This window comes from Misgurnus anguillicaudatus, chromosome 2 (assembly GCF_027580225.2).
Source record: "Misgurnus anguillicaudatus chromosome 2, ASM2758022v2, whole genome shotgun sequence".
In the NCBI taxonomy this organism is placed as follows: domain Eukaryota; kingdom Metazoa; phylum Chordata; class Actinopteri; order Cypriniformes; family Cobitidae; genus Misgurnus; species Misgurnus anguillicaudatus.
The window spans coordinates 51,079,725-51,201,620 of NC_073338.2; the positions used below are offsets into that span (position 1 = coordinate 51,079,725).

Below are 121,896 nucleotides of genomic sequence, written 5' to 3' on the forward strand. Positions count from 1 at the left end.
TAGCCCTGCCAACAATTATCTTGTTTGGTTTGCGGTGACACCTGAATATGACGTCGCGTGTTCAATTAGTCACAGAAGAGCGTGTCACGGCATGTTTTGTGTCATATAAAGCAGCCGTGACGCTTTTATGTCAGCACAGTATGAGATGTGGAGATCGTCGTGTCTGATTCTTCAGCCATCTCCAGACTTTCTGATGTGCCGGATTCATTTATACCTGAGAGGTAATGCATAACAACTGAATGGACGGCGATCATTGCTCCTTCATGTTTTGTTTCAAAACTGATTACAAAATCAAGATTTGGGTTTGGACGGATTTGATGTTTGAGTTCATATTAAAATCTCTGACTTTTGTTTGCAGTCTTGGCAAATCTTAGCACTGTTTGAGATCTCTTCTGAAACTCTAGAGGAGACCTTACATTACTGAAGTCTTTGAAGAAGATCACCTGGAAATGAGAAACAATTGAAAAATGAAATATTAGTGACTTCTTTCGTATGGGATCCTCTTACGTTCAGTGTTTCATTTTGGAGCCGAGAAGATGAGTGAAAGATCTCTGGTGGAGTACGAGCTGCAGTCGACTGTTTCGGAGCCCGGGGCCACAGCGGGGCTCCTGCCGGCCCCTGACACAGAGCAGAACACAGCGTTGTGTTTCGTTGGGCTCCTGCTGGTGTTTTTAGTCTTTCTGATGGTCCGCTGTTTCCGGATTCTTCTGGATCCCTACAGCAGCATGCCGTCCTCATCCTGGTCTGACCACAAAGATGGATTTGAGAAGGGACAGTTTGATCACGCGCTGGTGTAACTGTATATTGATTTTAAAAGCTACACAGCACTGTAATGTTGCCTTCTCAAATAACAAACATTAACACAGCAATCAGATGCTGTCCTGGAACATTGCTGCCTACATAAACATGAAGACGACATGTGATCAGATTCTGGCAACGTCTGTGTTTTCTGTGTGATCTGTTGCACTGTGCACATACTGAAAGCAAATTCAAAGGGATGTATAACATACCAAACACAACATTTAAAATTTTGTTGAAATTCACTTCTTGTTCTAACAGCCTTTCTGCTCTCAATCTTTATATTTTGTTTATTGTTGCATGGATTTATTCTGTGCTTTTGGCATTGTTATCATGTGTTTACTGCAAAACTGACTTTCTTACTTAGTATTTTTGTCTTGTTTTGAGCTAAATTTTTTAAAGAATTTTAAATCAAGATGTATTTTCTTGATGAGCAAAATGACCTAAGAAAAAAGTCTAGTTTTTAGACAAAAAACATCAAATTTAAGAGAATCTGTGCTTAAAACAAGCAAAAAAAATCTGCCATTGGTGTAAGAAAAGTCTTGAACTTTTTTCTTAAACACTTCATTCAAGAAAAAAGTGCTTATCCCATTTACAGATTTTTTATTTTATTTTATTTGCTTGTTTTAAACACAAATTTACAGAGCCCCGAAGGTGACATTGGAGTAAAAAATAATTTTAAGTTTAGTTGCATGTGCTCACGTGAAACCTTCGTGTGCAGAATTTTTTTTTTAAAAGTTTAGTTTCGCATGCTATCGCCAGCGCACGTGAAACTATCGCATGCGCACGTGATAGCGAAAGTTTTACGTGCGCACGCGAAAGTTTCACATGAGCATGCGACATGTTAATGTGACCATGCGTTAGTTTCACGTGCGCACGCGAAACTAAACTTTATTTAATTTTTGCTCCATGTCCCCTTAGGAGCTCCCTACAAATTTACAGAGCCCCTAAGGTGACATTGGAGTAAAAAAAATGTAAAGTTTAGTTTCACACGCTCACGTGAAAGTTTCACGCGCTCACGTGGAAGTTTCGCGCGCTCACGTGGAAGTTTCACGCGCGCACGCGAAAGTTTTACGTGCGCATGCAAAAGTTTCACGCGCTCAAGTGAAAGTTTCGCGCGCTCAAGTGAAGGTTTCACATGCTCAAGTGAAAGTTTCACGCGCTCAAGTGAAAGTTTCACATGAGCATGCGACAGTTTCACATGAGCATGCGACAGTTTCACATGAGCATGCGACAGTTTAATGTGACCATGCGTTAGTTTCACGTGCGCACGCGAAACTAAACTTTATTTAATTTTTGCTCCATGTCCCCTTAATAGCTCCGTACAAATTCACTTAAATTTGATATTTTTGTGTAAAATCTAGACTTATTAAATCTATCTTGATTTAAAATAATTTAGATATTGGTACTGAAAACAAGACAAAAATACAAAATAATATTTTCGCAGTGTTTGTTTGCAGGTTTAATCTGTGATATTTGGAGCTCATGTGCCTTTATTGCAGTCAGAATTATTTGTAAATCAGAAATTCGATTGCATTTCTGTTCATTTTCATATTTGATTTCAATAACAGGTTAGGTTGATAATTTAAAAGGTTAATGCAATGTCCAAACATATGGAAACTTTCCTGGAGTTGTATGTATTGTTTAAGAATGATGCAGTTTGCTTAATAAATGATTTTTTTGCTCTTGCAGTGAACTGTATTTTGTGTCGTCTGACTCGAGTTTCTCCGGATTAATCAGGCGCATCTGTGGACGCCTCTCATGAGGGTACAAATCTCATATTATTTTGACGAAGAACAAAAACAGTCAGCAAGATATCAGCTGTAAACATGTTTAGATCAATACTTCAGAATCAATTTTATTTACATGATAGGAAATAACATTATTCCCTTGGCATTAATTAATTCACCTGTTTTATTAACGTGTGACAAGAAAGATCCTGGTGAGATTTATGAGCTTTTACGAGCCGTCACAAATGACATTTTGGACATCACCTGATGGGTGAAAGGTCATTTTCTGCGTGCTTTCTCTTTGTGGTCTATTCAGTACATGAAGGCAATAAATAATGTGTATGTGAAGATGCTCAGTAAATGAGCATACAGCAGATCTGATTAGAAGACACATGCATTGACCGAATAATTGATTATAGTATGCTGTAAATCTCACAGGTATTGACTCTCGCTCTCTGTTGGAGGATATGAGTTAACCAGCTCACTTCTAAACATCTTCACAAGCTTTAGCTTACTGTATGTTAAACACAAAACATATTCAACAGATAGAAAATGGAAATTATTTATTATGTCTTTATAAATATGTTATGTAGTAAGAGATTGTCTGACTGCTTCTGCTAGTCGTCCGTTTCTGTGGGCAATATATGAGATGATTTGTGACCAGTTCATGGATGGGTGAAAATGACTTAATGATGTTTAAAATAGCTTCATCACACTGCATATATCTGCTATGCAATAAACTTCACTGCTGGTGTATTTTCAACACCAGTGTAGTATTGGGATGCATCTAAATATACAAAAAATGTGTGCCTTATCTAATACTGGTCATCATAGCATTAGCATATAGCTACAAATATATGTTATACATAATCAGCATTAAGTTTTTTCATTATTTTGTTTTACAAAAATGTGTTTTATACACAAAGTTAATGCAACCAGGGAAAAACAAAACGTCAAGAGTACAACTAAAACAAACACTGATCACCACAATGATAACTTTAAATGAAACAAAACATCAACATCTAAGCCTAAATCAATTGTGCTTTCTACAGCAATATTTTTACTGAACATTCAGAAATAATGTTTTATAACAGATTTAAATAAAATACAATGTTTCTCTATTATTTAAATAACAAACAAAAAAGTAAATATAGAAAACAGTTGTTTTAAATATTGGGTGAACATTAAAACCTGACATTGTCATAACAATTAAAAATAATAGAATGTTTAAAGAAACTTTTATCATTCATCCTGGATCTGGGCCGGGTTATTGTTGAGTGGGCCAAACTGTTTTGCTACCTGATTGTAACCTATATTAAATACATTGCCATACATTTGGTAATAGTAATTTAGTCCCAAAACATGCATTTTGCTTATTTGTACTACTATTAATAATAATATTACACACCATTATATGAGTGATATGGGAATTAGGATGCACAATCTTTGAAATGACAGCTAAACAAAGCATATCAGTAGTTTTCTCTCATTCAGAGGAAAGTTGTGATAAATGTCTTACCTGCAAGCGCCATCTAGCGGTATAAATAAATATCACAAATTACAAAATAATGTTGTGTGAAATAAGTACAGGAAAATGAGACTGCTTGAATTATTACTAGAGGTCCACTAATTTTTAATTTTCCACCCACACCGTTATCCTATTCAGAGTGATATCTGCTGATACCGATAATTAGGTGGTTAATTTGCTTTAAGTATTTCTGAAGATTAAATATCCTAAATGTTATTCTTTTAAAGAATGACCATTAATATTAAACATTAAACAAGTGATGGTTCTTTACATTTTCTATACACAGACCTTGCATTTTCCTGTTCTCCTTTGATTGAAAGGATAAATCGGCCATGATCGAATGTTTTTAAACTATTGGCCAATAGCCAAAAGTAAGAAAATAGCTTTTATTGACCGATTGGACGATCTATATTGGTGCATTTCTAATTATTATGGCCTACAATAAATATAATATTGTCATACCAAATATTAAAAAATGTAATTCTTAAATTCAAGTGAGAAAATAACTGTTAATTCTGTAATACTTTTCAGTGATACTTAACAACATTAAGTCCTAGGTGTATGTTTCTAATTATGCTAATTAATTATGGGAGAATAAAATTTTTCTTATTTCTGACAAGGTCCCATTAAATTAAATTTTCCTAGAAATGTAATTTAATTAACTTAATTTAAAAGAGAATTCAATATTTTCATATTCTGACAGCTGAAGTGATAAAAATGTTGTATTTAAAATGGACTCAGTAGTAAACATTATGTGTCAGTCTGACTTTAACCTCATTAGCAAAACATCAGACATACAAAAGAGTTCAGCTCCAATTCACCAGAACAAAAAACAGAAACTTGATAACAAGTTCATCCGAGTTCAATGAACTTGAGCTAATGTACAGGTACAGACTTTACAACCTATGTATCATATACAGGTGGCACACAATATTATATTAATATTATATTTGTCTGCACTAAAAAGTGATTTTATTGCTTAACTATTTAATATTCAAGATGATCTTGGAAGATGAGTGAAAGTAACTAAACAGTAATATCTGGTTTGTACAGTGACAGAGACATTTGGTGACACTCAGCACCTGCACTGTGTCAAATCTGTGTAATATAACATCAGAAATGTAGGGAAGAATGCAGCGTAAGGGGGAAAATATGATTACATCAGTGGGTAGCAGTGTTGCCTCACAGCTAGAAGGTCTCCGGTTCAAGCCCAGGTGGTCAGGTGGCCTTTCTGTGTGGAGTTTGCATGTTCTGCCTGTGTCCACGTGGTTTCCTCCCACAGCCCAAAACATGCAAATTAGGTGAATTGGGAATACCAAATTGCCCCCTCCCGATGTGTGTGATTAATTTGTGTATGGATTAATACGCCATTAATATTCATAGATGCTGGAATGGTGTTAAAGGCCCACTGAAGTGCCTTGCAATCTGCAGCATTATTTGATAAGGTGACGTCAGTTTAACTGAAGACCCTCCCCCTTTTTTTAAATAACCAATAGTGTTTCATTCATGGCACAGTGCAGGAAAGACGTAAGCTGGGTCCAAATTCGAAGGCTGCGACCTTCTAAGGATGTATTCTAAGACTGATTGCATCACAGCAGGCTAGTAAGGTCCTAAGCCGAAGGACGCGTAAAATGAAGACTCAAAATGCGTCCTTAAATCTCCACACTGCTAAGGATAGAACAAATGCACCCTTCACAGCCTACGTTATCCCGAGATTCATTGCGAGCCTGTAACGGCTGAACATAACGGCTGGATATTTTAAAATAAACATTTCAACTTTTTTTTATTAAATAAAAGTGTGTGATTAGCAGAAAAAAGTTTCTTGTTCACTGTTCTTGTTATTTTTATTAAAATATTTAAAATATGCAAGTAATAAACACCACAGACACTAATAAAGTGCGACACATGAAATTGTCAGAAGTTTAGCTAAATTTAAGAAAATGAATCAGCAATGCACTCACCAAGCACCCCTCAGATCAACCAGCACCTATAATGATCTTTACACACAGGAAGAAGTCCAAATAGATTTCCCCCTTTTCTTAAATTGGCGACATCCATTGTTGTAACACCACAGACATGAATTTTGAGGACACTACTTTTGGCTGAATATTTATATATATATATATATATATATATATATATATATATATATATATATATATATATATATATATATATATATATATATATATATATATATATATATATATATATATATATATATATATATATATATTAGTGCTGGGCAAAGATTAATTGCGATTAATCGCATACAAAATAAAAGTGATTTTTTTAAGAGTTTTTTTATGAGTATGTGCTGTGTGTAATTATTATGTTTAAATAAATACACACACATTAGATTTGTTGAAATTAGATGAAATAATACATACCTATCTTTTTTCAATGTATGCACTTAATCTTTGCCTAGCCCCATTCATTCCTATGGCTCCAAACAAAAGTTTTATTTTGTGTCTTTATAGGGAAAACACGGAAGTGTTTGGTGGCTTCTAAATTTATCCCTGTTTGGAGCCATGAATGAATGGGGCTAGGCTAAATGCTAACACATTCATGACGGGCTGTACAAAGATTAAGTGCATTTATTAAAATAAAGATAGGGATGTATTAATTCATCTAATTTGAGGTAAGAACATAGTAAAATTTTTAAAAACTGTGGTGTTTTCCTTTAAAATGTTATACCATGACACCTCTCTGAGGTATGGCAGGAACATGAATATTTTGTTACAAATGCAATCTCTCTCAAACATTTATTGGTATTTAAAGTTTATTTCAACTTTATTTCATGTTGTAAAGTAGAGGGACACCACCACAGACAACTGAATCGTTTTGGATGATTCATTGAAATGAACCGTTCGTTCGAATGGTCGTTAATGATTCGGACACCTAAGCTGTCTGACGTTCCGAGTCGACACACCCACTGACACGAGGCCATACTCTCTGAACGCACAGACGACCTCACATTAGAGAGAGAGAGAGATAGAGAGAGAGAGAGAGAGAGAGAGAGAGAGAGAGAGAGAGAGAGAGAGAGAGAGAGAGAGAGAGAGAGATCGCGAGCGTTTATTCTGCGCATTTATCGGATCATATGCACAGCGAGGCTAAAGGATTCGGATACAGCAGTTCGGTTCTGTATACAGCATCCTTTTAGGGGTTAGGAATTGAACGCAACCAATGGAAGATCAAATGCGTTTATGAGATAATTTTGAGACTTTCCACTGCCGCATTTTGGACACATCGGTGGTTTTATGAAAAAAGGAATCTGGATGCAAATCTTTATGAAAATCATTTGCGTAAAAACCGTTTATTAGAACTGCGCATCATCAACACAACATCAATAAAACATCTTAGGCTACACCACAATTATCAACACAACATCAGACAGTTTCACACATCATAAATCATCAGGAGGAATCAGATCATCAGAGAATATCAGGTATTTAAACTGTTTGTTTTACTGTCTAAAATTATTTCCTGTTTATTGTCTAACACAGTAAATGTGTATGATGGTGTGACTTTAAACTGTATGGGATTTATAAAACAAGAATGTTTAATTTTTTAAACAAAGATCTTACAGCCGGCAGGTGTAGCTACATGAAAAATATTTACTACAGTCAAAACTTTATTTCATTTCACTTTCATGATTTCGGACGTGTATTGTGTTTGACATACAAAAACAATGTTAACGATCTTTTATACCACGGGTCTGTTGAATGCTGCATTCTGATTGGCTGAGAAATGTTCTATGGGCGTTTTTATTTTTCTGTAAACCGCACACCTTACTTTTCAAACGTCTTAAAAATAGGCACCTGAGCAATGTTTGTCTAACCGTGGTATAAGCGGAATAATTGACGACGGGCCATTGAATTATAAGAAAATAATGCACACCAAGGTGGTAATGCGGCACGACGCGAAGCACGACGCGAAGCAGGTGTGCATTATTTTCAAATAATTCAAAGGACCGGAGTCAATTATTCCGTTATACCACGGTTAGACAAACATTGCTCAGGTGCCTATTTTTAAGACATTTGAAAAGTTAGGTGTGCGGTTTACAGAAAAATAATTGTTGGATTGGAAATTAAAACTGACTTAAGGACTGTTGGATAGGTACACTTTATCCTGGTGAACCGATTAGAGTCCAAGAATTGAGTCAAGCACCATTCAGATACTGATTAAACTTTACTGAAGAAAGGAGGGTTTGTATATGTGTGGTCTGTACAAATAAAACACAAAACAGATATACATAAGATATGATCAATTATACAAAACACAATAATACAGAATAATACAGCCCAGTACTTATAAATGTAGTTAGGAATAAATTATATTATCCACACAGAAGCATTAACAATATGGGCGTGAAGTAATAACTGTAAAATATATCAAATCTTATCTAAATGCTCAACTTAAACCTTCATATTACAATATATGCAATACAAATACACATACTAATATAAACAGCAACTAACAATGTGTTAAAACTTAGCAAAATAGCAATATAAATCAAACAATAAACTCGATATGGCGGGAAATGCACGGAGGATTGCGCATACATTAACACTCGATAAACGAGCTCAATAACTGCAAGTTTAATTCACCTAACGGTGATATCCCGCATAACTGCAACATAAACATGCTCTGAATAATATTTTAATTATGAATAACTCACTTTCTTTGATGTACGCACACACTTGAACTTGAAATGGCTCGTAGCGCTTCCTCACAGCTCCCTTCACATTCACCTGAGTCTCTTCATGACGCGCACGGGCTTAAAGGGGACGCGCACGGTCTTAAAGGGGCCGCGCACGCAAACCGTTTATACAGCCGCCCCCAAATTGCATGCTCAATTTGAATTATGAGAGGGCTGCGTGTGCATTAATCAGGCTACAGTGGGTGGTTGAAGCTCCTCCTTGTCCTCTTCTGGAATTGGAGGTAGAACCACTAGTCGAGCAACAGGTCTTGTATAAATTTTACCTTCGACCTGGACGTCCACTGATCTCACCTTTGAATCTTGACTAGGGTGCACTCGGACTACCATTCCAACCTGCCAGTGTGCCCTTGGCTGCTGGGGATCCATTATCATGACTACAGTGCCTTGGGTTATATCAGGGCCAGTGTGATGCCATTTATGTCTGACCTGGAGATTTGGAAGGTAATGGCGGATAAAGGAGGACCAGAAATGATCGGCAAGCACCTGGGAGTGCTTCCATCGTCGATGACTCAAGCCTTCCTCCTTAGGGTAGATGACTGCAGGCAAGGAGCTATCCAGCCGCCCCGTGAGAAGAAGGTTGGGCGTTACTGGGTCAAGATCGGCCACATTGGAAGACACATACCCAAGAGGTTTTGAATTAAGGATGTTCTCCACCTCAATTAACACAGTCCTGAGTACTTCCTCTGATACCGATTGGGCCCCAATAGTTGCAGATAATGCCATCTTTATGGATCTTATCTCCCTCTCCCACACTCCCCAAAAGTGTGGTGATGCAGGAGGATTGAAATGAAACGCTATCTTCTGTGGAGCGAGTCTTTGCTGAAGATCATGTGACATGGACTGGAAAGCCTCCCGGAGCTCCCGTTCTCCTCCTCGGAAATTCGTCCCTTGGTCAGACAGTAATTCCACAGGTGAGCCTCTGCGTGCAATAAACCTCCGAAGTGACATCAGAAATGAATCCGTGTCCAAACTGTGCAGAAGATCGATGTGTACGGCTCGTGTGGTAAGACACTTATAAAGGATTCCCCACCTCTTCTCCACTCGTCTGCCAATCTTTATAAGGAAGGGACCAAAGCAATCAACTCCGGTGGAATAGAACGCAGGTTTGTAGAGACGCAGCCGTGCTAAGGGAAGGTCTGCCATTTTAGGAACAGATGGTTTGGCTCTCAAACGCTGGCATTCCGTACAAGCATGCTGCAGGCTACGAATTGCCTCTCTTCCTCTTAGAACCCAGTATTGCCGTCTTACTTCTGCAAACACCCTATCAGGGCCTGGGTGGCAGAGATTTTTATCATAGTCCTGGAGAAGTAGCTTTACAGCGGGATGTTTGGCATCCAGCACTACAGGATGTTTCACAGCAGGATCTAACGTTTCAGCACGCCTCAACCTACCACCAACTCTGAGTAGATTTGAAGCCTCATCATATTCGGGAGCTAAGGTGAGTAAGCGACTGCTACGTTGGAGATCCTTGCCAGTCTTCAGTCGTTGTAATTCCTCTTGGAAACTCTCATCCTGTATCTTCTGGAGGATGTAAGTCTCCGCTGCTTGGTAAGTACCTGCTGTAGGTTCCCCTGGTTCTCCAGCCGCCCCATGTAGTTCCCGTGCAGTGGTTTCCATGAGTTCTGTCCATGTTCTGTGCTCGCTGCCAATTAGTTCCTTTGTAGTTGTTACTCCACAGAATGCAGATTTCTTCAGCTCAGACCTGTCAATCGTAGTGCGCTCTGTCGGGTTTGATGGCCAGTTTTCTGGTGGATTAAACAGAAACGGGGGTCCTTGACACCACCTGTTGGGCTTCGAGAGATCATTCAGAGTCTTTCCACGTGTTAGATCGTCGGCTGGATTTTGAACTGAATCCACATATCGCCAGGCAGTGAGGTTAGTTAGCTCGTGGATTTCAGCCACCCTGGTCCCAACAAAAACTTTGAAATGGCAAGACTCTGAGTGTATCCATGACAGCACAGTAGTAGAGTCTGTCCAAAGGATTGTGTGGCGAATGGGCAACGTTAACTCCTTTCTTAAGAGGTTTGCCAACTGTGCACCAGTTACAGCAGCACAGAGCTCTAGACGTGGCACTGACAGGACTCTTCTTGGTGCTACTCTAGAACGCGCCAGGACGAACGAGATGTGGATCTTACCAAGCTGATCTTCAGTACGCAGGTAAGCGACTGCTCCATATGCGTTTTCTGACGCATCACTGAATATGTGAAGATCTGTAGCAGCTCTGACTTGGTCTACTGATGCTGGTAAGTATGCTCTTGAGAAACTGATCTTGGGAAGAAACGGCAGCTCACTTTCCCATTCGTTCCAACTTTGGACTAAGGCTTGTGGAAGTTGAGTATCATCCCAGCCATGCTGTTTACTCCAAAGCTTTTGCACCAACACCTTTCCCCGGGTGGTGTATGGAAGGATATACCCCAGGGGGTCGTACTGACTGGCTAAAACTCTGTAAATAATCCGCATGGTAGGAGCACCATGAACTATGGGCCGGTGGCGGTATGTCAGTACATCTGAAGGGCAGTTCCAGCTAAGTCCCAAAGTAGACTCCTGGACCTCTTTCTTTTCATGAGCCAACCAAAGTTCAAGACCATCTGACTTGGCTTCACATGGAAGATGTTGCACGACAGCAGGTACGTTGCTGGCCCACTGTCTCAATTCAAAGCCCCCTTCAGCTAACAGCCCCCTCAACTTGTCCACCAATTGCTTAGCATCCTCTTTTGATGGCAGGCTCTGTAAGCAGTTGTCAACGTAGAAACATTGTTCTACAGGTCTATCTTCTGGAAGAAGGCGGACCTGATGAAACATGCCCTTGATGTCTGCGCTTATGGCCACTGCATGCTCGCGGAACCTGAGTAAGACCCCAAGGAGTGATGAACCCAAGGTGGGACCAGCAAGGAGTGATTCATTTAGACTGAGTCCATTGAACTTAAAGGAGCAGTCAAACACCACACGGTTCTTCCCATTATGACTTACCATGTGGTGGGGGATAAACCAAGTTTCACCATCTTTGTCCCTCTCTTCTGGACTGAGCCTTTTGATAGCTCCAGACTGTACCAGTTTCTGAATCTCTGCAGAATAAGCTTCAGCCTGTTGAGAGTCTCTTGCCAATTTCCTTTCAGTACTTCGTAAACGTGGCATGACGGCTTCCATCGTGGCGTGGAGATAGGGCATGTCACCCTTACGCAGCAAAGGTGTTGCATACCGTCTTGTTCCCTCCACCTCTACGCGAACAGTCTTAGACTCCAGAAGCTGGATGGCCTCTCTGTCCTGCTTAGATCTTGTGCACTCTTTTACATTCTGAAATGGCAGAACATCCACTTGCCACAGCCTTTCAACATGCTTGAGTACCTCAGCAGTACAGGGTGAAGTGCAAATGTGTAGACATTGGTTTGGCTTGAGTCTGTGTTCCAGTAAGCTGGTAGGTCCCTGAAGTGTCCATCCCAGTTTGGTTCTTATAGCAGCTGGACCTCCAGCAGGACCAAGTCTCACCGGTTCGATTGGTGAGATAATGTGGGTTTGATCTGCACCAACTAGGATGAGAGGCTTCACTCTTTCAAAGCACGGCAGTGGTAATCCAGCCAGGTGATTGTATTGCTTCTGCAGCTTAGGAATTGGGTAAGAGTGATCTATTAGATCAAGCTGAGGGGCAGTGAAAGCTCCAGATATAAAATAACGTTTACTTGGCTTGGTGTATGGAGAAATGTGAAATGAAACTGCAGCGCCATTGATAGTCTGCACATCATGTCTGATAGTTCTCAGAGCTAAATTTTCTGGAGTCCCTTGTAGACCAAGCTTCTGTGCGGCCTCTGTTAGGAGCATCGTACGCTCAGAGCCATCATCGAGGATAGCGAACGTGTCCAGTGTGTTATCTCCATGATGCAGCAGCACTCTGACAACTTTGAGTAAGACTTTCTTACTGCTGGTTGGTTTGTTCAGGTACAATGTCTGCGTTGCTGAACTAACTAGACATGCCTCTGTTTTGGATGCTTCAATGGCCGGCCTCTCATTGACCTCATGAAGAATTCGTAGATGCTTTCTCTGACAAAGCGGACATGGTTTCTTCAAACCGCATTGGGCAGCCTGATGAGCACGGCCGCACCGCCAACATCTTCGACTGGTGCGTATCCACTCCGAGAGTTGGTCTTTGGTAAGGGTCGGGATTTTGGGGCATTGACTGAATGCATGCTCTGAGGTTTGACAGTAGAAGCAATATACTGCGAGCTTACTCTTAGCCCTTTCCTCATCCTTGGCCGCAGGATATGTAACTATTGCCTCCGAACTATTTCCAGACCCAGTCAGTAAAGTGGCAGTGGTTCGGCGTGACCGCTGAGCTACCCGGGACTCAGTTTTGGGTCGGCTCTCCTTTCTGATGGTTTGATCATCGTAACTTTGGCACCAAGATTCATATTTGAGCCAGTCTGCCAGATCCATCAGTGAATATGTCACTCCCGGCAGGTGTAACATGTGGCGGCGGAAATCGGCCCGTCTTTCAGGTGGCAGTTTACTGAGAAGACGTGCAACATGCGAACCACACTGCAACTCGATGCTACCTTCCTGGCCTAATGTCTTAAGCAGACCAACTAAAGACTGCACTTGAAGGGAGAACTTCTCAAAGGCTGATGGATCATTGCGGCTGATATCAGGGGAATCGAGAATAGTGGCAATCCTCTTCAATGCTACCTGGTGAGGCTGACCAAATCGCTCGTTGAGGGCCATCATGGTGTCCCGGTACGGTGTTGGAGAATGCAGGTAGGAGTCAGCTATTAGACAAGCATCCTCTAGCTTTAGATGGTCAACTAGGATCTGATATTTGAACATTTCTGTACTGTCAGGTGGTAAGAGGTTATCCAAGGCCATCTTCAGACGTGCAAACTCACTCGGATCTTTGTTTCGGAAGTAAGGAATAGTGGGGCTTGGTCCTTTGTAATACTTCTCTGTAGTATCCACAGACGCCATGGTAGGTGATATGTTATGGGATGCCATTCGGGGATGCCCAGGATAAGGATGTTTCGGTGTATCCCATGTTTGATCATGAACATACTGGGAACTCATCTGCGGGGCAGGAAACTGACCATACCTCAGCCACTCCTCACGCGGACTTGAATGCTTGAAGTCCATAGACCTATCTGCAGAGGTGAGTTTAGAGTTAAGTGTAGGTGCGACTCTGGTGTCACTGATACTCTTGTGCTTGTCATTATACTGATCTGTGATTTCTCGCATTTTCACGAATCTCGGCTCCTCACAGGAAACAGGCGGAGGAGGCTCTGGCCAGTCGTCATCATCCGCCTGTACCCCATGGTGAAATGTAACAGATGGATGAATAGACTGGGTGTTGGGAGTAGCTGAAGGCCTTTGGAGATTACATGCTCTCTCTAAGAGCTGAACCAATTCGTCTTTAGCTGTCTCGATCTGTTTCAGATAACCTTGAATGGCCTGCTGTGTTTCACGGAGATTAGAATTTTCCTCTAAGATCCTCTGCAGCGTTACAGTGCCAGCATCTGATCGGTCGCTCTGGTAACCACCACTCTCACCACAGGTAAGGAACTCTGCATGAACCTGAGATTGTGGTTGACGATTTTGACTTAGCGATGATGCATGACAGGAAAGACTGGGGGTGCGTCGTTGAGAAGTACGTTGCTGAGGGTTGTGTGGGGTGTCGAAACTCTCATCTCTGGCAGTCAGGCTTAGAGGAGGAAAAGGAACAGGAGAACTATGTGCTCTTTTAGGTTTTCTGACTGATGCTGTGATATGTGAGGAAGAGTTATCATCATCAGATGACTCCACTGCTTGCTCTCTCTGACTACTTGATGGCATTGATTTACATGAACTCAGAAAATCTACCTCATAATCTTGTAAGTAGGCAGGACGACGCTTAGGACGAACCGCAGGATTTCCTGGTTTAGAATGGGCTGACATCTTTATCCAGGGAAGTGCCCATCCGGCTCGAAGGACCAGTTGTTGGATTGGAAATTAAACTGACTTAAGGACTGTTGGATAGGTACACTTTATCCTGGTGAACCGATTAGAGTCCAAGAATTGAGTCAAGCACCATTCAGATACTGATTAAACTTTACTGAAGAAAGGAGGGTTTGTATATGTGTGGTCTGTACAAATAAAACACAAAACAGATATACATAAGATATGATCAATTATACAAAATACAATAATACAAAAAAGCCCATTACTTTTAAATGAAGTTAGGCATGAATTATATTATCCACAGAGTAGCATTAACAATATGGGAGTGAAGTAATAACTGTAAAATATATCAAATCTTATCTAAATGCTCAACTTAAACCTTTCTATTACAATATATGCAATACAAATACACATACTAATATAAACAGCAACTAACAATGTGTTAAAACTTAGCAAAATAGCAATATAAATCAAACAATAAACTCGATATGGCGGGAAATGCACGGAGGATCGCGCATACATTAACACTCGATAAACAAGCTCAATAACTCAAGTTTAATTCACCTAACGGTGATATTCCGCAGAACTGCAACATAAACATGCTCTGAATAATATTTTAATTATGAATAACTCACTTTCTTTGATGTACGCACACACTTGAACTTGAAACGGCTCGTAGCGCTTCCTCACAGCTCCCTTCACATTCACCTGAGTCTCTTCATGACGCGCACGGGCTTAAAGGGGACGCGCACGGTCTTAAAGGGGCCGCCCACGCAAACCGTTTATACAATAATCAACACCCATAGAACATTTCTCAGCCAATCAGAATGCAGCATTCAACAGACCCGTGGTATAATTGAAAATAATGCACACCTGCGGTGTAACGGCACTCCGCTTTGCGTCGTGCCGCAATACCACCTTGGTGTGCATTATTTTCTTATTATTCAATGGCCCATCGTCAATTATTCCTTACGTAAATCATTCCAACAATTACATGGCTTCTATAAGTTTTTTGATAAAATACTACATTAATATTGTTTTTCTTGCACGTGTAACATGGTATTAAAATAACTTATTCTTTGAAGTATACTGTATTTTAATCATTTAGTAATATGGTAACGTCATCTAACACCATGTGACTATAGTACGGACAGAGTACTTTCATTTGCTACAGCTTTAGAGAAAAAATACTTTCTTTAATATATGTTTTCTTTTTCTTTTTAAATAAAAGTTATATTTATGTTGATGATTGTGCAACCATAATATTATTTTCTTCATATTTTATTGTTTATTTTGTTCCATTTGTTTAACTCAAGTGTTCCTCTTCTATGTGTTAATGTAATGTGATATCAGTCTTTATTCCAGATGGATCAGATCAGTCAGTGGCTCTGGAAGCAGGAATACTGGCTTCCTCCAGGTGTTAGTTGGAAAGATATGGAAAAGATGGAGAATTCTGTACGTCCCCTCCCGAGAGATCTGCTCTTCTCTCTGCCTCTCGCTGTGGGATTTATCACGCTTCGTTATGCTTTTGAAAGGTGACTGATGACTTTATCGTTCTCCTCAGAGCTTTCAAAGTAATTTACTGCTGATGATCAAAGTCTGCTCTCAATTAATATCACTAGATGAATATCTGGAGGCTTTCTTTTAACAAAACTGACCATGTTAAGTTTCTAAAATAGCATACATTACTACTGCAATGAAAATTGCATAGTTACCAACTATTGACTGGGGCGTACACACCAAACGCGAATTCAACATTTGTCACGAATAGATCAAATTCAATGCAAAGACGCAAATAGATGCGAACTTGCGCAGGGCAATGTGAATGACGCAAATTGGCCGTCGCTGAAATAGACTATTCGTGCTTGCCGAAATTTGGAAAATCTGGGCATGAATTAAAAAAGGATCATGACAAGACCTAGATGTGCTGTCACCTATTGTTACAGGAGTGGAAGCGCTGACAGTAATACTCTATTCCTGATTTTACTGTTGTTTGCACTATTGCATGGCTACCGAGCCCCTAAGGTGACATTGGAGTAAAAAAATGTAAAGTTTAGTTTCATGTGCTCACGCAAAACCTTCATGTGCAGAATTTTGCTCCTTAGGGGCTCCGTACATGGCAGTGTTTTTACTTATAATAAATTATCTTTATTTTAGGCTGTTTGATGACCATTAATTATGGGGGAGATACATTTTGTCCCCATCAGGGATAAAAATAATTAATAAGAGGCAAGGATATAAAGACCAGAGGGGGGCAATCCCCCATCACCTCAAATCGCACCCAGGTATTTGCTGTAAAACAATTATTATAATATTACACGCATAATAAAACTATAAAACATCATGATATGCATAGAAATAGAAATATTGGGTGGTGATTTCCAGGCCCAAAAATGTCACATTTAGCGTAATAATGCATTTGTATGCTTGTCTAGAATCAGCTAATAGTTGCTGTTGTTGAGTGCAATCTCTACAAATCTATTTACAAAGTCTTATCCAGGAATCACAAACAACTAGTAAAGTTATAAGTTGTGGTTTGTGTGATCTCACATATGAAATGTGTGTTTGCTTGAGTTTATCCACGCATGCATTAATATTCATTAGCTGCTTTGCCTTCATATGAAATGGTCTCTTTGTTTAGTTTTGTGTTTGCTGCTACGTAACTTTAAACACCATCGTTATTGATGACCTGTGGCCTGTAATCAGTCTGGAGCAGGTGTGTGTTTGTGTTGTGTTGTGTGTTTGTGTTGTGTGCCTGAGGGAGCAGAGATACAGGTGAGAAGGAGGGAAGCTGTATTAACAGACAGCAGCACACTGACAATGTATGTATGCATTTTTGTATGTGTGTGTGTGTGTGTGTGTGTGTGTGTGTGTGTGTGTGTGTTTGTGTGTGTGTGTGTGTGTGTGTGTGTGTGTGTGTGTGTGTGTGTGTGTGTGTGTGTGTGTGTGTGTGTGTGTGTTGGTGTGTGTTTGTGTGTGTGTTGTTGCAACGGCAGCTGGTTGCTATAGTAACCCATTGAGGCTGATGCTGTGACCCCTCTCACCTTTGTTTGATCTCAGATCATCTTTCCACCGGCTCATTCAACTAAAGCAAACATATTCATATGCACAAAGATTGTTTGCACACGGAGTAGAAGAAAGATATCAGATTGTAGAAATTACAAATGAGATCTCAATAATTTGTCAACTGTTTATTCTGGACATCAATGAGAAAAAAATGGTTTTGCTCACTGAGTAAATCAATCAAAATATATTTTCAATATTGTGCTTTTTTACAGTGTTTTACGCAGAAATAGCAAAATCGTAAAAAATGAATTGTTAAATTATATACTAAGGGGTTATATTCAAAACAAAGATGGTGGTTTTGCTCAGTCAACATGCAGTGTAGGGATCGACCGATATGGATTTTTCAGTGCCGATGCCGATACCAATTTTTGTTTCATCAGCCTTAGCCGATGACGGATACAGGCTGCCGATTTTCTTGAGCCGATATTTGGAGCTGATACTGCTTTTGCTCACTCAATTTACATCATAAAAATTATGTAAAAAAGCCAAAAGAGATGTTATTAGTTTGGACAGTTCTTACTTTTTTTTTAGTCTAGGATTAGTCTAATCTCTGTCCTGGAAACCGCCCCATAGAGATAAGAAATAAAAACCTGTTAGGCTAAGCTTTCGATGTTGTCATAGAAAGGTTGGTTGTTTTTAGTCACATGACCTGCAATCGCTTGCGGCTTCCAGCACTCTGTCTGTAAATCATTTGGGAAAAAAATGGCGAACACGGCAGCCACGTATCGGCCGATGACGATACACATAAAACGCACAAATATCGGTCTATCACTAATGCAGTGAAATGTACAACCTGTTTAACTTACAATACAAAAAAACCAGAAATAAGTAGTATAATAAATAAAGTGATTGAAGTTTAGTGAAAAAAATGTCAGGTGGGATTTTAACTATTAGGAATTGATTTGTTTATGACACAAGGCTCTGTATGGTTAGGGTCGATAAATAAGAGAAATTGGTAAGAAAAATAACATTGTCTGTTTGATTAAAGATATAAAGCTGTTTGTTATTCACAATAAGACCAAGAACTAATAATGAGAATATAAACATGATCAGTTTTTATTTTATGCTGTTTTATTTATTTATTTTTATTACGCTCGGGTATATTTGTAGCAGTAGCCAACAATGCATTGTATGAGCCAAAATTATTGATTTTTTTTGCCAAAAATTAGATATTTAGCAAATTTCCTACAGTAAAAATATCAAAAATGTATTTATAATTAGTTATACATAGTGCTAAAAACTTCATTTGGACAACTTTAAAAGATGATTTTCTCAATATTTAGATTTTTTTGCACCCTCAGATTCCAGATTTTCAAATAATTTTATCTCGGCCAAATATTGTCCTATCCTAACAAACCATACATCAATGGAAAGCTTATTATTGTATAAAACTTATTTTTAAAAATTGACTGGTTTTGTGGTCCAGGATCATGAGATCTGAGATCTTGATGATGTCTCAGACTGTGCTCATATTGTCAAGATACAAAAGTCTGAAAGCAAAAGTCAAAGATCTCAAAATTAAAGTTGCAAAAATGTCAAAGTGCTTTCCATCTGAACAATGATAACCACAATAATATTTATAGCTTATACTTTTATGGGGCGTACACACAACACGCAAATTCAACAGTGTTTTACGCAGCATTACTGTAACTGTCTCAATTTTATTTGTCTCATGTCTGGTAATTTGATCAAAAGTTGACATATAATTGAGTACTCGAGTAAGTCTCATGTTGTGAACGATGAACCTGTAGGTGATACAGTAGATCTGTCTGTACACTACACATACCTTGGTGTTTATTTGTGATCTGTGTTGTGATTTCAGTGGAGTTTTTTGTTTGTTTGTCTTCACACAGAGTTGTAGCTCTTCCTCTGAGTCGAGTTTTAGGAGTGAAAGATCAGATTCGTTTTAAAGTCACTGCTGCCCCCAACTTAGAGACTTTTTATATGAAACACAGCAGACAGCCAACACAAGTGAGTACACACAGACACATATACTGCTAAGATCCTTATACACATTTTTTTGTGTAATAAACATAACTATGAATCTGTGTAGAGAGATGCAAAGAAACGTGGCTGCATTTAAGAGATTATCTTTAACGCTTGTTTTGCATCTTACCTTCCTGGAAAATATCCACAATCATTTGCAAATGAGGATGTTGGTGTCTGTCTAACCTCATGGGGTGAGAGGAGGAGGTCTCTCAATAACAGACACTCACACATTCAAGTCTTTAGATCATTCGTGTGTTGTTTTCTAATATATAAATATGATCCAAATAAATGTGTGTTTTACAGCTGTTAATATACAGTACTGTAATACATTTTTTACACTGCAAGAGTATGAACTCTACTCAAGCATTGTATGACAGCATGAGGAACCTGATATTGTTGACATTTATTTTGTCTAGAGATGCATTGTTGTTCTTGGAAAGTGGCCATTGAAGACTTGTGTTACTGTATAGTGTTGTAAGATTGTGTCCTTTGGGTGTAGAGTCTCTTTATTGAGTTCAGACCTAGTGTTGTATTTGAGTCAGAGTCAAGACCAGAGGACTCAAGGCTTGATCTCCTGACTCGATCTCGACTCGGACTCAACACTTGATATCTGGACTCGGTCTCGACTCGGACTCGATACTCGCTCTCTGGACTCGGTCTTGACTCTGACTCGACACTCGCTCTCCTGACTTGATCTCGACTTGGACTCAATACTTGATCTCTGGATTCGGCTTTGACTCGGATTCAACGCTCGATCTCTGGACTCGGCCTTGACTCGTACTCGACCACTGAACTTGGTCTTGACTCGGACTTGACCCTGGATCTCTGGACTCTGCCTTGACTCGGACTCATCACTTGATCTCTGGACTCGGTCTCAACTCGGACTCGATACTCGCTCTCTGGATTCGGTCTTGACTCGGACTCAACACTCGCTCCCCTGACTCGATCTCGACTCGGACTCAATACTTGATCTCTGGATTCGGCTTTGACTCGGATTCAACGCTCGATCTCTGGACTCCGCCTTGACTCGTACTCGACCTCTGAACTTGGTCTTGACTCTGACTTGACCCTGGATCTCTGGACTCTGCCTTGACTCGGACTCATCACTTGATCTCTGGACTCGGTCTCGACTCGGACTCGATACTCTCTCTCTGGACTCGGTCTTGACTCAGACTCGACACTCGCTCTCCTGACTCGATCTCGACTCGGCTCAATACTTGATCTCTGGATTCGGCTTTGACTCGGATTCAATGCTCGATCTCTGGACTCGGCCTTGACTCGTACTCGACCTCTGAACTTGGTCTTGACTCAGACTTGACCCTGGATCTCTGGACTCTGCCTTGACTCGGACTCATCACTTGATCTCTGGACTCGGTCTCGACTCAGACTCGATACTCGCTCTCTGGACTCGGTCTTTACTCGGACTCGACACTCGCTCTCCTGACTCGATCTCGACTCGGACTCAATACTTGATCTCTGGATTCGGCTTTGACTCGGATTCAACGCTCGATCTCTGGACTTGGTCTTGGTCGGACTCGACACTCACTCTCCTGACTCGATTTCAACTTGGACTTAATACTTGATCTCTGGATTCGGCTTCGACTCGGATTCAACGCTCGATCTCTGGACTCGGCCTTGACTCGTACTCGACCTCTGAACTTGGTCGTGACTCGGACTTGACCCTGGATCTCTGGACTCTGTCTTGACTTGGACTCAATGCTCGATCTCTGGACTTGGCTTTCACTCGGATTCGACACTCGATCTCTGGAATTGGTCTTGACCCGGACTCGACACTCAATTTCTGGACTCGGCCTTGACTCGGACTCAACGCTCGATCTCTGGACTCTGTCTTGACTCGGACTCGAACTCTGGACTCGGTCTTGACTCAGACTCGACTAGGGGTGCACTGATATATCGGCCGATGATGCTTGCTATGCTTCTCAATGAATTACGGTGAAATGCTGCTACATCCAAAAGCCAGAGAGCGCTCTCGTGCAGAAACTCAGTATTTGCTGCAGACGAAGAACCATACACACACAGCTATGACACACACCTCCAGAAAATGGCTTAAGGATATATTTATATTGCTGTTCTTTAAACCTTTTCAGGTATTTTCATGATAATAAAGAATATTTATAATGATTATGTTTGACGAGTGTTGCTTTTTCAAACTAACAGCGATTTCAGATCGATAAGGACCTACTGATCAAAAGCCGTAGTACATGAAATATCTGTGAATATATCGGCGGGGCTATTCAGAATAGTTATAGGCCATGTATTATTAGTGTATATCAGCATTTATTGGCGCACCCCTAGACTCCACCTCCTGACTCTGTCTTGACTCTGACTCAAGACTTGATCTCCTGACTGCAATGGGTGTCATTTCACTATCTAGGTTAACTATAGACCCTATATAGTCTGGTTATGAGTAACCCACTTCTTGCGTTTTGGATAGCTATTAGACGTCTTTTAAATGCAAAATTGCTTGCTGGGATTTATCCAAAATATCTGACGGAAGTTTTTAGAGGATAAAAAAAAGATTTCTTATATTGTGCCTCAAAGCACTTAACATACTTACAGTTTGTTCTTTAGACAGTGATGAAATAATAATGTGTGGTTTAGTATTATTCATCTTGTGTTCTTGTTTTGTTTTATCTAGAATGATATTGCCAGTCTTGTGAAGAAGAGCGGCTGGACTCATAGAGAGGTGGAGGTTTGGTTTCGTAACCGCAGGAATCTGGACCGGCCGAGCAGCAGTAAGAAGTTCTGTGAGGCTTGGTAAGTTTTTTTATTCAGATGTTTTCATGATGTTATAATTATACCTGTTTGTACCCGTCTACATTCACTCTTCACTGAGCTGCCTGTAAAAAAAACTTAAAAATATATGTAAATATATAGTTATGAACTGCGAACACTACGTACAAATTCACCATGTTAATGGCGTCACAATTAGTGGTTGACTCTGATGCTGATATATCGGCCGATATTTGGACATTTTTTATTACTTCAAGAGTCATCAAACAAGAACTCATTAAATAATCTTTATGTTTGATTTTTAGTATTTAATTTTTGTGCTTTAATGTAACACCAAATCTTTTGTTTCCCAAGTTGGAGATTTGCATTTTATCTGGTTGCTTTCATGGCTGGACTTGCATCTTTAATAAACGTGAGTTGACCTTTAAAGCTCTTTTTTATCTAAACTCAAGTGTGTCTTGTCAGAATTTAATCTGTCTGATTATCAGCTGTTAGTGGTGAAAATTTGCTTTTATCTGCCGATAGCGTTTATAGGCCGATATCGGAGCATCTCCAGTTTAATCACAGATGATATGTGTGAAACTTAACACTGGCTGTCTGTGTTTGTTGACAGACTGTTACAGGAAGATTTCTGTTATTGTTGTTTTTGTTAATGTGATATGTTTGTTTTATTGTGATTAACATCACTGCGCGTGTGTTCCTCTTTCTCATAGACGTCCTGGTTAAGGGATCAGAGGGAATGTTGGAGAGGATATCCTCAACAGGTGTGCAAACCTGTCTGAACAACATCTAACAAGAAACACGTCTCTGAAAATTCATCACGTACTCACCCTCATATAAAAACATTAAATGGCTGAATATAAAATTTGGGCTAAAGAGTCCCAGTCGCTCTTTATCTCTTTCAGTATCGTTTTTCTAATTATGTGTTTTATGTTAAATCCACAAAGGCTGTTGTGTTTTATCAGAACTGATGTGATGTTCTTGATGACGTATGACTGTATAAGCGCTGTTTTCCTTAAGGTCCTGTGTTTGTGTTGTCTCTAGCCCGTGCAGGATGTTCATTACTGGTATTACATGCTTGAACTGGGCTTCTACTGGTCACTGCTGCTCTGTGTGTCTATAGATGTGAAAAGAAAAGTAAGATCTCACACAATAGATTTAAAAGGCACATACATTATGCCAATTCTTACAAAATGTAAAATAAGTATCATGTGCTCCTAGGATTGTCTGTGAAGTTTCAGTTTAAAATACCCCACAGATCATTTAATATGTCCAAAATGTATCTGTTGCATTAGCGCTACAATGTGCTAAACGACACATTTAGAAAAGCTTTTGGGTAAAATAAAGTCAGTCATCAGTGCTGTGGGTGGAGCTTTGTTTTTGTGACGTCACATTAACAAGATCATCAAAATGGTATTGATTAATGAGACTGCTTTGACTGGATTTTTTTTCCATCATAGAGATTTAAAGAGATTCATTACAGGTGTGGTGGCAGTTACTATAGGCATTAAAATCAAGTTTGTCAACAGGCCGTCTGTTATGTATAAGTTTTGTCCTGTTGCCTGTTTCAGATTACATTTCCTGACAGTAAAGCTCATGACGTTTTTCCTGTATGTTGTTAAAGGAAGTATATTCTTTTGTTCTGTTTTAGGATTTTAAAGAACAGATTGTCCATCACTTTGCCACAATTTTCTTGCTTGGTTTCTCTTACTGCTCAAACTACATCCGTATTGGGACCCTGGTGATGCTCGTGCACGACTCTTCAGATTTTCTGCTTGAGGTGAGAGATTCACTCGGGGGACTTTAGTTTGGAAGGAGATGGGTCATTTTAAATGTCTTGTTAAGGGCTCATTATAGTTTTGCATAGGTCCTACAGCATACGCTCCATGCAGTGGGCTACGCATTCTTTTTATTTATATACTTCTGCGTCATGGTCCGCGCCAAAGTGCAATTACAAATGGAGGGGTGTGTTTCCCAAAAGCATTGTTAGTTAACTATGGTCGTTGTTACCATTGAACTCTGTTGGTAACGACAGAACTTACGTGTAATACACAGTAGCACTGAAACATCCAAAGAAGAAGCAGCTTGGCCAGTAAACACACAAATGAAAAAGCAGTAGCTTGTTGTGTATGATTTGAGAAGACCAGCAGTGATGGAGGTAAATAGACAGCGACTTTTGTAAGAGTTTAATTACTCCTTAACTTGGCCCATCTTTGTTCTCACCATCGCAAACGAAAATGCCTATGAAGAATTTTTTTACCTCACAGGAAGGGGTTCTTACGGAAGCGCAACTTAATAAAAATGAAAGAGAAAAAAATTGAAACAGAAAAAAATAAAAGATAAAAAAATTGGAAGAGAAAAAAGTTTTTAAGTTTAGTTTCGTGAGCACGTGATAGTTTCATGTGCGCACACGAAACTAAACTTTATTTAATTTTTGCTTTTTTGGAAAAAAATTGAAAGAGAAAAAAATTTTGAAAGAGAAAAAATGTTGAAAGAAAAAAAATTGAAAGAGAAAAAAAAATTTAAACAGAAAAAAATAAAAGAGAAAAAAATTGAAAGAGAAAAAAAATTGGGAGAGAAAAAAAGCTATAGGGGAAAAATTTGAAAGAGAAAAAAAATTAAAGAGAAAACAATTTGAAAGAGATTTTTTTTTTGAAAGACAAAAATGTTGAAAATACAGAGCCCCTAAGGTGACATTGGAGTAAAAAAAATCTTAAGTTTAATTTCATGTGCAGAATAATTTTTAAGTTTAGTTTCGTGTGCACACGATAGTTTCACATGAGCACGTGATAGTTTCACGTGTGCACGCAATAGTTTCTCGTGCGCACACGAAACTAAACTTTATTTAATTTTTGCTTTTTTGGAAAAAAATTTGAAAGAGAAAAAATGTTGAAAGAAAAAAAATTAGAAAGAGACAAAAATTTTGAAAGAGAAAAAATTTGAAATAGAAAAAAAATTGAAAGAGAAAAAAAAATTGAAAGAGAAAAAAATAAAAATAAAAAAATAAATGTGGTAAATAATGTGTTTTTTAACCATAAACTACGCGAACACATTGTATTATATATATAATAACTTGTAGCTGTGAAAACATGCGTGTAAAATGTTTGTTGTATGTTTTAACAGTTTTCACGGTGCTAAGTTAACAATGGATTAAAACGATGAACGTCATTCTGGTTTGGCGAACTAAATAAAGGACAACTTGTGCATCAGTCGAGACTCTCTCTTCTCGAAACCAAGGGCTGCTACAATACCAAATACACAAAATAACATTGTTTTGTATATGAAATATATGCTCTTAAAGGCACAAGATTTCGTTCTTGTGGTGACACCTAGGGGCCAAAGTATTTTTAAGAAAAAAAATTTGAAGGAAAAAATATTTTAAAAGAGAAAAAAATATTTTTGAGAGAGAAAATCTCATCACTGTCTCAGGAAGAAAGAAGACAATTTTTTTCTTCCTCACAGTGCTTGCGGTCTGCGTAGAACGGATGCTTTGTTAAAATTTTGGCACGGCCCATGTCAGACTATGCCAGCATCTGTAAGCCCATCCTGAACAACATTTTAGTAGATGATAAACATGGTGAAACTATTCTGATAATAGCAATGAAGAAGAGACCTGAGCCACATGATAAGAACAGAATAATATACGTTTCTGCTTGGTCAGTGCAAAATCACACAGTTAAGACACCTATATCATACACCTACAACCAAGCAACATTCTGGAAATAAACCCTTAGCAACTTAAAATTTGAAAATGAAGTTAATATTTTTGTGGTGCATACATCAGCTTTGAGTTGATACAAGATCTTTGTTGATTATTTCCAAGTTTCTTTCTCTGAGATACACTATATGTATAATCCATCAGCTGAATGTTGTTTATGGATGACCTCATCTGATGTAAATCTGCTCTTTCTACAGTCTGCCAAGATGTTCAACTACGCTGGGTGGAAAAAAGCTTGTGATTCATTGTTTGTGATTTTTGCTGCTGTATTTCTGGTCTCACGTCTGGTTGTGTTTCCAAGCAAGTAAGAAGTTCACATAAGTGCTCATTGCAAACATGAAGTATCAGATAATAACCATCATTAAACACATATTCATATCATCTGTCTGTTCACTATGTAGTTTATTTTCAGGTGTTTCAGCATATGCTCTTCTGTTTTTTTCTCTCATAGGATCATCTACACGACTCTTGTTCTGTCTATGGAAGTATTCAAGCCGTTTGTGGGATATTATTTCTTTAATGCTCTGCTGTTAGTCCTTCAGGCGCTGCACATTTACTGGGCTTATCTCATCCTGAGAATGATCTACAAGTTTCTCTTCTTAGGAAAGGTCAGTTAAGCTTAAAGAGAAATAATGTTATGCAAAATCCACTTTTACAAAGTGTTTGGACATAAATGTGTGTTGGCAGTGTATGAACACAACAACCCTACAATGAAAAAAAATCCATCCACTCCTTTTTTAATTCCCATTATAAGTCTCATTCTCTCGTTAATGTGATGTCACACTAACAAAGCCCTGCCCACAGCCACTGACTGACTGGTTAATTTTACCCAAAGCTTTTTTTAATGTGTTTGTTTGCATTGCCATATACAGTAAAAGTATATAAAGTATAATATTTATTTCTCACGATCCTCTCCCTGACAGCTGGACAAAGATGAGCGAAGTGATGTTGAAAGTGAACTAGAAGATGAAGAAGAGGAAGAAGAGAAGGAGGAACATCGGTCTTCATGGAGGAAGAGGAAGGTTGTGATGGATTCAAGACTGGCAATGCTCAACTCGAGCTGTGTTTTAAATAACTTGACCAATCAGAAGGCTGATGTGAACAGAGGATTGCCTAAAGCTAGATAGCAACATACTGTATTAGTATGAACAAACTACTATCTGAAAAGTGCTGATATGTTGTATTTATTATATTGTTGCTTTCAAATACCCTGCTTGTCAAAAACACATAGGAACACAAATGACGGTATTACTTCTGTAATATCATATAGTTTGATAGATTACTGTATTTCATCATGTGTCATTGTTGTCTTAATGCACACGTCATATGCTTTTTTAAGGAGCAGAATTGAATGAGAACAAAAACGGACAACTGATGTAAATTTAACTTGTATATTATAACAGAACTCATATAATTATCTGTGATAATAGGTTACAAAAGGTGTCTTTTTATAACTTAAAATATATTGTTTACATTATGCACAAATATGAATGTAATAATGGCATATGCAACACGAGAGCCATAAAAAATTCAAATGAATAAATTGTTTTTGTAAATTGAGCAACTGTGTGTTTTATAGGGATCTGTTTTGTGGTGATCATATAAAATATATACTTTCTTTTATTCATAAATGCTTTAAACAGATAAATTATTAACAATATCTATTTCTAGTACAATCAATTTCTAGACACACACATACACACTCATATATAAATCTTTATATTTTTAAATACAACATTTAACATATTGTTCATTACTTTTCAAATTATCTCTCAAAATAAAAAAAACATCACATACACCCATTTCTACCCAATTTTCTACTTATATAATTTTCCACTTCTTTCCAAAAAGTCTTAAGTAGATACAATGATAAAACATCCACAAAATTCACAAGTATGAAAAATATTAATCTTTCCAAAATATGTTTTATTCAATTCGATTTTATTTATATAGGTCTTTTTACAGCTGTTTAATTTTTTCAAAGCAGCTTTACGTTAATAAAAACAAGAAAAATAGGAAAAGCATAGGACAACAAAGTAGCAAAGCATTAATAATGTATATGTAACATAACGTAAAAGTTAAGCTAATATCAGCTGGCTGTTTAATTGGATAAATTTCTATGTAGAACTTAGTAAGATTCATCCTAATTTTGTTACTGACACAAACTTTCAGTATTCTCCGTGTTTTATTATTATTAATAATAATTCTGTTGAATAATGTGCTTTTTGAAGTGCTGCTGTTCTCCGCCAGGCCTTCAGGCGGCGCTAAAGTCACGCTGATGCTCTAATACACGCGGCATCTAAACGCACGAAGCACGCGTCGCTCTCTTTCCGCCCGGACTGGCAGAGACTGCGAGGGTGAGAATCACTGTCCCTAAAACTCTCGAATTTTCTCACAATTTCATACTTTATTCACCCATACACTGATATTAACGCGTGCGTTAGATGTTTATGCCCATCACTGGTGTGATTAAAGACGGTTATGTGTTAAGTTTACGTGTTTTTATTTCATTTGAAGTTTAATGTGTGGAGACGAAGTGTCATGGCCGCGGATGCCATGTGTGCGCGAGACTCTTGACATTAAATATATGTAAATAAAATGGCTTTCATTTTAACAAGTACTCCGGTTGTTAATTTTAAGTGGTTTTAAAACGATTCGATTAACATTTAAGCTAACATTAACTTGAGAGAAGTGTTGTAGCAGTACAGGTATATATCAGATGAGATGGTAATGCTATGCTACTTAGTTTCAGCGCTATTTTATGATTGCCATATTGATTCACTATGGTATTATTGTACATGTCCAAAAACCAGTAAATGTTCATAATATTTATTTAGTAAACGATATTTTTGGTAGTGACTTGCATTAGAGAACATTTAAAACAAACCGAACGTGTTTCTCAAATAAAAGTCCCCCTTCGCTTCTGACGTCATTGATGAATGTGAGTTTTTAAAGTTAAAATGTTCGTCTCAGATCTACATGACTGTAAATGAGATCAATCTTGTTTTTATTTCACGTGACAGTGGCAAAATGCAGATCTTTGTGAAGACTTTGACTGGCAAGACCATCACCCTCGAGGTCGAGCCCAGCGACACCATCGAGAATGTCAAGGCTAAAATTCAGGATAAAGAGGGTGAGTATTAACTAGTATTTATTATATACATTAATATAAGCATGGGGGTTTGTAATGTATTACCGTAATATATAAGCATGTTAATAGCATGTTGTACACTATCAAATAATTCAATGTGAAATCTGATTGGACCTGGCTGTTAAGATATGTTGCTGGGTTTATTGTAAAAGATTTAGTTCTGTATATTACACACAAGAGAAGATATTTCTTTGACTTTGTCAGCAGTCAAATGTTCCTGTCATACAGTGATCACTTCATCCAGTCAATGGATAAAATCTTCCAAGTCCTGTCAATCTGAGTCATGGTGTTATCCCATTGCGGCTACTAATGTCTGTATTTTTCCTCAGGCATTCCTCCTGACCAGCAGCGTCTGATTTTTGCTGGTAAACAGTTGGAAGATGGTCGCACGCTCTCAGACTACAACATTCAGAAAGGTAAGTTTGTTAAATGCTTTAAGATTAGTTAAGTTTGGCTGTTTCTCAAAAACTGCTGATCTGACCATTATAGATGTGATCCTGATAGTTTTAAAGAGATTTTTTTAAGTCTGTGTTCTTAACATAAGAGAGTATTAACAGTGTATTAATCATTGGGTTGCAAAGTTCCAGGAATTTTTAAGGATGGAAACCTTGACCTTCATGTGAATTAGCGGGAATTAATGGGACTAAACTGGGAATTTGAAAGAAATTGCAGAGTTGCCTATAACAGAGAATGTAATGTACTTAAAAAAAATCTTGCAGCATAAATTTGTTTAAAACTCAGTCACATGCATTCACCCATAACATGAACACACAATTTTTTGAATCCTGTACACAAAATAATGTCAAAATGTCAATCTTTGCATGTTTTCTTGTTTAAAACTTGTGCTGTGTGTAAGCTAGTGTGCAACAACATTATACCATTATACACTGACGGAGAAAACATTGAGGTGAAATAATTTTAAAAAGTACCCAAAAAACACCCAAAAGTTTGGACACATTACATAGTCTGTTTTTAAAAGAAGTCTCTTATGCTTATTAAGCCTGTATCTATCTGATAAAAAATCCTTAATGTTCATTAATATTAGAATGATTTATGAAGGTTTTGATCAAATAAATCCACCGCTTGATGAGCACAAGTATCAGGATTCATTAAAACTTGTATTCCCTTGCATGCATGTCTGCTCATGACCAAACAAAATGTGTATTTGTTTGTATAGTTTATTTACATTTCCCTAAAGTTCCTGATAATTCCCGTAAATTCCTGTTAAGTTTCCAAATTGGAATATTTCCATGAAAAGTTTCCAGAAATTTATCGTAAACTTTCTGCCCCTTTGCACTCCTAATTATTCAGTTTCTGCGTGTTTTATTGGGATGTTGCTCTGCCTGCATTGGTGTCTTTGTCTCTTTTGTTTAAATGTTTGACTCTGATTGTGTTTAATGTTTCTTTCAGAGTCTACTCTTCATCTGGTGCTGCGTCTCAGAGGAGGAATCATCGAGCCTTCACTCAGACAACTGGCTCAGAAGTACAACTGCGAGAAGATGATCTGTCGCAAGTAAGGAGCTGCTGGTATTTTCTCATTTAATTTGAAATTGAATTGATTTTGCTGTTTGCTCAACTCGTTGTTGTTGTGTGTCAGGTGTTACGCCCGTCTGCACCCGCGTGCTGTTAACTGCCGCAAGAAGAAGTGTGGCCACACCAACAACCTGCGTCCTAAGAAGAAGCTGAAGTAGATTAAAGATCTGATGCGTTTCAGGAGCTTCATTGTTCAAATAAAACATTGTTAAAACCAGTTGAGTTGAATGTGTGTTCACTGTGGGGGTATATTCACATTTAGGCTTTCAGCAAATGCTTTTATCCAAATCACTCTGTTTTTTTGTTTATAATGAAAATTTTGCCCCATGATTTTACACAAGTAGGGTTATAGGGCTTCTTTATTACTTTTCTTCAGCCCCATACATATCATCTTCAGATTGATAAACAATATATCCACTGGTAAGGTCATTTCAGACATGCACAAACAAAATAGGTTTTGATATTCATTTATTCTGAGATTGTCTTTTATGTTAACCGAGACAATGTTTGTTGTTGAATACTTGGACTTGTTGCTTTAGTTGTTCAGTATAAATGATTTAATTCTAGTTTCATCGACATGCCTGTCAAAGCTTATATCTGGACCATTTGGGTTTGTGAAAAAAATTCAAGACTTGCATTATTCTTTGAAATTCAAGCAGATATGATGGCATCTCATGATGTGCTTTAGCTTTTCTCTGAATCATAACACGTGCTCACTGTTAAGACTATAAAGCAGTACACATACTGAAAGAACGCCATTGTCAAAATAAATATAAAAGTGTGGTTATTACCTGATTTTATCTTACATCAACTGCGTAAAAAAGCACACAAATACAAATGTCTTTCTTGTTTGTGCCTAACTGTGATGGATTATAACTGTTAGCACTTTTAATACTGCAGTTAAAGGGGCCATGGCGTGAAAATGTTAGCATTGCCACTCTGCAGGCGTGAGCAAAAATAGGTCATTGAAATGTGGCTTTCCTTATGATGTCTTATTAGAATAATACCGCCCCCTTAATGTACACTATCCAACCACAGCACTGCATTTAGTGCAGAGACAAAGAAGAGAGAAAAAATATTTCACAGCACAATTGAGTTTGAATTGCATCAAACCACCATCGTGATCAGTGTTTGCACTTCATCAGCTCATTTGCATTTTAAAAGACACACCAAAAACGACACATTTGTGCTCAAACCCACAAAGTGGCAATGCTAACATCCTCACGCCATGACCCCCTCAAAGTCACAGATGAGTATAACCATCATGTCTTTAGCTGAGCTGTAATTTATAATGACAACTACAGTTTAAATGCAATTCCAATGGAGACCTATAAGCTATTCCCCATGAGCGTGAGGGATTTCTTTACATACTAGAGTTTTTCCCTATCTAATTGGTTATTTCTGATAAAGTCAAAGCTGTTCTCGATATTGCACAAAGGTGTTTGACAGTCACATTCAAGCTGGTCTTTGGTTTACAAGCACCCAGCTGTGATGCAGATCACATCCACTCCAATAGAAAACACACAGAGAAAATACTGACGCTAAAGAACAAAAACTGGCAATAAATTAAACAAACACTTTTTCCTAAGCAGTAAACAGTATCTGTAGCTGAAACAGGCAAAACCTAACATGTTTCAAAATGAAAAATTAAGCAAAAAATTACTAAAATGTTAGTAGCTGAAAAATAATACTGATCAATAATTTTTACTATATTGTTAGTATCAAGTTAATATTGTTCACTGCCTGCTGAAATCTGATACAAAACATCAAGTGTGACACAAAAGAGTTTTTAACTAACAGTGTAGTGTATATCAAGAATAAACTCGTCTACGCTCATACACCACTGTGTAAAAATATACCATCAGTATTTGTTTTCACAGATGTATCATCCTCCCCCTACTGATGTTTATTGCTGTACTTAAATAAAAAAAACTTTAATTCAGTGCAAATCAAATGAAAAAAAAAAGAAAGCGATATAGGTATATAAAGCATTGTGCAGAAATGTTCATATAGACTGTAGTAGATGATGTGCTTTCTGTAGCGGTTAGGTCTCAGATCAGATGATTTATTTACTGATCAGCTTAACCAGACTCTGTCGAAGGTCATTCAGATCAAATATCTTGACATCGAGGATCTGAACGACTCTCTGCACTTCACTCTCGGCGCGGTCACGATCTTCCAGTGCGGAGGCGAGACTCTGTTCTGTGTTCTGTACCCGACGTTCCAGCTCAACGTTACGCATCTCTAACTCCTGAAACCAAAAGACAATAAACAGAGACTTCATATTCATTCATAGAGGATTCACCATCACTTCGATGGGCCACATATGAACACAATATGCTGCATTATAAAAACAGATTAAATCCAGATTAAATACAATTTAATGATTCCTGACAGCATATCTGTGTGAACAGCTGTCAATTACCACAAAATCAACATCGATGCATGTACAGTAATTGGATTTTTTTGTCAAAAAGGGCCTTAAAGGGGACATAAACATAGAAGTCGTCCGATTTTCATGATAAGTGCTATAATTGGGTCCCCGGTGCTTCTATCAACCTAGAAAATGTGGAAAATATCAACCCAGTAACTAAACCATTCTCTACAAGCATGTGAAAAAATAGGTCAGTGAAATTTGACTCCCCTTGTGATGTCAGAAGGGGATCTTATTATAATAATACTGCCCCTTAATCTGCACTATGCAACCATGGCACAGCCATTTAGTGCAGAGAGAGAGAAAATAATTAACAGCACAATTAAGTTTCAATTTTAACAAACCACCATTATGGTGATCAGTGTTTGCATTTCATCAGCTCATTTGCATTTTAAAGGACACACCCAAAAACGGCACATTTTTGTTCGTACCTACAAAGTGGCAATTTTAACATCTGATAATAAATTGTCTGTGGGGTATTTTGAGCTAAAACTACTTCACATACGTACATACTCCGAGGACACCCAAGACTTATTTTACATCTTTAAAAAGTTTTGTCACATGTCCACTCTAACACTTACCGAAGGTTGAAATTTATGCTTTTAAATCATTGTGCACTGTAAAAAATATGTTTGTTTGAGCGCTGTGATCACAAAAAAATACAGGAAACACATAAACAACTCTCTCTTTTAACTCTAAAGTTTAAAACTGAAAAATAGGTATACCAAATAATTGGTATACATTAGTTTTGAATATTTTTTGACTGTACATTTTACAGGAAAGTTTTGTATGTTTTAATTTTTAACCACATATTTCATTAGCTAAAATATATGACTGTTAATATTCCTCTGCTTTGTGTCTTATAAAATACAGTTAACCACCATAATACAGGCGGTAAAATGGCCTTTCGATTGATTGTTGCTAATACTTGAATTTGTGTCCATGACACTGTGCATCATCTCTATACAAAACAGAATGAGGATAACACACGTGACATATAAATGATATAAACATTAATTAAACAACATAAATGAAGATTAAACACTCTAAATGTAACTGGTAACAAATATAAAACAAACTTAAAAAACGAAATATTAAATGTCACATGGGGAATTATGGGATCGTTCATTTACTGTTTTTCAAGCAAGATTTTATGGTGATTTTTTTTAAATTACAAAACATAATTTTAACAATATTTTACTGTAAAAGTATAGATGGATTCAGCAGTAACAACATAAACAAGCGGCTTTCGTGGAACACACTCAACTTCCGGCAAACTCCACTAAGAATCAATAACAACAAAGTCTTTTAAAAGTAGTTTTTAGAAAAGTAGATAACCTTAGTTCATATTTCATAGCTTAAGCGTATAAAAACGACACTGAGCTAACGTTGCTGTGTAACATTTGTACTATACTGTATACGCTGTTAACTACAAACCGGCTGCCAAACCTCCCTTCACATAGTAGTGATTCATGATCACAGTCTCCCCTCGTCCTTAGGAAGGAAACCAAAACATTTGTTATTGTTGACTAGTTATTTGTTCCAAAGTTTATTTTAGCCACTAGTCAAACAGAAAACAGAAACGGGAAGTAAAGTTCCCACCAGACGCGTAACAGTGTGAACGCACATGCATCCGATGAAACGTCTCTAAATATTCTCTTGTTAAACATATTTTTTTTCTGTAAAATACATATTAATTTACCTTTTACCTTCAAAAACCGTTACATTTTACATTATTTTACAATAAAAATTCACATTCAAATGATTTTTTAAACAAGATTTTACATTTATTTTTAACAGTTAATCAATTAACAGGTTTTTTACTGTAGAATTTTCACATTATATTTTATGTTTTTAGAGTTTAGGTCACAGATGCTGTTGATGATGTTTTATTTTATTGAAACTTTAAAAAAAATGTAGTAAACAAATTAAGTTTTTTTCTCTCAACAGGTATTGTTTAGAAATAGTGAAAACTTGTATCTTGGTATGAGTACCTTTTGTATTATTGCCTCCCTGACAAATGACTTTATTGTTTCCTAATCTATAGATGAATGAAACTTTATAATGTGATGTGCTGATGTTTATTTTAAAGTGTATGACCTGTAGTCTGTGAATGGCCTCTTCTCTCTCCTGCTCCAGCTCACGGTAGTCAGATTTTTTACTCTGAAGAATACGGATTTCCTGAAACAGAATGATCATCATCATCATCATCATCAGTATTTATTTGAGTCGTATTAAAACTGTGTGTGCCGTCAGCTCTTAGTGTGATTATGGTAACATGACTTTCTGAAAGCACATTTGTAGGTTGCAGTACACAGCTCCTTTATCATATAGACACAGGTTTGTTCTCACCTCATCTTTTGCCTTTAATAAGTTCTCCAGTTCCTCCAGGGATTGAGTCAGTTCATCTTTCAGCAGGTCGCTGGGTCCGTGAACTCCATGAGCCTCCAGTTCTGCTACCTGCACACCGACAGACAGATCGACAGACATCAATCAAATGATTTTTACATGTCATATATTTCAATAAATCATCTTGAAAAAAAATACACCGATTATAAGGTTTTAACTGTGCCACACAACAAAAGTTTGTATAAATTTAAGACAAAATTTTATTCATGCATATTTTTTAATGCACTGTCTGTAATTATTACACACATAAATTATGCAAAAAAACTTATTTTGCATAAGTGTAATCGTGAGTAACTCTTTGACAGCCCTAATATTATGAATGTATGTATATATTACACACATGCACACACCCCAATAGAAATAGGAACAGATCTCCTAAAGGTCTCTGGCATTGGAGCGCTATAAGAGCGACAGGCTTATTTTTAACTGTGTAAAGTGCACAAAAAGTTTCCCATGTGAGGGTCTGTCAGCTCCCATCGGTGATATTTCATTTCTCCTAACTAGGCCATTGAAAGTAGGATATTGCTGTCCTACAAACCACCCGATGCCTGTCTCTCTTCTTGTCTTACTATAGGACTCTCTCTCTCTCTCTAGTCCTCTGAGACATGAACCATTTTCAGCCACCTGGTCGCCCAATCGAGAGAGAGAGAGAGAGAGAGAGAGAGAGAGAGAGAGAGAGAGAGAGAGAGACTCTCATTATGTTCTTGGTTGTTAGGAGATAACAAGAGCACACAGTGAGGAGCAAGTGACTGTCATGATCACAATCTCACACAGATTTAACAGATTTTCTAGTCAAATATAAGATCATCTTCCTCAAACAAGTTTTTCTATAATCCTGTGATTTTTGTTTTAGTCCGAGTACACAATTTTCCGTTGCATCTACATGCATCACAAATAGAGGTTGATGTGTTTTTTTGCAACACCCAAATTTGATCTTTGCATGCATTACAAAGATTTCAAGATTTTAACTGATTTAATCTTTTTCTAGGTTATTTGTCCAGTTTGCTCAATATGGTGTGGATAAAACAAATATTTTTAGTTAGGGATGGACGACAATTTGCTTGTGATTGTCATTGCGCATCTCATCAGTAAAGCCAGTTCCTTCATTAGTACTAGTAAATCGCCATCACCCGTTTTCAGATCTAGCGACATTTACTACACAAAAGCGTAGTTCACTGACAATTGGGGCAATTTTGCATTGCGATATGGCCCAGCTTGTCAGTGAACTATGGCTTTGTTGTATTTAGCCTTCATACGGAATGAAATGTAAACTCACTGTCAAATAAACATAAGACTTTAAAGAGGTCATTTTACAAGACTTTTATAAGTGTAAAGAAGTCTTTGGTGTCCCCAGAGTACCTATGTGAAGTTTAAACTGAAAATACCATATAGATAATTTATTATAGCGTGTTAAAAATGACACTTTATAGGTGTGAGCATAAATGTGCTGTTTTTGGGTGTGTCCTCTAAAATGCAAATGAGTTGTTAATGCAAACACTGATCACCATAATGCTGGTTTGTTGAACTTGAAACTCAATTGTGCTGTTAATAATTTTTTTTCTCTCGCTTTCTCTCTGCACTATCCACCCACAGCACTGCAATTTAGAGCAGATTTATGGGCAGTATTATTATAATGAGATCCCATTATGACATCACAAGGGGAGCCAAATTTCAATGAGCTATTTTCTCACATGCTTGCAGAGAAAGGTTTACCAAAACCAAGTTATTGGGTTGATTTTTTTCACATTTTCAATGTTAATAGAAGCACTGGGGACCCAATTATAGCACTTAAACATGGAAAAAGTCAGATTGTCATGGTATGTCCCCTTATTAAAGTGCATCTGAACGTCAGTCAGTGATAAATGCTGTAATGTGAGGCTTTCAAACTAATGGATTTCTTCAATCACAGGATTGACTTTCATCGTGTTCATCATCTTGTTATTATAGTAATATGTGGGGAAAATATTAATAAGTAGCCTAAGTGAAAGTGACTAAAGCTTTTGAATGGTAGTAGGCTGTTTAAGATAGTTGGACAGAAAAATGCATATTAAAGCTTTATTTGTTATTGCATAGTAAGCTACATAATGTTATACACTGCAAAAAAATGAATTTCTTACTTATTTTTGTCCTGTTTTCAGTAGAAATATCTAAAAATTCTTAAATTAAGATGTATTTTCTTGATGTGCAAAATGACCTAAGAAAATAATACTAGTTTTTAGACAAAAAATATACAATTTAAGTGAATTTGTGCTTAAAACAAGCATAAATATCTGAATATTTATGCTTTCTCTAAATATGAGAAAGTCATTTTTTGCAGTGTATTAGATCATACTAGCATACTACATTATATAAATATTATTCTCAAAACAAGACAAGTGTCATAGCTGCATACATACTTTTATCTTTCCCCTTTTCTAACCTGGCACCTGATGGCTTTAACCTTGTTTCTCATCTGTAATTTAGATTTAACTCTGATTCCTTCTCATAGTCCCGGAGAGCGCAGGTCATGGTTGCTTAGCAACGAAAGATGCCACGGGAGCGCGCTTTGGAAGGAAGAAGCACCTTGACCCGAATATTAACGAATATCACAAAATATATTGGTATTGAATTTATTGTCCATAAATGATTATTATTAACAGATATGAATGAACCTGATCTCTTAATCTGTCCGTCTCCTCCTGATACGCTGCCAGTTGTTTCTTCCATTGGTCTACATTAGTGTTGGCCTCATGCAGCGCTGCCACCAGTTTAGCATTACTGTCCTGTAACGTGAAGAGTTCAGCTTCTAGATTCATCTCACAGATAGACCTGTGGACAGACAGACAGACAATATACATTCAGTGATATTGATAAGTTACACTTCTTAGGTTCATAGTAAATTTTTAAGCTATTTTTTGGGCTATTTTGCCTTTATTTGATAGACCATAATTAAGAGATGACAGGAAAGTATAGGGTGAAGAGAGGGGTATGGGATCAGCAAAGGACCTCAAGCAGGGATTCGAACTTGGGGTGCCGAAAGTACATCTGCACCGTATGTCAGGGCACTGTTCACTAAACTAAACCATCAGCACCAACCCTGGTCAATTCTTTTAACATCAGCAACTATTTGTACATTGTTCAGTGATTTAACTGCATGACCTTATAATAAAAAAATAGTGACTTATTGAGGTTTTTAAACAGAAGATGAACCTCAATATAAAACTTAAAGTACTGTGGAAAACATATTTCAAGTGATTTTGTCACACGCTGTAGGTTTCAACAAATCAATTGAAATATATTTAATTAGAAATTCACGTCTATTAAAACATCATTTGATTTATCATGTGTTTGCATTAAATCCTATGATTTCCTGAGGTCAAAGCTTATTTTAATCATTTATATGAACATGAGCTCAGCTACAGAAAGCTGTACTGTAATTTTCTCTGACAGCCGTTTGTTGTGTTACATTTTCTCAGGAAATTAAAGGTTTAATATTCACGTGTCAAACATTCACCATAGCAACCCTGTTTTAATAATGAAGATCTGTCAGAAAAACAAGAAGAAACAGATTGAAGGACATGTTCATTCATGTGTACACGCGTGTGTGTGTGTTACTTATCACATTTTAATGTGAAATCTCTTTGTTTCAGTAGTTTACACACTACTACACACCTGAATTCATCAGAGATGCTTTTAAGATGGAAAAATACAAAGCAAACCAAAGCTACGTTTGTACATTTTCTTTTAGAAAAACTGTGAGGAAGATTAAGTCGGTCTGAAATTCTGCTCTAAAGATGAAGTTCAGTCCGTTTTTAAGGGCTGCAAAATCCACTTTAAATGTGTGTTGCCAGTGTGTGAACACAACAACCCCATAATGAACCCCACTCCTTCTTTTAATCTCCATTAAACCAAAGCAGTCCCATTAGAGCAGGCTCTGATTCTCTTTTTAATGTGATGTCACACTGACAAAGCCCCGCCCACAGCAACTGACTGTTTCATTTTTTCCCAAGAATTGTTTTGTTTTTTTGTAGCGATAATGCAGCTATAGATACTTTTGTCTAAGACTTTGTTTACAGCAATCAGATCTATTTTAACCAAAAGTGCTCATTGTCTTTTGGTAAGGGAGTGAGGAGGTCTTCTCAAGGGTACCTTACCCAAAATGACCCGAATCACTTCATACCCCAAACCAAGCTGGATAAATGGTTTCTTTAAAAAAAGACCTGACCTGAAACAAACCTGGAAAAATTTGACAATCATACCCGACCCAGTGGCAATTTTTTTACCCGACTGGACCCGAAATGTAAACGGCACTGACGTGTGCAGTCTGCTGCCCCGCATGCATCAGTAAGACAGAAAGACATCGGGTGGCTTTGCAACTAATTTGGCCCAGTGCTCCATTTATTTTTATTTGTTGTCTGACGATAGCACCAAGGTAAACACTAAAATGTGCATCCAAAATTGATTGACAGGTCTGAATCAACAAAAATTATCCAGCCACTCGATGTTACAAGCGCTCTTGCCAAACAGTGGAGGAGGGAAACACATTAATTTTAAATGACCAGAGACCTGAGGCCGCTAATATTGTACCTGACCGTGTCCAAGGCACACATCTCGAGTCTGACCTTGGGTTTTTGGATCTCAGCGGACCCGTAAAGCCATCTAGTGAGGAGCTGTAGCTCTTTTGCATTTAAAGGTACACACACATAAGCCTCTTTCACACAGTAATTCTGTTAAATTACCACGAATTTACCAGAATGAATTTACCAGTAAATACAAAAATGTGCTGTTGTTCACACATGCAGTGAAATTCCGTCTTTTTACCAGTAAGACATCATTCACACATCAGTATCAAAATACCGGTAAACTCGGAGAGAAAGAGGAAGTTACCTGTGGCGTGCGGCCACGAGCTCCGTGTCGTATTTGTAAACAACGGCGGGTTATGACTTAATATCCACGGTCCGTATTTGTTTTCACATCTGTGGCAAACGGTCGCGAAGTTGCTCGTGACCAAACAAATTGCGCGAGGCGGCGTCAACCTGCGTTTGCACATTAGGCTTCACAGATAGTGTGCTAAGGACGTCGGCAATATGGGAAATAGACGGTAAGCTGTTTTAAACAACTTTGGTGAAGAAATGTGAATGTTAACTTCAGGTGTGCTCGACTTTTAAGCAGCATGTGTGTGGAAACGTCCGTAAACAGTTCGGGGGTAACGCGTCACCTGTATAAAAAATTTCTTATTGGCCCGATCTGTCAGGGCGGGTCTGACGTCGTCCGTTCTAAATGCCGGTAATCCTATATTTTTAGTTCACATAGCGCTTACCGGTAAATTACTGGTAATCTTACAACCTGTCTTACTGGTAAATTGGGAGCACTGATTTACCGGAAAGGTTCTGTTCACACATGACATGTTAACTGCAATTTACCAGTAAATTACCAGTAAAGACTGTATGTGTGAAAGGGACTATAGACAGCACATTTTTGCTCTTGCCCAAACAGGTGCTTTTTTGACATGCTAAAAAATTATCTGTGGGGTATTTTGATCTGAAACTACAGACACATTCAAGGCACGCATTATAATACATCTTGTAAAAATGGGCCCTTTAATGTAAGTCTATAGGATAGTTTTCATGAGTTTCATTGTCTGCAGGATGGAAATCTGAGTGCTTATATCTCTTTAATAACCACATGATCAATAAACGGTGCACAATGATTCTCTCAGGTTATAAAAATCATTAGACTTCAGCTAGCAGATCAGATATAAAATATAACGTAACAGAACCTCACCGGATACAGAGGAGGACCTGTAACTAAATTAAGAGATGTTTTACAGGATGAACACTCTTCTCCAATTACAATTCATGCATTTGGCAGACGCTCTCATACAAATCAACTTACAGTGCATTCATTTTTTAAAATCAATATAAATGCTCCCTAAGATTTGAATCTGTGATGTTTGAGCTGTTTATGCAAAGCTCTACTCATTGAGTTTCAGAAAGACTAAACGCTTGTGGTTTGGACAGGTGATCTTACCCTTCAGAAAGCATCTTTTTAATGCGCTCTTTCTCTGAGGACAGCGTGATATCAGCGCTCTGACTCCTGAAGAGTTTATCCTCCGGACCGTTCACACACATCGCCGGAGGAGACTGCAACTCATCTGACAGATCCTACAACACACACACATACACACTGATCAAACACAACCAAACACAACTGTCTGAATCAGACTGAAACACAACAACTGACATCATATTAGACATTTATCAATGTTTTGTGTGTCAGATCATTTCCTCATGTGATTTTAAATACAATCAATACTCCACAGGTTGTAGTAAACATTAAACCATCAATTCAAATGTTTTGTGTCATGTTGGTTATAATAAAAGATATTGGCTTTAACAAAATGTTGCACTCCCATCACTATGAATAGGGGACAATGTTGAGGGCTGCATTGGGTTTGGGCTCTCGCAAGACCCAACAGAAATCTCCAATCTAGTGGATGATCAGACAATTTTGCAGGGCCTGGTGGGATTTGGCGTTTATTAGAAATGGAGTCAACACATGAAGGGGAGAAGAAAATTAAGCCAAACAGCATGTGGCACAAACCCTGGCAATTTCGGAGAGCACAAGTCAGAGGGATGCAGTTATATACTATGTGCCTCACGACTGGAAGAACTGATGAGCACTAGTGGTGACCCATCAGGTTGTTAAGAGTCACACTGTTTGTTTACTTAATCCTTTAGACACAAACACAGTCGCGTTTACACAACTAAGCTGAAGTCAGCTTCTGGTCTGTATCTATTCATCAATCTGGCTAGTGGCTAAACTGATCTCTAAAACAAATACCTTATGGAAAATAAAATGTTTTGATTTGCTAAAGACGAGGGGAGATGACGAGCATGGATCAAGTATGTGCGCAGAGGTTCGGCAGCAAGGCAAGAATTCAGGGACCTGTAGCTACCCAGCAAACACAGAACATTACCCTAACGTTATTTTTTGGTTATTTTTTTGGGAACCAAATAATAACGTTCTCATAACATTGTAGGGTGGTTTTTTTTAAATAACCTAAAAATAACTTGTACAAAAACGTTCTCTAATGGTTATTTAAACTTTCCTGGCTAACCAAAAACAAACCTTGGAAACACAATATCATCGTGTGTGTGTGTGTGTGTGTGTGTGTTACATTGAGATAAAACATCTCTAAACGTCTGCTGACAAACATACTGTACTGATATGATCAATGCAAAACTCACCTGAGAAAACTGTACATGATCCAGTATGAAGGCATAAAAGAGATACAGGTGATTATTATTTGACATTTTCTGTACAACTCAAGGTTTGAACTTTGTTTACACATTGCAGATGCAGTGAGATCTTTATTAAAGTTAAGCAGATTGACTTCTACATTCTCATAACTATAATATAAATAGTATTTTCATTATTGATCATTATGTGTTACATTAATACTGCTTTCATTGTTATGGTCCAGTTACAATCTTACAGATATCACTACATCACTTTAGTAGGCTACTATTATTATATTATCACCCAAAACATCATTCTATCAGGAAATCATTGTGAATACCTCCATGTACTCCATCTTTGACTAGGTTTATAATATAGTTTGAATTGAAGTACTACTCGATACATTATTTAAATAAGAAAAAACACTATGGTATACATTTTCCAGCAAATGTACTGAGGTCACGGATCAAAAAAATAATGCATGTGAATGAAAAAATAATTAGCATCAATCAGAACTTTAAACACATTTAATTGCACAAAACTGGAAAATGAATGCAAAGTTATCCAAGTTGCATACAAAATCACATTTTCATTTTTTCTTCTCTCTATTATTTTTTGTATGCTTGTGCTGTTTTTTCCCTGGATTGCACTTCCACATTCTGCGCTTGCTTTTCCAAAAGTTGCAGTTAAAGTTTCATGCAAATCAGGGTGGACCATTGGTCAACTAGTTTTAGATTGACAGCTCCTCTAGCCATTTTTTGGTGAAAAAAGGTCCACTGTTGGAGCAATCTTTAGAAAATGGAAGAAGCTAAACATGACTGTCAATCTCCCTAGGCCTGAGGCTCCATGCAAGATCTCACCTCATGGGGTCAAAATGTTCCTAAAAAAGGTGAGAAATCAGCCCAGAACTAAACAGGAGGAGCTGGTCAATGACCTGAAAAGAGCTAGGACCACCGTTTCCAAGGTTACTGTTGGTAATACACTAAGACGTCATGGTTTGAAATCATGCATGGCACGGAAGGTTCCCCTGCTTAAACCAGCACATGTCCAGGGCCGTCTAAAGTTTGCAAATGACAATTTGGGTGATCCAGAGGAGTCATGGGAGAAAGTCATGTGGTCAGATGAGACCAAAATAGAACTTTTAGGTCATAATTCCAATAAACGTGTTTGGAGGAATAAGACTGATGAGGACAATCCCAAGAACACCATCTCTACTGTGAAGCATGGGGGTGGTAGCATCATGCTTTGGGGGTGTTTTTCTGCACATGGGACAGGGCGACTGCACTTTATTAAGAAGAGGATGACCATGTATTACGAGATTTTGGGGAACAACCTTCCCTCCCTCAGTTAGAGCATTGAAGATGGATTGAGGCTGGGTCTTCCAACATGACAATGACTCGAAGCACACAGCCAGGATAACCAAGGAGTGGCTCTGTAAGAAGCATATCAAGGTTCTGGCGTGTCCTAGCCAGTCTCCAGACCTAAACCTAATAGAGAATCTTTGGAGGAAGCTCAAACTCTGTGTTTCTCAGCGAAAGGCCTGAAATCTGACTGATCTAGAGAAGATCTGTGTGGTGGAGTGGGCCAAAATCCCTCCTGCAGTGTGTGCAAACCTGGTGAAAAACTACTGGAAACCTTTGACCTCTGTAATTGCAAACAAAGGCTACTGTACCAAATATTAACATTGATTTTCTAAGGTGTTCAAATACTTATTTGCAGCTGTATCATAAAAATAAATAGTTAAAAAATCAAACATTGTAATTTCTGGATTTTTTTTAGATTATGTCTCTCACAGTGGACATGCACCTACGATGATCATTTCAGACCCCTCCATGATTTCTAAGTGGGAGAACTTGCAAAATAGCAGGGTGTTCAAATACTTAGTTTCCTCACTGTATATATTCAAATACTTCATCATCCAAAACTATATAAAAAACTGCCATGCTTTTTTGTTCTTTGCTTTTCCGTTTTCTGTTTCTATTTCACATAAATCTGCTTTGGAACAATGAACAATTTTGCGCTATATAAATAAAACTGCATTGAATTGAATTATAGACGCACTCACATTTGTAGGCCAAGGAAGTATTTTTTGAGGAGCACAACTAATGAAATTTACATTTTCTGGGTTTGGAAAGCACTGTTTCAAAGTCCCAGAAATGTAAATTGTATCCATGACTGTGTGAAATTACAACTGCAGAACTTGAGCAAACCAAGAGCCTCTTGACCTGAAAAGATGAGCAGAGAGAGAGAGAGAGCGAGAGAGAGAGAGAAAGAGAGAGTGTGTGTGTGTGTACGTACTGGATAATTTTATCATTGCCCTAGTTCTTCTGTCACTTCCCAATGAGATGAATGACCCAGCTCATCCTGCCTCTCTCTCTCTCTCTCTCTCTCTCTCTCTCTCTCTCTCTCATTACAGTAACTCTTCATCGTGTATCTGTGTACTGCAGTATAACTTGATTTAACTCAAAATTTCAAGGAAAATTAAAGCGATAAATTTGTGTCGATGATAAAAGTGGTGAATGAGAGTTAGATTTGTTTTTTATGTTTATAAATGAATCTCTTATTCAGTGCCATGATGCTGTTAGTACTGCTGGATATTAACTCATCACTATAGTATACCTGCATTACAGTGTTGTGACACATTTTCATTTTTTGTGCGCAACATCCATTTTAAAAGCCGGCTGGTAAAAAACAATGTCATGGGAGCACACATAAAACATGATTAAAACAGTGACATGTATGATCCAGTGGGAGGATGAAATTAAAAAGTGGCTTAATATATCATATGAAGATATATTTAATCATTTCATGTTGTTGCTCGGGGGTGACGGGTCTTCAATGCGCAACTATAACAGCACAGAGACATACCAGTATCTTTACAATGGCAAAGTCAATCAAGTGTTTGTACATGAAATAGACCAAGACTTTGTGTTTAAGGTGATCCTTTAAAATGTCACAACAATCCCACTGGTGTGATTTTTTTTTTTTTAGTTTTTGAGTTTTTATGGTGACACTTCAAGCTTCACGCTGTCCGAAACAGCAGTAGCGTTCTCATTCAATACATTGTCAGTTATTTGAACACACAATAAGAAACATATTAAACTATTACATTTATTCAGTATTGCTTTGGTTTTATGAAAATATTATTACATTTCTTCTTATGCACTAGATTGAGACATAAGCTTATGAAATTATTTGCTTTTTACATCTTATTTTACCTATTTTAATTGAAAACATAACAAAAGTACGCACAAACACATTACGAACTATTATACACATTAACTAAGCAGATTATGTTAAATATATTCTGTACTGTAATCGCATTTTTGTAATAATATATATCATATTTTCCAGAATAAAAGTCAGGCGCGACTGACTTGTAAGTCAGTATGAATTAATTTTGACATTTATGAGCCAAGAAACATCATTACCGTCTACAGCCATGAGAGTCCGCTATATGCTGCTCCTGTATTTATGTAATTCAATGAATTCAGTGATGTGGACTGACGAGCCTACGAATGCGCGTTGGCTTGTTCAGCATATTTACATACACATTTAGCACTGGTGAACAGATTATAGTCAAAACAAATGTTTTGTAGAGATTTACAGTGTTTGTACCAGCTATTATGGCAACCCTTAACTGCACAAATTATGCCAAATTATTTCATAATAAACATTACCAAGCCAGTCAAAACGGCACACCTGTGTCATTCGCAATATGACTACTATTATCTTTAGTGAAGTCTTACACAAAAGAGCTCAAAGATGGTGGTGCCCGTATTTATGTCAAAAATAAAGTGAATAGGGTTTATTTAAATGATTGTTTATTTGAATGATGGACTGCAGATCTTTATTTGGTGTGTGTGCAGTAAGATGACATCATACCTGAGGAGCTGCGATGCTGAGCGCTGCATTGCTCAACTCCATCTTATCCTGCGACTTCTCTCGGGCCAGACGCGCTGCTTCTTTAACCTCCTTAAAACGCTCTGCAAACTGAACAAAACATTTATCCTAAAGCACAGCCCAGTACATCCATGCAAGAGATAAAAACAGTTAACAAAACATTTCTATTTTCTATACAACCTGAGGTCTAAAGAATATGCAGACATCTCAGATATGAATGCTAATCCAATGTTGTGTAAGTTAGATTAGGTTCACACCTGATGCAGCTGTTGTTCGGTGGCAAACCCGAGTCCATAAACTGTGTTGGCTCGGCTGTCGGCCCATTGACCGAACTTCTGTGATGTCTTAGTGAAGGTCATGTTGGGACTGACGGTGCTGTTTATAATCGCCTACAGACAGAGACATCAACCATAAATATACCAAATAATATTACCTGAATAAAACATCTGAGCTTTATTGATGCTGTATCATGTTGACAATAAAGCAACTCTTCTCTTTAAAATAAAAATAAAAAATAGTTTGGGGCACGCCACAGAAGTAAATGTGAATACACATAAAATATGTGTAAAAGATTATAAAACCTTATGGGACTAGACAAGGAAGGTTTGTATATTATTTCATTTCTAAAATTATATCCAGTTATATATACACATACACAAAACGACACTGTAAGGTACAGATTCACATTAATCCACCAAATACCACTTAAAATGATTTAGACAATTTTGCTGTTAAAGGTTTACTCCACTTTCATAAAAAAAGTCCCGATAAGTTACTAAGCCCCATGTCATCCAAGATGACAGCCCCACCTGCTCGTACGACCCCAGAAGTCATGTGACCTGCAGCAGATTACCACAGTGACAGCCTGAATGACTGAACTCCTGACAGTGACATAATCTGAATGAATGTGGGTCAGATGAGAGGTGTTGGATTAAATCAAGACAGTCCTGTAATCCACATACAACTGAGATTTAAAGGCTTTGACACACACACACACACACACACACACACACACACACACACACACACACACACACACACACACACACACACACACACACACACACACACACACACACACACACACACACACACACACACACACACACACACACACACACACACACACACACACACACACACACCTTTGATTCATGAGTTTAATATGAGTACCCAAGTCACTGTATCATACACATATGTAAAGCGGTAAACAAAACACAAATATTTCACTAAATATTAGAAATTGGTTTTGACAAAATCTATTATGATATTAAAATACAGTAACCTACATAAAATAACGGAAGATCAATATGAATAAACTAAATAAAAGAAAAAAACAACTTTTGTAACCTGAATAGTTGTGGGTGTATTCATAATAAGCATCACGACAACATTAGCAATAAGAATTTTTAAGATTTTCTCCGCGGTTTTGTGAGAGTCTTGTAATATTCATGATAATGGGAAAAAAACACAACTTTTCATTTTGTTTATTGTGTTTGTCATCTGTGCTGCTACAAACATGCAGTCAGACATCAGAGCAGATTGGTAGCACTTTCTATGAAGACTCTATTTATAATGCATTATGAGGTCATTCTTAATGCATTACACTGCAGGCAACTTTATAATTCATCTGATAAAAAAATCTAATCAATTACAATACATTACAACAGTTTCAAGTTTGTGGTTATAGCTTGTAAGAGCATGATGATTTATCTGCATATAGTTTCAATAGTTATATTATATTATAAGTTTTAATGTATTATAAAAGTTTCATTTCCAGGTATGAGATGAAAGGTGGGCCAAGTGATATTCCAGGTGGGCCAGTTGGATTGTGTGTGGGGTTCTTTTATGCTTTAATCTACTCACATGTCTATAGTTTTAATATTTAACAAAATTGTTCAGTGGCGACCCATGACTGCTCATCCGAGGGGCACTTATTCAAAATATGTGTTCGGAGTGTCATGTGTGTTGCTCGTGTTTTCAAAATATGTGTTTGTTGCGTCATGTGATCCTGTGTGCATCACGTGTTTTGTTAAAATAAGTGCCTGCTGCACACGCGTCAAAACCACTTATGATAACAGAGACGCTCACACTCACAAAATGCTCGCAAGACACTCCCTAAACAGTAAACTCTGATTACGCATGAGACCTGGCAAAAGTGGGCATCTCTTTAATCATAAACCCTTTAGGGTGGTTCAGAATTTCAAAATATGTGTTCTGTGTGTCGAGAATCCCATGTGGATCACGTGTCTTATCAAAATAAGGGCCTGCTGTAGACACGCGTCTACAGCAGACACTTATTTTGATAAGACACGTGAGGCACATAGGACCTCTCGACGCGCAGAACACATATTTTGAAATTACGAACCACACACATGATGGGCCACATACATGTTGTGACGAATTTCGCATTGAGCGCCCTCGAAAAAAGAAGTCACCAGCCGCCACTGCAATTGTTAGGGTTGTTTGTTATTGTTGTGTTTTCTTCATTTTTTTTACATTTTTATATAAGAACTATTTAGTAACTTATATAAATATATATATATAAATGGTTAACATGTTAATTTTAACATTCTCTCTTTTTGCATTTGTAATATTTTTGACCCCTTTACAGATCTATTAATTAATTAAGTCAATTTTGATTTGATATAAAAGGGCAATTCTTTAAAATAACTATTTACATCAACTAAAACAAACCTGTTACTTGAGTGAAGCATTTACTGTAAAGAGGGTCGCACACTGGACACGCGCCATTCTAAAAAAACAGAACACATTGTTTTCTATGAGTATATGCACACTGTCGCCTACAGGTGGCGGCTGTCCGCGGCGCCCAGCTTTGACTCAGGAAGTTGCTCAAATCCCTGTTGCACCACAGAGCGCCACTCACATAATTTAACATTATATAACATCATATTTTTCCCAAATCGTTAGCGATTAACATTGGCTGCTAACGTATATTTAGCTGCTAACGTGTATTTAGCATTTTGTAGATGCTATCTGACTAAGCTCACGCTATTTATTGTGCACTTCCAGTGTACAAACCTCACAGTTGTCCTAGACGCAACTCGAGGCAGCGCTTCTCGTCTGATGTGCGACCCCTTAAGAATTGAGTTTATTCTTGTAATGTTTTGTTAAAAAGGGACTGTTCTTTTAAAATAACTATTTACATCAACTAAAACAAATGTGTAACAAACTAAAAATGTTAATTTTATCTGAAATGCAGTTTTTCTTAAGAGTTATTTTACAAAATACAAAAAAAAAGTACAAAAGATTTGCTGTTATGTGGTGTGGGGCCAGGGTGGGCCAAGCCTCTGATTGGGTGGGCCAGGCCCACTCTGCCCCCCCTCAATATTGCATAATATCTTACTACATCTTATAAGGAGATTTTGCATTTATCACTTTACTTAAAGCAGTAAAAGACCACTCATAAACATCCATAAGGCTTTATAATGTGTTTGTAAGTAAAGTAACAAAAGCTAGGTCTCATCATAAACTGTCATACGGCATTAACAATGTCCTCATAATGCATTAGAAATCTTTACATGTATATAATATTGTCAGGGATGTTTTTATTATTTTCAGTCTGATTCAGAAGAAAGAGTGAGATGATCCGTCTCATCTGTGTTTTACTCAAGGTCACGTGCGGTCTGTCATTCACTGCCATCGACTCTTCAGTCTTAGTTTCTGCTTGGCTGAGCAGCTTGCGGAGGTTCGATTCGCTCCATCAACAAACATTGATTTATACCAGCAGACACCGAATGCAATGTTTCTCTGTCCTGATGCCTGGAGTTTTTCCTCATTACACACATTACTGCTCTTTGATTCTACTTCATTGCTAAACCTCTCACAGATCACAGATCAGGTGTAAGATTATAAATGCTTCACGTCTATACGAAGTATTCTGTTGCACTTCTAATCACATCTAGTAAATCACATCTAGTCAATTATCATGGTCTAAAAGGTTGTAAGTCGCTGTTAGGTGCTTTTATCGCATTATACGGTAAGACTTTCTCTTTGCAGAAGTCGGATGGATTTCTTGGTATGCTGCCTTTGTGCACTAATAACAAGTAGACCGACTGTAAGTGCTCGTGGACCACACTTCAAAAGGCATTTTACCAAACTACTTATGAACATTGTGCAAACCCAGATGACCTCTACTACATCTGACAAAACGTGCAGCATACAGTTAGAGAAATACTGTATCCAACAATAAAATGCATTTGACATTTATTCACCAATGCATCAGATGTGATTTCATTCAGATGTCAATTCATAATATTGCATGTTAAATTCACACCTAATCAGACTAAAAGTGATCATTTATGGATATAATGTTAAAACCTCCTGATATTGATATGATCACAGATATATAAACTAAAGTCACTGAAGAACTTTTCCTAAAGAACAATAATCAAAAAAACTTTGTATGAGAGAAGATGCTCACCTTGGTCCCGCCCACACTGATGATGCGATAGGCGTGTCTACTAGCGTCATAAAAAAATGAGACGGTGACCGCATGTTTGCTGGCAGGAATCCAGTTGCGTTTGGAGGCGGGATCGATCTGAAACACATGAGCTCTTGTGCTGAAGAACGGCTGCTCTCTATGAGATACACAAACACACACAAGACATTGTGATGAGTGTTTATAATCACATGCACATATGCACTCACCTAAAGGGTTATTAGGAACACCTGTTCAATTTCTCATTAATGCAATTATCTTAATCAACCAATCACATGACAGTTGCTTCAATGCATTTAGGGGTGTGGTCCTGGTCAAGACAATCTCCTGAACTCCAAACTGAATGTCAGAATGGGAAAGAAAGTGATTCAACCAATTTTGAGCGTGGCATGGTTGTTGGTGCCAGACGGGCCCATCTGAGTATTTCATAATCAGATGGGCTGAGATTTTCACACACAACCATTTCTAGGGTTTACAAAGAATGGTGTGAAAAGGGAAAAACATCCAGTATGCGGCAGTCCTGTGGGAGAAAATGCCTTGTTGATGCTAGAGGTCAGAGGAGAATGAGCCGACTGATTCAAGCTGATAGAAGAGCAACTTTGACTGAAATTACCACTCGTTACAACCGAGGTATGCAGCAAAGCATTTGTGAAGCCACAACACGCACAACCTTGAGGCAGATGGGCTACAACAGCAGAAGACCACACCGATGAGTACCACTCATCTTTACTACAAATAGGAAAAGAGGCTGCAATTTGAACGAGCTCACCAAAATTGGACAGTTGAAGACTGGAAAAATGTTGTCTGGTCTGATGAGTCTCGATTTCTGTTGAGACATTCAGATGGTAGAGTCAGAATTTGGCGTAAAAAGAATGAGAACATGGATCCATCATGCCTTGTTAGCACTGTGCATTCTGGTGGTGGTGGTGTAATGGTGTGGGGATGTTTTCTTGGCACACTTTAGGCCCTTTAGTGCCAATTGGGCATTGTTTAAATGCCACAGCCTACCTGAGCATTGTTTCTGACCATGTCCATCCCTTTATGACCACCATGTACTCATCCTCTGATGGCTACTTCCAGCAGGATAATGCACCATGTCACAAAGCTCAAATCATTCCAAATTGGTTTCTTGAACATGACAATGAGTTCACTGTACTAAAATGGCCCCCACAGTCACCAGATCTCAACCCAATAGAGCATCTTTGGGATGTGGTGGAACGGGAGCTTCGTGCCCTGGATGTGCATCCCACAAATCTCCATCAACTGCAAGATGCTATCCTATCAATATGGGCCAACATTTCTAAAGACGATTGTCACCCAAAAAAAATAAATGTATAATAAATATACTTTTATACCACAACTTTTCGTCTTGCACTAGCTGTGTGCAAGCTTAATTTCTTCTCGACTGAACAAAGAAAGACAAAGATCTTGGATGACATTGGGGTGAGTAAATGATGAGGATTTTTTTATGAAAGTGGAGTAATCTTTTAAATGTGTTTGTCACAACACAGAAAAATGTGATATTAACCACCCAACCAAATTTGAATGATTAAAAATAAATAAGTAAAATAAGTTGTCAAAAACAGACAGGATTCTCTACTCTCAAACATTGGGGGCATGTCCTCTGTCACAGCTGAAACCACCCGCACTCCCGGGAAAGCTGCCATCTCTCTTAAAGAGGAAAAACATGGAAAAAGTCAGATTTTCATGTTTAAGTGCTATAATTGGGTCCCCAGTGCTTCTATAATCCTAGAAAACTTGATAAAGATCAACCCAGTAACTTAGTTTATGTAAACCATTCTCTACAAACATGTGAAAAATTAGGTCATTGAAATTGGTCTCCCCTTGTGATGTCAGAAGGGGATCTTATTATAATAATACCGCCCCTTAATCTTCACTATCCAACCACGGCACTGCCACATAGTGCAGAGATCAGATCATTTGCATTTTAAAGGAGACACACAAAACCGGCACATTTTTGCTCACACCTACAAAGGGACAATTTTCATAACAAATTATCTTTGGGGTATTTGAGTTAGAAATGCACATATGTACTCTGTGGACACCAAATATTTGACATCTTAAAAAAACCTTGTGAAATGCTCCCTTTAACTTTCAAATACGGCTACAACCTGATTGGATGCTTGTGATTGTGTTGGGGGCGGGGCTAAAATGGTAGCTCGATGATGCAATGGATCCACGTAGCACAATAATCCTGAACATAGAAATGGTAAAAAAAAATTCTCCACAATTCAGTACTTCATAGTTGTCTTTGTAACGTGTTTCAGCAATACAAACATTTATAATAACTTAAGAAACAATTCTCTGAAATGACTTCACATGAACTTTAAATATTGGAGCCTGAACTTTACAAGCACATGATATTTGATTTCATGCATTTCTGTCTGTGTTTTCCTCATCATGTCATGACAGACTCTTTAAACTCAGACTGAAATAAACAATAAATGATGAGATGAAATCTGTCCTCTGATGGACGTTTATATCATCTGACTGACAGATTGTCTATGATAATGACAGTTAATGTGTTATGGTTAAACTACATGTGAGCACCCCATCAAAGACTTTGTCATCTCTGACAGCTTTATTTTTAGTCTTCTTGATTTCAAATGATATGATAACACCAGAATGTATCTGTGAATCTATTAAACTAAAGCAAGACAGTAGACATCAGTAACAGCTCCCTGTGTGATGACGGGATCATGAAATGAAATCCAAGAGATTCCGGAAAGGTCAGATTTCAGAAATATCAAATTAAATAACCATTACATTGAGAAGACTGTCTGCACCTGATAATATCCCATAATAATGGGCTTTCTGGAAATGAATCTGGATGAGATGTTATTACCATACAGTATTCCAGCAGTAAAGGTCATTCAGAGGAAAACATCTGGTGTGATGCGTCCTAAAGCAGCGTTAACATAAACTATCAATTATTATTGTTCATCAAATCAGTCAACAGAATGAAGCTCAGGATCTAATCTGAGAAAACCTCTCATTTCATTCTCCCTTCAGCATCTTACAATAAATCCAGAATGAGTCTCGTATGAAAAGGTCATAGTTGATTTCTCAGGGATCTGAATGAAACACAGATTTCTTATGTAACACATGCTGAGAGAAGCGGTAAGACCTGGACTTAGATTGAACTTCTATTCAGTCTTCTGTTGCTAAACCCCGAGCCTGAATCTTTTTAACCACAAGCTCCTACAGACAAACACATCCTTAAAAATCCACCAAACACCATCACACTATCACAGCACTTCTTAAAGCCTGTCCTAAATTCCCAGAAATCCATGAGGTGTTTCTTATACATTCACACATCATATATCTCCTCTGACTTAGGCAAGACTTTCACGGCCACAACGCAAAGCTGAGTTACACTGCAGGTGTGTATTATTTTCAAACAATTCAACGGACCAGAGTCAATTATTCTGCTTATACCAAGGTTACCACCACATAAAATATTGTTCAGGTGTTTCAGTAAGGAATAATTGACGACGGGCCATTGAATTATAAGAAAATAATGCACACCAAGGTGGTAATGCGGCACGACGCGAAGCGGAGTGCCGTTACACCGCGGGTGTGCATTATTTTCAAATAATTCAAAGGACCGGAGTCAATTATTCCGCTTATACCACGGTTACCACAAACATTGCTCTGATGCCTATTTTTAAGACATTTGACAAGTTAGGTGTGCGTTTTACAGAAAAATAATCAACACCCATAGAACATTTCTCAGCCAATCAGAATGCAGCATTCAACAGACCCGTGGTATAATTTAAAATAATTCAAAGGACCGGAGTCAATTATTCCACTTATACCACGGTTACCACAAACATTGCTCTGGTGCCTATTTTTAAGACATTTGACAAGTTAGGTGTGCGTTTTACAGAAAAATAATCAACACCCATAGAACATTTCTCAGCCAATCAGAATGCAGCATTCAACAGACCCGTGGTATAATTTAAAATAATTCAAAGGACCGGAGTCAATTATTCCACTTATACCACGGTTACCACAAACATTGCTCTGGTGCCTATTTTTAAGACATTTGACAAGTTAGGTGTGCGTTTTACAGAAAAATAATCAACACCCATAGAACATTTCTCAGCCAATCAGAATGCAGCATTCAACAGACCCGTGGTATAATTTAAAATAATTCAAAGGACCGGAGTCAATTATTCCACTTATACCACGGTTACCTAATACATTGCTATAGTGAATATTTTTAAGACATTTGAAAAGTTAGGTTTGATTTTTAATGAAAAATAATCAACACCCATAGAACATTTCTCAGCCAATCAGAATGCAGCATTCAACAGACCCGTGGGTATAATTTCAAGATATTTGACAGGTTTTTGTCCTTAAAATGATATTGTGAGTAGGATTGAGAGAGTCAGATGACTTCAGTCTCCTTAAAAAAAGCTCAAGATGTGTTTAGTGCCAAGAGAGGTCAACACTATATACTGACTGATGCCTGAGGAAGACATTTAGGGCTAGATTTACAAAACGGTGCAAATTAGCATGACAGCGCAATTCCCAAAAAAAAAAAAAAAACGCCGAAGGGAGTGGTAATATCTGCGAGTTATTAATTAGAAAGGTGCAAATTAAATAACACAACAGCTGGCGCAATAATGATTTCCATAATAACCAACAACACAATCTACTAAGAGAAGAGCAAATTAGTTCAGGGTCACAAATAAGTAGAGCTGATGAGGTGCGGGTGATCTACTAATGTCTGATGTGCTTAAGTTCAGCACCATGGACATCATAGCTGAAAATTCGGGAAAATCTCAGCTGAGCGAACGAAACCATAGTACACTGAAAAGAACCAGAGGACAAAAAAAAGTAAAAAAAAGTTTACAAGACGTTTTGAAACACCTGGTTTTGTGTGACTTCTCCTCGTGACTCCCATTTTATTTCATTCAGCAAATAAAAAAAAACATGATTTGGCAAAGAGTATTATTAAATAATATGCTCCTCTTGCATCGTGTTTAGCTTAGAGATGTTTAGCATGTTTAGCACTTTTTATATGTTTGTGAATGTGGGTAGACTACCATTATTCAAAAAAGACAAGGTAAAAATGGTTTTTCATTTTCTGTCCCCTTTAACAACAAAATGATGGTTTGTGCTGGCGCAAGCTGTTAGTAAATCTGGCCCTTAGTTATAAATTGTTTTGCTTTTAGTTTTGTGTACATATTTCCTGTATTTTCTGTTTGTTTCTTAATAAAAAGAGTGAAAAATAAATATGGATGGACATTAAAACCATCAAAGCTGGTGGTGCTGACCTTGTGGACTTATGCACAGTCAGTACTGTACATCATGAAATAAATTTACATTTCATGGTAATGTGTCACATTATTGCATATTTAGAGGAAAAAGAAACTGAAATCTAATGCAGGACTTTTAACAATTGGACATTTACTAGTGGTGAAGTGTCTTTTAATTTGCACATTTACACCTGTTATTAAGATGCATTTTGGTCAATTAGATCAAAAGTAGATGGGAGAGATCCACATCTGGTGTTTTAATCTGCGTCTTTTGTTCACTTTCAATTCGCTTCTGTCCTGATTACTGCGAGGGGATGGTCTATGGATCTCTGCTTTCGTTAAAAAAAAGGGTGGGAGAAATGACGTGTTTAATGACGCAAAATGAAACAAAAATGAAAGAGGTGGAGAGCAGCCACTTTAATTTGATCAATGAAAGCCTAAAAACCACGCTGGACATAAGGGTGGTCCTTATTTTTCAACTTAAAAGTTCATGCTCTCACCTCACCAATATGTTTGAGTAAATAAAAAAATAAAAAAATTCTAAGTTAATTAATATTTAGAGGTTGCTCAAGACCTTTGAAGTTTAATACATTCATGTATTATATGGCAGCAATGGCCTTATTTGAGCATGCTCCATGCAATTAAATCTCCTGTTTTAGATTTGATATGTCTTTCAAAGCAAGAAAGCTTCATTGTGAATGAAGCACAATAGACAATATACACTGAGACAATGGCTGAAGCAACACGAAGCACGTCTGCTATATGGTAACTCAGATCAGAAGAGACTGAAATAACTTGAACAAAGTTACCCTCCAAGAAGCAAGTTTTGTGTGTGTTGTGCGTTTTTAAATGGTATACTTTTTGCAAAAAAGATGTGATTTTGGAAATATTCAAAGGCTTTGAGCAACCTCTAGATATTGTACGAACACTTTAATTTTGCACAGTGTGTTTTTATTGATATCCTAACACATTTTGGGGGTGAGAGTTGAACATTTAAAAAAATAAAAATACCCATTATAAGGACCACCCTACTAAACACTGTGAATTTGCACTAAAAAGTCAGGACCGATGTAAAAACATTGTGCTCGGTACATCATACATTACATGAATAGGTGGAGAGTAGGCGTCTTTTGTAGCTGTTTGAAGTGAACACATTCAACCACATGCACATCTACACCACAAAAGCAATCCGATCATATGAGTTTTTGACTATCTCTGCATGTGGTCGAAAGTGGATGAGCTAAAAACGCTTCACACCCCATTTACACCTGTATACAGCATCGTAAACTTAAGATCAGATTGACCAAAACACATCATAATACCAGGTGTAAACAGGGCCTATGAGAGCTGGTTGGAAGGATAGAGAAACAAGAGGTCTTGGAAAACAAACTAAATTAATTTTTTTAATAAAATGATAAATCGTACACAATTAAACCAGGAATATGTACTAATAAAATTTCCCATAGTCTAAGAGTCTCTACTTTAAAACAACAGGGCAGTTTGAAGGACACAAAACTAAAAAAGAAATGAGGTCAGGCTTGTTCTGACCCAACAGCATCACGTCTGAACAAATCATCTTCATCACTGCTGATTTAATCCACCGTAACACCGCAGAAGGTCAAACTACAACAACAGCTTTATAGTCAGACGTAAAGAAACACGGCACACCGGACCTTCATCGAGACCAACACTTGAGACGCAGCAACACAACATACATTGTGCAGTAGTCATGGCAACTGGAAAAAACTATACACCCTGTTTCATCAACAAAATCCCATCTGTGTGAGATGTGTTTATGGTCATCACTTTCTGTAGAGATTAACAGGTCATATCTCATCTATACTGTAGGACTGCACTGTAAATACTTCATCATGTCAAACAGGTGCCTTTCTCCATTTTATCAGACAAATCCTGTCTTTAATTTACAATGACATGGTACAACTTGAATACCATAATATGTACTTTGTTGCCAAAGATAAGTTGACCTAGATATTTGACAGATGTACATAAAACAACAAGACTTCATATGATATTTATTTACTTAAAATCAAAAGATGAATTATACACAAACAAGGCCATTACAAGAACAAAATGAACTTCTGGACAAGCTTACACAAAAAACACAATCACAGAAATCAGCTCATCATCTCAAATGATCACTCATTTTGTTTCATCTCTCAGTCTAAACTTACATAAGATATCTTAAACAAAGCATCTCTGACCATAGACATAGATAGACACAGATGAACTCACCTCTCTCTGTGTAATGAAAACATCCTCACTGGACAGATGGACCGAGTCTTTATCTATAACAGCAAAGAAAAATGACAGAAAATCAATCATCTATAAATCCTAACATTAAAAAAAAGTTTTACTAGAAATGAGTGACACTATTTTGTGTGAAATGCTAAATGCAAATGTCACATCTATACATTTTATTTATACAATGAATAACTGCTATAATAATACTAATAATTATTATTTATTAATTTGTTAACTGTCAGTCTATAAGCCAGAAAGACTTTAAGGTGACATCATTTAAAAGTTACATCAATACATTCAATTCTGATACTTTAATGTGCGTCATTTCTAAAAGATCAATGACGTCCCTTCACAAAATTAACACGTGCACCTTTTTTTCGACATTACAATTTCCTACATAAAAAATGTAGATATATAATGTTTCTGAAGTGTCATCATTTAAAAATCTAGTTTAGTTTTAAATTATTGTAAAACGCAGCATTTCTGTAAAAATCAAAATATATTTTTATGTTACTTTAACTTAAACAATTTAACTTTATTTTATAAGTTATGTCAACATTTACATAAAACGTCAAAACATAAAATAGCAGGTTGAATTGACTTGCAAAACCAAGCTCCTTTAACTTGAAGGATTGTTTTACACTGCGACATGGTTTTCAAAAACCACAAGTAAACCATGGTTACTGTAGTGAAACCATAGTTTTGTTAATACTAATCAAAAAACATAGTTACTGCACTTTTACCACATCAAAAAAACAAAAACATGGTTATTTATTGTAAGGGATCACGTGACCCTGCAAGTACATTTAAATTTCTTGAACTATTCAGGTATACACTTATTACATTCCAGTTTGCATCAATGCAGCATTGCTTTAACAGATGACCTGCTTTGAGTCACATAACTAGTTTTCAGAAGTGTCAGCACCCAACAGTTTGCTCATGAATCCATTCGAGTTAAATGAAGTCTGTATAAAGTCTATGAAGGTTGGAAGTAAAGTTGCTTTGTCATGTTGAGGTTTATATTCAAATGTGACATGACAGACTCACCTCATGTCTCAGTAAACACACAGGATGAGATGCAGCAGCAGCAGCTGTATTCCTGGCTCTCTATCGAGTGAACACGACGTTTATTTGCATGGCAACAAGCGAATCGGTGCCTCGTGATGACCACGCGCCTTTTAATTCCTCTTTTCTCTCTTTGCTTGTACTTCAGTGAGCTCGCGGCTTCGCGGGAAAGCCCCGCGGGCGGCGACGCTCTGATGTTTCCCGCCGCGACTTTGATGACGCGCCGCGATTGTTACTTTGTAATCAGTTGAGCTTTCATGTCCCGAGCGCGAGCCGCTGCTGCTCTGTGGTGCGACCACCGCCGCGGGTGCGCTTTTTAAATCGCTCGTGGACGCCCTCCGGTGGCGGGAATCACGGCCATCAGCATCATTGCGGTATCTGCGGGGTTTCTTTTAACACGCCATTCTACCTCTAGTGATCTGTGTCAATATCTCAAAGCCGTGCAAACGTGACGATATATCGCCAAACCTCCATATGCGCGTGCCATGGAAATGCAATGCTTTATGGGAACATTTTTTGTTCTTTGTATTATTGGAAAAGTTTCATCAATACTGCAATTCTTTACATGACTGAAACATTTTCTGTAGTTTTGTAACTGTTTGCCAGTAACTTACTGTAGATTTAAATGGATTTCATTTACTGGCAACAGTTTGTTGAAAGTTAAATGAACATTAAACATCAACAAGTCTTTGTCTTTACAGAATAAAACTATAAAATAAAAGCATCATGCAAAGCTTTCTGGGAACAAAAATCTGAAGGAAAAAACAGAAAAAGGTTTATTAGGATTTCTGTTTCCCAAAATGCTTTGCACAAGGCTGTTATTTTATAGTTTTATTCTGTAAAGACAAAGACTTATTCATGTTCAATGTTCATTTAACTTTTATGTTTATTTTATGTTATTTTGTGGCAAAAGTTTGTTCAATTTAAATCTACAGTAAGTTACTGGCAAAACTATTTTTACACAAATTTTTACAGTGATTATTATTTTCCATATTGATTTAAGTACATATATTGTTTGTAGGCTACTATTGCACAAAATCTATCACACAAATGTAAGGAAAATGCCTTGATAATATCATTAACACTTTACAATAAGGCTGTATTTGTTAACAATAGTAAATTGATTAGCTAACATGAAGTAGAAATAGTTTGTCAGCATTTAATCATTTTTGTTGATGTTATTTCTTGCTAATACATTTGTTCATGTTATTTAATTTAACTCAAAATGTATTAGTAAATGCAAAAATTAACATGAATTAAGATTATTAAATGCTGCAGAAGTATTGTTCATTGTTAGTTCATGTTATTTAATGTAAAACTAATATTAAATATTAACACAAACAACATTATTGTAAAGTACAATCATGATATTTGAAAAAACTCTTATATGTAAATAATGTATGTATTATATATGCATGGTTATAACATTTAACTATTAATAATAAATGATTTAAAATGTTTCATGCATGAGAGATATCAGGATGAACACATCAGTCCTACTGCAGGTAGATTCTGATGCAGAAAATAAACCTTAAGTTAAATACAACATGTTTAACTAGTTTAGTATTGAAGACTTGTACACATTTCTTAACAGCAAAAGAATATAATTAGGGGTGAATTCCTTTTTGAAATGGGAAAATTTATTTAAATTTTACATAGGTTTTTTAAAGTAGCCTATAACATGACACAAAAACATACTGTATTCATACTGTAAATATTTGATTTACCTCAAACAGTTTAACATTCACAATCATTCAAATCCTTCAGTGAGTCAAGTAATGGAGCGAGGGGTTGGGTGAAAGAAAGCAACATTTATTTGTAATGTTACATGTACATTCTGTGGGTGTGATTATTCTTTCCACAAAACAAAATCCTGATGTTCGGGTCAATGACAAAACAGGCTCCTAAAAACGTAAAAAATCTTTTAAAAATAGATGTAATGCATACTTTTGAGCCAGGAACAATGTTAAAAAAGTATTGTTTGTTGAACATTTTAGGTGGTACAACCATTCATTGTCTATTTGCCAGATAAGTTTGAATGCACTCTTTGTGCCATGCTGATTGTTTATGTGACAGTGGCATTTAAAGTTATAATCCTAAAAAATGTTAAAATAACTTTACCATAAAACTAACTTTTGAATACTAAATTTAAGAACAATAATATTTTAAAAAGCATAATAACATTTATAGACAACCTTTGCTTGCATTTATTAATACTAAAATTATTGTCTTATCATTATTGAGGCTTAATGCATTGCATCCTTTGACTTTCTGGTTGCACCACCTGACCTCTGCAATGAATTTACATTTAACAGACTTCCACTTGCTGGTATAAGCTTTTGCCTTTAATGTCAAATTCATAAATATATTTCTTAAATACAATTCATATGTGTTTGATCAAACTTTTACATTGGTTGTACCACCTGACACAAAAAGTGTCACAGCCTATCCATCACATTAAAGTAGCTGTTTTTTCGGTATTTAAGAGAAATCGACAAACTTTATTCAGCCATAAAGACCACCTGGCGTTCAATGGATGATGTGATATCATGTTTACGGTTTATACTTGTTATCTTCTTAATAAAAGGCCCATGATTGCGGTTGTACTACCTTGATATTGAAGAACATACAAATTGTTAAACAAAATTTTTTCAACTAATCTAACATCCCAACAACTATTCATACATTTTGTTTAAATGAAAGGTTAAAATAATGCCAAAGTATATTTGTACGGACAGTTGCTCCGTCTGCCATTTTACAAGTTTGATATATTTAGTTAAATCAATGATATATTTATTTATTTGTGTATTTAAACTAAACAGGTTTCATAGAAAAAAGTGACATCATTAATGCATCAAGTTACTTTGTACATAATGCCCCCAGACACAAAAATATGCATAACATGTCATTGACCCGTGTATACTTCATATCCTAATGTTATAATCATTTTGTTTCTCTTCAATGCAGGCTATAGAGTAAAATCAGTATGATGCAACTTTTCTCAGTGTTTTTCCAATCTCTTCAAACTCTAAATCAGAACTGAAATACATCACAAATCACAGTGGCCATGTTGTTGAATGTTAGTATTCACCTCGTATCCTCAATAATTTGTCATCATGTCAAATCTGATCACTGATAATTACAATTAATTTATGCAATGTAAACTAAACTAAGAATAAAGAAATGTTAAAGTTTATTCTAAAATGAGAAAGTTATATTTGAAAAAGAGAGTAGAGCAGTCAGAGACACGCATACATGCTCAGAACTATTAAACATTTATTTAACATTTTTTGCAACCTGCGCATCGATTATGAACGGATTTTGATTGTCTCGTGGGTAAAGAAAGATGAAGCAAAAAAATTAGTTTTTAGGCAAAGAGTGTAAATTTAAAAGGAATTTAAGGTTATAAAATGCATGTTGCGGTACTTCAGTAATATCAAACAGTCAACTGTAAGTATGGAGTAACAGCAAAGTATAAACACTCCCGAGTAAAAGTACAAAGTTGAAGTGAGTGCAACAGATGTTAAAGCTGCCACAAAACTCAGCTGGTCCTTCGAAACCAAAAAAAAGAAGAAGTTGAAATTAGGAGCAACTTCCACACTGAGAGAGAGAGAGAGAGGTTACATGAAAACCAGATCATACAAATAATATTTAAATGAGTTACTAAGAAGGAAAAAGCAAATCAACAACTTGAACAGAGGGAAAACAACGCAAAACTACATCTATCACAACACAATAATAATGAGGGAGGGCTGTCTGATAACACAAAGACACACACGCACGCACGCACATACACGCACTCCTCTGGGGCAGTGTTCGTTTCTGCCCGATCTCACTGACATCATCATCATAATATAAGAGCGCAAGACATCGTCTCTTACAGTCAGACACAAAAACAGCGAGAATCTCACCTGTCTGTCCTTCATTTGGTGCTGCGATATCCTTTCGCTTTCTTTGAGGCGCAACTCATCTTTTCACACCTTTGATTAAAGCCATTTGGACATTTCTATACTTGTTATGACATGCGTCACTCTGATTGGACAGAACTGCAGTGGGAGGGGTTAACTGCGTATCTGTCCGCGTTGCGAGATGATTACCGATTTACACGGCATCGAGTCGTCATTTAATCAGTAGTTTGGCTGTAGTACATTTCACTACAGATTTAAAATGATCTTACGCAAGTCTCGCCTCTCGACTCCGTCTGTTCGGGGACTTAATGGATTTTTATAGTAAGATATTAAGAAGTCACATCTAAATCAAGCGTAATCTACCTCATTGCTTTTATTCTATTTGAACAAAAACCTTTTAAAATGAAAGAGGGAAAATCAGGACAAATCTGTCAGGCTCTTCCACGTCAGCTCTCCAGAGACAAACATTTAAAAGAAACAAAAAGAAAAATTCCCAAAACCATGTTATGTTAAACAACCCATTTTCTTTTCGAATGACTTGGCGTAGAGCGACTAAAGATGCGACGGGCCCTCCGTTACAGAACTTCGACCCACCCAGACGTCAGGCGGTAAACTTTCCTCAAAGTTGAATCCCTCTTCAGAGCGTCCTAGCACCGTCGATTGAGAGGAGACCTCCTTCTTCAATTCTCCGAAACCAAACCGAACTCAAAACTTTTGCCGCAGGTATCCCTGACCTCCAAGATGTCCGGTGATAGAACCTGAATGTAAGATGTCAACTTTGAGGGGAACTTTATTTTCCCAAATTCAGCTGCTTAAAAGCGTTTGTAATTATTTGTAAATATGTCACACCCCCTCTCTCAGCTCGTGGAGACGACAGCACGCGTGGTTTTTGCAGGTAGTTTTAAGAGAACTTCATCTTTGCTCCGTCTCTGGTTGGCAGGGCGAGGCCTGAGGCTGGCGTTCATAGCCAGGCGAGAGAGAGAGAGAGATAGAGAGAGAGAGAGATAGAGGGGCCTGGAAGGGCCCCTGCACTCTTGGAGCCTCCTCCACATTGCGGAGTTGTAGATCGAAGATCTCGTGTTTCGTCTCCTCCTAACACTGCGTCTCCCCTCTCCTCCTCCTCCTCATCCTCAACGAATGGCGGATGTAGACCTCCATTCTCACGTTCTCTTCACCTCCTGTCCAGCTTCGCTCCCTCCTGTGATTGGTTAGATTCTCTCCTGTTGCTCCCACATCATGGTGCTTCAGTTGTAACAGTGGTAAACGGGCATCCATGTTTGTTCTTTTTTTATATTTACCCATATTTAAAATGCTGATGAACTAAGCTCAGCACAGGCCTAGCTCTTGTTCCAACAACCTGAAGAGACAAACACAGACAAACGGCATTATTACTCTTGATCTTAAGCTTTTCTTTGTCGCATTGAAGAAACAAGCAGAGGATATCAACACAGACATCTGCCGTGTGCCTGTGCCCTGAACCGTTTAACAGGCGCTGTCCCAGAGGACACCCAAGTTTATTTCAATAGTTTGCATGTACATTTTAATCTATCACAACAAACTATACATCATTAAAAAGGTACTTTTTATATTTTAAAACATTTTCGCAGTTATAATAATGCAGTGACAGTCATTTGTGACAAGAGTATGCAGCAAACCGTTGACACCTAGTGGCCGTTGTTGGTAAAAACCATTAAAAGTGTAACTTTGGGGTTACACCAGCCGCGTATGAGGCATCAAATTCGCGTCTAGTTTGTCGCTTGAACATTTTGAGTTTACTCGCTTCATTCGCGCGTGGAATTCTAGTCATTGAGACATTCACGCGGAAATTTGCATCATGGGGAGATTCCGCGACTTCCTGTATTCACATCACTACTAAAGCAAGCTCCTGATTGGTTAACACGGCGTGTTTTTCCACCAAAGTAAAAATTTTTCAAATCGCGTCTAGAAGCACGAATCAGGCGGAATCGTATCTACCGCGCCGCGACACCTCCGGACGCGCATTAACGCTTTTTACATTGACTTAACATTTAAATCACTCGCGCTTGACGCCTCTACCGCAGCTGGTCTGAACACACCATTACACAAACCTCTTTTTTGTGATAATTTTATATATAAATATATACTTTACTGTTTTTTTATTTATTACAATAAACTGATATAACCATTTTTTTTTATATTTATGTAATATTTTCACCTCCAGACACTTCCATGAAAAACTTCCATAAAAGACCGAGATTAGGCTTCCAGACCAAAAAAATAAATAAATGCCAGAGTTATGTTCATCTGAAGGTATACATCACATTTTCACCCCCCACTTAAAAAAGCTGTGCCCGTTAAGGGGTTAAGTCATCTAGATAGGAAGTGACGGTTCATTACACCAGTCAGACAGATGGGCAATATTCTTCATAAATGGGCACAAGAGGAATGGGCGCATATATTTTATGTGAACTCTATCAACAGGAGTTCAGGAAAATATAAACAAATGGTATTGGTAATAAATACACTCTCTGAGAGGCTATATTTCATGTTTTGACTGTAAATGTCACATCCATAACGGTGTAATCTAGGTTGTGTGTGTGTGTGTTTGTGTGTGTGTTCTTACACTCTAGTACTGTGAGAGTCCCGTCACTCCTCCGTGTTGGTAAGCCCGTTCACCCTGATAGGTGGAATCCTGGGAGAGCGCCACATCCATCTGGGACTTGAATTCATCACCCAGATAGCTGTCCTGTTTCACACAACAGAGACGCACAAAACCAGGTTAATAACAAAACACAGAGTAAAAAATACAAGTGCACATTTTCTCATTAATATTACATGTATGCATGTGGCAGATGCTTTATGCAAGGCGACTTGACAGAAATGTTTACAGGGTTCCCACACCTTAGTTAACTTCAAATTCAAGGACCTTTCAAGGACTATCCAGGTCAAATACCCTCAATTTCAAGGACTAAATGTGGGGACACATTTCAAGTGAGAGTAAGGTTACATCGTGTTACCTTTTAAGATACATTGTTACAGTTTCCTTTCGAGGGAACTCGCGCTGCGTCACTGCGGTGATACTTTGGGGACGCCTCCAGGGGTAAGTGCGTCTGAATGTGTATATCAAATTCAACCAATAGTGAGGATTAACGATAAAAACAGGGTGATGCGGGAGCCAGGAGGTATATCGCTATCTGAAATATTGCCAAAGACGACGTTACAGGGACGCAGGAAGTATGACAAGGGATACGCAGCGTCTCGTTCCCTTCTCAGGAAACAACAGTTACATACGTAACCCGAGACGTTTTCATTTGTCAAACACAACTATGCAAAAAAAACCATTTGGTATGAATCAACATTCGCATACAGAAGATATAAGAATTTAAAGCGAACAGTTTAGCATGTGTGCTTAAAAGTAGGGATGTCCCGATCAGGTTTTTTTGCCCTCGAGTCCGAGTCCGAGTCATTTGATTTTGAGTATCTGCCGATACCGAGTCCCGATCCGATACTTCTATAATACATAAAAAAAGAATAAATAAGAGCGAAAAAACAGAACCAGGATGTTCCTTATGTCATGCCGCACGCATTGCTGTTTCTGTGTGGAGTCAAAAGAGTCTAACTCTGTGCCAGCGCATAACTACAGATGTGTTAAATAATAATGAGAATATATATAGTATATGTACAGGGGTTAAATTGAGATTTGTTTTGTGGGGATGCTCTGTTGGGATGGAGGGTTCGAGGGGTAAAATGTTTAATCCTGATGACAGCAAAGCCACTGGTGTGTTTCAATGACATTTTGGACCTCTGATAGGATTTTATAAGTTTCAGTTTTAAAGCTGTGCCACATGTTGACCCAAACTTTAAAACCTGAACTTTAAATTATGCAAATCTATGTGTCTGACACCCTATATGCATTTGTTGCACATGTCATTATGCACAATTGATCAAACTTGGAAGGAAGTTATAAGAATCAACCTCCTTGACTAATTCTATGCATAAGATAGAATACCCAAAAAGACTCAATTAACAAGAAAAACAACATACTGATTCAGCAATATATCTTATAAAATAGCCATAGAGATTCCCTAAGCTGGTCAGCAGTTAGTTATAAAATACCTATAGTTTGGTCGTAATTAATCTGTATAATCAAAATACATTATTTTATTAAACTATACAATCAGTTGTATCCAGTTATCCAGTTAACATATTGTAATGAGATGAGTGACATGGCTATACATACTTAAATACTTTGTTTCTAGACTTCTATTAAGTTTTCTCGACGTGGGCACCATTCTTACCTCTCTCTCTAGCTCTCATCTCTACAGTAATGTCAAATGATCCTGCGCGAATGCGCGTTCTTGAGGTTCTGAGTGAGACGCGGAGCTGCGTCTGAGCACATGATGACAAAAACGATCAACGCGTCGTTTAAATGAGCGGTAAAAATCCGGTTTTGTCGTGGGTTCCTTGCACGCACGAGTGTGAAGCCTATGAATGAAAGCACGTCAACAGGCTCGTTCGACTTCATGCGGCGCCGCAACAATCGACAGCCGGGTGACGTCAAACTACCGCGAGAGGGAGCTGCGAAATCATACGGAGGAGTGTGCTTTTAAATCGCTCTCGCGGAACTGTGACGTCATCCGGCTGCCGGTCCCCGCGGCGCCGCATGAAGTCGAACAAGCCTATTCTCTTCTCATCAGTTCACACGCACCAGCGCAGCTCGTACACTGGCGCGGAGCAGAGCGAGACCTTAATGGATTTTAAACCCTTCATATGTATCCGAGTCCTGATCGGGAGGTAACGTCCGATTCCGATCGAGTCTGAAACCACGTGATCGGGGCCGATTTCCGATCACGTGATCGGATCGGGACATCCCTACTTAAAAGGCTAGAATTTTTATGATATTATCCTACACTACACAGGAAATAATATGGATTTTCCCCAGAAAACTTCTTGCATAAAATAGATTCAAGCACTTTCAATGACAATTTTTCCCCCCAGATTTACTAACTTTCAAGGATTTCAAGGACTCGTGGGAACCCTGACTTTTTTATAATGTTACATTGTTTCAAAGCAGCTTTACATTGCACAAAACAGAGACTACAAGGTTTCATTAAGAGCTCAGATGCAAAAGCCGCTAACTGCCACCTCTTTTAAAAATTAAGATAATAATATTAATGCTCTTGGCATGTATTATATGTTCATCAAATATTATATGTGCTTCAAATCCACTTAATCTCAGCCTCAGGTCATTCAGTAATACAGGTTTGTTTGATAAATAAAAGCTTATTTAGAAGAAAACATGTCAGACAGACTTCAAGGGTTTGGTTTGCATCTGAGCTCTCCAATTGCAAATTCTTGTTTCATGTTTGTTGTTTATACCTGTGAGAGTTCAGGCTGGGACAGTCCAGGCTGGCTCATCTGTGAAGGTTGGCTCATAGTGATGTAACCCTGGGTCAGAGGACCCTGAGAGAACGGCTGTGATACCAGATCCTGACTCGCCTGACTGCTCGGCATGTTGGCCTGCCCGCTCCCGTGGTTACCTGTGCCCCGGTTTCTCTGACGACCTCCACGACCTCCGGTCTTGCCTTTAGGTGCACCACGTCCTGAGCAAAACAGAGAATAGATTGTCATATCTTTACAGCTAACTTCAAATAAGCTGCTGTTGTACATGACTCTGATGCTGTTTTACCTGCAGCCGGTCCATTCACCTGGCCCAGGTACCCGGGCGGAGGCATGGGGGGCATGACAAGGTTGAACGGGATAGGGATGTTCAGGGAACCCATTGGGTTCGGCCCGGTTCCGATCATTCCAACCTGGTCGTGGGTCTGGAAGTACATATTAGACGGACGTCCTGCAAAGACAGATCACAGAATTTTGCAACCTTATTTTCATCTCAAAAATGTGTTTATAGAAACAAGATAACCATGAAAGAAACAGAGCAGAAAATGCGAAATACATCGTGAACGGATCTCACCAGTGCTACTGCGGTCATACACCGATCCAGGAATCATGGCCTCTCTTGCATCATACATGGCAGTACTCATGAACCGGGCACCCTGACAAAAAAAAACAAACACATCCACTTTATTAGGAGTACAAGTATGCATTACACAGGTTTTTTTCCATCATTAAAAAGTAACTCATTCTGGAGCCCTTTCTAAAATAAATTAAATACTATAAACATTTACATTTAGCAGACACTATCATCTAAGGTGACTTACAGCAGATCTGTTGAAAATCGTTAGCATAAGAAAACATACAACATAGAGCCCTTACATCCAAACAGATCAAGTGTTTTGGGAAACTGAAACCAGTATTTTTTTGAAACCGGGTCCGCCAATAAATCAGCCAATCCATATAATTTGTGATACGATAATAACATAACAGCAACAACAACAACAGCAGACAACATGCTTGTGTTTGTCCTGCAGAAGGTAGTGAAAAAAAATCTTCTGCTCTTTTGCTATTATGATGAGCAACAAAGGATTTTTGGACAACAACAAGTTTTATGCACATGCTCCAAGTGGTCTTCTCTGTTTTCAGTGCATTTCTGTGGCATAGTCAGCTCAGTGGTTTTGTGTGTATACCACTGATCTATATAAATGACTGGATTGCGCATAGAACGCTTAACGTAACAGCGTGAGGTGAAGCCAGCGCAGAGTTCGAGGCGACATCTTGGTATACCCAACCGGCAGACGGCGTCATTGACTTCCATTCAAAATCATGTTTTAAATTCACCCGCTTTACAGCGTATCAGTCACGCAAGATTAATTTTAGGATATGTGTACGTAATTTAACTGTTAATTCTGGTGTTATTTGCAATGTTTATGCTTTAATCGGGCAGGAAAATGGATTTATAAAAAACCGTTAAGGTCAGTGTGTCTGCTGCGTTCTGTTAATGACACGGGTATAAATAAAGTTTTTTTTGACATTCAGCTACACGGTCAGCGTTATTTCTCTAAATAAGTTTAGGTAAGTTTAGATAACATAAAACCAGCAAATTATTGCATGCACATACGGTACAAAGTATGATTATTTATTTAGATTTCAGAATGAGCACGTTTGTCATTAATACTAAATATGTTGCGGTCTGTCTGCTGATCTGATACTGTAATGAAGATGAATGTATAATAACTGATTAAAAACTAAAATGTACAACTTTCAGTAAATAATGTACATGCTTAGGACGTTTGTGTTGTAATAATGTACAGGGTAACTTCAGATATAAAAACAGAGACTAGTAAAGTGATGTTTTATCATTAAAATCTGATCGCGTCCATTGATTTAATAGAATGTTTGGGTATACCAACATGGCAGCGCAGTGACTTCACAGTTGTGACGTCATGCGCAATCCAGTCATTTATATAGATCAGTGGTGTATACACATATTTCTTAAGATGATGCTGTGTTTAAAGACTTTTTTTCAGAACGAGGAAACAATACGATCAGATAAGGAAAGCTCTGGTGTGAATGTGGCCTTAACTGGTTAGTTCAGACATTACTAGCAGCAATGACATCTGCAGATAACTGAACTTTAAAGGATTACTCCACTTTCATAAAAAAAATCCCCCAAATTTACTCACCGCCATGTCATCCAAGATGTTTATTTCTTTCTTTGTTCAGTCCAAAAAAAATTAAGTTTGAGTAAGAAACATTCCAGGATTTTTCTCCATATAGTGGACTTTAGTGGACATCAACAGTTTACAGTTTCAATGCAGCTTCAAAGGACTCTAAACGATCCCAAATGAGACATAAGGGTCTTATCTAGCAAAACCATCTTAATTTGCACAAAAAAAAAATGTACTTTTAAAACACAACTTCTCGTCATATTACGTAATCATTTGGAAAGGTCATGCTTCACACATGTGAATCACACATTTGTGGCGCATTTTAAACACAAAGGCTGTTTCTCAATATGCGTTCTTCAGTGATCTTGCATCCTCGTGTTTTTGCTCTACGTCACCATTGACCATCGAAATTCAATTACAATTCTCAAAAACGCAAATACAGAGGACGCATGAATATACCCGGATGTGTTCTTGATATCGAGAATGCATTGAGTGCAGACTTGCGCGCTGAAACCGCGTTACGCCACAGAAGTCATTGCGACAAATCAATGGCGGAGGTCAGGTAACCAACAGGAAGATCGCACACATCTCAATTCTCACAAGTTTGTTCTGTGTTCTCGCGACCTTCCGAGCTTTGATACTAATTAAAGGAATAGTCTACTCATTTTCAATATTAAAATATGTTATTACCTTAACTAAGAATTGTTGATACATCCCTCTATCATCTGTGTGCGTGCACGTAAGCGCTGGAGTGCGCTGCGACGCTTCGATAGCATTTAGCTTAGCCCCATTCATTCAATGCTACCATTTAGAGATAAAGTTAGAAGTGACCAAACACATCAACGTTTTTCCTATTTAAGACGAGTAGTTATACAGTTGTGTTCAAAATTATTCAACCCCCCAATGCTGTTAAGGGTTTTAGGGAATTTAGTGTACATTTGTAATTGTATTCAGAATGAAATCCTACAATGACTTCTTAAAGAACCATATGCAACTAAAATGACATCAATTGGTTTTGTAATATAGTAGTAAATGTTTCTTTTGTGAATTCTTCATTGACACAATTATTCAACCCCTTAAAGAACTACCACTCTGAAGAACAGAGGTTCATTGAAGTGTTTTCAATCAGGTATTGAAAACACCTGTGGATGTCAGGGAACAGCAATAAAGCCTAATAGGCACCAATTAGGCAGCTTTAAAATGACTGTGATACTCAACTCCTTCTAAACATTTACTGGTGTGGTTACAAACATGGTGAAGTCAAAAGAATGGTCCAGGAAGACAAGAGAAGAGGTGATTAATCTTCACAGGAAGGGCAATGGCTATAAGAAGATTGCAAAGATGTTAAACATACCAAGAGACACCATAGGAAGCATCATTCGCAAATTCAAGGCAAAGGGCACTGTTGAAACGCTTCCTGGTCGTGCCAGAAAAAAGATGCTAACTGCGACTGCTGTGCGCTATCTGAAGCGTAGAGTGGAAAAAAGTCCCCGTGTGACTGCTGAGGAACTGAGAAAAGATTTGTCAGATGTGGGTACTGAAGTTTCTGCTCAGACAATACGGCGCACCCTGCGTACTGAAGGCCTCCATGCCAGAACTCCCAGGCGCACCCCCTTGCTGTCTCCAAAGAATAAGAAGAGTCGACTGCAGTATGCCAAAAGTCATGTGGACAAACCACAGAAGTTTTGGGATAGTGTTCTGTGGAAAATTAGAACTGTTTGGGCCCATGGATCAACGCTATGTTTGGAGGAGGAAAAACAAGGCCTATGAAGAAAAGAACACCTTGCCTACTGTGAAGCATGGTGGGGGGTCAATCATGCTTTGGGGCTGTTTTGCTTCTGCAGGTACAGGGAAACTTCAGCGTGTGCAAGGTACCATCAATTCTCTTCAGTACCAGGAGATATTGGATGACAATGTGTTGCAGTCCGTCACAAACCTGAGGCTTGGGAGACGTTGGACCTTTCAACAGGACAATGATCCCAAGCATACCTCCAAATCCACTAGAGCATGGTTGCAGAAAAAAGGCTGGAATATTTTGAAGTGGCCATCGCAGTCACCAGACTTAAATCCGATTGAGAACCTCTGGTGGGACTTAAAGAAAGCAGTTGCAGTGCGCAAGCCTAAGAATGTGACTGAACTGGAGGCTTTTGCCCTTGATGAATGGGCGAAGATACCCGTAGATCGCTGCAAGACACTTGTGTCAAGCTATGCTTCACGTTTAAAAGCTGTTTTAACTGTAAAAGGATGTTGTACTAAGTACTAAGATTGAATGTCACTTGGGGGTTGAATAAAACTGATAATGATGTGAGCACAGAAAAGACATTTGTGGTTATTTCATTATAAATGTTATGTTATATTTGTCTGACCTACACATGCCTCTTTGATGTAATTGATTTTGATCATTCAGTCATCCTGCTTACAATGTCAAACCGGCCAAAACAATCAATTTCAGTTGGGGTTGAATAATTTTGAACACAACTGTACGAGCAAGTTTGGTGGTACAAAATAAAACGTAGCGCTTTTCTTGGACTCGGCGCAGTAACACCCTCCCTCTCCCATTATGAGAGTGAGAAGGGGAGCGGACTTTTCAGGCGAGTCGAAGTACTCCCAAAAGCGCTATTACGCCATAAAATATAGCTCCTCTTCCAAATCCGCTCAGAAAAGCGCCACGTTTTATTTTGTACCACCAAACTTGCTCGTATAACTACTCGTCTTAAATAGGAAAAACGTTGATGTGTTTGGTCACTTCTAACTTTATCTCCAAATGGCAGCATTGAACCAATGGGGCCAAGCCAAATGCCATCGAAGCGCCGCAGCGCGCTCCAGCGCCCACGTGCACGCACACAGACGACAGAGGGATGCATCAACAATTCCCAGTTAAGGCAATAACATACTTCAATATTGAAAATGAGTAGACTATTCCTTTAATTAGTATCAAACAAAAACGTCAGAACGCTCCTCTTTCTCCACAGTTGTAAACACTGGAGCGTTAGTTTGACATATGTCATGCGTGACCGTTCCATTTGATTACGTAATATGTAAGGTCACGCTGGCGCATCACACAGCTAGTGCAAAACAGTTGTGGTTTAAAAGTATAGACTAACGATCATTTCCCTGAATTAGATCCTTATGCCTTGTAGGTATCCCACTCTAAGCCACATGTCAAATTCCCTGTTTTTTTCCTGACTTTCACTGACTAAAAAGCTGAATTTCCATGACCCACGTCAGGGATGCTGTGAGCCTAGTGTGCACTGTGAGATCTTAAATGCATGAATTGAAAAAGCAGTGTCAATAAACAGCTATTTAAATTGTAGTTAGAAAAAGCTTCGACCGGAACAAGTGAATTACATTTAGATAAATGGAAACTAAAATTTAAAGCAACAAACAAAAATCATTGATATTCTATGACTTGGACAAATAATTCCCGATTTTCAATTTCTGGAAAAGACCTTTTAAAATTCCATGATATTCCAGAAATTCCATGACCCGTGGGAAACCTGGCCTTGTTTGGGATTGTTTAGAGTCCTTTGAAGCTGCATTGTAACTGTAAACGGTTGAGGTCCACTAAAGTCCACTATATGGAGAAAAATGTTTTCCTGAAAAAAAACGTTATTTCTTCTCAACTAAACAAAGAAAGAAATAAACATCTTGGATGACATGGAGGCGAGTAAATTATTAAGATTTTTTTTAATGAAAGTGGAACATGATTATGATTTTTTTCATTTATGAGTCTGGTAAACGGTGGTGTGTTTTGTACTCACAGGGTTGATGGTGTTGACAAGCTTGCGTGGTTTACTGAACTGCATGAGACTTTCTCTCAGATTGTTGAGCGGCCCCTCCACCAGAACCTTCTGCTCTTTATAATAGTTCAGCAGATGATTCCAGAGAGGCTGTTTGGAGAGAGCCTTAGGATTTCCCACAATGATCACACCGTACCTGCATACAGAAAATAATCAATTATCCTCCTAGATTATCATTTATAAAGGTGTGGCAAAACTGCGAAACCTGCAGGTGATGGTGTTGTTACCTGGCTCTGGTTAGTGCCACATTGAGACGCCGTGGATCATTAAGGAAACCAATTCCCTGATGTTCATTAGCTCTGACACAAGACAGGATGATGAAGTCCTTCTCTCTGCCCTGGAAGGCGTCAACGCTGGCAATCTCCACCTCCTGTGAAAACAAACAGACATTAGAGACATGCATCCTGCTATATTATTATCAGACAGAAATAAATAAAGTTGTCCGATCTTAAAAAAGGTTTTATATATCGAAACATATGCATCTGAAACCAGTCAGCAGTGATGGTGTTTAAAAGCTTTGGACCTGGTAGAGTTTGGTGTGGAGTGAGCCGCTGAACTGCATGTACTGCACAAGGTACGAGCGCTGGCCCTCATACGGCGTGATGATGCCGATCTGGTCCGGTTTGGCTCCGGCCTTCAGCAGACGCGTGGTGATCTTCTCCACATTAGCTGCTTCAGTCCTGAATGCAGACAGAAGATGAACAAAACAAATTAGATTCTGAATGTACGAAGACGGCTGGATTCTAATGTTTGTATTTTAGCATACAGGTGAGTTAAAATTTTAGCTTATTCTAGATTTAGAAAGAAATGAAAAACATCATATATATTTTTATTTGATATCAAGCATCTGAAAGGGAATTTACTATTCTGATATCATGTTACCTGTTGAGGTAGGACGTGCCAGAGCTAGCAATCTCCTCTTGACCCTGAGTCACGTAAAAGAACATGGGCTTATCCGGCTGAGGCCACTGGAAATCAAAGCCTTTCTTGATTCGATCAGCTGGAAAACAAAACGACATTTAAACACTCATATCAACATCATAACCCGTAATATCTAAACACAAACACGCCTGATCTGAGCCGACGTACTGGCAGTGACTCCGTTCTGCAGCGATCCCTCATAGAAGATGTTGGAAGGGAAAGCACTGAGCGACGGATGCATGCGATACTGCACCTGCAGACGGATGGGTCTGATGCCCAAAACCACCAGCCTCTCGAACAGGGACTGAGACAGACCCGCTTTAGCTGCTTTCTTACACATGACCACAGGACCAAGCTGACAGTGATCACCCACCAGAATCAGCTGTCAACAAAGCAGACAATGATCATTTATTGGTTACTTTTTAAGTGCAGCCATAGGTGTGTGCGTATATGATTTAGATGGCAAGAGTCCATCAGGGGTCAATAGATGTAAATAAGTGCTCCTGTCACGTACCTGTTTAGCCCCGAGTACCACTGGTACCATGCACTCGGGCTCCGTGGCCTGGGTGCTCTCATCGATGAGAATGGAGCGGAACTGCATCTTAGCCAGACGAGGATCACCCGCTCCAACACACGTGCAACAGATCACATCTGCATTCTGACACACAGAGAGAAGATTGTTATAAGAGGTGCCATGTGTTCCTGTCACGAGGCAGACTTTTGCTTTTTATAGGAAAAAATGCAATAAAAAATGCACTTAATGACAAAAAAACATTCCTCTGTTTCCATCCCATGCAAACAAATACTGCTTCACAGACACCTATTATGTAAATTCAACGTTTGGACATAAATGTGTATTGGCCTTGTGCAAACACAACCACCACACAATGCAACCCACTACCTTTTTTAATCCCTATTAAACCAAAGCAGTCTCATTAGACATGCTGTTTTGATTCTGTTGTTAATGTGATGTCACACTGATAAAGCCCCGCCCACTGCCACTGATTGACAGTCCTGCTTGTTTCTACCTTCAGAAAGTTGTATGCTGTCTGCCATATCTCGAAAGTGAGATACTATTGTCTCAGATTGTATTCACATGAATCAGATCCATTTTATCTAAAAGCATTCACTGTCTTGGTAAGGGAGTGAGGAGCTGTAGCTCATTTGCATTTAAAGGTACAGACACGTTTTTCCTCCCACCCAAATAGGAGCATTTTGGACATGACCTATAAGAAATTATTTTGAGCTAAAACTTCACAGACCCATTCTGGGCACACCTGAGACTTAAAAATGGGCATAACAGATCTTCCAGGAAAAAGTTTTTTGTGATTTTGCTGGCAAAAATCCTTGATCTTGCGGCACGTTTTCTTAAAAAAAATGGGATAGAAACTGCGGGATTTTATGCAATTTTATGCGGTGAAACTGCGGGAACTTGCCAAAACTGCGGGAACTTGCAAAAAAAAAAAAAATGCGGGAACTTGCCAAAAAAAGATGAAACTTGCCAAAAAAAGATGAAACTTGCCAAAAAAAGATGAAACTTGCCAAAAAAAAAAGATGAAACTTGCCAAAAAAAAAAGATGAAACTTGCCAAAAGAAAAAAGATGAAACTTGCCCCCCCAAAAAAATGCGGGAACTTGCCAAAAAAAAAATGCGGGAACTTGCCAAAAAAAAATGCGGGAACTTGCCAAAAAAAAAATGCGGGAACTTGCCAAAAAAAAAATGCGGGAACTTGCCAAAAAAAAATGCGGGAACTTGCCAAAAAAAAATGCGGGAACTTGCCAAAAAAAAAATGCGGGAACTTGCCAAAAAAAAAATGCGGGAACTTGCCAAAAAAAAATGCGGGAACTTGCCAAAAAAAAATGCGGGAACTTGCCAAAAAAATGCGGGAACTTGCCAAAAAAATGCGGGAACTTGCCAAAAAAATGCGGGAACTTGCCAAAAAATGCGGGAACTTGCCAAAAAATGCGGGAACTTGCCAAAAAATGCGGGAACTTGCCAAAAAATGCGGGAACTTGCCAAAAAAATGCGGGAACTTGCAAAAAAAAATGCGGGAACTTGCAAAAAAAAATGCGGGAACTTGCCAAAAAAAATGCGGGAACTTGCCAAAAAAAATGCGGGAACTTGCCAAAAAAATGTGGGAACTTTTTGCTACGAAAATGCAGGGATTGTGAAACTATGCAAGCCCTGCATATTTTGCGCATGGAAATCTGCAATTTATGCTGCGAAAGTGCGTCATATTTGAAAAAATGCGGCCCTCACATAAATACAGTATGCAGACTTTTTATGTGTTGAATCATGCGACTGGCATAATAGGTGACCTTTAATTATTACTGTAATCAGGTATGGAAATTGAGGTATTTAACAATTCTGGTACGGAGTCTAACTCTCCTTTCTCATCATAATTCCAGTTTCATTACTTGGTAAAACAACTTTCTGATTCCCAAAATGACTGAAATAATTGATCACTGTTTCCAAGCTGTAAAGCACACAGACTGGAAACACTCCCGAGCCCTGACCACTGTTTGATTGCAAAGTGATGTGAAGTCAGATATCTACCATGAGCAGTTCTCTTTCAGCAGTTCGTTTGAGAGCTCGGTATCGTTTCTCATCTGATGACGACAGCTCGCCGGTCTCATCCTTCAGCTGCTGGAGTTTCTGCAACTCTGGCATGCTGCAGAGATAAAAACACACATCAGTGCTCATGAGCTTCAAGCGCTATGGCAATGCACTGTATGACTGTCTTTGTTCATGAAGGATACAATGTAATAAGTTTTTGTGGAAATAAAAAACACAGCTGGCTGATTTTTGAAGACGCAGCTCACGTGTCACGTTCATAAATGTTGCTCAGGTAGGAACCCCTCACATTTCAAATCATTTAAAAACAGAAATCATTAAGAGCAGAGAAGTCCATACCTGTCCATATTGCGGATCTGGTTGTGCAGAGCCAGGAAAGACACGGGCGAGTCTATGGCCTCGCGACTCTTAGCACACAAACGCACCACCTTCAACCCCGTCTGATGGATCTTCTCTGTTAGCTGGTCCACTGCGATGTTACTCGGAGCACATACAAGCACTGGGCTAAAGACACAATAACAGATCACAGCTATATTAGATAAGGATCAAAATATAGACTATACAGACTTTGAACAGGGCTCAGCAGTATGGCAGTAAAACAATATTTGCTTGGCTAATATCAGGCAGGGCTGCTTTATTAGTATTATATTGCTTATGGAGAAATGCGGAAGTAATGAAGCCCAAACAAATCAAAAGATGAGGAACTTGTTGTTTAAAGGTGTTTGCTAAACACAATAGAAAGCAGAGCTGAATATCCTCTCTCACATTACAGATTTAAATGAGTTTAATGTTGACTATGAGCTTGTGGACACACTGTGGTGTTTCATCGAATACGGTCTTACCCGTTGCCCTGTCTGGCCAGATGGTAGACGATGGTGGCCGAGGTCACGGTCTTGCCAGTTCCTGGAGGTCCTTGGATCAGACTGAGAGGTCTCTGCAGAACGGTCTTCACTGCGTAAACCTACAACACATTCAAAACTAACAATTTTAGAAAACTGTACAACAATAAAATTTATTCAAATTTACTTCCACTGTGCTTTTTTACTATTTTGCTTTACAGTAAATGCATATTAGTACAGGACAAATTATACAGAATAAATGATTGCAACTTTTGACACGAGATGTAAATTAGTTATACTAACAGTATCTGTATAAAAAAACCCATAAATGATATGATGTAACATGATCACTTTTCATAAAATGTATATTAGCGACACTAAAGCCGGATTTATACTTCTGCGTAGGACCTACAACACAGCCTGTACGCTGCAGCCTACGTGTCAGTTTTCATCTATAGTTGTGCGCCATTGTTTGCGTTAATGTGCATTACATAAGCAGATGGTTAGTAGGCAGTGTTCACAGGCATGTTACAGTATCGAGGCAAAAGTAGATTTTGTACATTGTTAGAGAAGCATCAGCAGTGATGGAGGTACATTTTTGTTTATAACTCTTTTCCCGCCATTGATGAGTTACCGTATTTTTCGGACTATAAGCCGTGTTTTTTTTCATAACTTGGCTGGTGCTGCGTCTTATAGTCAGGTGCGCCTTGTGAGTCCGTATGAATTAATTTGGACATTTATGAGGCAAGAGACATCATTACCGTCTACAGCCGCGAGAGTCCGCTATATGCTGCTTCTGTATTTATGTTATTCAATGGATTCAGTGATGCGGAATGACGAGTATGTGAACTTGACGCTGATAATATTACTTTAACGTACAGACATCTATTCAGTCTGCTATTGTTTAGTTGAATAACTCGCCTTTCAAGATGAAATGTTTGTTTTTTGGCTTGGATTTTGTGAAATAATTTTCTAAATAAACGTGACATAGTCCACTGCAACTTATACATGTTATTTCGTCTTAATGACGCATTTTTGAATGATGCGGCTTATTCTCCGATGCGTCTTATAGTCCGGAAAAATACGGTATCTCATCAATTAAGAAAACACGATTGCAAAAAAAAAAAAGATTACTAAAGAATTTTTATGTTAATCTGCAATACCGCGATTATCCACTAAAAAAATTGCAAAATTCCTACACAAAAATGAAATTATTTGTGTTTTTTTTTTTTTTTAGAAAAATGCCCATATTTAATGTTTATAAACAGAGAAAAAATATAGATAGGATGAAACATTTTTTCCCCTGTTTTGTTTGTTTGCTTGTTTATTGTTTGTTTGAAAGCAGAGGGTCTGTTCTTTTATTTGCTATATTTGCATGTTTATATTTTTAGAAGAAACTTTTCCTGGAAGGCATTTTGTGAAACTTTTGTGAAAATCACAAAAAATGCTGGAGGGGAATAAGTAATTTTTTTGTTGCAACCTGAGTTGCTTTTAATGTCACAAGCTGAAATGCGGGTTCTAGCAGGCCAATCACGGCGCATGCAGTCCGCGTAGCATTGCACGGTGTTACATTTTTGGAGAGGTGCGCGTCAGGCTACTGCGTAGGGTTTGCGTCTCTGCATAGGCGATGCTATACAATTGATGCAGAAGTAGGGCTGTGCCGGTTTCAGAATTGGTGATGACGGTTATGACGTGAGTCAAATGTGACGGTTCGTCACATAACCGTATGGGGGGGTTTGCTGGTTTAAATGCTTGTGGATTGACGCGAAAGTGTCATTTTACCATAAAATCAAGAGTGTGATGCCAAGTGTGTTTTAAACAGTAATGACTTTGAGCAATTTAACAGAAAGCAGTGAAATATTTTAAAAAACACACTGTTGCCAGAAGACTGCGCTGTCACTCTCTGCCCAGCATAAATTAATCCTCTATCTATCATTATCTTAATAATCTTCAGAGAAACAGATTTGTGCCATGGACTTTTAATGTCTATAATTGTGTCTATATCTGTCATTACACGGACCAGAACAGCACGAAAACAATGTGGATTAAAAAGCGTCTTGAAGAGGTTTTGCTCATAAATGCATGTAAAATAAAGTAATGTGAACTTGAGATTGTTATACTGTTATTAAACTGCGCCATATGCGCTGCAAACGCAACCGTTGTAAAAGCACAATAGTCACGCGCGGCAAACGCTCTCTGCATACGTGCTGCTCAGTGCTCATGCTTGCGATGTGAAACCAGTATTTGAATAAACGAAACACTGATTAGTTACTTGCTCTACGTTTATTTACAATTAACAGCAAGACAACTAGCAGTGAATGTGCTTTCAGGAGAGTTAGTAGATTAACATGGGAAGATTTGAACTTGAAAAGCGGGGCGGAGCCTTTCCGCGGTTAAAACATCTTATGGTCGTTCATGTTTATTTGATTCTATAAATTAAATAGAAGGAAGAGATGATTTGAAAGGTGAGACTTTGTTTAATATGTTTAATCTCAAAAGTAACCAAAAAGTGCCCTGGTCTCTCCTGTATGTCAGCGCGTTGTCAGTTTCTGCTCCGCTCTGTATTTTTCATTGCGTGACGTGATAACATGGTGGGGCGTGTAACACAGACTGTTGACAATTGTTTTAATTAGTATTTAAACATTCTTTATATTTTTTAATATTTTAATAACACGGTTTTGTCGGTTATAGAGTTCTTATGACGGTGTTCAACTATAACCGTCGGTCTCACGGTTATATAATAACCGTCACACCCCTATGCAGAAGTATAAATTGCACTTAACTGTAGTATTGTCAGATTCCAAATAGATAGACAGTATATACTTTTCTGAAAGGTATCATATTAAAATTGACAGGACATTACAGTTAACATAGAAATGGGACAAAAAGAGGAAACACGATAAAGGAAAAAAAGCAGTAAAAGCTTTTAATGTACATTAGCATTACTGAAAACAAGAGATGGGCCTTTAAGATTACAGTCTGACCATTAAGTAAAGTATAAACCCAAAATCTAATGTGAGTATTCTACCAGAGAAAAAGCACAAAGGGAAACCAGACTCAACCGGGACAGCCAGATCTCCTTTAGTCTGTTAACATTGCATTGCTTCTAGACAGTGAATGAATACTGTAGTGTTTGTAAGAGTATACAGGGTCATGTGTGTACCTGTGAATGATTGAGGTCTGGCAGGCCCTGTGCAGTGAAACGTTTAGGCAGCTGGCATTTGATGATCACATCCTCCACCTCATGACCCAGCAGCTTGTGGTAGATATAGCCAGACACAGACGTCTCGTCCACAGCAAACGTCTTGAGGGCGCTCTGCATTCTAAACAGCAAGAAGGTACAGATGATAATAAAAGTGGGAAATAAATGCAGCAAGATGAACAAATAGACTAGTTAAACTAACCGGTCAAAAGATGTGGACTTCCAGACAAAGTCCACCTGGAAGTTGTGTGGCACCTCCACAGGTGCTCCAGCACTGCTCCGCAGCTCGATGGCTATCTCGTCTCCATAATCTAGAAAAGTCTTTGTTAAAGAACCAACATCTCTGAACGGAACCCTTAAAGACTTGTTATACTAACTCATCAGAACATCACTGACAATATGAAATCAAAACGGTCCTCATAGTGCGCGATTTATCAATGCATCTTATAACATTAATAATGTTTGCTTTCATAACTTTCAATTAATTAAAAAAGTAATAACGTTTCTTTCCTACTGACATACACAAGGCAAAAATATTAACCAGCTAGATTAAGCAGCAAGAGGGACTGTTGCTATAACACCATTATCTTTGTTCATTGTCCTCTGGACAAAAACATTATTTTTAAAACCAACTTGATGGTGCATTCACTCCAGCTGCGGTAGAGGCGGCAAAAACGCACTATTCGCACACTTGAACATTTGAGTTTACTCGCTTCATTCGTGCGTGAAATTCTAGTCATTTGTGATATTCACGTGGAAATTCGCGTCATGGGAGGAGCTTCTGCGACTCCGCTGAGACTTCGCTTGCGCTTGCTTCCTGTAATCACGTCACTACTACAGCAAGGTCCTGATTGGTTAACGTGGCGCGATTTTTCAATTCACGCGTTTCCTGCGGCAACGCTCAATTCACGTCTTTCCATTGACTTAACATGTAAATCACTCACGCTTGCCGCCTCTACCGCGTCTGCTGTGAACCCTGCATAAGAACTCACGAAAGTAATTGTGATCTTAAAAAATAAAGTATCACTCTGGAGTGCTGTATTTGCAACTTCACCGTGTTATACACAGCAAATAAAGTGTGTAAAAACTGTTTGATTTCAAGGTCTGTGCTGAAAAGATACTGTCGGGGACTTTGATGACATGTCCAATCCCTTTCCAGAGTGGAGCCATGTCTCCTTTATAGCGCAGACAGATCTCATCGCCCTGCATCAGTCGCATGTCTGAAAAACGCCACATACAAGAGACATTCAGAAAGAAACAAAAATCTTTGATTTATATTACATTAACATTATTAATGTTTATTCATCACATACACAGAATAGCCCACACTCACAGGTGAACCAATACCTGCACACACACAGGTGAACATTATCTCTAGACTCACTCACGGGTGAACACAGATACTTTCTCGCACGCACGCACGCACACGCACACACACACACGGGAACCGATCATTTTCACACAAGCACTCAGTTAGACAGATCCCTGCAAACACACACTCAGGTGAACAGGACCGCGCACACATCGATGAGGGATGCATGGAACACGGTGTTAGGGATGGGATGGATATCATGAAGCACTGGTAGACACAGAAGATGTCAAAAGTAAATATTACCACCTGAATCCGTCTTGGGCAGAGTGAAATAAGCTATCCGCTTTTTATTCAGCCCCAAGTCCCACCTGACTGTTATATTATCTTGAGTCTGAAACAAACAAAAAACAGAAATCACCATTTGATAAAAATAAAACTTAGTTTCAACTTAAATGATGCCTTTATCAGCAACAGTCTTGATCTCGATTTATTAACACCAATGATTTTGACTCGTACCTACGCCTGTCACAATGATTAAATAATCGTCTCATCGCGATTGTTTGACCTCATCGCGATGATTTCAGATCACCGCAATGATTGCACATCTTTTTAAAAACACAAGAGGGAGCTGCGCTTACGCCCCCTGTGTGAATGCACCGTAAGGAATTGATTTTTTTTGCAGCCACTAGACATGTGGTCAAGTACTAATATGACCCTAGTAGGATTGGCTACTATTTAAGGCCTAAAGAATTTTGCGTTTTTTTAAGATATATTCATAAAATAATAAATTTTAAATGTGTGTTATGTGTATTAATATTTAATGGCAGGTAAACCTTGCAAAATATTTAATTAAGTAATCACAACGCGTAAAAAATATTTAATGAACAAACAAAAAATGTATGAGAATTAAATATCAAAGCAATAAAACAGACAATTCATTGTCATAATCATCAAATTCCTAAAATCAATTAATCGTCATAATCACCACAATTTATTAGACAAGTAACCGTGAGCCAAATTTCATAATTGTGACAGCCCTACTCGTACCAGTTTTTTTTTTTTTAAGTTTTGGAGTAATTGTGTATTAATTCAATTATGATTTATAAGGTCACAATTCAATGCATCTTGCCCTTTATTTCCAATGAATTATTAACAATATATATACTTTAAAAGCCATTCACGTTATTTTCTACGTACACACACTAGCGGACCTCCGCTGTGACTCTAAATGAGAGAGAGACCCTTTTCACAAAGTAAATTGATCCCTAAATTTTTTTTATAAAGTTCATCCACTAACAGATCTTCTCTGTTGTTATATTTGTTTTCTTTACTTTGAGCATGTGAATAAGACTGTGAGATCAGACTAATCCATCAATGTAAAGAAATAGAAAATAGATGATGTCATACTTGGGACTCTTTGAGTTTCTTGTCATAATCGGCCTCTAGTTTGACGAGCGGCCCGAATATGTTCTGGTACTGATAGGCGTCCTCGTATCGCAGCAGAACATGCTGAGGTTCTTCATCCACTCCGGGTTTCTCCAGATCCTCCAGGGTGGCTGTTGGATTTTCCTGTCATAATAAAGAGACATAACCATGTTACAGGGGATTTATGTTTTGTTTTTGTTTTGTTTTATTATTTATATAGAACACATAATGCAACAGAAGTTGCCCAAGGTGCATCACAAACGGTAGGCTAATAACATACATACAAGCAATGCATAACATTATTTATAACATTATTGCTAAAATTATTTATAAAATTATTGCTAAAATTTCCTAATGACAGCGGCACCCATAAATACACATACTTATATATTTTTCCCCTCATTTTAAAATAACAATAAACTCAAATGATAGAATAAATCATATTAAATTCTTAACATCACAATCTGAGTTTGAATTTAAACTTATAATAATACTTATCCTGTTGTATGTGTGGTACACGAGAAATGCGCCGAGTATGAACACAAGCTTCACCATGCTTCATTCATAAAAACACAATGAACGGGTGAACTACTAAACATTTGTCATTATAGCCTGTTTTTGTGTAATTCTCTGCAAAAGCCAAGTGACTGCACGACCCACAGTTTAAACCCCCTGCTATACAGCGCCACATGAATGGGTCAGTGAGATCCGGTACCTTCCAGAGCTCCTCGAGTTTGTTGATCTGTTGGGCGGTGATCTGACGAGCTCTCAGCTGCTCCTGTTCAGATGGGATCTTCACAAGCCAGGACAGAAAGCATCGGTCCTGAATGAGAGGCTGCCACTGAGAACTGTCCCAATTAATGTCCTTCAGACTGCTCTGACTGGCACACGGCTGCCTAAACATACAAAAACAAAACACACGCGTGTGTGACACAAAGAAACATAAAGGGCTCGTTATAGTCGTCCGTAGGGCCTATGGCGTAGCCATGACGATGTAGGTTCCGCATCGGTTTTTATTTATACTTTTGCATCGTCCTCCGCGTCGACGTGCAAACACACGCGCAAACCGCTGGTAGGCAGTATCCACGCGTGTAACAACAGTAGCAGCGCAACCGTCAGAGAAAAAGAAGCTTGGCAAGTTAACCCACAAACGAAGAAGAAACAGCAACTAGTTGTGTATAATTTGAGAAGACCAGCAATGATGGAAGTAAATAAACAGCGACTTTTGATGCAGTTTGAGTTAAATCACTTCTCAACTTGGCTCATCTTTGTTTTCACCGTCGCAAACGGAAATACCTATGACGCAGTTTTTTAACCTGAGGGGAGGGGTTCTGGTGGACCAATCACAGCGCTTGCGGTCCGCGTAGAACTGACGCGCTGTTAAAATGTTTGCGAGGTGCACGTCAGGCTACGCACAGGCTACGGATAGCCTACGGCATAGAACTTACGTACGACTATAAATCGCCCTTTACACAAAACCACAACCACAAGACCAGGTCCAGATGCATCTGCAGACATTTCTCGTGAAAATTTTTCTGAAAAATCTGCAAAATTCTCTGGGATGGTTTTACATTTTTTTAAAGATCTTTAATAAGAATTAAAGTTGTAAATATTACAGAATTAAATGTAAAATAATTACTTTTTTTAAGTGTTACAATAAAAATACAATTAAGTCTCTAAACATACCGAAACTCTGAGTCTCTGCGTTTACACCACAACTATAACGATATATAGGGATGCACCGATACCACTTCTTTTAGGATCTAGTAGGGATGTTCACATTGTCCGTTTAACCGTTAACCGAAGGTAAGAATTTTGACCGATTAACGTTATCAGTTAAAAGAAAAAAAAAATTGTTAATACATGGTGCGTGTCGTCATGAGCCCACTTTTCTATCTTTAATTTGTGAATTTCCTGTATATGACACAAATTATTGCTGCCCTGACGATCTGATTTGTATGAGAAATTTGTATGGGTGTTTGGAAGCTGAACGGAGACGCGCGTGTCCCCGCAAGATGGCGCGGTCCGTCTCGGTCTTGCGCACATCCGGACAGATGTTCGCCGATGGCCTCTGACCCTGACCATTAACATCTCTCTTTTTGGACAAACGGAGAAACACGACGCAAAAGCAAAACTTTCTGAAAAGCGTCCTGCTTTATGACCACTGTGGTAGATGAAACAGAGACAATCTGCCCTTTTTGGATATTAATCCTCTGGACTGATCGCGTGCTTTTTAATAAGGTAATGTTGCGTGAATATCTGATAATGTATGAATCCTGGTTCAGTTGTTGATCTATCGCTGCTGTTTGCACGTTCAAATTAAATGTTTTGTTTTTACTAGTTCAGACAACCGTCAACTGTATTTTTACTCAATGACAATTTCATATTAAAATCTTATAAGTTAATGGTTAATCTTCGGTTCAGAAGCTACGGTTGTCGGTCGGGAAAATTAACTGATATGAGCATCCCTAAGATCTAGTACTCGGCGATACCGATGCTTGTTTTACTGTTTTTATTTTCATGTGGCAATTTTCTAAGAACAACACAATGAGACTAATGAACATATCAGCATTTTTATTTTTGCCAACTTCAACTCATATTATGAAAAAAAAACCAAATCAATATGTGCTTATCACAAATCTTCACAGTGTCTAATAAACTCCAAAGGGCAAAACCAAGGGCATAATGACTGTAATTTTTACCTGCCTGTCACAAAACTGTCAAAGTGCTAGAGAAATCGCAGACAAGACAATCAAATCTGTCATAAAGTATGTCATGTGAGGTATCTGTCTTTGGTATTGGGGTATTTTTACGAGTACGAGTACATGAGCTTGGTATCTGGCCCGATACCGATACTGGTATTGTTGCATCCCTAACGATAACGATACAATGAACGATATCGTTGGAAATCACTTGACTTTTCCACCTGATGAACGATAAACCATTGACAGCCAATCAAATCTATTTGAACTTAAAGTGCATGCACATTTGTAATGACAAATGACACAGCAGTGAAGCTCATTGCTGAGGTCTATAACATAAAATGACCTCAGGTATCCAAGCGCTGATGCAGTTGCTGTGAAATTGACTAACTTTATGTAATGCTTTAATTCAGTGCTTCTCAATTATTTTCTGTCACGCCCCCCCCCTAAGAAGTAGTAAACATTTCGCGCCCCCCCCCCAAACTCTCTGCCGCGACTGTAAATAGTATAATTTGTCTATAAAATCACACATCTGCAAAACATTGTATCCTTATTAATATTGAGAAAACACAAAAAGAAAACAAAAAAAGAAATATCGATCAACTTACAATAACTTTATTAACATTGTTTTTTAGTCTGTAACAGAAAAGACTTAAAATGCATCAACTTGCCTGAAATAAAAAAATCAATCCTTATATAAAGTATAATATTTTTTGACCATTTGATACTGAAAAATTAAATTAAATATAATCAATAAATAATAATAAAAAAATCAAGCGGCTTATCAGCGTGATTGGGGTGTAATGTCTTTAAGTGACGGTGCAAAAAAATCACTTCCTGAAAAAGTATTTTCCCCGGGGCCTCCCCCTTCGAGCCTCCCCTGGGGGTCCCGCCCCACTATTTGAGAAGCACTGCTTTAATTCTACTACATTGAATACACCAAAAGATAAGATATTAGATTACACTACAACTACAAGATTCAGTGTTCAGAGTTATGCAAACATGTTGAAAACATCTGCTAATTATACCGGCTGTGTAAATGCAACAAGAACAGCATATTTATACATTTAATGACATGTGAACAACTACAAGTGTTTTTTATTAAAAGAAATATGCAATATTAGTTAATGCCATTGAAGATAAATGATTTGAACGAGTGCTGCGCCTTGCGAGTGAATTAGCATAAAGTTATCGCCCGGTGGTGTGGACGATAGTTATCGTTATAACGTATTCGGCCATTAGCACTGAGCTGTACAGGAGCACAAAGATTTGTAAAAAATTCCAATAAGGTTTTGGGTATTTTTTTGGCCATTTACATATTTTCTAATGTAGAAATGAAATTAAACTTTGAAATTACTTTTTCATTCTTTAGTGTTAACTAATAATGGGGCGGTTTCCCGGACAGGGATTAGACTAGTCCTAGACTTAAACACTTTAAAGAGCTCTCCAAACTGAAAACAACTTGCACTTACATATCTTAAAATACATCAGTGCCCTTTGTTTTACCTCAAAATGCACACAGGTAATGTTTTTAGTAAGGCACGTTTGTTAAAACTAGTTATATTTCCTAATTAAACTAAGGCCTAGTCCTGGATTAAGCTAATCCTGGTCCGGGAAACCGCCCCTAAGGGTTGGCAGAAAAGGTTTAAATTAATCCATGACTAGGTCTAGGTTATATTAGAACATTTAAGTCGTTTTTACAATTATACCTTACAATAAACATTACTGGTGTGCATCCTGAGGCAAAACAATGGCACAGATATATGTGAAGATATTTCAGCGCAAGATGTTTTTAAATTAAGTCCGCTCAAACATGCATTTAAGTCTGGGATTAAGATAAGTCCTCTCCAGGAAACCACCCCCAAGTACGTTGCCAGTTTCTTAAACTCACACCCAGTTTCATTACGTGAAAATGAAGATACAGCGAACACTAGGGACTTTCCCTACACATCTCAAGTAGTCATGCACAAAAAAAGCCTTATTATAAAAAGATAAGTTCTGATTGGATGAGCTGGGATCAAAGCTTGCGACAGCTCATTCTATGACTGTGATAACACAAGTGTTTGCTAAACAAGCAAGAGTTAGCCTTATGAACTTCATTACTGGGAGAAAGAAATGTAAATATTTATCTTTTGTTATATTAGTGTTGCTGAGATTTTACCCCTGAACAATGCAATCTTTCATGGTTAAACGCTTTGAAGTAACCTTGTTAATCCAGGCCGAGGGCAAATACAAATTACCAGGCAGAATGAGCACAATTAATACACCAACCTGTTTGTGTCTATTCTCTCAAAGTAAAGACTTCAGTCACATAAATATATTGCATTTATATAAAATGTGGTAGCATTTAAAAATGTAACTGAATATTTACCTGCACAGAAGGACCACAACAGAATCCGCTTTAGCTGGGATGAAGCCAAGCAGGAAGACGTTACGACACCCACAGTTATAACACTCCAGAACGGTCTCGCCCAGCGGGCCATCCTTATGCAGGGTCACCTCCTTACATTTGGCCCTCACTAAATGATTCACAATGTGACTGCACAAAACAAACAGAGATACAAATTAAAAACAAAAAAACAAAACTCGATGTACTGTGGATGTGTTGTACATTTTCGACCTACCTGCCAGAGGTGTTACCACGACCGTTGCAAAACCACTTCTTGCTGGTGTTGCAATAGACCACACATGCTGGATCGTGGATGCCGCAATAGCTAAAACATACAAGCATAACAGTTCACATTCATACAAATATTAGCAATGTTTTCAGAATGTTATTTTATTATGTTAGAGAAGACAAACAACGTAGACACTAGCACAGCTGTATGGGAAATATGTTGCCTGTGGCAAAGATTGGTTAAAGAGTTTAATCGTTATTATACAAAACATCTGTACATTCAACAAAAAGTACATTCTAGTGCTGGGCAAAGATCAATCGCGATTAATCGCATACAAAACAAAAGTAATTTTTGGCATAATATATGTGCGTGTACTGTGTCTAATTATTATGTATATTTAACCACACACACATTCATATATTCATTTCAGAATTGTTTTACTTATATATAATTTTTTTAATTTATATTTAATATAGAATATATAAAAATATAAATAAATATATATAAACATGTAAATGTTTCTTAAATACATACATTAATGTGTGTGTATTTATTTATACATAATAATTACACACAGCACATACTCATATATTATGCCAAAAATCACTTTTATTTTGTATGCGATTAATCGCGATTAATCTTTGCCCAGCACTAGTATATTCAAGTATTCCAGTCTCATAGAGAGAAGTACACACATAGTATACATAAGTGAGATGCTGTATTTATAGTACGAGATCATGGCAGGTGTATGAACAGTACCTGCAGGCGTGCACCGGCAGGTCTTTAGTGTAGTAAGTATCTTCCTCATCCTCCTCAAAATTCAGATCGGCCAGTAGTTGGACAGTCGTCGCCACTGCATCCTCTCCATTGGGCAGACCTCCATCAGGTCCGTTCACCTGCAAACAGCCCAACAAGAAGTACATCAAACTTCAGCAGCACTTACATGAAAACAGACACACATTTTAATCCAGTTCACCATTAAAGGGATAATCCAGCGAATAATAAAAATTGGATTGGAAAAATAAATCTGAGATATATCAGAAAATGTCCTGGCCGTTCCAAACTTCACAATGGTAGTAAATGGTACTTCTGATCTAAAGCCCAAAAAAGTCTGTCGATCCATACGCATGTATGAAGTGGCATACAAGACACAGTGGAGATTATGTCATAAATTCTCATAACATGCATTGTTAGTTACCAGAAGCTAGTTATTTTAGTTTAAGTTTTAAATATTGATATTTTTCTTACAAAATCACATTGATTGCCCTCAAAAGGCCTTTTTTAACCCAATGGAGCCGTGTGGATTACTTCTGTGATGGATGGACTTTTTGGGGCTTTAACCACTAAGGGCCGATTCACACCGGCTGTGTGGCGGGTCCGTTTTTATTTAGGCTCCAATTTTAGCAGGTTTGACAGTTCACACTGCCTCCATGACACACACGTCTCAGGCGCGGCTCGAGCCGCACTGAAAACGCGTGCATGCTAGGAATAGGACCGACGCCTATTTTTCACGCCACACGCAAGTGTCTTGGAAGCGTTTCCAGGCAAAATATATGTCACCTATAGCAACAGCAGCACGTCAGCGCCGCATCAGCCACGCTTCTGGTATGTACAAACACAGAAAACGCGACGCAGCCGCCACACAACTGAAACGCAACAGATACGCCACGCAGCCGGTGTGAATCGGCCCTAAGGGGCGGTTCACATTTCGCTTCTAAAACCACGCAGAAAACGCGATCGTTGGTTGGTTGTTGTCACATGACCTGCGATGCGCTTGCGGCATTCTGAGACGTTAAAATTTTCTTAACTCGATGCGGTGTGGACGCACCATGGGCGCATCGCGAACGCGTCACTTCCATTATGAACGTGCATACCGCGCGCCTACATTTGAAATAACGAACTTGAGCGCGCAAAAGACGCAAAATGTGAATCGCCCCTTATGAAACGGCTGAAATTCCACAAGAGGGCGTGTTTGATGCATAAGACTTTGCTCAACAAACGCAACACCCAAATGTAGCATTATAAGTCTTGAATGAGAAGTGAGAGTCGAACGAATGTCCGGTAGTGAACTAATTGTTTACATATTTTATATCATAATTCGGTCAGAAACGTCAAGATTGTGAGGCGAACAAATCATTTTGGATTAAAAGGCTTCCTCGGACCAAAGCGGATAAAGGGAAGATTTTGAAGGTAAGTAAACAAACTTAAACCGCGCCGCCCGGTTCAGGTAACGAACAACTAGATTACAGTTTTATGACTGCTATAAATCATCTTATGCTTTGTGTGTGGGCTTAATGAAATCCTGAGAGTCTAAGCTTTCAAACGATGTGCTGAATGATCGTATATTTTGAAGATTTAATGCTTCAAAGTTACAATGAAGTTTATGCAGCCTCACTTCCGAGGGGGGCTTGATCCTTATCAGGTTAAATCAGAAGCACCATTTTCAACCATTATAAAGCTTAGAATAGCCAGGACATTTTCTACCATAACCCAGCTTGTGTTAGTTTGAAAAAAGATAATCATGTACACAGAGGACGACCTGAGGGTAAGTAAATCTTGGGGAAACGTTTAATGTTGGCTAAACTAGCACTTTAACCACAAACCTACTCATAACTACATTAGAAAAACAGATCCTCGGATCAAAGACACATCATAGTGTATCAACATATCAACACAATATCTTTGCACAAAAGCCCTCTATGGATTATACATGTTCACAACAAAACCCAACACTGATATAGACGGTTTCATCTGACACACGTGCGTTGTTGTGGTTAGGCATCTGGGTAGAACTTAACTTCCGGGCTCTGTTTGTTTAATGGTCTGACTAGCAGCTAAACTGAACTCTGGAACAAATGTCTCGTCGAAATATCAAATGTTTTGGTTTCCAAAATACAAGGGGAGGTGGTGATCATGGATCACTGCTTTGTAAAGAGAGGGTCGTCAGCCGATCTGTAGTTAATAGGGGTGTAACAATACATTGTGCGCTTATGCAATTATACACAGGCAGCTCCGGGAAATATATACAGCATATAGGGCTGTGACAATTAATCGTGCAAATGCGCGCTTTCACAACATTTTTAACAGTGCGTCAGTTCTACGCGGACCGCAAGCGCAGTGAATGGTCCACCAGAATCCCTCCCGTCAGGTAAAAAAACTGCGTCATGGGTATTTTTTTATTTGCGAAAGATGAGCCAAGTTGAGGAGTGATTTAACTCAATCTGCAACAAATTTCTTCTTCGTTTGTGGGTTAACTTGCCAAGCTTCTTCTTCTTTGACGGTTGCGCTGCTACTGTGGTTACACTCGTGGATACTGCCTACCAGCAGTCTGCGTGTGTGTTTGCACGTCGACGACGCAAAAGTATACGGTAAATGAAAACCGACGCGGAACCTACGCTGTCGCGGCGACGCCATAGGACCTACGCACAACTATAACGAGCCCTTTAGGGTGTAGCATGAATTATCGTTACAACCCTAGTAGTTAACATTGTATACATTATATAGTACACATTTTACACGTCATTTTGCTTGTTATTCAGAAATAAACTACTTAAAAAGAACTCTTAAAGGTTGTTATTGATTCTCTGCCGAGTTTACCGGAAGTTAAGTTTGTTCCACACAAAAAATTTTGTTACTGCTGAAACCGTCTACACTTCATCTCATTTCAATAACAGAAAAAAAAACAGCTAAGCACACACAAACCTTCAAACTACAACTAACTTACAAAAAGTATTAGAACATAATAACACTATGAATAACACATAATAACACTAATAAAGTGATCACTATAAAGTGATCTATTAAAGAAATCTTATATTTAACATATTGCTCTGTCAGGGCTCAAATAAAAGGCAATACACACAAGGGTAACTTGAAAAACACAGCTGCTAGTTTACAAAAACTCATATCCCGCAAAACACAGATACTATTTCCAGTATTACTATTTTATTAACACCAGTCCAAATAAAAGTACACAAAAACACACAACTAAAGCAAGGCCTAATAGACTAAATGTAGTTAATATTCTAATACTTGTCATCATAATAATGTGAGACAGACAGTCCTTCTGCAAACACACTGAACAACTGAAACCAGAACTTATAAAAAACACATGTGTCAACAACACTGATAAAGCACATTCCTGTATATTAACAAATGTACAGTTTGTCATCAATGTGCTTGACAGTAATCCCCGTAAACACAAACGTTACTACACACACCTTAAACTCACAAAACAAACCCTGACACAACACACCCCTTTGTCAAGGCTCAATAAAAGAGCTAACACAAGTTGTGTGGTATATTAATAAGCGAAATGTATTTTAATGACAATGCACTTCACTAAAGTCTGAAATCACACACACATCAGCGGCCTGCTCTATCGCTGCTGTTGCTAACGCTACCGCTCGGCTAACTCAAGCTAGCTCGCCATATTTGGTCCCTCGCGCGCGTCCGGGCCGCCTGACAGAACGCGCGTTTTTGTGTTTTGACCCGTTTGTACCTGGTTGTCAAGTTGACTCTGGGTCTGGCCCTGGGTTTGGGTCTGACTGGGCAGCGTGAAGTCGGTAAACTCGAACTCGGAGCCCTGCGTGTCGGCCCCAAGCAGCTCCGATTCCTCCGTGTCCAGGAAGGTGAGCGTCTGTGAGCTCGGCCCGTACGCCTCCACACTCATCTTTCCCTGGCTTTATTCACCGCCTTTTCACACGGGACACCGAATAATTCTTTGGAGATGCGCGAACGTTACCGAGCGAAGCGCGCGACTTTGTTTTGGTACGGAGCGAAGACAAGGAAACGGCGCGCGACGGACTCGTGCAGAAATGAAAGCAAACGGTTCCGGAGAAGATTCGACTCCCACTCGAGCGCTCGACGCGCGGTGACGTCACGTACGTAGAGCGCATAAAGCCGGTGACGTGTACACAAGTTCCTGTCTCGACGTGGAAATAGAGCTCTTTTGTAAATATTTTGCTGTCATGAACATACAGTACGCTTTTTAGGGATTTTATTATTAAAGTTATTGTTTCGAGGTGTGTAGAAAGTTAGTTTAGGCTTCTTTAAATGGTCATGGATTGTTTAAAGGGGACATTTTACAAGACTTTTTTAAGATGTCAAATAAAACTTTGGTGTCCCCAGATTTAAGTTCTAGCTCAAAATATAATAAAGATAATTTATTATAGCATGTTAAAATTGCCACTTTTTAGATGTGAGCAAAAATGTGCCGTTTTGGGTGTGTCTAGGGGTGGGCGATATGACCAAAAATTTCATGGAATGAGTCATTTTATTTCACGGTAACCGTATACATGTTTTTCAGTTTAAATTGTTTTTGGAATATAAAAATTTGCCACTCACTATAGCTTTTAACTAAATGCTTGCCACAGTTTTAAAATATGGGCAAGTTAAAGTTAGTGTTAGAGTAAAAATGGTGTGTAGGTGTATCCTTTAAAATGCAAATGAGCTGATCTCTGCACTAAATGGCAGTCTGTGGTTGGATAATGCAGATTAAGGGGCAGTTTTATCATAATAAGATCCCTCTCTGACATCACAAGGGGAGCCACATTTCAATGACCTATTTTTCACATGCTTGCAGAGAATGGTTTACCAAAATAAAGTTACTGGGTTTTTCTTTTACACATTTTCAAGGTTGATAGAAGCACTGGGAAACCAATTATAGCACTTAAACATGGAAAAAGTCAGATTTTCATGATATTTAATGTCAAATATATACACAAGTCGTACAATAGGCCACTATGTAGTTTAGTTGGTCCTGTACTGTAACATGCTATGCTTCACTAAAACTATTTTAAGCACAATTTCAATCCAATATTATGTGATATATAGTTCATGGGTCTTCAAAAGAGGGTCCGGGGATCCTTGGGGGTCCGTGGTTATTACTGGGGGTCCTCCAGAACATTTTGGAATGCATTTTTTTATTAAGTTAACGCATTAATAAGATAATAATAAAATTAAAACTTAAAATGAAAAGCATAACGTTACCATGATAAAATCTATTTCAATGCTATGTAGTATGCCAAATATTATTACTTTTTAAATATCTTTGTAATGTAAAACCATCATAACAAAGTATGTGTTATAAATAATAATAAATACAGTCTTAATTTGATACATGTCATAGGATCCCTGATATAGTTAATTATGCACTAGCCAAGTGTTCATAACCTCTATACAGGTTGCATGGAAAATAATTGTCAATTTTTGTTTTAACTTCAATACTGAGTTATAACTGCAAGATCATTTCACAAAACTTGTACATTTGCTTGAATATATAACACATACAAATAAATAAGGCAGATCATTATTTATTGACATTTAGTTTGTAAAAGATCGTGGAAAGTTAGAAGAGTTAAATCACAACAGTTTTCCACATGAATCAGGTTGAGAACATTTAACAATAAAAACAAAAATATCCTGAAAATAACATTCTGTTTCAGCCACTGAATATTAAAAAAGGAGTCAAGATTCACAGCATCATGTGTTTGGTCCACTGCATTTGACCGATGACTTAGATTCCAGTATAAAGTTAAGAAAAACAAGTTAAAAGCTAAAGAAGACTATTAAAACCAAGTCATATAACATGTTAATAACTGTCCATTGGTCATCAATAGTCATCATAGAGAGTGTGAACAAAATGTAAGGACAGCATATGAAATAATGTCCACAGAGATACATCACCCTATAGGTCTCACAACTTCACATGTCATATATAAAGAGATAAAAGTGAACAGTGGTTGGAGTCTGTGACAGCAGTCCTGATGTCCTAACAGCTCACTGAGAGCAACACACATTGGGTTACTCAAAAGGCATCAGATTTAGGCCTCTTTGTGTTTTGTACTTGAAAATATTTGTATGCTTAAGATATTCTTATACAATGGTAGTGGTTTTGTAATAAATGATAGCGAAGGCTGTGCTTTTATCCAGTGTGGTTGGGGTATATTTGAAATTTGCAGATGAAACAACCTTGTATTAATACTGCAGAAATACATGATCCAATGAAAATGAATATAAACAGAATCACCTAACCCTACTATTTTCATTTATGAAAAGTCATTTACTCCCCCTTATTTGTACCAAATCAAAATGACGTTCATTCACATCACATACAGTAAATATGATTTTCCATTTAATGAAAGTAAATACATAAAAGCACCATGCAGTCACTTCAAAAATTTGCCGCTATACAGTTGTGGACAAAAATATTGGCATGCCTGATAAACATGAGAAAAGAAAGCTGGGAAAATACATCTGCATTGTTTCTCCTTTATCTTTTATATTTAAAAAAATCACAAAAAAATCTTGTGTTTCACTGATGAAAAATATTTGAAAGCTGGGGGAAAGTTACATAATAAAACTTTACCCCCCAATACTATTTTCTACTTTCATTTGCAAGTATAACAGCTCTGATTCTTCTTTTAGGTTAAAGAATTAATGGAACGTGATCTTAGATTTGTTTTGATGGAAGATTTAACCACAACTCATTATAAGCAGCAGAGGAAGTCAAGATTTGGCTTTTTTATCTGTTGGTATTTGATTTAATCCATGATGCAATGTATCTGAATAAGATGTCCAGGACATCTGGTGTAAAAGAAGCTTCACATCAATAAGGATCTGGCTGTATATTTAACTTTAGACACAGAGCACTTTTTAATGTGTGCACCAAAGCGATCTTGTGTTCCTGTTGCTCTTTTTAATAAAGTCTTTTTGGTTTCATATGGCCGCAGAACTCGGACCTGTTTAAAGTTCCAGTACGACAAATGAATATGGATTTCCTAAACTGTGTCCCAAACAACTTGTGGTGATCGAAGAGCCCTTTTTTCTTTTATTTATTTATTTTAAAGCTTTCTGACCCATCTGTGATCCTTGGAGAGTCTTTTGAATATAGATGATATAGACACACATCCTCTTTCAGGCAGTTTAGCAAAATCTCCAATCGATTAAAACCTCTTCGTTATTGCCCTAGCTGTGGAAATATATGTTTATATGGTCTTAACTATTTCTTTAAAGCCACTTTCTATATTGTGTAGCTCAGCAATCTTTTTGCAGCACATCAAAACTATAGTATTTGGTTTCACCCATTGTGATGAATGATTAAGGGGATTTGGGCTTTGTGTTACTTTATATTTATTTCCCTGTAAAACAGTAGACTGAACAACATCATGTCACCTTGGTGTGCTAAGAAAATGTTAATATCAATAGGAGATATTTTACACATAAAAATTAGAGTTAGTGTATTAGAGAATTTTTTTATTTTATAATGTACCCCTCCCCACTTTCAATTGTTTTATTTGAATGAAACATTGGATTTTTGCAATTGTTTTACATAAAAGCTCAAAAGGAGAAACATAGATTTATTTTCACATCTTTTCTTGCTCATATTTACCAAGGGTGCCAACATTTTTGTCCACAAATGTATGCCTGTGTTCCACAAATAACATAAAATCACCAGGGTAACGACTTTTTAGGTGAACTGCTCCTAAAAAGTTTACTTTTAGAAGACTTGACTATTATGCATCAAATCCCTGCATATTTCAAGTATACCCCATAAAATGCCTCCTATCCTGCTTGAGCACAACTGTTGGATTGAGTTTGAAACATAGGGTGTATCTCAAACCAGCTGAATGCTCCTGTAATGTAGCACGCAAGTTAAGACACCTAACCCCCGAATCCAAAACCAGGCTACATGTGTAGTGAGCGAGCCGCTCGAGACTCGCCCCTCCGTTCTCATTGGTGGTGCATGCAGTGTTTCGTCCCGTCGCTGTGCTCCATCAGTTCGAGCATTTCCAGGACAACGGCCCTGAGGGCGCGCGCGAGCTCCTCTGGGCTGTAGGGATTACCCAGGGGAGGAACATGAACGAACGCAGATCTACCCTCACCCAGGTACAGCGACATGTAATAGGTGTAATCACACAGATATCTGAGGAATAAAGAGAGAAAACACATTCATACACTTTATAGCTTTATTCCAGATCCCAGTTGAGCTGTCTATTGAGACACTATTATTTTTAGCATGTAATTTCTACAGTTAATGCAACTGCAGAACCCATCAGTGACAATAATCAATAAAAATGCATACAAGCGTTGTATTGTTCTCCATACCTCCCTGCATCCTTTGACACAGAAACAGTGACCCCAAGCCCAGATGAGTTTACTCTCCGACACACAACATCCATGTCTATGACAGAATGAAGGCAATCCGGGCCTCCCTCCATACAGCAACGGGACTTAGGACAGAATCTGCTGTTGTCAAGACGAAGATAACCGTGGTTATGACCACACTGTTCAAGTGTTACCGTGGTGGCCATTCCGGAAACTCCAACGTGGACCACTAACTTAAAAACAGAAAAACCATTGGATTGTTACTTTTGACCATTATAATAAACTTGTAAGAGACCATGAACCACAAAACCAGTCGTATGGGTATATTTGTAGCAATAGCCTACAATACAATAAATTAAAGGATTTTTATGCCAAAAATAATTAGAATATGAAGATCATGTTCCATGAATATTTGGATTGATTTCCTACTGTAAATATATAAAAAATGTATTCATCATTAGTAACATGTGTTGCTAAGGACTTTATTTGGACAACCTAACAAACCACACATCAATGGAAAGCTTATTTATTCAGTTTCAGACAATTGACCCTTATGACTGGTTTTGTGGTCCAGGGTCACATTTTATAATTATGAATATAGTACATAATTTAGCTATGGGATATGGAAAATATTTTACCTCATATAAACAACCTATTTCACCTTTGAGTAATTGTATAATATTATTGTATGTTTGCAAAAGAACTAATTTAAACATAAAGTAAACATTTATTATCAAATGAATATTGTTACGCTACATGTGGGAGATGCTGTTTCCATAGTGACGGTAGAAGAGTCTGGACCGCTTGATACTCCACAGGAACTTCAGCAACATGAAGGTTTATATCTGGACCCAAACCCAGTTTCTTCAGCTCCTAATAGGAGGACAGTGAATGTTTATTGCTCAGGAATAGCTCACCAGAGTTTAACAGCAGGATGAATAATAGCTTGTTTGCTCTTCCTTTGATTGGATTGGACTGCTTTTTCCAGAATATCACCAAGATATTTTAGAGATCAGCTGTCACACATTGTTTTTTTCATACATACACGTGTTATATTAAAAAGCTGCGCAATGATCACTGAATTATTACAGATTATTTATGCACATTATTATGTTAAGTATGTTCAGATTAGGGTTGCAAAGGGATGGAAAGTTTCCAGTAAATTTCCATGGAAACTCAAGTTGAGACATTTCAGAAATATTCAAAGATTTTATGGGGAATTTATGGAAATTATTTGGAAATTTAGGAAAATGTATATAAACTATATCATATACAAACATAAATAAACATTTTGTTTGGTCATAAGCAGACATGCATGCAAGGTAATACAAATGTGAAGAATCCTGATACTTACGTTAATCAAGCCTGCATTTATTTGATCAAAAATTCTTCAGAAAGCATTTGAATATTGTCTAATATGGATTTTTAAACAAATAAATGCAGGCTTGATAAGCGTAAGAGACGTTTTTCAAAAACATTACAAATAGTAATGTGTCCAGACTTTTGGGTGATTTTTGGGTACTTTTTTAATAGGCAAGGCAAGGCAAGTTTATTTGTATAGCACATTTCATACACAGAGGTCATTCAAAGTGCTTTACATAGAGATAATCTCAACTAAATGTTTTCTCAGTCAGTGTATTTGTCTTTACAATGGTATAATGTTGTTGTACACTACACTAACTTACATACAGCACAAGGAAGTTTTAACAAATGTATGTAATTTACGTGAAAACATGCAAAGATGGACATTATTTTGTGTGCAGGATTGAAAAAAATGATCTGTGCATGTTATGGAAGAATGTAAGTACATGGAGGGGGTGTGGCCTCAATAACTCTTCAGTAGCTGTGTGCATGTGACTGAAGCATGTGCAGGGAAATTTTCAAATGAAAATGTATTAAATCTTTAACTACATTAAAGTTCCCTGTTATAGGCAACAGTTTATTCCTATTAATTCCCATGAAAAGTTTCCAGCTTTGAAAATTCCCAGAATTTTGCAACCCTTTCTACAGAAGCAAACCTCATACCTGTACTGCCACCCAGCTGGCATTGACCGTGTGCTCACCGAACGGCTCAAAACCTGGAGAAACACGACACAACCAAAAGAGATTCAGTTATAATACAAAGAAACATGAAATACTTCATTCTGATTGGTCAAATATGATTGTGTAACGACCACTACACTCTACAATGTACTGTTGTCCATGCCAGCCAATTTCAAAACAGCTGTGCTAGTTTCACCTCACATAATAAAATAATCATTCAATCCAAATCAGTTTTATTTTAATTTATTTGACAGAATGTCATATAATAAGTAGGATGATGAGATTATTAGAAAATAAACCATTTTAGGGTGACAGGACCCCAATGCACCTCTTTATTCTCACAGCCCTTAAACTCAACAGGTGTTCAGAAAGTCTGGAGTCAGCAAAACCATTCAAACGCTAGAGTTCAAAGTCTAAAGTTTGATTCTTCAACCCAATGTAATGAATAACTCTCGTGTGACTTCAACAAACAAAACCTGCCATGTTTAACATGTTCTCTATTTACACGATGCTGATGGTGTCATATGAAAATACCATGGTAAATGTCTAAAAAAAAATAAACATGCATCACAGACAACATGCTAATGCCACATTACTGTGTTACTGGCAGCTTTAAATAAACAAATACCTCGTGGCTTCTAAATATCGTAGTGATTTATTATTCAATGAGTTTATTTATCATTTAACACGTTTGATAACATCTGTTATAATAACACGAAGAGGGAGACTACTGTACATAAACTCTCAAAACTGACATGACTCACACGAGATATATCGTGCTCTCGCGATTTCGCGCTCTGTTTACCTGTCACAATAACCGTCTTCTTCTGATCCATCTCTGGTATTAATACAGAAATGAGACAGATCTTCAACAAAGAAAATATCGATCTTTCATCAGATGGGAATTTTATAAACACAAACCATCTCCGAAGATTCTTCCTGTACTGGGCTTCTTCTAAAGTGACGTCACCTGTTGAATGTTTACAACATCGCCACCTGTCGCCCTGGCGGTTAGCGAATAAAAGTTTTAAGCTAAATACATTTTGTAGATAGTACAGTTTAATTTAAATATATTTTTTAAATTATTTTTTTAATTTAAATTCAAATGTACTGTACTTTAACATTTATATTTGAGAGTATATTTCAAAGTGTATTTTAGATGCAACAAATAGATTTCTAATTTTACCACCCATACGGCAAAAAAATATTTTTTTCCTGGCCAAAATATAAAACTTGAGGTGTAAGATTCATGATGGATCTTAAAGCATCATAGGGGTGAGACGTTCTTTTTTATATCACAATATGATTTTAAATCATGAAATAAATACAGTAGAAAATAACTTTCTTTAGTACAATTAATAAATAAATGTGGACGTGGTCGTTATTTGACACAAAATACAGTAGATTAAAATATAAATTGTCATTCTTATTTTTGTTACCTACAAACAAATTTTTTATCTTTCTCTCTTCACACTCGCTTTTTAAGACAACATAAAACAAAACATTTTGTTAAAACCAAAGTCATTAAATCTAAAATTTCAAACAACATATTATTAAATACAACATCAAGGATTAAGATAACACTAACTAAATATGAACTTAACATGATGTTAAAGAAGTGGCAGAAAGAAGAAATATTTAATTTCCTAAAACAGCTCGATGACAATATTATCAAATACAAAAATATTTTCACAACTTTATATGCAAACAACAACACAATTTGTAACAAATGCTTTAAAAATAAAAGAGTAAAGTTAAGTATAACATGATAATAAAGTCAACAATTAAACATATTTTCAGTTTGTAACACTGACACTGAGAGTTTTGAACGCGTCGCTGTATTTGTGCAGTCTGTTAAAATGGCAGAAGCGACACTTTCAGTGTCTGAGGATCAGTTCATCTGTTCAATCTGTCTGGATTTACTGAAGGATCCAGTGACCATTCCCTGTGGACACAGTTACTGTATGAGCTGTATTACAAACTACTGGAATCAAGATGATCAGAAGAGAAACTACAGCTGCCCTCAGTGCAGACAGACCTTCAAAACAAGACCTGATTTAGGAAAGAATGTGATGCTAGCTTATATGGTGGAGGACTTGAGGAGACTTCAGACTGATCGATCTGCTCTCAGTTTTGCTGGACCTGAAGATGTGAAGTGTGACGTCTGTACTGAGAGAAAATACAAAGCTATCAAGTCCTGTCTGGTGTGTCTGAACTCTTACTGTCAATCTCACTTTGAAAGACATGAAGAACTTCAATCAGGTAGACGACACAAAGTGATTGATGTGACAGGAAGACTTCAGGAGATGATCTGCTCTCAACATGACAAACTCATCGAGGTTTACTGTCGCACTGATCAGAGATGTATTTGTTTGCTTTGTTTGGTGGATGAACATAAAAATCACGACACTGTATCAGCTGCAGCAGAGAGAACTGAGAAACAGGTATGAACAAATGAACAAATATATGAAATATAAATATAAAGCAGAAGTGAAGCGACTGATTAGTGCCGCGTGGCCACATGAGGGCGCACAAGAGCAGAAGAAATGACAGCTTGACTGTAAAACAGAAATTAGTTTAGAAGATTACTCACTCAAACCTTACCTGACCAGTTAAGTTATCTGTTATGAATCTGTTAAACAGAGATTACTGGAGGACAAGCAGAGAAAACTCCATCAGAGAATCCAGGAGAAAGAGAAGAAGCTTCAGGATCTAAGAGAGTCTGTGAAGATTCACACGGTGAGTTTTAATGAAACATAAATACTGAAAGAAGTGTTTGAGATTGAGTTGAATGTTTCTCTCTGTGTGTGTTAACAGATCTCTGCACAGACAGCAGTGGACGACACCGAGAGGATCTTTACTCAACTGATCCGATCCATTGAGAGAAGACGATCTGAGGTGATACAACTGATCAGAGATCAGGAAAAGACTGCAGTGAGTCGAGCTGAAGATCTCTTGAAGAAACTGAAGCAGGAGATTGATGATCTGAGGAGGAGAAATGATGAGATGGAGAAACTTTCACAAACAAAAGATCACATCAGTTTCCTTCACGTAACTCAACACTGTACACTACAACATACATTACAATAAATACATCTTGACTTTAATCTGATAGGATTGAGTTTTATTCATGTCAATAGAGTAAAGATCACTGTGTCTAAATCAACACAAATCTGATTGTTGTGTATTGTAGGTTTGATGTTTTTGTGTTGTGTTCATGTAGAGTTTTCAGTCTCTCTCTTCATCTTCTGGATCTTCAGACAACATCACTGTCTCTTCTCTTCTCTCTTTTGATGATGTGATGAAATCTGTCACTAAACTGAAAGAAAAGATGGAGGATTTATGTAAAGAAGAGATTGAAAAGATATCTGAGAAAGGTAAAGAAACATCTCAAACTAAGACTGTGATTTACTCTCAGAAACGAGTCTTACAGTAACATCAAATATAACAGAAGAAATACAGAGCAGATTAAAATGATGATGATTTTATATGAGATTTAATCTGATGATGTCACTTTATTTTCTTTAGTTTCATTCATTGTAGTTATTCCCACCAATGAACCCAAGATCAGAGCGGAGTTCCTTCAGTGTAAGACACATTTTATTATTATTATTTTCTCATTTATTACATTGAGATCATATAATACACTATAACACATTATGTAAGGGATAATTGATGATGGGCCGTTGGAATTATTCGAGAATAATGTTACATTTTACACCCCTGGTGTGAGATCTGCATCAATCTTGAGGTAGAAACACCCGTCCTGACTTCATCTCACTTCACACGTACATCAATAAACCTTCATGATGACCCTGATGATGCTTCACTGCTTGTTCTTGTTTTATCCGCTTCAAAGCACTTCATATCTGAAACAGCACACAAGTCTTGATGTTTTGTGATCCAGTCGTCTATCATCACTATTTTCCTCTTGTCAGAGTCATTCAGATCTTTTCTTCTTCTAACAGATGAAATTGAAGAACTGACTGTTGACTTGTTGTCTAATATATCTGACTGTAATAATATAATCAATGTTATTCACTTCATCTCTTTAAATGATCAGTCTATAGATACTAACCTGACCTTTACACTCAAATTAACAAATATTATAAACTAATGTACATTAAAATATGATGTTTTTATCTTCCTCAGATTTCAGTCTCTTCTCTCTGGATCCAAACACAGCATGCGGAGTTATCAGTCTGTCTGAGGAGAACAGAGCAGCTACTTGCACTAAGACAGATCAGCAGTATCCTGATCATCCAGACAGATTTGATGAATGGTCTCAGGTGTTGTGTAGAGAGAGTTTATGTGGACGCTGTTACTGGGAGATTGAATGGAGTGGTGAGGTGTATATATCAGTGTCATATAAGAGCATCAGCAGGAAGGGACTGGGTGATGAGTGTAGATTTGGATATAATGATCAGTCCTGGAGTTTAATCTGTTCTCCCTCTGGATGTTCATTCAATCACAATAATGTAAAGACAAATCTTGCAGTAGTTTCCAGTAAAATAGGAGTTTATGTGGATCACAGTTCAGGAATTTTGTCTTTCTACAGCGTCTCTGACACAATGACCCTCATCCACAGAGTCAACACCACATTCACTAAACCTCTCTATCCTGGGTTTGGGTTTAACTTTTATGACTCAACAGTGAAACTATGTGATCTAACATTATAAATGATTCATGCTTATACTGGTTAATATACACAAGTGTCACCTAAACCAGTTTATATAATTTGACAAATCAAAAGATAAATTATAATTCATAGTTGTTATATTTGTCATTCTTAAATCTTTGAGATTATATCCACACTATATCTTATGGTGACTGCCCTGCTAAAAAGACACCTTAAACTAGCCTATGCTGGTTGTAAGAAAAAATGAGGAGGACATTGAAAATCTTGATGAATGTAGTTTATTGTGGTAGCAGTGACGAAGCACGTCGTAGTTTGGGTTCAGCGGAGTGAACCATGAGCAAAGTCAGTCTTAACACTTTATAGTTTCAAACCTGTTTTCCCACCCCTAATGCTAATGAAGTATTTCTTTAAATGTAAATTAAGACTAGTACTACAAATGGCCCCTATATCTCCCACTGTGCCCAAATGGGTAATTGTATTTATATGATCAGACTATCTTGGTACCCAACTGTGTGATCAACCAAGTGATCAGATAATGTTTAGATAGATGTCTTTTATTATCATGAACCCTCTTTGATCTGTGTTGGTTCAAGAAGTCTCACATTTGCTCCCATACTACTAAGAAATATTACTTCAGGTTATTGTATTGCTTGAACTGAGATTACCTTTTATGATTATCAAGCCTTTTAGAGGGATGAGCTTTATTCAACAGCTAAATTGGAGTGGAATCTGATTTTAGCTGGTTTGAGATGAAAATAGCTGGTTTGAGCTGGTCTCCCAGCCTGAATTGCTTAAAAATCTTAATAAGCCTGATAATCATGAATTAACTGGGTCATTATCACTATAAAGTGCCATGGTCCTTGAAACAGCTACTGGTAGCTTTGGCACTGTGTGCAAATGGGTGCCAATCCTGTTGGAAAAATGAAATCTGCATCTCCATAAAGTTGATCCTTGTGTCAAGCCACTCTTGAACAACAGACAGTGTCAGAAGCATCTCGTATGGCCTTAAAACAAAAAGGACTGACTGCTGCTGAGTGTCCAAAGTTATGTTCTCTGATGAAAGTTAATTTTCTTTGGAAATCAGGGTCCCAGAGTCTGGAGGAAGAGAGGAGAGGGACACAATTCACATTGCTTGAGGTCCAGTGTAAAGTTTCTACAGTCAGTGATGGTTCAGGGTGCCATGTCATCTGCTAATGTTGGTCCACTGTGTTTTCTGAGGTCAACGCGCTGTATACTAGGAAGTTTGAAACATTATCCCTGTTATTACACGGCTACTTGCCACATAAGAAAAAAAACTGGACATGAATATGAATTTGAAACATTTTATTGGCATATTTGTTTTAAATTAACATTTTTATCCTTCCGCGAAACAGAGATGCATAAAATGATCGTAATACCTTATTAAGATCCTCTGCTTCATACTTGTCTGTCTCTATTTTTTTCTGTTTTAGCCAGTCTTTGAGAAGTTTTAATGCCCATTCTGTATTTTTTTGTGTGTTGGCTTCGTAGCTGTCATGCTCTATTTTGTCAAGTTCAGTCTCAGTAAGCTCTCCGTGTCTTGTCGTTGTTCGTTCTTCTATCCACTGTTTAAATGTTTTGTTTTTTCCGTACATGTTAAAATTAATGTCTCAATTTTACATTCTTAATTGTGGTTGTCCAGTGTTTGTCACAAGATGGCGCCAAACAGTAATCTTTATTGGCGCGGAGCGATTTAAATCGCACAAGTAGTACCGGCTATGCGTTACTTTGGAGCGGTTATTATTTGAAAAGAACAAACCTGCAAATGTCTCAACTGACCAATCAGAATCAAGCATTCCAGAGAGCCGTGCAATAAATGAATATTAAATACAAGTTTCATTTTTTGAATGGAATTAGTGAAATAAATTGATGATGTAATTATATGACCAGCACAGATCGTAAAAACAATCGTTCAGATCATCTTAGACTTGCGGGCCGTTTCCAAAAGCATTGTGAAAAATCACCAGACACTTGAAAATCATTGTAGATCCAAATTAAATCCCTGAATGCATCGTAAGTGTTAAAAAGTTACCTGCAGGACAATCAGCAAAATGCACCTAAACTTTACTTCTGTGTAATGATGATAATGTAATGTTTTTAAATGTATATTTATTTATTAGGTTCTTCTTTGTTAAAGCAACACTATGTAGTTTCCATGTAAAAATGACTTACAGCTCCCCCATGTGGCTGAAAAGCGCAACAGTGCCTGGTATCAGACACTTTTTTGCAGGCAGGGTGAGGGGCGGGGCTGTGTTTTCTACCCTCCACCGCCACTTTCAGAGTGTGCTTGTAGCAGCTAGGAGGCTGCTCAGGTTGCAGCAACAGTACAATTTGTCCAGTTAAAAGCTGTTCTATCACTGAAATAATTTTAGAGACATTATTTAAAGGTAAAAAACTACATAGTGTTGCTTTAATTGGTTTAAAATTAAATTAAAATAAAAGTTTTTCAATTTGTGATGAAGTTCAGATGTGTCTCGCTGCCTTTCATCTATTCTAATTAAATTCAGAAGTCAATACTTAAAGATTTGCAGAGACATTATTATTAATCTCTTACATTAATTCATTGTCTGATTGTGAAGTTAATAATGACCAAAGCTTGTGCTTAATATAATGTGTACAGTATACAGAACAGTGTATAAATCAAAGAAGTGTACAATAAACAAACCAGAATCTATAGTGGATGTCTAAACCCATTACTCGTGTTAATAGATTGACATTGTGTTGTAAAATGTTTATTATTATTATTATTATTAATCTTTCTGAGTCTAAAGCATTGAAAGACACTATTGACACATAAGCTTTTCAAGACTTCTCGCTATAATTCATGTTGCTTACAAACACTATAAACACGTCTGTTGTGAGAAACAAGAACATTATAGCAGAAATCCTTCATGAGCTTTACTGTTTTTAATTCATTAACCCTTCACTCATTTACTGAAGTTATGGAGTCAAACTCTCAAACCTGTTTTCTATCACTTTGACCAAACTCTTCATCTGATCTCAATTATTTACTGTAAGTATAAATAAGAGTAAATCTATAATCTAAGAAAGACTAGTACTCAGTGCATAGACAGGTTTGTGTTGTTAAAATGAGTTTGGACTGTAGATGTCAGTATTCACTTCACTAAACTACTTATCTTGCGTTTTCATCTCAAACATGTAAACATTTATTGAGAAGAGAAACCGAAACTACTGAAGAGTTTGTGAACGCGTGACTGTATTTGTGCAGTCAATAAAATGGCAGAAGCGAGTATTTCAGTGTCTGAGGATCAGTTCATCTGTTCAATCTGTCTGGATTTACTGAAGGATCCAGTGACCATTCCCTGTGGACACAGTTACTGTATGAGCTGTATTACAAACTGCTGGAATCAAGATGATCAGAAGAGAAACTACAGCTGCCCTCAATGCAGACAGACCTTCAATACAAGACCTGATTTAAATAAAAATGTGGTGCTTGCTCAGATGGTGGAGATACTGAAGAAGACAAAACTTCAGACTGATCGATCTGCTCTCAGTTCTGCTGGACCTGAAGATGTGAAGTGTGACGTCTGTACTGAGAGAAAATACAAAGCTATCAAGTCCTGTCTGGTGTGTCTTGAATCTTACTGTCAAACTCACTTTGAACAACATGAAGCTTTTCACAGAGGAAAGAAACACAAAGTGATTGATGTGACAGGAAGACTTCAGGAGATGATCTGCTCTCAACATGACAAACTCATCGAGGTTTACTGTCGCACTGATCAGAGATGTATTTGTTTGCTTTGTTTGGTGGATGAACATAAAAATCACGACACTGTATCAGCTGCAGCAGAGAGAACTGAGAAACAGGTATGAACAAATAAACAAATATATAAATATAAATATAAAGCAGAAGTGAAGCGACTGATTAGTGCCGCGTGGCCACATGAGGGCGCACAAGAGCAGAAGAAAAGACAGCTTGACTGTAAAACAGAAAGTAGTTTAGAAGATTACTCACTCAAACCTTACCTGACCAGTTGAGTTATCTGTTGTGAATCTGTTGAACAGAGATTACTGGAGAGAAAACTCCATCAGAGAATCCAGGAGAAAGAGAAGAAGCTTCAGGATCTAAGAGAGTCTGTGAAGATTCACACGGTGAGTTTTAGAGAAACATAAATACTGAAAGAAGTGTTTGAGATTGAGTTGAATGTTTCTCTCTGTGTGTGTTAACAGATCTCTGCACAGACAGCAGTGGACGACACCGAGAGGATCTTTACTCAACTGATCCGATCCATTGAGAGAAGACGATCTGAGGTGATACAACTGATCAGAGATCAGGAAAAGACTGCAGTGAGTCGAGCTGAAGATCTCTTGAAGAAACTGAAGCAGGAGATTGATGATCTGAGGAGGAGAAATGATGAGATGGAGAAACTTTCACAAACAAAAGATCACATCAGTTTCCTTCAGGTAACTCAACACTGTACACGACAACATACATTACAATAAATACATCTTGACTTTAATCTGATAGGATTGAGTTTTATTCATGTCAATAGAGTAAAGATCACTGTGTCTAAATCAACACAAATCTGATTGTTGTGTATTGTAGGTTTTATGTTTTTGTGTTGTGTTCATGTAGAGTTTTCAGTCTCTCTCTTCATCTTCTGGATCTTCAGACAACATCACTGTCTCTTCTTTTCTCTCTTTTGATGATGTGATGAAATCTGTCACTAAACTGAAAGAAAAGATGGAGGATTTCTGTAAAGAAGAGATTGAAAAGATATCTGAGAAAGGTAAAGAAACATCTCAAACTAAGACTGTGATTTACTCTCAGAAATGAGTCTTACAGTAACATCAAATATAACAGAAGAAATACAGAGCAGATTAAAATGATGATGATTTTATATGAGATTTAATCATCTGATGATGTCACTTTATTTTCTTTAGTTTTATTCACTGTAGTTATTCCCACCAATGAACCCAAGATCAGAGAGGATTTCCTACAGTGTAAGACACATTTTATTATCATTATTATTTTCCCATTCATTACATTGAGATCATATAATACACTATAATACTATGTAAGGAATAATTGACGACAGGCCGTTGGAATATTCGAGAATAATGTTACACATTACACCCCTCGTGTGTGGTCTGCATCAATCTTTAGGTAGATACACCCGTCCTGACTTCATCTCACTTCACACGTACATCAATAAACCTTCATATATTATAAACTAATGTACATTAAAATATGATGTTTTTATCTTCCTCAGATTTCAGTCTCTTCTCTTTGGATCCAAACACAGCATACAAAGAAATCCGTCTGTATGAGAAAAACAGAGCGGCTACTCGCACTAGGACATTTCAGCAGTATCCTGATCATTCAGACAGATTTAATTATTTTCCTCAGGTGTTGTGTAGAGAGAGTTTATGTGGACGCTGTTACTGGGAGATTGAATGGAGTGGGGATTATGGTGTGAGTATATCAGTGTCATATAAGAGCATCAACAGGAAGGGAGGAGGTGATGATTGTAGATTTGGATATAATGATCAGTCCTGGAGTTTGATCTGTTCTTCCTCTGAATGTTCATTCTGGCACAATAACATTGAGACAAATCTCCCAGTAGTGTCCAGTAAAATAGGAGTTTATGTGGATCACAGTTCAGGATCTCTGTCCTTCTACAGCGTCTCTGACACAATGACCCTCATCCACAGAGTCAACACCACATTCACTAAACCTCTCTATCCTGGGTTTTGGTTTAACTATTATGACTCAACAGTGAAACTATGTGATCTAACATTATAAATGATACATATTTGGATATTAGTATATAAGTGTCATCTTTACCAATTTATATAATTTGACAAATCAAAAGATAAATTATAATTCATATTTGTTATACATTTCTTATATCTTTGAGATTTTTCTGTCTAGATTGTCTCTGTAACTTTAGTTTGTAGACTAAAACACATTAAAATCCAACATCTTAGCTTCATGAGATGATCTTTTGATTTATTTCATAAGCAGAGAGTCGAGTCATTGTACAGGAAAGTCTTTTAGTCCTTTGTTAATTTTGGGAGTTAATAATATTTAGATTTTTTGAAGTAGATATGAAGGTTTTATCTAAATGTGTTTTGAGTTGTTAAACAGATAGAGTATATGGAGAGATAAACTAAGGGTTAATTCTGAAGTTAATTTCATTTGGAGATCATTTTACAAACATGAAGAATAAAGATTGATGATCTGAAATAGAGAAAGCTTCATGGATCAGTTGCTGTAAAAGTTTTTATTTCTACTTTAAACGCTATATTGTTATGTTGATGTATGGATGAACCCAAATGCAGACAACAAGGGGTTAACTCAGGATATTTATTAAAGAATAAGACAGAAAACAAAAACCCACGAGGGGGCAAAACAACATAAGCGGGATATTATAATGAACACTAAACTGTACAAGACACAAGACTACACTTTAACACTAAACAGGATCACACTAAACAATAAACAAGACTAAACACTAAATATACAATGAACTTGACTAGACTAGACTCAACTCAACTGACAGGGTACTCACAGGTATGGACAACAATGCACAAGCACAGGACAATGAATACAAGAGGATTAAATAGGGTAACAAATCAAGAGGGGAACAGGTGATATAAATCAAACAATAATGAGGAGGATGACAAGGGAGCGGGGTAAAAGAGACAAGACACAGGGAACACGTGGTCCAGTAAACCAATACTAAGACCACGTGAACCCAAACAAAACATGGGTCTGTCATGATTCTGCCACAAGACTAGATTAAACAAAGGACAAGATGGCAGAACCATGACAACTGTAAGTCATTCAGGTCCTTATTGTTTGAAACAAGAGATCATTTTTCATTGTTTTTAATTACTGCAGTGGACTTAATCCTCTATTTCAGTGTTTCCCAATCCTGGTCCTCGAGCACCCCCTCCCAGAAAGTTTTAGATGTCTCCTTATTTAACACACCTGATTCAACTAATCAGCCTCCTTCCAAAATGATAAACGTGTCTCCCTAACAAGCTGATGAGTTGAATCAGGTGTGTTAAATAAGGAGACATCTAAAACTTTTTGGGAGGGGGTGCGTGAGGACCAGGATTGGGAAACACTGCTCTATTTCATCTGTTAAGTGTCTGTCTTGGTGCTTTTAAGTAAGGAATAATTGACGACGGGCCATTGAATTATAAGAAAATAATGCACACCAAGGTGGTAATGCGGCACGACACGAAGCGGAGTGCCGTTACACCGCAGGTGTGCATTATTTTCAAATAATTCAAAGGACCGGAGTCAATTATTCCTCTTATACCACGGTTACCACAAACATTGCTCTGGTGCCTATTTTTAAGACATTTGAAAAGATAGGTGTGCGGTTTACAGAAAAATAATCAACACCCATAGAACATTTCTCAGCCAATCAGAATGCAGCATTCAACAGACCCGCGGTATAATATAGTTATAATGTGTACTTAATTAACTAAATACTTTATATTAGCCTGAGGGACAGTATACTAGCCGCGTCCTTTCAACACCTGGCTGGGTCCTCATTTATAAAATGCTGCATAGAAAACATCCTAAATTTGATAATTAGGATAATTTCTTAAAAGTGTGCATGTGTGATTAATAAAATGAATGTACGCACAGAAAACGTGCATACACCTCACTATGTGAAATCTGTAAATCGCAAACGAGCTTGAAATTGTGCACAGCTGAACAGTTGCAGATTTTTACTTTAAGGATGGCATAAATTGGGGGGGGGGGGTCCACACTATATCTCATGGTGACTGCCCTGCTGAAAAAACTGCTTAAACTAGTCTATGCTGGTTGTAAGAAATAATGAGGAGGACATTGAAAATCTTGATGAATGTAGTTTATTGTGGTAGCAGTGACGAAGCACGTCGTAGTTTGGGTTCAGCGGAGTCGGAGTGAACCATGAGCAAAGTCAGTCTTAACACTAGTTTCAAACCTGTTTTCCCACCCCTAATGCTAATGAAGTATTTCTTTAAATGTAAATTAAGACTAGTACTACAAATGGCCCCTATATCTCCCACTGTGCCCAAATGGGTAATTGTATTTATATGATCAGACTATCTTGGTACCCAACTGTGTGATCAACCAGCCCAGACAGCAGACGACTCTGGGCTGGATCCGCTCCGGATCTGTGCCGAAGTCAACAGCTCTGGCGCTGATCCGGTGCGGATCCGGCCCAGAGTCGTCTGCTGTCTGGGAAGTGATCAGATAATGTTTAGATAGATGTCTTTTGTCTTTCTATCATGAACCCTCTTTGATCTGTGTTGGTTCAAGAAGTCTCACATTTGCTCCCATACTACTAAAAAATATTACTTCAGGTTATTGTATTGCTTGAATTGAGATTACCTTTCATGATTATCAAGCCTTTTAGAGGGATGAGCTTTATTCAACAGCTAAATTGGAGTGGAATCTGGTTTTAGCTGGTTTGAGATGAAAATAGCTGGTTTGAGCTGGTCTCCCAGCCTGAATTGCTTAACAATCTTAATAAGCCTGATAATCATGAATTAACTGGGTCATTATCACTATAAAGTGCCATGGTCCTTAAAACAGCTGCTGGTAGCTTTGGCACTGTGTGCAAATGGGTGCCAATCCTGTTGGAAAAATGAAATCTGCATCTCCATAAAGTTGATCCTTGTGTCAAGCCACTCTTGAACAACAGACAGCGTCAGAAGCATCTCGTATGGCCTTAAAACAAAAAGGACTGACTGCTGCTGAGTGTCCAAAGTTATGTTCTCTGATGAAAGTTAATTTTGTTTGGAAATCAGGGTCCCAGAGTCTGGAGGAAGAGAGGAGAGGGACACAATTCACGTTGCTTGAGGTCCAGTGTAAAGTTTCCACAGTCAGTGATGGTTCAGGGTGCCATGTCATCTGCTGGTGTTGGTCCACTGTGTTTTCTGAGGTCAACGCGCTGTATACCAGGAAGTTTTAGGGCGCTTACAGCTGCTGACCAACTTTATGGAGATGCAGATTCAATTTTCCACCTGCACACAGTCCCGAAGCTACCAGTGACTGGCTTAAGGATCAGGGTATCTCTGTTCTTAATTGGCCAGCAAGCTCACCTGACCTTAAACCCATAGAAAATCTATGTGCTATTGTGAAGAGGAAGATGAGATATGGCAGACCCAACAATGCAGAAGAGCTGAAGGTCACTATCAGAGCAAACTGAGCTCTCATAACACCTGAGCAATGCCACAGACTGATCAACTACATGCCACGCCACATTGCTGCAGTAATTCAGACAAAAGGAGCCCCAACTAAGTATTTCATGCTGTACATGATCATACTTTTCATGCTCATACCTTTCATGTTTATAATTTTCAGTTGGCCAAGATTTCTAAAAATCCTTTCTTTGTATTGGTCTTAAGTAATATTCAAATTTTCTGAGATACTGAATTTGGGATTATCCTTAGTTGTCAGTAATAATCATCAAAATTAAAGAAAAAATATTTGAAATATATCAGTTTGTGTGCAATAAATGAATATTATATACAAGTTTCATTTTTTGAATGGAATTAGTGAAATAAATTGATGATATTGTAATTATATGACCAGCACGGATCATAAAAACAATCATTTCAATCATCTTAGACTTGCGGCCCATTTCCAAAATTGTGAAAAATCACCAGACACTTGAAAATCGTTGTAGATCTAAATTTAAAATCCCTGAGTGCATCAAAAGTGTTACAAAATCACCTGCAGGACAATCAGCAAAAAGCACCTAAACTTTACTCCTGTGTAATGATGATAATGTAATGTTTTAAATATTTATTTATTAGGTTCTTCTTTGTTAATTGGTTTAAAATGAAATTTAAACAAAATAAACGTTTTTCAATTTGTGATGAAGTTCAGATGTGTCTCAACACCTTTCATCTATTCTAATTAAATTCAGAAGTCAATACTTCAAGATTAATACAATAGAGACATTATTATTAATCTCTTACATTAATTCTTTATCTGATTGTGAAGTTAATAATGACCAAAGCTTGTGCTTAATATAATGTGTACAGTATACAGAACAGTGTATAAATCAAATAAGTGTACAATAAACAAACCAGAATCTATAGTGAATGTCTAAACCCATTACTAGATTCACATTGTGTTGTAAAATGTTTATATTATTATTATTATTAATCTTTCTGAGTCTAAAGCATTGAAAGACACTATTGACACATAAGCTTTTTAAGACTTCTCGCTATAATTCATGTTGCATACAAACACTATGAATACGTCTGTTGTGATAAACAAGAACATTATAGCAGAAATCCTTCATGAGCTTTACTGTTATTAATTCATTAACCCTTCACTCATTTACTGAAGTTATGGAGTCAAACTCTCAAACCTGTTTTCTATCACTTTGACCAAACCCTTCAACTCATCTCAATTATTTACTGTAAGTATAAATAAGAGTTAATCTATAACCTAAGAAAGACTAGTACTCAGTGCATAGACAGGTTTGTGTTGTTAAAATGAGTTTGGATTGTAGATGTCAGTATTCACTTCACTAAACTACTTCGCTTGCGTTTTCATCTCAAACATGTAAACATTTATTGAGAAGAGAAACCGAAACTACTGAAGAGTTTTTGAACGCGTGAATGTATTTGTGCAGTCAGTAAAATGGCGGAAGCGAATTTTTCAGTGATTCAGGATCAGTTCATCTGTTCAATCTGTCTGGATTTACTGAAGGATCCAGTGACCATTCCCTGTGGACACAGTTACTGTATGAGCTGTATTACAAACTGCTGGAATCAAGATGATCAGAAGAGAAACTACAGCTGCCCTCAATGCAGACAGACCTTCAATACAAGACCTGATTTAAATAAAAATGTGGTGTTTGCTCAGATGGTGGAGATGCTGAAGAAGACAAAACTTCAGACTGATCGATCTGCTCTCAGTTCTGCTGGACCTGAAGATGTGAAGTGTGACGTCTGTACTGAGAGAAAATACAAAGCTATCAAGTCCTGTCTGGTGTGTCTTGAATCTTACTGTCAAACTCACTTTGAACAACATGAAGCTTTTCGGACAGGAAAGAAACACAAAGTGATTGATGTGACAGGAAGACTTCAGGAGATGATCTGCTCTCAACATGACAAACTCATCGAGGTTTACTGTCGCACTGATCAGAGATGTATTTGTTTGCTTTGTTTGGTGGATGAACATAAAAATCACGACACTGTATCAGCTGCAGCAGAGAGAACTGAGAAACAGGTATGAACAAATATATGAAATGTAAATATAAAGCAGAAGTGAAGCGACTGCTGCTTAGTGCCGCGTGGCCACATGAGGGCGCACAAGAGCAGAAGAAATGACAGCTTGACTGTAAAACAGAAACTAGTTTAGAAGATTACTCACTCAAACCTTACCTGACCAGTTGAGTTATCTGTTATGAATATGTTGAACAGAGATTACTGGAGGACAAGCAGAGAAAACTCCATCAGAGAATCCAGGAGAAAGAGAAGAAGCTTCAGGATCTAAGAGAGTCTGTGAAGATTCACACGGTGAGTTTTGATGAAACATAAATACTGAAAGAAGTGTTTGAGATTGAGTTGAATGTTTCTCTCTGTGTGTGTTAACAGATCTCTGCACAGACAGCAGTGGACGACACCGAGAGGATCTTTACTCAACTGATCCGATCCATTGAGAGAAGACGATCTGAGGTGATACAACTGATCAGAGATCAGGAAAAGACTGCAGTGAGTCGAGCTGAAGATCTCTTGAAGAAACTGAAGCAGGAGATTGATGATCTGAGGAGGAGAAATGATGAGATGGAGAAACTTTCACAAACAAAAGATCACATCAGTTTCCTTCAGGTAACTCAACACTGTACACGACAACATACATTACAATAAATACATCTTGACTTTAATCAGATAGGATTGAGTTTTATTTATGTCTAAATCTACACAAATCTGATTGTTGTGTATTGTAGGTTTGATGTTTTTGTCATTGTGTTGTGTTCATGTAGAGTTTTCAGTCTCTCTCTTCATCTTCTGGATCTTCAGACAACATCACTGTCTCTTCTCTTCTCTCTTTTGATGATGTGATGAAATCTGTCACTAAACTGAAAGAAAAGATGGAGGATTTCTGTAAAGAAGAGATTGAAAAGATATCTGAGAAAGGTAAAGAAGCATCTCAAACTAAGACTGTGATTTACTCTCAGAAATGAGTCTTACAGTAACATCAAATATAACAGAAGAAATACAGAACAGATTAAAATGATAATGATTTTATATGAGATTTAATCTGATGATGTCACTTTATTTTCTTTAGTTTCATTAATTGTAGTTATTCCCACCAATGAACCCAAGATCAGAGAGGAGTTCCTACAGTGTAAGACACATTTTATTATTATTTTCTCATTTATTACATTGAGATCATATAATACACTATTACACATTATGTAAGGAATAATTGACGACATGCTGTTGAATTATTCGAGAATAATGATACACTTTACACCCCTGGTGTGAGATCTGCATCAATCTTGAGGTAGAAACACCCGTCCTGACTTCATCTCACTTCACACGTATATCAATAAACCTTCATGATGACTCTGATGATTCTTCACTGCTTGTTCTTGTTTGCATCATTTTTGTCCGCTTCAAAGCACTTCATACCTGAAACACCACACAAGTCTTGATGTTTTGTGATCCAGTCGTCTATCATCACTATTTTTCCTCTTGTGAGGACTTGGTATGGATGAACCCAATCGCAGACAGATGAATAAACTCTGACACTTTATTTAAACAAAACAAGAAAAACAAAACCCATGAGGGGGCAAAACAACATAAACAGGAAAAATATACTAAGACTTGAAACACTAAACAAGAACAAAGACTGGACTGGACTAAACACTAACTATACAATGGCAAACTTGACTACACTAAACAAAGTATTCACAGGCAAGGCAATGTAACAACACTGGATACAAAACGAACGTGCACAGAACAGCAAACACAAGGGTATTAAATAAGGAAGCAAATCAAAGGGGAACAGGTGACATGAATCAAACAATAATGGGATAATTAATGAGGAAACAAGGGGGTGGAGTCAGGAGACGAGACAGAAAGCACATGGCTAAAATAAACAAGCCAGTGCTTACACACAAAATATGGACCTGTCATGATCCTGCCTCAAGGCTAATGTTAAAAAAAGGACAAGAGAGCAGAATCATGACACCTCTTGTCAGAGTCGTTCAGATCTTTTCTTCTTCTAACAGATGAAACTGAAGAACTGACTGTTGACTTGTTGTCTAATATATCTGACTGTAATAATATAATCAATGTTATTCACTTCATCTCTTTAAATGATCAGTGTATAGATACTGTATATACACTAACCTGACCTTTACACTCAAATAAACAAATGAATCATCATAGAAACATGCAAACAGATATTATAAACTAATGTCCATTAAAATATGATGTTTTTATCTTCTTCAGATTTCAGTCTCTTCTCTCTGGATCCAAACACAGCACACAGACGTATCAGTCTGTCTGAGGAGAACAGAGCAGCTACTTACACTAAGACAGATCAGCCGTATCCTGATCATCCAGACAGATTTGATGGTTGGTCTCAGGTGTTGTGTAGAGAGAGTTTATGTGGACGCTGTTACTGGGAGATTGAATGGAGTAGTGAGGTGTATATATCAGTGTCATATAAGAGCATCAGCAGGAAGGGAGGAGGTGACGAGTCTGCATTTGGATATAATGATCAGTCCTGGAGTTTGATCTGTTCTTCCTCTGAATGTTCATTCTGGCACAATAATATAAAGACAAATCTCCCAGTAGTGTCCAGTAAAATAGGAGTTTATGTGGATCACAGTTCAGGATCTCTGTCCTTCTACAGCGTCTCTGACACAATGACCCTCATCCACAGAGTCAACACCACATTCACTAAACCTCTCTATCCTGGGTTTTGGTTTAACTATTATGACTCAACAGTGAAACTATGTGATCTAACATTATAAATGATACATGCTTATACTGGTTAATTTACACAAGTGTCACCTAAACTAGTTTAATTTGATAAGATAAATTATAATTCATATTTGTTATACATTTCTTTCTTAAATCTTTGAGATTTTTCTGTCTAGATTGTCTCTGTAACTTTAGTTTGTAGACTAAAACACATTGAAATCCAACATCTTAGCTTCATGAGATGATCTTTTGATTTATTTCATGATTTGAATAACAGATGTTGCAATGTTTTCAGGAAACAGTCCTGACTAGCTAGTTAGTTTCTCCAGTGATGCATTGTGCTATGATAGTTAAGCAGAGAGTAAAGTCATTGTATGGGAAAGTGTTTTAGTCCTTTGTTAATTTTGGGAGTTAATAATATTTAGATTTTTTGAAGTAGATATGAAGGTTTTATCTAAATGTGTTTTGAGTTGTTAAACAGATAGAGTATATGGAGAGATGAACTGAAGGTTAATTCTGAAGTTAATTTCATTTGGAGATCATTTTACAAACCAACAATGAAGAATAAAGATTGATGATCTGAAATAGAGAAACCTTCATGGATCAGTTGCTGTAAAAGTTTTTATTTCTACTTTAAACTCTACTGTAAGTCATTTAGGTCCTTATTGTTTAAAAAAAGAACATTTTTCATTGTTTTTAATTACTGCAGTCGACTTAATCCTCTATTTCATCTGTTAAGTGTCTGTCTTGGTATTTTTAATATAGTTATAATCATTTATACCACGGGTCTGTTGAATGCTGCATTCTGATTGGCTGAGAAATGTTCTATGGGTGTTGATTATTTTTCTGTAAACCGCACACCTAACTTTTCAAATGTCTTAAAAATAGGCACCAGAGCAATGTTTGTGGTAACCGTGGTATAAGCGGAATAATTGACTCCGGTCCTTTGAATTATTTGAAAATAATGCACACCTGCGGTGTAACGGCACTCCGCTTCGCGTCGTGCCGCATTACCACCTTGGTGTGCATTATTTTCTTATAATTCAAAGGCCCGTCGTCAATTATTCCTTACATAATTACTTCATAGCCTGAGGGACAGTATAGTAGCCGCATTCTTTCAACACCTGGTTGGGTCCTCATTTATAAAATGCTGCATAGAAAACATCCTAAATTGATCTTACAATCATTTCTTAAAAGTGTGCATGTGTGATTCATAAAATGAATGTACGCACAGAAAACGTGCATACACCTCACTATGTGAATGAGCAAATGAGCTTGAAATTGTGCGCAGCTGAACAGTTGCAGATTTTTACCTTAAGCCCTGTGCATAAATTGGGGGAGGCATTTTAATTCCTTAG

General features: G+C 37.7%; 10 protein-coding genes across 17 annotated transcripts in view; 6 read left to right on the forward strand and 4 right to left on the reverse strand.

Moving 5' to 3' along the window:
• LOC141351094 (cortexin-2-like) overlaps positions 1-1,823 on the forward strand; it is a 3,766-nt gene extending 1,943 nt beyond the window's left edge. The window contains exons 2-3 of one of the 2 annotated variants that reach the window (XM_073857493.1): positions 1-221; positions 359-1,823. The exon at positions 1-221 is cut by the window's left edge and continues 42 nt beyond it. In XM_073857493.1, the coding sequence (XP_073713594.1) occupies positions 537-797 (261 nt within the window). In that variant the 5' untranslated portion in view covers positions 1-221; positions 359-536 and the 3' untranslated portion in view covers positions 798-1,823. The other variant, XM_073857492.1, reaches the window with a different exon arrangement.
• A 5,138-nt stretch (positions 1,824-6,961) lies between these two features.
• LOC129443222 (ceramide synthase 2) lies at positions 6,962-27,782 on the forward strand. 3 transcript variants are annotated; one of them, XM_073857494.1, is made up of 11 exons: positions 6,967-7,504; positions 16,049-16,230; positions 19,615-19,732; positions 22,410-22,528; positions 22,859-22,916; positions 23,218-23,268; positions 23,549-23,641; positions 24,156-24,284; positions 26,420-26,526; positions 26,674-26,830; positions 27,146-27,782. In XM_073857494.1, exons 2-11 carry the CDS (start codon positions 16,061-16,063, stop codon positions 27,347-27,349), a joined length of 1,206 nt encoding a protein of 401 aa, XP_073713595.1. In that variant the 5' UTR covers positions 6,967-7,504; positions 16,049-16,060; the 3' UTR covers positions 27,350-27,782. The 3 variants fall into 3 exon arrangements, with proteins under 3 accessions (XP_055059670.2, XP_073713595.1, XP_055059668.2); XM_055203693.2 differs by having other exon boundaries at positions 6,968-7,504; positions 16,061-16,230; XM_055203695.2 differs by lacking the exon at positions 23,549-23,641 and having other exon boundaries at positions 6,962-7,504; positions 16,061-16,230.
• Positions 8,948-15,453, reverse strand: LOC141351499 (uncharacterized). Its single transcript, XM_073858441.1, has 2 exons — positions 15,331-15,453; positions 8,948-14,880 (listed from the first exon to the last, which is right to left on the reverse strand). Exon 2 carries the CDS (start codon positions 14,690-14,692, stop codon positions 8,948-8,950), a length of 5,745 nt encoding a protein of 1,914 aa, XP_073714542.1. The 5' UTR covers positions 14,693-14,880; positions 15,331-15,453.
• Positions 27,783-28,471: 689 nt separating the features above from the next.
• Positions 28,472-31,123, forward strand: LOC129443233 (ubiquitin-ribosomal protein eL40 fusion protein). The gene is made up of 5 exons (XM_055203713.2): positions 28,472-28,579; positions 29,246-29,355; positions 29,703-29,789; positions 30,784-30,886; positions 30,971-31,123. The coding sequence occupies exons 2-5, from the start codon at positions 29,253-29,255 to the stop codon at positions 31,062-31,064; spliced, it is 387 nt and encodes a 128-aa protein (XP_055059688.1). The 5' UTR covers positions 28,472-28,579; positions 29,246-29,252; the 3' UTR covers positions 31,065-31,123.
• Positions 31,124-31,805: 682 nt separating this feature from the next.
• Positions 31,806-60,328, reverse strand: LOC129443223 (homer protein homolog 3). The gene is made up of 10 exons (XM_073857496.1): positions 59,933-60,328; positions 58,877-58,929; positions 51,318-51,474; positions 47,131-47,262; positions 46,856-46,963; positions 41,759-41,892; positions 38,401-38,557; positions 35,693-35,800; positions 35,441-35,521; positions 31,806-33,157 (listed from the first exon to the last, which is right to left on the reverse strand). The coding sequence occupies exons 2-10, from the start codon at positions 58,897-58,899 to the stop codon at positions 32,972-32,974; spliced, it is 1,086 nt and encodes a 361-aa protein (XP_073713597.1). The 5' UTR covers positions 58,900-58,929; positions 59,933-60,328; the 3' UTR covers positions 31,806-32,971.
• Positions 60,329-61,741: 1,413 nt separating this feature from the next.
• Positions 61,742-95,658, reverse strand: LOC141351101 (regulator of nonsense transcripts 1-like). 2 transcript variants are annotated; one of them, XM_073857515.1, is made up of 24 exons: positions 95,300-95,658; positions 91,558-91,694; positions 90,805-90,894; positions 90,552-90,719; positions 86,194-86,374; positions 85,461-85,622; positions 84,360-84,444; positions 83,863-83,961; positions 82,944-83,052; positions 82,703-82,862; positions 79,543-79,661; positions 79,040-79,204; positions 78,683-78,797; positions 76,641-76,784; positions 76,295-76,508; positions 76,088-76,205; positions 75,729-75,885; positions 75,433-75,575; positions 75,167-75,341; positions 69,812-69,893; positions 69,527-69,688; positions 69,217-69,440; positions 66,461-66,583; positions 61,742-65,215 (listed from the first exon to the last, which is right to left on the reverse strand). In XM_073857515.1, the coding sequence occupies exons 1-23, from the start codon at positions 95,468-95,470 to the stop codon at positions 66,464-66,466; spliced, it is 3,300 nt and encodes a 1,099-aa protein (XP_073713616.1). In that variant the 5' UTR covers positions 95,471-95,658; the 3' UTR covers positions 61,742-65,215; positions 66,461-66,463. The 2 variants fall into 2 exon arrangements, with proteins under 2 accessions (XP_073713616.1, XP_073713608.1); XM_073857507.1 differs by having other exon boundaries at positions 84,357-84,444.
• A 1,438-nt stretch (positions 95,659-97,096) lies between these two features.
• LOC141349011 (pyroglutamyl-peptidase 1-like) lies at positions 97,097-102,945 on the reverse strand. Of its 3 annotated transcripts, XM_073857521.1 has the most exons (6): positions 102,871-102,933; positions 102,755-102,787; positions 101,932-101,984; positions 100,663-100,779; positions 99,907-100,139; positions 97,097-99,724 (listed from the first exon to the last, which is right to left on the reverse strand). In XM_073857521.1, the coding sequence occupies exons 2-6, from the start codon at positions 102,783-102,785 to the stop codon at positions 99,532-99,534; spliced, it is 627 nt and encodes a 208-aa protein (XP_073713622.1). In that variant the 5' UTR covers positions 102,786-102,787; positions 102,871-102,933; the 3' UTR covers positions 97,097-99,531. The 3 variants fall into 3 exon arrangements, with proteins under 3 accessions (XP_073713622.1, XP_073713626.1, XP_073713618.1); XM_073857525.1 differs by lacking the exon at positions 102,755-102,787 and having other exon boundaries at positions 102,871-102,945; XM_073857517.1 differs by having other exon boundaries at positions 102,755-102,918.
• Positions 102,946-103,777: 832 nt separating this feature from the next.
• Positions 103,778-116,515, forward strand: LOC141351107 (tripartite motif-containing protein 16-like). Of its 2 annotated transcripts, XR_012359301.1 has the most exons (7): positions 103,778-104,393; positions 104,593-104,688; positions 104,767-105,000; positions 105,173-105,326; positions 105,478-105,537; positions 106,102-108,726; positions 116,399-116,515. XR_012359301.1 is itself a non-coding variant. In XM_073857533.1 (6 exons), the coding sequence occupies exons 1-6, from the start codon at positions 103,809-103,811 to the stop codon at positions 106,626-106,628; spliced, it is 1,656 nt and encodes a 551-aa protein (XP_073713634.1). In that variant the 5' UTR covers positions 103,778-103,808; the 3' UTR covers positions 106,629-109,194. The 2 variants fall into 2 exon arrangements, 1 of the variants encoding a protein (XP_073713634.1); XM_073857533.1 differs by lacking the exon at positions 116,399-116,515 and having other exon boundaries at positions 106,102-109,194.
• LOC141349134 (tripartite motif-containing protein 16-like protein) lies at positions 109,553-112,557 on the forward strand. The gene is made up of 6 exons (XM_073857528.1): positions 109,553-110,434; positions 110,633-110,719; positions 110,798-111,031; positions 111,204-111,357; positions 111,512-111,571; positions 111,841-112,557. Exons 1-6 carry the CDS (start codon positions 109,844-109,846, stop codon positions 112,371-112,373), a joined length of 1,659 nt encoding a protein of 552 aa, XP_073713629.1. The 5' UTR covers positions 109,553-109,843; the 3' UTR covers positions 112,374-112,557.
• A 364-nt stretch (positions 116,516-116,879) lies between the features above and the next one.
• Positions 116,880-121,137, forward strand: LOC141351103 (tripartite motif-containing protein 16-like protein). The gene is made up of 6 exons (XM_073857527.1): positions 116,880-117,827; positions 118,022-118,117; positions 118,196-118,429; positions 118,585-118,738; positions 118,890-118,949; positions 120,062-121,137. The coding sequence occupies exons 1-6, from the start codon at positions 117,237-117,239 to the stop codon at positions 120,586-120,588; spliced, it is 1,662 nt and encodes a 553-aa protein (XP_073713628.1). The 5' UTR covers positions 116,880-117,236; the 3' UTR covers positions 120,589-121,137.
• The last annotated feature ends 759 nt before the right edge of the window (positions 121,138-121,896 follow it).

Coding starts and splice junctions, on each gene's coding strand:
- LOC141351101 (XM_073857507.1), bottom strand. CDS start 95,470: ATGAGTGTGGAGGCGTACGGGCCGAGCTCACAGACGCTCACCTTCCTG. Junction 75,886..76,087: donor GGCACGTCCTACCTCAACAG/GTAACATGATAT, acceptor GTCTGCATTCAG/GACTGAAGCAGCTAATGTGG. Junction 69,441..69,526: donor GGTGAATGGACCGGCTGCAG/GTAAAACAGCAT, acceptor TGTTTTGCTCAG/GACGTGGTGCACCTAAAGGC.
- LOC129443223 (XM_073857496.1), bottom strand. CDS start 58,899: ATGTTTTCATTACACAGAGAGAG. Junction 51,475..58,876: donor TTTTCATTACACAGAGAGAG/GTGAGTTCATCT, acceptor TGTATCTCATAG/AGAGCAGCCGTTCTTCAGCA. Junction 33,158..35,440: donor AGGCCATTCACAGACTACAG/GTCATACACTTT, acceptor TTTTGGTTTCAG/GAGTTAGAGATGCGTAACGT.
- LOC129443233 (XM_055203713.2), top strand. CDS start 29,253: ATGCAGATCTTTGTGAAGACTTTGACTGGCAAGACCATCACCCTCGAG. Junction 29,356..29,702: donor TAAAATTCAGGATAAAGAGG/GTGAGTATTAAC, acceptor ATTTTTCCTCAG/GCATTCCTCCTGACCAGCAG. Junction 30,887..30,970: donor GAGAAGATGATCTGTCGCAA/GTAAGGAGCTGC, acceptor GTTGTGTGTCAG/GTGTTACGCCCGTCTGCACC.
- LOC141349011 (XM_073857521.1), bottom strand. CDS start 102,785: ATGGATCAGAAGAAGACGGTTATTGTGACAG. Junction 100,780..101,931: donor CCAGCTGGGTGGCAGTACAG/GTATGAGGTTTG, acceptor TCCTCCTATTAG/GAGCTGAAGAAACTGGGTTT. Junction 99,725..99,906: donor GTGTCAAAGGATGCAGGGAG/GTATGGAGAACA, acceptor TTTATTCCTCAG/ATATCTGTGTGATTACACCT.
- LOC129443222 (XM_073857494.1), top strand. CDS start 16,061: ATGGATCAGATCAGTCAGTGGCTCTGGAAGCAGGAATACTGGCTTCCT. Junction 23,269..23,548: donor GGAGAGGATATCCTCAACAG/GTGTGCAAACCT, acceptor TGTTGTCTCTAG/CCCGTGCAGGATGTTCATTA. Junction 24,285..26,419: donor CTTCAGATTTTCTGCTTGAG/GTGAGAGATTCA, acceptor CTCTTTCTACAG/TCTGCCAAGATGTTCAACTA.
- LOC141351499 (XM_073858441.1), bottom strand. CDS start 14,692: ATGTCAGCCCATTCTAAACCAGGAAATCCTGCGGTTCGTCCTAAGCGT.
- LOC141349134 (XM_073857528.1), top strand. CDS start 109,844: ATGGCAGAAGCGAGTATTTCAGTGTCTGAGGATCAGTTCATCTGTTCA. Junction 110,435..110,632: donor CAGAGAGAACTGAGAAACAG/GTATGAACAAAT, acceptor TCTGTTGAACAG/AGATTACTGGAGAGAAAACT. Junction 111,032..111,203: donor ATCACATCAGTTTCCTTCAG/GTAACTCAACAC, acceptor GTGTTCATGTAG/AGTTTTCAGTCTCTCTCTTC.
- LOC141351107 (XM_073857533.1), top strand. CDS start 103,809: ATGGCAGAAGCGACACTTTCAGTGTCTGAGGATCAGTTCATCTGTTCA. Junction 104,394..104,592: donor CAGAGAGAACTGAGAAACAG/GTATGAACAAAT, acceptor TCTGTTAAACAG/AGATTACTGGAGGACAAGCA. Junction 105,327..105,477: donor TGAAAAGATATCTGAGAAAG/GTAAAGAAACAT, acceptor TATTTTCTTTAG/TTTCATTCATTGTAGTTATT.
- LOC141351103 (XM_073857527.1), top strand. CDS start 117,237: ATGGCGGAAGCGAATTTTTCAGTGATTCAGGATCAGTTCATCTGTTCA. Junction 118,430..118,584: donor ATCACATCAGTTTCCTTCAG/GTAACTCAACAC, acceptor GTGTTCATGTAG/AGTTTTCAGTCTCTCTCTTC. Junction 118,950..120,061: donor CAGAGAGGAGTTCCTACAGT/GTAAGACACATT, acceptor TATCTTCTTCAG/ATTTCAGTCTCTTCTCTCTG.